This window comes from Astatotilapia calliptera, chromosome 8 (assembly GCF_964374335.1).
Source record: "Astatotilapia calliptera chromosome 8, fAstCal68.1, whole genome shotgun sequence".
Classification (NCBI taxonomy): Eukaryota; Metazoa; Chordata; class Actinopteri; order Cichliformes; family Cichlidae; genus Astatotilapia; species Astatotilapia calliptera.
The window spans coordinates 12,760,268-12,882,315 of record NC_137429.1 but is presented as its reverse complement, the minus strand read 5'-3'; the positions used below and the strand labels follow the sequence as shown (position 1 = coordinate 12,882,315).

General features: G+C 39.9%; 3 protein-coding genes, 1 long non-coding RNA gene, 1 other non-coding gene and 1 pseudogene across 11 annotated transcripts; 3 read left to right on the top strand and 3 right to left on the bottom strand.

Annotated features, from left to right (window-relative positions):
• The first annotated feature begins 5,817 nt into the window (after positions 1-5,817).
• On the top strand, positions 5,818-6,234 carry LOC145430288 (uncharacterized). The gene is made up of 2 exons (XR_013910762.1): positions 5,818-5,958; positions 6,041-6,234. It is a non-coding gene; the product is annotated as an uncharacterized LOC145430288 (long non-coding RNA).
• A 7,558-nt stretch (positions 6,235-13,792) lies between these two features.
• Positions 13,793-50,375, bottom strand: LOC113028396 (SH3 and cysteine-rich domain-containing protein 2-like). 2 transcript variants are annotated; one of them, XM_026178637.2, is made up of 11 exons: positions 49,937-50,375; positions 29,780-30,155; positions 28,538-28,632; positions 22,600-22,684; positions 22,295-22,407; positions 22,111-22,174; positions 20,066-20,121; positions 19,824-19,912; positions 17,443-17,494; positions 15,984-16,121; positions 13,793-15,735 (listed from the first exon to the last, which is right to left on the bottom strand). In XM_026178637.2, the coding sequence occupies exons 1-11, from the start codon at positions 50,024-50,026 to the stop codon at positions 15,637-15,639; spliced, it is 1,257 nt and encodes a 418-aa protein (XP_026034422.1). In that variant the 5' UTR covers positions 50,027-50,375; the 3' UTR covers positions 13,793-15,636. The 2 variants fall into 2 exon arrangements, with proteins under 2 accessions (XP_026034422.1, XP_026034423.1); XM_026178638.2 differs by having other exon boundaries at positions 20,078-20,121.
• A 15,670-nt stretch (positions 50,376-66,045) lies between these two features.
• med1 (mediator complex subunit 1) lies at positions 66,046-77,657 on the bottom strand. The gene is made up of 16 exons (XM_026178634.2): positions 77,386-77,657; positions 75,611-75,717; positions 74,937-75,015; positions 74,801-74,855; positions 74,378-74,510; positions 74,027-74,055; positions 73,788-73,859; positions 73,404-73,478; positions 72,872-73,035; positions 72,673-72,784; positions 72,387-72,511; positions 72,152-72,279; positions 71,721-71,922; positions 71,529-71,624; positions 70,640-70,745; positions 66,046-70,556 (listed from the first exon to the last, which is right to left on the bottom strand). The coding sequence occupies exons 1-16, from the start codon at positions 77,504-77,506 to the stop codon at positions 66,731-66,733; spliced, it is 5,430 nt and encodes a 1,809-aa protein (XP_026034419.2). The 5' UTR covers positions 77,507-77,657; the 3' UTR covers positions 66,046-66,730.
• Positions 77,658-102,823: 25,166 nt separating this feature from the next.
• LOC113028392 (neurogenic differentiation factor 2 pseudogene) lies at positions 102,824-106,736 on the bottom strand (annotated as a pseudogene). Its single transcript, XR_013910755.1, has 2 exons — positions 106,372-106,736; positions 102,824-104,214 (listed from the first exon to the last, which is right to left on the bottom strand). The product of XR_013910755.1 is annotated as a neurogenic differentiation factor 2 pseudogene (transcript).
• A 3,241-nt stretch (positions 106,737-109,977) lies between these two features.
• LOC113028391 (protein phosphatase 1 regulatory subunit 1B-like) lies at positions 109,978-121,542 on the top strand. Of its 5 annotated transcripts, XM_080305092.1 has the most exons (6): positions 109,978-110,114; positions 110,197-110,376; positions 116,990-117,073; positions 117,894-117,969; positions 120,090-120,209; positions 120,316-121,542. In XM_080305092.1, the coding sequence occupies exons 2-6, from the start codon at positions 110,281-110,283 to the stop codon at positions 120,426-120,428; spliced, it is 489 nt and encodes a 162-aa protein (XP_080161218.1). In that variant the 5' UTR covers positions 109,978-110,114; positions 110,197-110,280; the 3' UTR covers positions 120,429-121,542. The 5 variants fall into 5 exon arrangements, with proteins under 5 accessions (XP_080161218.1, XP_026034417.1, XP_080161219.1 ...); XM_026178632.2 differs by lacking the exon at positions 109,978-110,114 and having other exon boundaries at positions 110,131-110,376; positions 117,891-117,969; XM_080305093.1 differs by lacking the exons at positions 109,978-110,114; positions 110,197-110,376 and adding an exon at positions 110,977-111,189 and having other exon boundaries at positions 117,891-117,969.
• On the top strand, positions 119,122-119,203 carry trnal-aag (transfer RNA leucine (anticodon AAG)). The gene has a single exon. It is a non-coding gene; the product is annotated as a tRNA-Leu (tRNA).
• Positions 121,543-122,048: the final 506 nt, after the last annotated feature.

Sequence of the window (122,048 nt, the reverse complement as noted above, 5' to 3'; positions counted from 1 at the left end):
TGCTGAGGCAAATGTTCTCAAGTCATATTCATCCTTAGAGTATGGGCATCTGAAGCTTGGGTTGGATGCCATGCAGACTCTGCTGATAGTGAGGAGCAGTGTTACGTAACAGGAAGCTCTCACCATACTGGATTTTTCTGAAGATGGCCTGTAAGGAATGTGTTCACATTAACTGGCTGTAATTCTATAACAAAATCTATTAACTTTGTAAAGCAACTCATGCATTATTAAATGCTCAATGGTCTGCTCCGTAAAAGCTTCTTATTTTAAATTATTTTCCTGCTTCGTTTTTCCTGAAAGCAGGCACCAAAGTAGCAGAAGCTCAGACAACCACCGTTAGCCCCATTAAACCTGTGCTACTGACACTCCAGACATCCACTTATTTCTTGCTTGAGCCTTGAAGGATTTCATTTTTCATGCATGCAGAAGAAGGTGTGACTGAAGTGTACAGATGCATCCTGTGGTAACTGGGACAGACAGGCTGCTGCTGTGCTGTGCAAGTGTGTGTGTATGAGAGAAAGGGGAGTTTTTACTATCCAAAGCACACTCAGCATTTCAGATCATTTTAAATACAGCAATCTGGAAAACAAAAAATAATCCCTGTACACTTTATTGGAATGTAAACTCGTCACTTACAATTTTCTGCCACCTCCTCCTTATTCTTAAGCTGCTATGTCTGTGACTGACAGTCATGCATAAACAATGGGACACTCAAGCTTTTGAAGCTGGCAGTGAAGAGCCCTCACATCTACAGTCTGGGTTTCAAAGGCCTTGAGTAGCTGGAATTAAGGTTTTTATACAGCATAACTCACTTGCTTACCTTGATATCCTGGTTTAATTTTCTCACAAAGCAGTGTTATGCACAACACTTTCGCTTAAAATGCACTTCAGCTGTATGCGGTCATTACCAAATTGCTCCGCACAGTCAAAACGATCTTTATAAATAAACGGGAGCTCTGCAGGAATATGTCGCAGGGATTACTGAAGGAGAAAACCGCCTTTGTACAGCCATTTTGCAGCTCCGTTAATGTATTTCTTCATTACCAGGAGGCACTCCTATTTCCTGAAGCGTGAGCCTTAATGGGATTAGATAAGGAGAGGAATATGAGCTGAAACCAAGCAGCACTCTTTATTACAGTTGGCCTTCAACCCAGGCAAAACAAATGGAGCACACTCAAGAGTTCAGGAGGGCTTTCATAACAAATGAAGTGAGGAGATGAAAGTGATTAAAGTAAGATTATTTTAAAATATAAAAACAGTTATCTAACGACTAAACGAATTACTTTGCTTTCGCCTGTTTGATTACCCTCTTTCCACCGTCTGTGGGACTGGTTCTCTTCTTTGCTGCATACTAAACTGTCGGTCAGCCTCTGTATCACAAAGACAATGACTGTTAGTCCACACATTAACACTGTCACATATAAAATGTTCGAGTCATCGTCTTTTTAATCCTTTTCAACATTATTTTTTATTTTCTCTTCCCACATGTTCAGTGGACTCTATTACCTAATCACTCTGGTTTATAGACTGACAGAGACACAAAGCACGAGGGAAGAATTCAGGAGCTCTAATTCTCTCATTCTCATTCGCTGACTGATAGGAGGGATTACTGTAACAGTGCTCACTGATATAAATCAATCAGACAGGCAGTCGCTCTGATCTTATACAGATACGCCTCAGGCCTGTCTTCTTAACACCAGGGGTTGCTCTTTTACGCTTTCACACTGCCGCACACTCATTTAGTGACATCCAGACAAAGCTCAATGTCAAAATGCACCAGGAATCAAAGAAATTGCAATATAATATGACGAGAGTGATTGTGCTGATGATCTACTGGGATCCTGTGTGCACAAATTAGCAGTACTACTAGAAAGCAGTCAAATGCTGCTCCTGAAAAGAGCAGGCTGAAAAGTTTGCCTTGAATTTTTTGGTGCGTGCCAGCCGGCATCATCACAAGTGTTCTGTTGTTTCGTTTACACCAGATATATGACAACTTATGTCTCCTCAAAATTATTTCTGTGTGAAGACTCCAATCCATGACCGCTCTAATCAAACACTTCCAAATGTCTTAGGCGCAATCAGACCAAGGGCAGACCTGCAAACAACGGAGAGATCATGATTCATTTTCTTCAGTTTTCAGAAACAGGAACGCCAGCATGCTTATCTTTAAAAATAGTGGCTGTATTTAATTTGTGTGCAAGAAAAGTTTTACTAAAACTTTTATATAATTTTACTGCTCTGACATCTGACTCACCTTGAACACTGTAGTTGTTTTAACCTGAGAATGTCCTCTATTTGCCTTCTAACTAATCTATTGGTTTTCTTGCTCTGTGAAGCACAGTGTGGGATTACATACGGAGACTGGGTTCTCAGGTGTCCAGTTAGAGGTCAGGGTACATCATATCAAGCAGACTGTAGGCTGCAGTCTGTAATTTGATAAGAAATTAGATTCAAATATGAGAGAGAAATCTCAGTGGTGTTAACTGACACCACTGCTGTTGTGACAAAACTATTAGCTGCCCTTTTCTTAGTTCTTTGTGCCACACTTACACTCTTCTTCTCTGTTTTTATTCCTTGTATGTTTCTTATCTTGTGGAAAACCTGGATTAAAGTAAAATGCTAGTCTACAAGAAAAACATATACATTATGTTATACACTCACCGGCCATGTTTTTAGGTACAGCTGTTCAAATGCTTGTTGATGCAAATATCTAATCGGCCAATCTTTTTGAAGCACAACCTGCTGAAGTTCAAACCAAGGATCAGGATGTTATTTCAGAAACTGCTTTTCTGCTGGGATTTCCCCCAAATAACCATATCTAGGGTTTACAGTGAATGGTCCAAGAATGAGAAAATATCCAGTGAGCTGCACTTCTTTGGGGAGAAAAGCCTTGTTGAGGAGAATTAAGGCTAGACTGCATTAAACTGATAGGAAGGTGACAGTAAGTTAAATAAGCAGTGGTTATAACTATGACTTTGAAGCTGATGGGCTACAGCAGCAGAGGATTGCACCGGTTGTCACTCTTGTTAGCTAAGAACAGGAAACTGAGGCTACAAGATCGGACAGCAGAAGAATGGAAAAATGTTTCCTGTCCTACGTGAAAGCATGGCTCCATCCTGCCTTATTTCAACAGGTCAGGCTACTGTTGGTATAATGGTGCGAGGGATATTTTGTTATTGCTATCAATTCAACATGAACCAAAGTCTCTAAGGAATATTTGTAGTACCTTGTTGAATCTATTCCTTTGAGATTTAAGGCAATTCTGATGACAAAAATGGGTCCAACCTTAGACTAGCATAACAAAGTATACCTAATAAAGTGGTCACTGAGTGTATGCTTGTATGTCATTTCCCTGCAGCTCCTCACTAGCCCTTAGGAGTCAGTCTCTTCTTAGGACTCAATCAGGCACAAATATAATTGTCAATTATAATCTGGAAAAAACATGGACAGGTTAAGTGAAAACAGAGCTTAATAGCAAAACTGAGGAAAATGAATCTGAGCTGCAGTAAACTCAAAGCTTCATTTGATGATAAATGAGTCAGATAAAGTCATTTATCAATAACTGATTAAAATGCAAAATGGAACTGTTTTCTGCTGAGTGTTCAGATGATTCATCTTCTCACATTTGGAAAAGAAATCTGTGCAATTTAATGAATTCGCTGTTTAGTTAAAAACACAAAACTGTTAACAGGGATTTGTTGCTGCCCTAAACCCATTTAGCAATATGTACCTGGAGCCCCCAGAGGAGATACAGTATCTACAGAAGAAACATATGTTACGTGTTCCACTTTAGAAATAAACGCAATTGAGGATGGGAAGAAAAGAAGTCTTTGAAGTGGGAACTGGTTAAAATCATGAGGTGAACAACAGGCCAGCGACAACACTGGCTCAGATGAGCGAATAAGGTTTGCTGCAGAAAAGGTCAAATGATGAGATTCACACACAGAAAAAACCTAAGGCATCAAAAGAATTTTTGAGCAAGTTTTTCCAAGTATGAAAATCGTTTGTGTTCATGAGCTGGAGGGCCAGATGGACTCATTAGAAAAAGAAGAAGAAAAAACATAAGAACGCAAAACAAGCTGACTCAGAAAACACCAGCCGGGGAATATTAGTAAAGTAAATTTTATAAATCTGAATGCTGGAGAAAATCGGTTTCAGTCATTAGAGAACATGTCAACTGATGGAAGTGAGCACAGCTTAGTCATTCATTTGAAAGTGATGACTGCAGTTCAGGAAAGAGTTTGTTTGGAAGTGATGACTGATGAAAGTCAGAGAGTTCTGAGTCTTTTATGTTTTGAATCTAGTTAGCTTTTCCCCCGGCATTCCTGCTTTGCCCTCTCACTAGATCCTTATTTGTCATTCCTGTCCTCTTGTTTCTTAGAAGCTTTCCAAACACATACCAGGTAAGGCTAGCCCTATCTCCAGCTCTTTCCCCGTATAGCTGATTCTTCAGCCTGCTGAATAGCTTCTCCTTTTTCGTCTTTCTGTTTGTCATAACAGAGTTTTTGACTTGGATAAGGAGAGGGATAAAGCTGCAACAGATAGCAAGCAAAGCATCATTAACAAAACAGAGCAGTCCCACTTATCCTCTCATCCCTGCTCTGTGACGCTACACACCCCAAAGTCTGTGACACACATTAAACTGAATGGAATCAATTTTTCTATCCTATTTGTAGCAGGACCGAACATTTTACAGCATCTTTTGTGGGAATAGCAATAAACTGAGGGTTTGACTGTAATAAGCCTGTTGTAACGTAAACAATAGATGTTTGTGTGACGTTTTTCTGGGTCTATATTTTCAGATGAAAGTATAGATCCAGACAAACGTTACAGAATGCTATATATATATATAGGCACAGGAAAGCGCTGAGGCGGAGTAGATAAAAAATTTATATTTTCAGATGCACAAATGCACTGTGTGTGAGAGCATGGAGAGAGAAAGCACAAAGAAAACTCGTCCTGTGGATTTCAAATCCTTTTCTCAGTGACTTAATGGATTTTGAAGTATGCTTTTAAGATTTCAGAGCATGCTGGATTAGGAAAACATTTAAAGGCAGAGAGGGCTGAGGTTAGGACTTGAGGTATAAAGAGGACCTGTGGCAACGCACTCATGTTTGGCTGAGAGAAACATTACAGCTGTCCAGCTGAGATGACAAGACTGCAGGAAACATCTTAGATCAAAAGGCTCTTAAGTCTTAGTGCTGCAAGCAAAGCACAGCAACTGGTTAAAACCAAACTCTGACATGTTTTATCACATAAAAGATTCATATGCCTTGGAAACCTTTAATAGCTACGAACAACATATAAAATTACAGAGCAACAGTTAATTAATCAAAAACTAAATAAATAAATACATAAAAGAAACAGTTTCTACTCTAATCCAGCCCTTGAAACCCACAACAGACAGCTTAGGCAAAACTGTAAATCAACAATGTCAGTGCTTCACTTTGTGATATAATATAAATTTAGTAGTAGCGAAATATAGACACAGTGAAGAGGAAGAAGTAGCACCTGGTAACCTAATACATCTGTCAACTCTTGACTCCAGTTTAGAGAATTCAAGCAATGTAATCAAATTACATTCAATGTAAAAAAAGAAAAGAAAAAAAAAGGTGTGTGTGGGGGGGGTTGCACCCTGTCTGCATGACTTTTTCAGTCTTTGGCCTTTGGTCTTCAGTCTTTTGGCCCACTTTTTGTTACAACATTCCTGCCGGTCATTGAGGTTTGTGTCATGGTCCCTGTGCCCCGCTGGTCGACCCTCTATTAGGCAATATGTTTGTGGTTTGTTTGCTCTCTCTCTCTCTCTCTCTCTCGCCGCGGCGACGCTCATTGCGGGCTCCCGCTGCTGGCCCACACACCTGCTCTCATCAGCGCACCGGCCGCTGATCCCAGCTGATTACTGCACTACTTAAGATGGCGAGTCTGCACTAGTCTTCGCTGGATCGTTGAACTATCAGCGTCAGTCAAACTTGTGTATCTGCCAACCTGTATCTTGAAATCCCTTTGTTATTATCCCGCTAACCCGACCTTTTGTGTTTAGATCGTTTTTGGAACCGGATTCTGAGAGGAGTGACTGAGGAGGAGCTTTTGTACAGAAAGTGTGGAGCACCTTTTCCCCTAACCCTGTTTCCCACGGACCCTGGCGACCCGGACCCGTTTCCCCTGCACGTTGTACATAGCCACTTGGTGATTGTGTTCACTGTGAATAAACGCACTGTTCTTCGCTTAAAGGAATACCCTGGCCTGTGCCTGAGTCTCTTTCGGAAACCATATCAGATTGCTGGTGTTCATTTATGGATTTCTGCTGTAGGTTTGATGCTGTGATTGGGATGATTGTCCTGTTGCATGACCCAATTTTGGCCAAACTTTAGTTGTCAGACAGATGGTCTCACATCTGACTCTAGGATATACAGAGGAATTCATGTTCAATTCAGTGACTGCAAGGTGCCCAGGTCTTATGGCTCCAGAACAAACCCAAATCATGACCCCTCCACCACCGTGCTTCACAGTTGGTGAAGGTGTTTGTGCTGATACGCTGCATTTGGTTTACTCCAACCATGGTTCTATGCATTATAGACAAAAATCTCCACTTTTGGAGAAAGTACTTAGCTTTTCATATACTGTTTCAGCCTTTTGGCTCACAATTTGTTAAATAAATAAATGTAGTATGTCACGTCTTGTTGTTTATTGGCAGCTCTATTTACTTAATTTTACTTAATTTTAAGATTATTTTATTTATTATATTTTAAGACATGGTGGTAAAAACTTGAAATTCAACAGAGGATGTCCTTTATTTTTTTTACCATGTCTTTATGACTGTTTGAATAAATAGTGTAAAATTAAATTAAAATTAAGTTTTTAGTGGTGGATGAAAGTTTGCTGCATAAACATGGAAAAAACAAAAATCCTACTTTAACACAAGTTAGTCTTCAGAAAAAGGGTTGTTGGCTTTACAGAACCATCTCCAGACATTTTTTTATTTTGTTCTCTAAAAAGTTCGATCTCTGTCAGTTCACAGTCAGACAGACTGAAATGCAGAAATTCAATGCATTGATTCTCCACAGAAGTGGTCGACCAACAAAGAACACGCTAAGAGTGAGTGGTATAACAGTCTGGGATGTCACAAAGGAACACATAGAAACACCTGAGTTTCTTTCTCACATTGGTTAATGTTCATGTTTATGAGTTCACAATCACAGGAACACTAATCAACAACGGTGTTTGTGCAGGACTGTAAGGAGAAAGAACGCCGCTTCCTGTCCAAGTCGTTGTTGTTGAGACCAAAAGAGATGCTTTCAGCATTTACTGCATCTGAGCTGTCATAATTACAGGAACAATTTATTTTAAATTATATCAAGAAATTAAAAAATTTTTTTTCCATGATTTTAAAAGTAGGCCATGTTTCTACTAATAACAAAATAAATATGCAAAGAAGAATAAAATCAATGTTTTGAAATATTTTCCCAAATAAATGAATGAAAGTATATTTTTTGGTTTAACTGGTTTCCCTTTGTCTATCTATGTTAAAATCTAGTTTTGTTTTAGGTCATACAGTGAGGGGAAATAATGATTTGATTCCCTCCTGAATTTGTGAGTCTCTATTTTCTTATGGTAGTTTCCCTTTAATGGACTATTAAATACTTATTTCACTCAATGACACACAATTCAATTCATAACTTTTATGAAATGCGTTTTTTCTGGATTTGTAGTTGATTTTCTGTATCTATTAAAATGTAAGTGACTAAACAAATTTGGTAGGAGATCAAATAATTATTTCCTCCAATGTAGTTGTGCAGAAATATGTATTTAAAAAGGTTTTTATTTCAAGGCACCACTCTGTTGGTTTAAATGTCAAACTTTCTAAATTTACTGAATAGCCTGCCTTTTTAGATTTGGGATAAATATGATTACACTGAGACACTTTTTGCTTTTTGATAGTTATGTTATACGGCAGAATGTCAATGGTTAAATAAATGCAGAATTTTGTAACTGGATAGAAATAAGTAACTGGGAAAACAGGACACTTAAGTGACAAAAAGTGTGTTTACACAGTGATTATGGAGATGGAAACTCAATTTTAAATGAATGAGTAACTAATGCAGAGCTGCTGCTGTAGTGTTGGAATATAACCTTTTTGATCAAAAGAAATTGATAAATAAAAACACTGTCCTTCCAATCCATGTCCTCATGTCCTGCTTGACCTCCCAAGATTTTCCTTTTCCATACAAGTCATGAAGCCATCAGTCATATCAAAGCTACATTACAGCCTGAAGGCTAAACAGAGAGAGGTAAGAGAGGGAGAGAAAAAAAGAGATTGTGATCACTGATTAAAGAGTGCATTGGGTGAAGTGCTGTGGAGTTTAATCCTCTTACACCATGCAGCTGTGGAGTGACAGTGTGGAGCAAGAGCCTGAGAGCAGGTGTGGAGGTGGGGTGGATCTGCAAGAGTGGAACACAGTGTTGTGTTTTCATTTGGTGTCATGGGCTTAATTCAGAGAAACATCTGTCATAGGGAAAGAAACAGCCATCTGGAACACAAACCGGCATCCGGCGTAGATATTTACCCCAGCTCACAGGACTGGGGGAGATAGGTAGCCACACCTACAACCAGAAAATACTTTTTCAATAGTAAATTCTTTTAGTTTAAACAGCTTATGCATTCCTTATTATCATTACATTTAAACGATGTAACTATAAATATAATCATTCCTGTAGTCTGGCTGTGAGGGGCTGGTAGGCGGTCATTTCGGGATTATATGCCGTGGACCATTATGGAAACTGTTCACAGTGCGCTGGTTTAATGCTTAATCAATTCCTCATACATAAAACTTGCTTGATCTCCTTTTTATTATGTACTAGAATAACGAGTAAATCACCCAGGGCCTCCCTGAAATAGTTCGTCAATAGAGGCAAAGGGGCATATGTGATTCCTTAAATCTACCATTCCCAGTGTAGCGTGCTTCAAAGACAGCTTTCATGTGTCACCCCCCAGGCCTACGTTGTCTGTCCTGTTCAACCTCTGAGATCTACTCCGAGACTTTCCACTAGACTTAAAGCTCTTGAACTCATTGTGCCATCTTTTACCTCAGGACTTTGCCATGTGATGCTCATTCCTGTCACTAAAAGTGTGTTTGTGCAAGCAGCATCCTGAAAAAGCGGAGGTAGCCTCAGTACCAGGAGATGAGACCATGCATTAAACATGCAGCCTCCGTGTACCTTCTCCATTTTTAATGGTGCAGTTGGCTGTGGGTCTGAATGTAAACACGATTTTAACAATGGGGTGTTGACTGCATATGACAGACAGGAGGAGAGAAACATAACACACACGACAGACATGCTGTTATTACATTTTTAATGATTTGTAAGACTGCTGTACATATTTTTATTTTGTGTACTTCTTTGAGAACAAGAAGTTTTGCTATATGATAAAGGATGAGATTTAAGCACATGCTTAAACCAAGGATAGTTCTCCTTTTATTTAAAATTGCTATATTCTGCAGCCTATTTTGTTATTCACATAACTACAAGCACACTGCTTTTAATGGCAAGCTATCAGAAAACATAAAGATCACCAACTTTGCAGTTGCAGATGTTTAAATGGAAATTTCTCAGAACTTGGTGCACACTGTATTCCTAGCAAAGCCAAATCCAAGAGATACCATCATTTGTAACTAGGGATGGGTATCGTTTAGTTTTATCCGATACCGGTGCCAAATCGGTACTTTTGAAACGGTGCCAGTGCTTAAATGGTGCTCAAACCGGTGCTTAAAGAATGGAGAACACAAAATTGGTCCAAAAACCTCTCATGTTCAGCTGTTTTTTTGTAAAAAGATATCAATGTTAGCCTTTTCTCCAGCTATAGGGCATATATGGTATCACTCTTGGTTGGAAGCAGTGCTTAAACAATGGAAAAAACAAACTTTGTCCAAAAACCTCTCATGTTTAGCTGTTTTCCACTTTTTCTTTGGTCATTTTAGCCTTTTTGGCCAGGGTGAAGGGAGTATCTGCCATCAAACAAGAAGACAGCTGCATGTAGCTATGATGATGTTTACTAGTTCACCTTACATGCATTAATGTAATAACGTGGTGAGCCTACTCAACGTAAATTATACACGAAAGCACTTGTTGCAGGCTGCTGAGTTTGCATCTTTTGCTGTGAAGTACAGCCAGACTTTTGACCGCTTCGCCTTTTTCGTCATTTTTAATCTGTAGCTCTGCTCTAAAAGAACGTACGTACCTGGGCCCGCCTACTATCTTCGGAAACGTAAAATGATTGGCTAGAATCTAAAGTGTATCACAGCTCAGGAAAAAAAACCCACCGAAATAAAGCACTGAAATGTGCGCTGCTTTTCGGTCTGGTTACTGATGGCACCGGTCCGGTACCCATCCCTGCTTGTAACAACAGTGCATGAGTGAGTATAAATAGTGATCAAATTGTAACGTAAGCCACTGTTTGTGAAGGCGTTTTACACACTAATTTAAAGGTTCATACAGTAAGCTAACTCTTTTTGCTGTCTGTAAACTGTTAAAAAGGTTTATGTGAAGGAGGTTCCAATGTCTTCTAAGAGAATTTTCAATAAACAAATGAATCCTACATCCTAGTCTAAAGCTGATAACAGTCAAAAACAAGTTACTCCTACTAGTTGCAAACATACATGTTGCGTTTGCTCAGTGGATACTTTGTAAATAGTCTAATGCAAAACTCTGTGCAGTTATATGAAACATTAAGTACACCTTTACTGCTTCCATAGGAATTAAGAGGGTAACAGCCAGACCCTCCTAATCAAATGTCTATGATTAACCGATCATCAGCAAGTGTCTTGCACCCTCTAAAAAAGAATTCCCAACAAATTCATCCCAAGGTCAAAGAGTACAATGCTCAGAAGAAAAAAAAGAGCTACACCTCAGTCTCTACAGGCCTGAGTTAGCATGTTAAATATTAAAGTTCAAGACAGAATTAGAAGAAGACCGAAAAAGTATAGCTCATTTAGAACTGCTGTCAGGAGTAATCCTCTTCTTTCTGAAAAACATGGAAGCATGGATCAAGTTTGCAAAGCTGCATCTTAACAAACAGCAATACCTCAGGAACAACATCCTTTAGACAGACGAGACCAAAGTGGAGATTTCTGGCCACTACTGGCCACTATCAACTGTCAAATACGGTGGTGGAGGGGTGATGATTTGGGTTGGTTTTCTAGCTACGTGACCTGGGCACTTTCCGATCACTGGATTTCCTCTGTATACCAAAGTATTTACAGAATCAAATGCGAAGCCATGTGCTGGACAACTGAAGCAAATTAGGTCACGCAATGGGACAATGATCCTAAGCAAACAAGCAAATCTACAACAGAACCAAGGCAGTGCAATGGCCCAGTCAAAGTCCAGACATTAACCCAACTGAAATGCTGCGGTGCTGTGCATGAACACATCTCCATACATCTCAATGAACTGCAGCAATGCTGCAAAGACGAGCGGGCCAAAATTCCTCTACAGCAAAGTGAGAGACTGATGAAGTCATACAGAAAACAACTACTTTACATTATTGCTGCTAAAGGTGGTTCTACAAGCTACTGAATCATGGATCATGGGGTGTACTTACTTTTTCACAGTTCTGTACATAGAGCTTTCCAGAAACTTTGTTTTTTAAGGGAATATAGGTGTGAGCACTTTGGTCACTTTGTTTTTGTGCTACGCTGCCAGTGATGCTCAGCACTTGATCCCCAGCTCAAGAAACCACTCTGTGTAAGTTTTACATAATATATGTGCACCACTTGAGCTGACTGGCTGAACTACATCCACAAGGTGGGCTGTTAAAATGTGTAATTCATAAACTGAAGTGATAATTTCATGGTGCAAACCTTCCACAGATTCATATGTTAATATCCTCGCCTGTAGACTTAGTGGAAGTGAGGGATTGGAGATTATTTTTATTTTGTGTATTTGATGCAGGGGTTTGTAAGGTGTCAGCAAGCGCCAGAAAGCTTTATTTTCAACTGACAGTGCATTCCTTTTCTCCTGCCTGCCTTTATTATCAATTGCTATTTTGAGCTTGGATTTTCTTCTAAAATTGGCATTATTGTTATATTCCTTCTTCCCGTCAACGCCCCGTGTGCTGTGTTCATCGCCCCTGCTGTGCATCTGCCCAGCTGCTGCTGCTCATTTTTTAAAGATGCATAGAAGTAAGTGTGAAATCTACAGGATGAGACATGATTGTATAACCTATCACACATTTAATGAGCCATTTCATATCATTTTCTGGGGCTAGGAGCAACCTCTTTTATGTACATGGTGTAGAATTATGGCCGCCCAAACTGAACACTTCAGCATTGATGTTGATGGATGTTGCGTGAAAGCAAAGTGAAAATGATTTGTTAAGGAAGACACGGCCACTAAGCTGTGCATCCTTGGTTTGTTGTTGCTGCTTGAGCCACACAAAGAGAATTTAAAAAAAGGCTTCAACTTCCTCAGCTCATTATAATGAAAGAGAGAGAGAGAGCAGAGTGGTACAGTAAGCGGAGAGCAGTGTCGGAGCACCACAGTCAGCAATTTTTATGAAATGTATGCGCGGCTTGATGTACTGCCAGTCGCACACTTTTCAGTCTCCTTCTCTGCAGAGATGAAAATCACATTTGATCCAGTTTGATAACAGAACTGGGTCATGGTTTGAGAAATGTTCCTGGCTCTACAGCAGGGACACACGCACAACCGTAACACATTCGTAGACACACAACACTCTCTATGCCTGCTTAGTATATAGTTGGCCAGCAGCCCCTCCGTCACCAATTAATTTTATTGGGAGTTAATCACATCATTCATGGTCTTTAAGAACAAGCAGTCGTCACTTTAAATCAAAGCTCTCAATGTACTTCAGTGATGTGGCCATGAATGGAGACATTCTATTTGGGTGAATGGTATCAATTTTATGTGCAAGATTACTCAGTAAATGTAAAGTTATAGCAAATACTTTCAGCTTTAAATAAATATCTCAGCAAGTACTTGTGATCACCAGAGCATGTAAGCTAATCTAATGACTGTTAGGTTGCTTTTTCTAAGTAACACTCTTATATTTTATAGGAGTGTTACTTAGAAAAAGGGATTTACTCCTGCCTTCTTCTCCTAATAGCAGCCAAAATTGGCAGCATTCCCACTGGCTTTAGCTTTGTGTTTTGTAGAAATTAGCTAATGTAGCATGCTAAGGCTATCCATTATAAACACAAGCTTGTTAGCATTTTCTTAAAATCGTTGCTCAAGGCCTCACTAGCAAAGACAATTACAGTTTACTATAAACCTTTAGCTAATATTCATTCGATTATTAATAAATTATTGAACAACACAGTCAGATGAGCTACATTTAAATTCTAGAAATTCAACACAAGGAAGAGGACCAGTCCAACACGCCTGTGATGTTGATGCCTCTTTGCAACAGAGCTGAATCAATTTTTCATGTGCAGTCCATGCTACTTCTTCAGGAAATGACCCAAATCCTTCCTAAAGCACTAGCCCTCTTGTAAAAGTGAACATTTATGAGTTAAAAAAAAACAGCTAGATTTAATCTTTATGTCAACATAAGGGTCCCTGATATTTAGTGATAAATGTAAGTGCACTGAGAAGAGTCAACATTTTGGTCAAGAGTTAAAAGCACTAAATTAAAGCAGCAATTTTCTGCCTTTAGTGATAAAACCAAAGAGTCGCAGAGAAATAGGTTATACTACCAAATATTTACTCTCCACAACTATTGCTGACTTCAAACTGAAAGCACAAAATTGGATAACAAAGACAAAAAGACACAGCATTTTAGAGTTCATTTAACTTTATTGAGAGCTGTGAAGGTCACAGAGCAGCTAGCCATGCAGAGAACTAGCCTGGTAGTGCGCATTTAGATTTTAGATTCACCTGGTAATACTGATCCTGAGCCAATTTTGGTTCTAGTCAGTGAGGATAATGTTTAAGAGTAGCATGGTACAGACTAATTCAAGATGTAAAAGCAAGTCCAAATTCAAATCCTTGCAAAAGCACACCGACACACGTGTGGATACACTGGAAATAAGCAGAGTATAAAATAAGGTGAGTGACTAGAACTGTTGTGCATAGTATCTGAAAAGACTTGTGCTGACAGGGGTAGTTGTTAATTGAGCAAAGAGATGCATACATAGGTAAGTAAGACAATAAATAGTAATTTCCTGTAAGTTGTAACTGAAATTAATGCCCTTAGTTGGGTCCTGGATAGCTGCAAACCTCTTAACCAGAGTGCTATTCAGAGCCGCTATATACAATATTTTTAAGGCTATTTACAAATACTGTCATAATTGTATTTACAGTTATTGCCACAACAAAGGCAGTCCGTGACTGCCTTATTGTTTTCAAATGACAGAGCAATAAACCAAGTGTCGTGAGGTGATTTAGTCTTTTTCCTAACCCTGGTCTCTCTTTAATACTTATCACTTATGTGTGCTGGGAGAAACTTGCCATTGATTTAAAATAACATAAACTTTTGAGTGTCTGAGAGACTGAAAGTTGGAAGAGTTTAATAAATCATCCTGGATTATTTCTTTGCTCTGCTCTGTCCAGGAGGAAAAGCAAGCACATCAAAAAGTCCTAACATTGACACCATCCTCATGCTGAAGTACACAACTAGATATGACCGCGAATATTACAGGACATTACATACAGATAGACATGGCTTGGTGTTTATATGATGAAGAAAGCAGATTCTAGTGGATGGTTTTTAACGCTACACTGAACAGAGTGAATTATGAAATCTGTGTGTGTAAAGAAAGTGCGACTGAAGGGCACACTGACAAAGAAACTCCCCGAGGTGCACGTAAAGCATTTGTCACATCAGAGCTGTGAAGAGCACAAATGTACGATATTCCAATCACCGGAGAGCAGTCTGAAATGTAAAAACCTCAGAATCTGTGTGTGTCATTAATAAAAGATGTAGCCGAGAAGACTTACTTTTATATATTATGTAATACCTGAATCTTTTTCTACTCGGAGCAGAAGTGACACATATCCATATCATGATGTAAAATGTGCTCATATAGAGCTGCAGTGTGGACATCCAAATATGGTTTAAATTCTCAGCTAAATCTATCAAATCCAGGCGGTTTAACAGGGTTTCAAACAAACAGCCAGACAGTGTGTTTGCACAACGCACCACAATAAACAGCTACAGACTTTCACAATGTCTCGTTTCCTCTACAAAAACAATGACATTAAGACAGTTTGCTTACAATGTCTCTTTAGGCTTGGACAAGCCTCGACATCATAATTAAAAAGTCCTCTCTTCTTTCTCACAAACAGATGGCCAATGGAGATGGCTATTGAGGTAGCCAGACTTCCTGCACACTTATCCTCTTCCACATAATGCTACATTTCATTTGTGAGGGTATAAAAAAGGAAAGCTGTGCTACAAGAAAAGTAGCTCTAAATAATTGCAAGGAAGCCCCTGCATCCTTTAGGTCTTAAACTGCGGTAAAAAGCAAAGTTGTGAGTTATCTTCCACTCACACTGCTTTCACTGCCACATTTTTGAGATGGAGGCGGGTGGTTGGTGGTCAGTGAGGTGTTGGCTAAACACTCCTGAGTATTCCTCCATCACTGTAACAAAATGAGGGTCAAGGCGAAAGCAGCACCGTCATATTTCTAGCAGACACTTCACAGGAACCAGGCCCCTCTTCTTCCCGCTGCTCAGCCGGAGGAAGCCGTCAATCTCCTCGTTCTTCCCGATACAGATCTGCAGAGGGAGAGTCAGACGGTGAGGAAAGGCAAGAAGAGAGGACAATGGAGCAGGTGGAAGGGCAAGTGAAATAAAAATAAATAAATATATGTGAGTTTCTGGACTGAGGCAAAAAAAAACAAAAAAAAAAAAACAGTCATAACATGCAGTCCTCGGTAATCTCAGCAGTTTTTTGCATTCATTTGCATAGATTTTGAAAAGGCTTTCAGCGTGCAAGAGAAACTGTGTGTATTTTACAGTCTCACCTGGGACTCTTTCACAGTCATCTGGCCTTTGTCTCGGTTGCCGTGGAAACCAGTAGTGACCTTCCACACCCTCTCACCAGGGCGGATACGCTGCACAAAGTTGGCCGGAAAAAATCCCACCTTGTTTCTGCTTTTCCCCTGGCAAACACACCCAACCAAGGACACACACATGCACAAACATTTAGCCCGTTAGTCTAAACAGAGAGGAAAAAAAGGTCTGCACTGGTTGTAGTATAAAAATAGATCTCACTCACTGGGTTTTCACTCAACTTTGCTCACTCGCTTAAGGTAAATTATTTCATATCATGTCCGCTTATGTTCCAACACGAGTATGTTATTCAGAGGCAGCTTCCTCTGCAGCCCTCAAATAAGCATCACATTTGTAGCACAATAAGAAAAATGAATTAGAATGAACCGTCACAATTAGCAAGAAATCTGGAATTAAAAAGAGATTTTTGAGTTTTTGTTCCCTAATTAGCAACACAGCCACTAGACCAAAAAGCATTTTTGTATTTGTGAAGCCCTAATCCCCTGCTATTCTCTTCAGAGACTCTGGCACACAAGCATACAAAACCCAGGAATGGAATGCTGGAGTTGCACAACTCAAAATTTACCCATTTTGCTGGCTTGGCTGAGTCCTTGCTTAAACTGAAAGCATATATAAAAGGGAAACAGCAGATTTCTGCAGAGTGTAAGTATCTCTTTTGGAAGGTGGTTTGTATGTTTTTTTTTGTTTTTTTTGTTGAAATAACAGTAGCACTGTTTGTGCATTTGTAGCTGAAGTCACTAGACTGTCCTGAATCAGTTTAAACACATTCTGAATGAAGAATTGTACTGCGTTTAAATCAAGTCACAAATATTGTTTTCTGAAGTAATTTGGTTTGTACTCTTTAAAAAGGAAAATAGAAAAATCCAACAAAAATATTTATTTACAGTCAATTTTAAATGAGCCCCTTGATGATCTTTTCATTCATTTAATTGAGGCTTCTTCGTTAACTAAAATTAGCCGCAGGAAAATAGTTCCTCTGCTGCCACCGTGTCGGGTAAGACAAGCTTTTACTTTTCCCTGATGTTTTGTTATGTGAAGATTTGTCTGTCCTTCTGCTGGTCAAGGTTAAAATCGCCTGCCGTCTCATTAAAACACAGATTGCAATCTGTCCTCTTCCTCTTCATGTTAACTAGCTCTGCTAACAGTCACACCTGCCTTACTTCAGGGCTCAACTATCAACTCTGTTACTGTGACCAAACAGCTCTGCTTTGAAAGGAAGTTCAGATGTCGAGCTGAGGGTCCCATGTGTGATTCTGATAAATATATTGAGATACCCTGGATAAGTAAATATGTTATTTACAAAAGCACTGGCTCAGTTAAAAAGAAAGAAAATGTAATGCTTCCGAATGACTTAGTGAATAGATAACACTTCGGTGCATTTCAATATAAAGTCTGTTTTATAAAGCCTACCTTCCACCAGTCTTCATTGGAATCATCTGTCACTTGAATTCTGTCACCAGGCCTGCAGAGAAAATAGAATATAGACCAGAGTGCAGTGAGCTGATTTTTACCACTTTAAAAGCAATAGTGTCAGGTTTGATGTTCACTTGTAATTTTATTCTATTTTTACCAAAAAAACCCCAAAAAACCCCCCCAAAAAAACAGTTAGTGTTAGATAAACATCCATCAATCCATTCGCTTCCGCTTATTCTTTTTAGGGTCGCGGGGGGTGCTGGAGCCTATCCCAGCTGTCATAGGGCGAGAGGTGGGGTACACCCTGGACAGGTCGCCAGTCTGTCGCAGGGCTAACACACAGAGGCATACAGTGAAAACTAATTCGACGCATATTGGCACCTATAGACAACAGGAAATACAAGATACAATACTTCTGCTGTTTATCAACCCTTATTACAAAGTAAGAACTGGAGGTGGAGGTGGTATTTTTACATTGATGTAAACCATTTAGAGTTTTTCAAATGTCATTCAAAATACTAATAATAGCAGTAAGTATACAGCAGCAGAATAACACTGACCATTTTCAGGCTAGCGTGTGTGTTAAAGGGTTTGCCTGAACTGGAACACTTTTGATCAACCATTTGTGTCTTGGTGGGGTTTTTGTTAATGTGCTATATAACGAAAATGGACTTCACTATGTAATTGTTCACTCTTCTATTATGTATAATCCTGTAAATATCACAGCAGCCTGAGACGCTTCTTTCCATTAGTCTGAAGGCAACTGAAATAGCTGGCTTCATGCCGGACTGTGTACTTTGGTCAGTTTTCCATTAAAGTCACAACAGCAATCTTAATAGGCTGACCTAACTTTAATGAGCTGACCTTATTAAGGCCCAACAGTGGCTAAACTTCCTCCGTGTCCTTAGAAAGAATAACCTGGACCGGAAGATGCTGCTGGCCTTCTACTGGCTCCTCAGTGGCGAGTGTGCTCTACTACTGCCTTGGTGTTTGGTACGCAGGGGCCACAAATGAGAACAGGAAGGGTAATTAGGGTAATTAACAATGCCCCCCCCCCCCCCCAAAAATAAATAAAAAAAATCATTGACTGCTCTCTGCCACCCCTGGAGGCCATCGCCAGATCCTTCTGTCTCAGAAAACCCAGGGCCATCATAGGTGACCCCGCCCACCACCTGTTTGACCTGCTGCCCTCTGGTCGGTGCCTCATGTCAATCAGCTCCCACACCTCCAGACTCACCAACAGCTTCTTCCCCTGGGTCATTCAGACTGTTAAAAAACACTAACCCCCCACACCACACCACAGCCCACCCATCTCATTAATCTGAGTCATGGTCTGAGTAACCCTCATCACTCAGGCCGCTCACACACAGACTCTATACTCAGACAGTCCTTTTCACTGCTTCCAAACACTTTGCTCTCCAAAGTGTGCCTTTCTTTTGCTTTGTATATGTATTCTTCTAGTTTGTATATATTTCTTCTGTTTGCTATTTATTCCTGATTTTTTTTAAACTCCTGCACAGTTGGCACTAAGCACCCATAATTCCACCTTACATATACAGTAACAATAAAAGGCTATTTTATTCCAACCAACATTTACTTATCACTTCTGACTTGTGTCTGCACACTTATCAAATAAAATTACAACAGCACAGTCAGCAGTCTCTGATGTCTAATAAACTGTTGCTATTTAAAAAAAAAAAAAAAAGATTAGAATACTTGTCTATCATATAGTTCTGGTATTCCCAACCTAGTAGAGATATCGGTTTGTCTGAGCTTTTACTGTGAGTGGCTGATGCAGTACAGTACAAACATAGACATGTGTGCTGAAATCCCAAGAAAAATGCAGTTAATTAGAGTTTCTTCAGATAATATTCATTAATAGAAACACAACTACTTTGTCTATATAAAGCCATAAGAAACATAACATTTAAGTGAAATGTAAGTGAATGCCATAAATTTACCAGACTGATGAATCCAGCAATGTCTGAACACTTATAACATTACTGAGCTTTCTTAGTGGACTGTTGTCCATGTAAAGAAATTCCTGATGTGCTGTCTTCTTGCACAGAATTATCCTCCAGATTACTGTTGGGTGTAATTCTACACTCAGCAGATTCCTGCATCTACTGACATACAAAAACTCCTTTTTTTTTTTTAAACACATAGTGCAGCTGTTTGTCCTTCCTGACCTCCCAGCAAGCTCTCCCTTTCCAACCGAACCATGCAACCCCCTACAATCATCCTGCTGGGCAGGCAGATGGTGGGTGAATGTCAGTAAAATTTTGTCCAGGTACACATTTTCTCATCTCTCGGAACTGAACAATATTGATAACAAATGACACACACACACAAACAGTAAACAAAGGAATTTTACTAACTGCAGCTCCAAATCGTTCTTCTCCTGAGGCAGAAACTTGTAGAGCGCCACATAGGTGTGAATAGAGCGAACCTCCACTCGTTTTGGAGTCTAACAAAACAAAAACCAGATGGAAAATCAAGATTGCTTTTTTGCATGCTTCTCTTGTGGAATCATCAAACATAAAAATATTTTTTGACAGAATGCATTTGTAATAATTAAAAAAAAAGAAGCTGAAATAACAGAGGAATGCTGACTACACACTTTTAGACTGACCCGTTCTTCTGAATCAGCCTTCTCGCTTTCAGGAGGGGTGAGCACTGGAGAGACAGACACAGAAACCAAAGACAGATAATATGCATGAGACAAAGAAAGGTCACATAGAAAAAAAAAAAGAAAAAAAATCAAGAAAGAGGGGTGGTGTAAGAGAAAGAAAGAAAAGACAAGACACAGGAAGAGGGAGAGCTCTTGTCACTTTGTGGCAAACAAGTAAGGCAGAAGGGAAGGTCATTCACTATAAAGTGGCAGCAGTACAAACAGAGATGAACTCTTCTCCTGGGACTAAAGTCAAAGAGGAAAGATGCAGAAGACACACACTACCACCTCTACACTGTACTGTATATTATGTTAATGTGGTCCTTTAACTCTTTGACATTTATTTAGCAATTGTCCTTTACCAGAAACACATCACAATGTATTAGAGCTGAACATTTGTTCTTTAAATACTCAAACTGTGTAACGTATTGTTTCAAAACGTGTTTTTATGCATTACATTTTTTCACTCAGTATTCAGATATTCTATAAAGTTGTTTTAATGACAAATTCTAGATTAATCCATTAACAATACCTATACAGTATCACTTTCAGGACCAATGTACTGGTGCATGTTTTTTCTTTTGTCAGTATAAAATGTTACACAAAGACCCTACACAAGGAATACTTTGGGGGGGGGGGGGTTGTTTGTTTTTGTAAACAATCAGAACGAGTCTGAAGCAACGCAATCTGAAACTAGAGCCCAGCTGCCAGAAGCAAGGAAAAATGTCAAAACTTAAAAAAGAAAAAGAGTAAACTACATCTACCAGAAGCTCTAAAGCTCACACATGGACATGCTCTGTCTCATTTGTTTAGTGTTAGCTTGAAATTAAAAATAGCTTTAAAAGAAAAGAAGGTGGGTTATGCAAGGGACTATTTCTTGGCTAAGCACAGTGACGTCCCTGGACTCTGGACCAGTTACCCAACAGTGATGAACAAATACTCAACTAATGTCTATATCTGTCCAGCATGAGATTTTAACCAGTCTTTTTTTTTAAAGGGAAATTGTTACTGAATAAGAAACTACTGGTAGCATGAGACAATACCTGCATCCTACAGAGTATGCACAGGTAGTCCACCTCCTCTAGGATGGCACATTAATATGCACCATTTTCCAGGAGGTTCACCGTGTCTCCCAGCGCAGTCTCAAGAGCTTGGAAGAGATTCCAGGAGACTGGCAGTTAGGAGAGCTGAACAGGGTGGTAGAAGGTCCTTAACCCATCAGAAAGACCGGTATCTGTTCCTTTGTGCAAAGAGGAACAGGATGATGCCAGAGCTAAAAAAAAAAATGACCTCCAGCAGGACACTGGTGTGAATGCTTCTGACCAAACAGTCAGGCCACCCTCATGAAGTCTGTTCCTGAGAACCCAGTATCCTAGTTGCCCTGTGCTCATTACCCATGGAGCTCGACCGGCATTTGCCATAGAATAAAAGCAGGTCCACTGCCTTGTGATTTTCAAAGAAATAAGCATGTTCATACTGAGCACACATGAGAGATGTCAAAAGGTCTGGAGAAGAGCTGGAGAATGTTATGCTGCCTGTAACACATAATGCAGCATGATCAGTTTTGGTGGTGGGTCAGTGATGGTTTGAGAGGGAGGCACAAACATATACAGCCCAGGCAACAGCACCCTGACTCAGACTGTCCAGGAGCTCAGTGATGTCCTGGTCCAGATCTGGGAGGAGAACCTCCAGAACACCATCCATCATCTCATTAGAAGCATGCCTGACAATGTTGAGGAGGCTATACAATTAAATTAGTTGCTGAAATTAAATTTTGGCAAAATAAACATCAATTTTTTCACTTTGATTTTCAGTGTGTTTTTGAATCAAGTCCTCTGTAAGTTGATACTTTTCATTACAATTAAAACAGATACCCAGCATGATTGTTTTCCCCTATTGAGATCTGATGTTATGTTAAGAATAATCCTCAAGGAATTTTAGCATGACAACATAACAAAATGCATTTCCTGTATTCAAGAAAATATTTAACTTACTTCCTGGGATGTGATCCTCTTCAGCTATAGGCTGGTTTTCTAGTTTGTCTTGCAGTTTTTCTTCCTATGATAAAGACAGGAAGAACAATATTCTTGCAAGAAATTATATCAACATAGATTTTTCTGAATGATGAGGGTTGTCAGTGTATTTTATGTGTGTGTGTCTGCCTGTGTGCATTTATACCTCATGACAGGGTGATTCTGAGATACTGCTGAAGCTGGATTGACTCAACTGAGCCAGTGTCATTCCGTAGCGCAAGGCCTCATACACAGGATCAACAGTGCTATTATCTGCTTCTACATATGACCAGACGAAAAGGAAAAGATCATCATATGTGCAGTTTTATAGATGACACTATACTGAGACACACGCACACACGCACGCCTCTCATGTATAAAGCATTAAAGGCCGCAGACATGGTGATTAGTCATCCTCGGAGTCTAGTTATTTGCTGCTGAGATAAATCAGTCTGTGCTTCCATCACTCACCCTGCGCAGCAGGAGCCTCTCTAACCACACCCAGTGGATCAATGGTAAGAAGAGGAGAGCTGAAGTTTCTTTTAAAAGCTCCTGTCTGACATACCAGGAGAGAGACAGCAGAGAAGGAAAGAGAAAGGGAGAAATGTTACTTGAAGTGGAAAAATGCTTTTGTAGGCTTTATCAAAGAAAAGCAGAACATACTTATACATACTTACAGAAAATACTCATGAACTCTGAGTAATTGAAAAGGTTCAAATGTGAATGCACTCAAAAGAATCTTGTTTGTGCTTTTCAAAACTGCAAATTATATATTTTCTTTGAGTTTTATTCAAATTAAATAAAACTAATTTTTACCCATGTGAAAAATACTAAAACATACTGCAGTAAATAAAACGCAAAACGTGTTTTATTACACCTACGAGACCTCTTTTGCCTTTAGAAGCGCTTCAAGGCTTAGATTCAACAAGGTGCTGGAAACATTCCTCAGAGATTTTGGTCTGTATTGACATGACAGCCTCCCACAGTTGCTGCTCATCTGTGATACAAATCTCTTGTTACACGACAGCTTAAAGGTACTCTATTGGATTCAAATGTGGTGGCTCTGGAAGCAATTTACGCAGACCAAACTCATTGTCGTATTCAGGGAACCACTTTGACATTATTTGAGCTTTGTGACATGGTGTGTCATCCTGCTGGAAGCAGCCATCAAAGGATGCGTACACTGTGGTCTTAATAGGGATGGACACGGTCAGCAACAATACTTAGGCAGGCTGTGGGGTTTAAATGACGCTCACTTTGTACTGAGGGGCCCAAATGTGCCAAGAAAACTTCCCCCACACCATCACCGCCATAAACCACCAAAAGCTGAAGGCAGGATAGCTCCATGCTTTCATGTTGTTTGTGCTCAACAGAACAGACAATGTCTTTCAGTCCTCTATTGTTCAATTTTGGTGAACCACTCTATTTGAGAGCCTCATTTTTCCTCTTCTTAACTACCAGGAGTGGCACCGGCTGTGGTCTTCTGCTGCTGCAGCACATTTGCATGCAGGCAATCAAATACAACTCTTCTGTCAGATGACACTAGCATCACAGAGATATGCACACATATCTGGTGACTGAAAGCATAATGGTCCAAAGTAACAAAGGCAAAATATTACTGCTGGGATGTCGTGTGAGACAACAGACTATAAAGGTGCACCTTAAAATATGGCAAAAATGAAGGGATATTTATCAAAGCACATACTAAGGTAGTTCATGTGTCTTGAACGCAATAAATGCAAAATATTGTTCATATTTTTCCATCAGAGGCTTAAATTTTATGGATTGTAGCATGAAGGAATGCATTCCTGATGAATGAGCAGGCAGTGGTTCAGTACTGACCCCCCCCTGACTAACCAGTGGCAGTCAACATCTGACAAGGTGTTAATTTTTGTTAGCATGACGTTTACAAGCAAAGTGTGTTAGCACTACACTAAGCATTAGATGATTTGTTGGAGAAATGTCTAAAAACACTGCTGTACCTTTTATATGCCTGCCTTCAGGAAGATTTAATCACGTGGTGTCTGCATTAATTCGTCACAAAGGTTTGTCACTGTCAAACTGAAGCTTGCCAGTACAGATCTGATACTGTACTCCTTTGATATCTGATTGTGTTTCTTTATTTAGTAAGAGAAACATGTTTAGCTACAGGACGTGACTCAGAGATAAATTTCAAAGCCTTGTTTTTCATGAAAGGGACACAAAATAGAAACAGTTTCTAAAGAATCTCAGCTTTATTTAAGCTCTTAGATTTTTTTCTTCTTTCATCTTTTTGTGATATATGCTGAAAATAATATATCAGGTAAATCGCTTTAATCTCTGAATTACTTTTAGCACAGTTGTACTTAAAAAAAAACACAACACTTTCAAGGTTGTGTTTTATTTTTAGATTAAAACAATCTCATGAAAATTCACGAGATGTTTTTCTATACAAAAATATTTCACAAGGTCAAAGCACACCATACCAGAAATTACTGATAAACAATTGCCATCTACCAACCCCAATTATCACTAAATGATTTATTCCAGGATCTACAATTTTAAAAATAATAAAAGAAACTGGCAGCTGTGATCATTTATTGTAGCCACAGCCACCCTGGGGCGCACTGACAGAGGCGAGGCTGCCGGACTCTGACCACCACCAGTTTTAAGGTACAGAAGGAGATGATGGCTATTTTCAGGCCAGACAGACAAGATCTTGCCCAGAATTTTTTATTTCTTTTTTAATCTGCTTGTTCCCAGAAAATAACCTTCAGCTCTAGACAGAAATGACTGCATAAAACTGAACAGTGAAGCTTTTTGTTAAAAGGGACAATATCAGAAATACACATTGAGATAAATATCTGAACATATCTGCCTAATCAAACCCACTAATGAGATTTAGTTTGTGCAGTTTGTGTATTTGAAGTATTACAGACTGAATGCATGTGGTAACAGTTACGGGGGGAGGGATGCAAATCAAATGTTTACTCTCACTGTATTTTAACATTACAGCCATTGATGGCATTTGACTGGCAAAATATTAGTTGACTTTTATAACGAAATGAAACCTGTTTGACAGTGTGCACAGCTATCGGTGGGTCTACAAAACTAAACAATGATCATTACTGCACTTTCTGAAAGTTGATCAGACATTACAGGAACAAAAAAAGGAGCTGAATGCTGCGGATGCACACCTTCTCGGTGAGGTGACTTCGTCCACTGTGCCCTGCTATTAGTCATAGACTCGTGCTGTGTTCAGCATAAAAGTGCACCATAGACAGGATAAAAGATGGATGTAGCTACCATGATGTCACCCAGTGTTTTGTTTTGAATCTGGGTCTGATTACGGGGCACATCTGAATGTGAAACTGCTCATTGAATTGCTCATTAGCTAATGAGCTTACCCTGGATAGTCTCCTATAGACTTCTATAGATCAGATGATCATACACTGATGAAAAAAGGCCAATTATTACCAAACCTCCTTATTAACAACGGTAATATATAGTTTTACTCCCAGAATTATGTCATTTGTAGTACTTATTAGTACTTCCTGTTGCTAGTACTAACTACAGGTTAGCAGATTATCTCTGTCCTTATGTGCATTAATAAAGCTAAGTCATAAGTTCTCAATAAAATCGTTACATTTGTACTTTTTGTATTTTTATTATTAATGAATCTGTGTGCCATCTCCTAAACTGCCTAAATTATTCAATTCACAATTTGTTTTTTTAAGTCTATGCCATTAATCTTCTTTTTATGCATTGTTGTACCTTTAGCATAGAGACACAGATAAGCAACTAAAGCCAAGTCCAGGTATTAATGCTGTCTTTCACTGAATATTTTAAATATCATCCCTTTTTTAATCTGTTTATCACAAGGTTCTTTACAGGAATTTGGACACACACACACACACACACACACACACACACACACACACACACACACACACACACACACACGTCTCAGTAAATAAATATAGCAAATGCTTCACTCTCACACTTTTGCTAATTACTGAGAGACAACTGGGCTCAACTATACAACAAATGCTCCCAATTAAAATAAACTGTGCTCAAAACTGTAGGTAGAAAATGTTCTTAAGCACACAAACCTTTCTTTCACATTAAAGAGTGAGCGGTAACTTTATTTATCCAGAACCCGGATCACTCAGTAGCTTAAATCTCTATGCACATCTCCATATTTCAAAAGCAAGCAGGCCATCACTTTACACATACCTACTGTCTCTAAGACAAGGACAGCTGTGAACCCCAGATGTTTTAAATTTTTACCCAGCCTTTATTTATTTGTATTTAACCCTTATCATATTTTCTTTTAACTGAAAACAGGTTTTTGTTTAAGTATCACAATATCTTACGATTGTGACAGTATTACTGGAATGGCTTAGTCTTTAGGGGAGCAGACAAGCTGAAAGTTCACACCTATTTAAGATCAAAACTGGATTCAGATTTCTGAACTGTATAAAGACTTCACACAGAAGCAACGATTTTGTGCAATGCAGCAGGCCTAGTTCTAATAATACTGTAATTCATCTTTAATTCAAATTAGCATTGATTAGCAAAAAGTTGTCATGATTCCAAGCCAATTTAAAGCTGCTTGATTCTGGAGACGTTTTAAAGTAATTGGTCATATATCGGTGCACTCAGCAAATGGGTTGAGAGTGAGCCAAGAAGAGCGCAGTCATCAATATCTCTCTTGTGCTTTCTAAGGTCTAAGCCACTCAGATTTTTTTGTTTGACCATTCTCCTCATGTAATAATGCTTGTTTAAGATTTTTTTTCATTACTCAAACCCAAGAGAATAAATTTCAAAGGAAAAAATATACTGTTCATTTGTTAAGCTTTGAATTTTTTCCTTTCTTCTTCTGGGTCACGTAACTCTTATAACAATGATATGACATTAAATTAAAAAAAATAATACTTCTGGGATCACTTATGATTAATTTCCAGTCAAGAAGGATTAAAAAGCAGTAACTATAAATTTCCATGGTGGTATCGTTAGGCTCTGTTAGTTATTACTGTTCTGGCTGCAGCCCTAGAACAGATAAACGCACTGAAGACTTGGGCATAAATATAAATGAAACATTTTAAAGTGTAAAAATGAATAAAAAAAACAAACAAAAACAAAACGCAGAATATGTTAAGTGATTTTTTAAACAGATTTATTATTTTAAATGTCCTTAAAAGACAGTGGAGTTCACGCCTGGAAGGACTTACGATTGCACCAGAGCTCCTGTTTTTTGGGGACTTAACTTTAGTTACTTTACATGAATTGCCACACATGTAAGTTTTTCCGACTTTAATTTGTTCCCTTTACATTTTTTCTCCAATTTTAAATCATTTATGAATTGTACCTGAGAAATTGACACACTGTAATTGTAATCCAACTGCAATTTACATTGAAGAGTATGTTTTGTACACAAAACTTTTGGGTGGCATGCTTTTGTTCGGAGTCAGTGAACCCCTTAATGTACGTCGATGTAGCCTTGAACTCCATTCAGTTTCAGTAAAATGCCTAATCCCTGCTTTGATGACCGCGCAGTGATCGAAAAGGACACTGCCGAAGGCTTGGCGAAAGCCTGCCGTGTCATATCCTCAAGGGATTGTACGCCTCAAACACACTGAATTTCACACTGAATTAGCCAGACCAGCTGGTACAGAGAGATATTGATTTTCCAACTGAGTTGAGAAGGGAGGAAGGAAATGTAGCATCCAGACAAGAGAGAGGGAGAGAAGAGGACGTCATGTGAGAAGAGCAGCACATGTGTGAGGAAGGGCAAAGAGGCAGAGTGAAAAATATTTGGACCTGGCCATGTATATTCTAGGTGTCATCCACAGCTTTTATTCCCCTCGGGCTTCACACTTAGTCTCAGTCTACTGTGAAAACATCATCAATAAAGATTCCAATTATAACCCATACCTTTTTGTCTTTGGTGGTTTGGTTTGAAAAAGGCTTTTATCCTCTTTTAACAAGACGGAGGGATCTGAGGCTAAGCATATTACCAAGACAAAACACTATGCCAGGTGACAGAGACAATTACAGCATCCAGATGCTGTTTAAAGCTGCTGGCACAATGCAATCTGTGTTAGTCTCCATTCTACAGAGAACGTGCTCGTTTTCAGTAAATTCTCTATGCAAGAACACATCATATAGAAAGGTAATTAACTAAGTGACAAGAATTTTTGGCTACATCAAGCAGAGCTGTTGGGAGATGATGGCAGTAAAGAGCAAAGCAACTAAGGTACACTGAAAATAATATTCAGACAAAGCCAACCAACCAGTGATTGAGTAGTACTTTATACCTGTGAAATATTTAAATCTTGGTATTTCAGACACTTCCACTGAGATTGTATGCTATCATTCAATCAATCCTTAAAGTGTAACAATCTGATGAAGGTGCAAAGAGCCTTACCTTGCCATTACAGGGCTGCTGGGAGAGCTCGGAGGAGCACCAGAGGTGGGTGGCCATCTTGCAAGATTTACAACGTAGGCCCTGCTTGGAGTTTCCTGCATTAACACCAAACATTACACATGTTACCATAAGCCTGTCAGGAAATATTTCTGTAGCTTTGAATCAATCGTTAGCTAGCGATGGTATTCTAATGGTAGCAAAGATGAGGTGTGCCAGATGTGTGCCTCATTTGTGGTTCCTGTATCAAGTATAAAATAAACCAGCTCTGTCACTCACATACATTGTAGTTTGTGTGCAAAATGTTACAGAAAACTAATGTTTCATATTAGGCACAGTTAGTATATCCACCTTCAGAAATGGCCTTTGTGCATAAACTGACATGGTTTTAAATTGGTCTACACTGATGACCATCCAAAGACAAAGGGACACAAAGACATCAGTTTGGTGGATGTTACTGGTAATCCCATTTTACATAAACAGCACTGCTGAGATAGGTCAGCATGCCAACAGAACAAGAAGGCAAAACAACTCCCAGTGGAAGCATGTACAGAGGTCCATAAAGCCTGCTGTCGGATGATTTCATTGGGACCAATGAGCAAATAGACTGCAAACTGCCCACAGTGACTGGGCAATAATAAGAAATGAGCTATAGTCCATTACAGGGTACCTATTATGCTCATTTCCAGTTTCATGTTTTTATATCTAGACAGATAACTTTGCATGATAGCAGTTCAAACTAATCCTTATTTATCCTGGCACTCCTCCACATCATACTCTGTCTAAAACAAGCCACTTTAACTCTCAGTCTCCTGACTTTAATCCAGCTTTCTTACGACTGGCTGCCTGTCCTGAGTGTGGCTTGTGTCTGAGATGACCATTTTAGGAATATTTGCTCACACACATTGACACAAAGGTAGAATATCTGTTGAAACAGATCATTCAGATATTTTATGAATTATCATGACAGGGACAGTAAAGAAATTCTACAATTCAATTCTAACACTCAAGAATATCAGTTTGTCTTTGAATTTCAAGTGGCATTTGCCTTTTTTCTTTGTCATGTTTATTTCCACCATGGACAGATACAAATAACAAAAAACCAAAAAAAAGCCCCTAACATTATAAATCAAGGTAAATGTCAGAAAACAGATTGATAACAATCTAATTCCTACACCCTGAGCCAACATGGTTGCATCTTTTTGCTGTGAATACAATGTTCTTGAAGTGGAACAACTGACCTACCTTGGATTGTATGTTTGCATCGCTGGCAGCTGGTAGGCCTACGGAAGACATGCTCCTGGAAACAGTGGGTCTTGACTGGCTGCACTGGCTGGGCCTGACACTTTGGCTGGATCTTGGAAGTCCCATATATTGAAGGACTGACAGATGGGGAGTGTGATGACAACGAAGGGTTAGGACTGATAGATGGAGAGAGAGAGGGAGAGTGTTCATAGGCCAGAGGGGACTCAGACATGGGGGGAGGAGATGCCGGTGGTGCTGATGTGGCAGTTAGGCATAAAGGTGGCTGTGATTCACCGTTGCTGCGCTGGAAAAAGTTGTCCACACTCTTGCTGCGTATGACCGATTTGAAGGAGAGGGAGCGTTTCAGCCGCTGCAGCTAGAACAAAAAACATTAAAGATATTTAGTCAGGCTTCAACAGCACGAAAGATTATAACTGTTTTCAAGAAAACTGAGAAAGCAAGCGACAAAAGTACTAAAAGGCCCAGAGTGGAATGACTGCACAGCATACATGCTAAAACAAGAACTGAGTACACAATTTTAATTTTTCGATAATCCACACGGGGTCAAAATCATACATGTCTCAAATATAGACAAGCATGCACTTAACATCATTTAGTAAGTGATTCTGAAGATTACAGTGTTTTAATTTGACAAGGTCAGTCTTTATTAGGTTCATTAGTTATCATGATTGAGGAAATTGGTTAGGATGTTTAGGAACAACCCAGGAAACCACCAAGGTTCAAGCCTGCTATGAACTGGGAGTGGTGGAAAACCAGCATCACTGTCCACAATGAAGGGAGTTTCAAAGAAAGGAAACCCTACGACCCTACTCAATTCTGAAAAGAAGAGTGGCCAAATATCCAGACAGAATCCTTTCAGAAGCTTGCTGATGACTACCAAAAGTGTCTGGTTGAGGTGCAACTTGCTAAGGGACATTTAACCAAATATTTGTGGGGTTTAATGTATATGTATATATTTGTGCCTGTAATGATAATGTCCTATACTGATCATCCAGTCACTAGCATCCACTAGGCTTTTGGTGGTCGTTTGCTGGTCGGTGGTGAGCAGTGTGGAACCAAAACAGTAACACGGTGGACCAAAAACAGTGAGCTAAAACATCCTAAAAAAGATGCCTAGAGCTGAGATTTGCTGACAACACAACTTCTTTCAAAATGTAAATGCAATCCATTTCATCTTTGAATGTATTCATAATTTCAATCATTTCTTCTTTAATATGGACTTCTATGTCCTTACTAAAGATTAGGTAAGGACTATTATACTTTTTCCAAGTGCTTTTAGAACAATGACTGCAACTTCAAATGTTAAAACACCCACCTTGTATTTAATTGAGGATCGTGTATGTTGTACGGTGGCAGCAGATTTAAAGTAGGAACAATAGCAGTGGGTTTTGATACAACAAACAGGAAACCAGCTAAAGTGTATGTGCCTTGTTTAAATATTAGTCTGTTAAAAATAGTTGTACCCTTTCTGTCCTTGCACTACTAGGCTGACTTCTGATCTTCCATATTCAGCCCACCCCACTCCACTATTCTCTTTTCCTTAGATGGCAAATATGCTTTCCCTTGCAAATCCACCCAAGTCAATACCCTTTAAAATTCATGTTTGATTAGTTTTATTGAGCAGACTGCAGCTATGCATTTGATGCAGTCAGTGATGCATGGCAAGCACTGTATTCATCTTTGGCTTCACTTTCCTCAATTTCTTGCATGCTTGCCATCCAGCGCTTTTGGCCACAATAAAGTGGAACTGAGAATGACAAATAATTACAGGGACTTGGGAGTGATGGAACTCAATTTATGGAAAATAATAACTGATATGGATTCATACAGAGAACGGCCTGGAGAATGGGAGCAAGGATATAATGGATCCGTGAGACCTCCTCAATTTGCACAGAGCTCATTAGCGGTCTGTGTTTGTGACTTGGTTGAAGATACCATTGCGATATACAGAGCAGTGCCTCAAACTTGAAGCCTATCAAAATTTATATTAAATTCTGGATTCTTGTTACTTCTAAGCATTAGTTTTCTTCCTGTGTAACCATTTCCAGCAAAAGGCGAGACATTTCTTCAAAGCCAGTAAGACCAGCATTGCAGCTTCACTGGACCTCTTTATGTTCAAATGTGGAGAGACTCTTCATCAGGTTTATTGCGTCTCTGAGCTTTGAAATCATCCAGCTGCACTCCTTCACAGAAAACCCAATCAATATCATTGAGCATGTTCCTTTTTTCCTTCTTCAAGCTACAGATTCACAGATGCCAATTAGTTTGAGTGATGAAAACAGTCCTCTCTGTTGACCCATTAGTGAGCTCCTCTCGCAAATGTTTTCTACAGGGAGCTGAGTCCATGCTTTCCTTAATGGCCTTTTCTTGGCATGACTGGTGGCCCATTCAGTAATGGATGTTCCTCTCTATTAGATTTTTAACTTGTCTGACTTTGTTAATCTTCTTTGTAGTGAATGCCTGTCTTTGCTTCACATCCAAGGAAAAGGAACAACTTCTTCGAGCACAAACTAGACAACACATGTCCGATAATCAATGGCTTTATTTATCTCCCCAAGCTTTTAAAGAGATTAAATAAAAACAGACAGAAGCTGGGATTCAGAGCCAATTTTAAAAAGTGAAAGAATAGCTAGTTGACTGCCAAACATATCTGGTACGTAGCTTTACATGGTTCAGTAATCATGAAATCTGGGCATTAGTACTCCAAATTACAACAGCATACTGACAAGAGTCTGGTTATAGATCTGCCTGAATAAAACAAAAAAGAAAAATCATAATGTTGTTCATCCAAATTTGAATTCCATTGTCTTATCAATTTCACATCTAAAAAAATGGCAATATATTATGTGGCCTGAAAAAAAAAAAGTGATTATCTTTTATCTAAGAAATGATAACGACAGCATGTTCCACATTTGCTAATAGTTGTCAACACATCCATTTTCTGCATTTTTTTGACTGCACATGATTAAAACAGACACTCAAGATTTAATCCTTCTCTTCTTTCACATGAAACAAGCTACTTATAACTCCCTCAAACACGTATTTCATTGAAATAATAAGTCAAATCATTACAAATACAACAAATTTACCCTTGCGGCTAAGGGAAATGTAAACACTATGGCATACAGCAACAGTTTGAGGAATACTTTCTCCTGCTTCAGTGTCCTCAGGGTTTAAGCAAAGCCCATAACAAAACGTTTTTTCCAGTTTGCTGAAGAGAATTTTTACTGGCCTGACTTAAATCCCATCAAGGTATGACCGTATTGTCAAACATCAGGGGCTGACCTCACTAATCGCATTTTGGCATCAAGGTTACAAAATCTTGTCAAAAGCCATCTGAAGAGTGGAGGCTGTGAAACCAGCACACTAATCACATATGCATTTACTATTTGGTTCTCCACATACTCGAATATATCAAACTGACTTTCAAGGCCCAGGTCAGTGCTGGTCCATAAATATTCAGTCCACATGCACATGGGCAGTGTGCATTTATGCATCACAGCCACACAGTGTGAACAATCATTACCTGAGATGCACACTGGGTTCAGTCTGATTTAAGCTCTGCTGACTTCATAATACATGTCAGGGGGCATTGATCATGCTCTGTGAATATTCAAGCATCCTGACTGATTAAATTGGTATAAATAATTATTTAATGAATGTATCTATACATCAAGTAATTTAAAAAAATTACAGCTGCCTGACCTTCTGAAATTAGGGGTCTGCAGTGCATTCTGCTGGATATGCACCACTATCCTCATGATCTCCTAGGCTTTATAACTCTTATTATCTATTATTGAATAATGTTAGAACAGCTGCTGTTTTACAGATTTTATACATCTTATAACAACCCTCTGAAAGAACAATTCAAAAGCAATATCCTATTAATTACAGTTACTGTCTGTAATTACTCTCCGAAGGTGGTGAAAAGTCTATTTTTAGATCACAGAACTGGAAAGCTATCACACTACACAGCTGACAGCAATTACTTCATCACAGCATTTATGATGTAGTGTATTAGAACAGGCTGCGGTCTGTGAAAGAACACATGTAAACTATGTGTGTAGTCAAAGAAACTGAAAGAATTAGTGAAACAGAAGCAAGAAATGGAGGAAAGAACACGTTAAGAGAAGAAAATATCGCACCACCGCCTAGACTCTGCCTTGTATTTCAGCTGCACTTTGAAAATGAGCACAGAGATGTTTGGTGAAGCCTTCTATAAATAGGCTGTTGTAGGGAATACTTGGATAAATTAATTATTAAGAAGGGAGGTGTGGGCATGCAGACAAGATGCCTGTGTGAGGTAAAATCATCCTGCTGCCACCAAGATGGAGTTAATGCTCCTGCGCTTTTTGTGGGGCTGAGCAGAAAAGGAACAATATTTCGACCCTTTCTTATGCAATGCTTTTCTTCCTCTGCTATACCTTACAGTAAAAAACTGAAATCTGGCACAATAACGGAAAAGAGTCTCCTGATTCTTTTCAAAAAGTAGCCATCACCTGATTCCCTGGATCACAGTAACTTTAAAAGACTTTATCTAAACTTTTTTTGTACCCTCCTCCTCATTTAAACGTGAGATCCATTTGAAATTGTAAGATGCAGCTAAATAAATGTCATGAAAGTCCAACTAGAACAACTGGAATTCATTTAACTTTAAACAGAGTCACTTTAACCGATGACAGGTGTGTACTGACAAGTGTTTAGGTTGGATTAATTCTGAAATTACCTACACCCCTACTTATAAGAGTGTGTACACTTATGTAACCATATTAGTTACATTTATTTTTGTTTTGTCAGTTTCATTGTGCAGGTTAAAGGTCACAAAAGTGAAAAACAAAAATCAGAAATCATTTATCTTGGTTCCTTACAAAAACATGGTATTTTAATGTGAATTTTATGACCGTGGTCCTAAATATTGACGAATTATTAACAAATCTGACACCAATCAACTTCAGAGAGAAAGGTTTATCATAATTGAGATAAGCTTTAACTTACTGGCAAAAGACTAAAAATGTTTTTGACACATTACCTATTGATTCTAGATTACAGATCAACAGGTATGAAATTACTACCTACTGACCAGTAAGTTCTCTGGAAAATAGCGCCATTCCTGGAATATCCTCTGAACCTTTGTTCAGAGTGTAAGAGCGTCTAAAGTTTGTGAAAAACACTAAGACATTTTTCAGCATTTAAAGTCTCTGCATTTCCTAGATGATGAGTGCTATAAATAAATAATTAAATGCAACTTTAAATCTTATTCCTCGACTTTTTCAGCATCAGCTGCAAACAGTTTCACAATTTTATTGTTCTGTATGAAGCTGTTTGCGCTTGCTGACCTTATATTGCATTTGCACACACACTGAGGCGGTGTCTGAGTTTTCTTTTTCTTTTTATACTTTACTTACATTTTTGGGGGGCACATCTATTCATCTGGGAAGACTGGTAGCTAAGATGTTAGCTTAAATTCAATTTTTATTGTTACAGAGCATCTGCGTCTGTCTATAAGCTTGTCCTCCAATCCTGATGAACCGGCAAAGTCTATCACTGTCAGCTAATTACCCCCGCAACACAGCATCAAGTGAATATTTAGTCAAATATAAAGTTAAATGTATTTATTACTCACGCACCAACGAAGACGGCATCATAATTATTAATAAAAGGGGAAAAGGCTCTTAAATTCTTATTTTCGCAGAAAACAAGCAGAACTTTTATGCACTTTTTTAAAATCTGAAATGATTGGGATACATTATCTGACAGTTTTTAAAACAGTTTTTATTGACATTGAAATTTAAGCTAGGTATATGTAATGCCTCAAAATAACTTTGATAGCTTTTTTTGAAGACAAAATCCCTGCTGGGTGTCATCATTTGTTTGTAAAAACCTTCTAGTAACAGATTATTCAACTGAACCAGCAGCTGGTGGCAGATTACATAATATGCCCAGGTCATCTAGCATGTATAAAGCTGATATTTATTTTACTAAGAAAGTAGATGAAATTTCTAGGCGCAGCCAAGTGGCGGAGGGCTTTCGCTTTGGTGGCCTCAGAATCTCATCTCTGATTTTTGCAGATGATGTGGTTCTGTTGGCTTCATCGGGTGAGGGCCTCCAGCTCGCACTGGAACGGTTCGCAGCCGAGTGTGAAGCAGCGGGAATGAGGATCAGCACCTCCAAATCTGAGGCCATGGTTCTCAGCCGGAAAAGGGTGGAGTGCCCACTCCGGGTCGGGGATGAGTTCCTGCCCCAAGTGGAGGAGTTCAAGTATCTCGGGGTCTTGTTCGCGAGTGATGGGAGAAGGGAGCCGGAGATCGACAGACGGATTGGGGCTGCAGCTGCAGTAATGCGGACGCTGCACCGGTCCGTCGTGGTGAAGAGGGAGCTGAGTGTAAAAGCGAAGCTCTCAATTTACCGGTCGGTCTACGTCCCTACCCTCACCTATGGCCACGAGCTGTGGGTAGTGACCGAAAGAACGAGATCGCGGATACAAGCGGCAGAAATGAGCTTCCTCCGAAGGGTGGCTGGCCTCTCCCTTAGAGATAGGGTGAGAAGTTCGGCCATCCGGGAGGGGCTCAGAGTAGAGCAGCTGCTGCTCCACATCGAAAGGAGCCAGCTGAGGTGGTTCGGGCATCTGACAAGGATGCCCCCTGGGCGCCTCCTGGGTGAGGTGTTCCAGGCATGTCCCACCGGGAGGAGGCCCCGGGGCAGACCCAGGACACCCTGGAGAGATTATATCTCTCGGCTGGCCTGGGAACGCCTTGGTATTCCCCCGGATAAGCTGGAGGAGGTGGCTGGGGAGAGGGAGGTCTGGGCCTCTTTGCTTAGGCTGCTGCCCCCGCGACCCGGCCCCGGACAAAGCGGATGAAGATGGATGGATGGATGGAAGTAGATGAAATAAATTTAAAAATTTAATTATTTGTAAGCATTTCAGTACATCCGCCCATTCAGTTTTAGCTGCCTTAAATCTGGCTGGGCTCCTCTGACAAGAAGCTGTCCTAGTGTGAACTGGGTGCAAATACATAAAACTATGTGATTTGGTCGTAAATATATCCATAGGCATTTATTAGATCAGGTTTATGAGCCTGGTTTGGTTATTAAATTCTTCTTTCTCTTCAGTTTGGGCCAATAAGATTAAAGCACTAAGAGCTGACGAATGACTGAACCCCAAGTAGCTCAATTAGTCTTTAGTCTTCTTGTTATCTTGACAAACATACATTTTTCAGTAGTCACACTTTATAACTGCACACCATTTTATTTATGTAGAAATGCTTGTTTAATGTGGTCTGGTATCGTTTCTGTCTGTACAAACGAGGACAGTTGTAGTGTCTTGTAGCCTTTCCGCATCTCAAGCCCACTGCAGTGTTGTTCTCAGGAGATCTCTGCCTGCTTGTGATTCTCAAAGTCTCATTAAACACAGTGGGGTCTGATGTTTGGCGCTCTTGCAGTGACCCGAGATGTGAATTAAAGGTGACCTCATTAGGCACTCCATTAGTTGGCCCTTATTAGGGAAAAATGCATCTACTCAAACAACCTTTTGTGCAAATGGAAATGTCTCCCAGAACAAACCGCAGCACAGGTCACATTGATTAGAACAAACTTCCCAAACAAGTCCAAACTCTAGTTTTTCCATGTGTATATGTGTAAGGAGCCTTCGCTTAAAGTTCTGTCACTTCAAAAAAAACACTCCGAGAGGTAAAATTGTCGGTTTTGTTGTTGATGCCCATTGTTTATAATCAAGAGTCCTATTCAGATGAAACAGCATTTACTTTTATCTCAATGTGTCATAAATTACTGCCTGTGTCCTGCTTATTTCTCCCTACCTGACTCCTTTTGACATCAATGGAGACCCTCACACATTCACATTTATACCAGGGCTGCAATCTTCAACCTGCCTGCCATAGGACCTTAAACTTTCCCACCTTTCACAGTTCAGTGTGATGCATCACAAAATGTATGTATTATGGCAGTACCATGACACAGTAGTAACAGTATAGATTTTTTATTTTTAGTGTCATCTTGCAAGATAATTGCTATCATTGCTTACATTCTATAGTGCACACAACCGGAAAAGGTTGGAAATGTCTGAGAGCAAGATCAGCATGTCATCTTCCAATAATGATTTTGTACCTTTAGTACCTGCTAAAATTGGAAAAAATAAAACAAAAACATCAACAACAACAATCATAAAACAAGCATAGCCAGACTATGAAGAGGAGATACTAGCAGCCGATGACGTGCCACCCAAAAGTAACCAAATGACTCCACTGAGCATTGCTAGAGCAGTTACACTCCACATGACAGGAAGAGCAAACGATGAATGGAAGTGACTGATGCAGCTGCATGATGGAAAAGCAGAGCTGTATGCAGCTGGTTTAAAAAGCCCAGGTAGAAAATAGTTTTCAGTTTTATTATGTGATAATATTGTTCAGCTCCTGTAGAACTGAAAGATTAATTTACATTAGTCATTGTTAAATTAAAGTATGAAGAAGTCATGTCATACTTTCAGTTAAAATACCCAAGGAAAACACAACATAGGTGACTTTTGTGCTTACATTTCACTCATGCTGTGTCACTACTATTGCACTATAATGCTGGTGCTGGCACCTTGTTTGGGTAGATTCACACTTCTAATTAGGGAGCGTGTCATCAGTGACAGAATCTCACTGGAAAAGGAGGATGGAAATTTCCTTTCATTTACTTACATTTATAAATGCTGCTGCGAGCAAGCATCAACTAAAAGCTCATTATTTTTTAGCTATAATGTTAGAAATAGTATTACAAATTTTCTTGAAGAATCACGATATAATTTTGAGTCAGACGCAGATAAATTTAAAGCTCCCTAAAATAACCTTTATAATAAGCTTACAGATCAAACCTGTTTCCAGGGCTAGGTGTTGGATCCATCCTAGTAATTATTTTCTTTTTTAAAAGAGTGGTTATAATCCGATAAGTAATCTGCCCTGATCTGCATTATCACCCTATAAGTGGTAGTAAAAGGGTTATGTAGCTGACCTGCCAAAATTGGAGAAAGACACACACTCACACATCCACAAAAAAAGATGAAATCATGGCAAAGAAAAGAAAGTTGTTAAAATTGGAGGGCTTATAAATTTTCCAGACATTACTCAAGTTATTTTGACTGTATTAGGCATTTGGCTGTGTCCATCAACCAATAAGAAATAAGACAGTAAAGATTAGAAATAGGCCAGACTCAAGGCAAATTCTCCCGTCTTTTCATTTTCATGACATTCACAGCTCTGTGTGTGGCTTCAAAATATCTGGCTATTGTTTGAAGTCCTATGTTTTAGCAATCCATGCAAGCAGACTCCACGAGCCCACAAGCCTGTCTGCCAAACTGTGCAGCAAAAGCAGCTTGCATCTCCAAATCCAGCCATTTAAAGGGCTTAACTGCACAAGCAGCTTTGTAGTTAGTATGAGGTGACAATCACAATGGCTCTTTGATGTTCACACAATGCTAAGGAAAAACACTTATCGCAAGGTGTTACTTTGATGTAACGTCAATACAAAACTGCAATTTTCTTGACACTTGTGAAATCCAAAGCACAGGTTTCCAAAAGATGCTTCATTTTAAAATTACACCATTTCTGACAATGAAGTCACGCAGTTTTCTTTACTAATTATATATGTTCATCATTTTTCTCCAATACTTTCCTATCATTTCACTGAGGTACATCGCATGTGACAGTATTTATGTGCAAAAAAAAAGGAAAAAAAAGGGCCAAACATAAGCCTCTTAACACTAAGGCACCATTGTAGGTGGGCATATGCACAATTAGTTCATTAAATAAACAGTAACCACAAGAAGAACTAATTGGTTAAAGCAATAATTAATATGCAGTCTAACCACCCCTCTGCTATTATTCAGCCTTTTTAAACCAGCTAGATGGAAAGTAAGGCTGATGGGATCTTGGAAAACCTGCATTTTCTACATTTCTGTTCATCTTCTTTGCAGACTGTGGAGTTATATCGTGTCAAAAGTCCCACATAAGATTAAATGTAATCATGAGCAAATAATTTAATTACACGGGTACAGGTTTTCGTTGCCACTTACGTAGTTAAGTTCTGCACATGCAGAACTCAGCAGCCCAAGCACACAAAATAGCCATCACGCTGGTGAGAGCTTCTGCTTGGTTAACGCTGCAGCAGATTTGTGCTCTTGCAGGCAGCTCTGCTTTGAAAGCTGAATTCTGTTTACACAAATTACTCAGACTTTTGACAGTTTACGAGGCCAAAGTCCAAAGAAAGACGGGGGACTTAAGTGATTTGTCAGATTCAGTGCACACACAACCTCTGTGACTGACAGGTTCATCTGAATGTGGTAAACCAAGTTATACTGTGATAGCAACATAAGCTACTGGAAGATAAAGAAGCTGAATGAACCATTAAAAGTTTTTTTTCTGTGTACATGTGGAAGTATTGACAACTAGCGCTGGATTGCTTTAATGCTAAAGAAATCTTAAAGGACTCAAAGTCAAGTTTTGAAGCCTCTACAGTCCTGTTCCATTAGCTTGTTGTACAAGATCAATATTCATAACAAGGATCATGAAAGGAAGAGCGCATCAGGATCTAGTCATTATAATTTTGGGGTTGCAGCCAAAATAGCTGCATATACACCTGTCAACAAATTATTGCCCACTTGCTTTAAAAGTTGCTCTAGAATCTCCAAGATCCAGTTTTGTGTGGATTGCTGAACACCAACGAGGCCTCCACTTCTTATCAACACATCATTTCCCCTAAATTACTTCCATATATTTTGTGAGGTTTTGATATTTTCTGCTTCTGTTGTGTTTTATTCAACTTGGATTGTGCTTTGTGTGCCTTTGCGGTATTTTTCTATTTGTTGGCATTTTCTTAGGCTGCAGTGCACTTGACCTCTCAGGGCCACCATATTTGCAGCCTTTTGTTGCCCCTGTCCTAACTATGTCCTAAGATATGTTGCTGCATCAAATTTAAACTGAGTCAAACTGTTTGGCATGAAATAGTGAAATTTCAAAGTTTAAGCATTTGATAAATTTCATATGTTCTAATTTGACCAAATGCAAGTTTATGGGACTTGCAAATCATTGAATTCTGTTTTTGTTTACACCGCATCAATTTTATTGGAATTGGGGTTGTACACGGAAAGAGAAACGTCCTACTCTGATAAACTTGTCTCAGTCTTGGAGAAAAAGTCAAGGCTGTATTTTTATTAATTTAATGTCAATGCAGTACTAGAAGTACCCTCTTCAGTAGATGACTAAGTTACATCATAGTTGCCAAGCAACAAAAGCAACTTAAGGATAAGTAATTGTTATAAATTCATCTTATTTTACATCACACATGTACACATATCCCCACATTTGGTCAAGGCAAGTCTGCCATTTAGAGCTGAAGATGAAAACTATTCATTATGAACTTTCAATTCTTCCATCTCATTACATTAACAGCTTTATATTTGAAAAGAGAAAATAACCTAGAAGTTCCCTATCCCTAAAGCAATAACCTAAGGTCAGTACTAAACAAAGTCCCTGCTTATTCCTCGCTGACATTGTACACGGGACTCTGCTGAATCAGCAGCATTTCTGAACCCAATCAAGGGCAGTAATTTACTGACTTCATCATCAATCAAAACAATGCGAGATACATAAGTATAACAGTGAGGCTGTAAAGAATGAGAAGTTGTTTTATTAGTTTGCAGTTTGTGGAGAATCCTGCTGTTGTCAATATCTGTGTCTCCCAACCATTTATCTGCCTTCCCTGCAAGCTTCTCTCTAGTTATTTTCAAAGGTCAGAAGGACAAATCCATCTATCTTACAGACAAAAAACAACACATCACAGACTGTCAGGAGGAAGATGCATCATTCACTCACTTTTAATTGAATGATATTTCCAGCAGGAATGCAGCTGAAACAAACACAAGGAGACGGAATACACTTTGTCCAGAAACATCATCTACACAGTATAATCAGGCTGTATGAACTGAGTGCTCATTAAAAGGAGTTTAGTTATACAAAATGTTATTGAAGAAGATCATCATTATCCAATTTGCTGCAGTGCATTTATGTGCGGTTTGTTTCATGAAGTGGAAATATTGCTAATCTTAAAATTCATGTTTCTAATGAACACTTTAAAGAAAGTCTTGATCAAAAATAAGTGCAACCTATAGTTTAGTTTAACCATCTAAATTCTGGCTATTGATAATATGATGATCACTGTCACGCTTCTCTTTTTTGCTTTTCCTCTTGTTCAGTCAATTCTGCTAACTCCGGCTTGAAATCCAGTCCCTAATTCATCTTTATCCTTCCAACCACCCATAACTATCTATCTACTCTGAACTTTGGAAAAAGTCATCATATACAGAAATAGGGAGCTATGGCACAGGAAACGCTAAAAAAGAAAGATATACAGATGAACTTCAACTACAAGTTTATTTAAATTGCCCAGAGTAATTATGAAAGAGAAAGGAAAGTGATATTCTAAGAGGAGAGCAAACAATTAATTAGTTAAAGAGGAGGAAAAAAAGCTGATAAGCAAGTTAGTGAGAGGAACAGCAGAAGGAGGAGAGCTCTGAGAAGTGACTGAAGGGCAAAGTCAGACAGAAATTGCGCTATAACTTTACCTCCATAAAAATGTCTTCTGTGTTGGCTGAAAATTTGGTGGTCTGTGTAACTCCCTATGGACCGGGGCACCAAGCACTGTCAGCATTTGCACGCAAAGTCTAATGTGAATATTAAACTTTATGTAGCAGCTGATTCTGAGCACAGCTCTCATTTTATCCACTACTTAACAAAAGTGGTGTTTTAAAGAACCCATATTATGAACAGTTACATGTTTTAAATTTTATTTTTCTACAGCAATAGGTTTACATGCTCTGATATAAAAAAAAAAATACATTCTTTTTTTTCATATTGTACTTGTGACACCGTGTTTTTCTCCTGGGATATTTTAAGCCCCCCCACATCCAAAAAATCCATTAAAAAGTGCAAAAAAAAAAAAAAAAACTACAAAGAGTGACAGAAGTCCGCACGAAGTTAATATAATAATAATGATAATAATAATAATAATAATAATAATAATAAGTCTTATCTGCAGATGCACAATACTGCACGACACCCACTTTGTGTAAGTCATTACATATTCAACTGGCATTTATAATTTATGGTTTATAGTTAGGTATTTAACATTTAATGGTCACAAGCAGAGGGTAGATACTGAAAGATCATGGTTACAATCGCAGAATCAAGCTTCCTCTGTAGAGTATTCTGGGCTAAGAAAGGGTGAGGAGTTCATTACACCTCAGAATAGAGCCACTACTCCACATTGAAAGGAGCCAACTGAATTGGTTCAGGCATCTGACAAGGATGCCTCCTAAGTATGTCCTGCATGAGGCATTTTCAGCGTGTCCTACAGGGAGGGGTCCCGGGGCAGTCCTAGAACAAGCCGGGGAAATTGTTTTTCAGCTAGTGTTGGAAGACCTCAGTGCTTTACCAGAAATTTAGAGGAAGTGTCCAAGGAGAGGGAGGTCTGGACGTCTCTGCTTAAACTGCTGCCCCAGTAACCCGGATGGAAATAAGAGGTAACTGTGTTATAAGCAGTCATAACAATAATGGACTGGTGCTTATAGAGCACGTTTCTATTCTACTTGAGCACAAAGCGCTTTACATGCCTCTTTCACCCATTCATACAAGCAGCTTTTTTCCTTCCTATGCACCTTCTATTTAACAGTCACACATTCACACTCCAATGAACACATTGCAGAGCAACTTGAGGGTCAGCATCTTGCACAAGAATACTTTGGCATGCAGACTAGAACAGCCAGTCAACCAACCTTCCAATTAATAGACAACCTGCTCTACCTACTGAGCTATGGTCACCATGGATGGATGAATGGACGGGTCAGCTGATGGGCCAAAGCCAACACTACATAATGATACTACATGGGAATATCAGATAATAATCAGATTAGAATTTTAGATTATGAGCTATATGCTAACATTAAGGATTTTCCTGTTATTGGGAAGACATTAACACCCAAATGTAAAGTAATCGACTGGGTCTTTAGTTCCTCGGGAGTATTATGTTTGAGATGACAACTAGCTGGGATGGACTTCAACTTTTGGACCTCTCCATACCTGTGTGTGCATGATCAAATGTGCTATAGAATGAGCACAATAACTAAATATGGAGCAAATTGCTAGCTTACTTTTGTTAAAAGGTTACTAAATTGGTTGCTAAATTCAGCTGCTTCCAGAATCTGTGATGCTAAAAAACAGTAGTGGAAAACCTTAAAGGTGCCTTTTATACAGAGGTTGGCAAAAAAGCCTGGAGCCTTATAACTACGTGCAACCTTACAGACATGATAAACTACAGTTTTTAACAACTCGTGCCGCGATGAGACTGTTGTGTGCCATAATTGTTGAGTTGTTGGTCTTCATAGAGGTGCTAGAAGGATTGATTTTGCTGCTTCTGGACAGCGCCAGGATGTCGAGTTCCCTGTTTTTAGTCTTAATTTTAAACTAAGCTTAATGTAAAGTGCATTTACATGACACAACAAGCCAAAAGCAAAAGCAAATTCAATACCGAATAAACTTGTACAACATGTGCTCCAAGTGAGTAGAGAGGAATAATAATATTTTTGGAGCAATCACCTTGCCCGTAGGTGGAGGAGGTGGAATAACTACTCATTCTCTGTCACTAGCTCTATTAGAAGCACTCAAGAAAGCCAGTGGGCCCACTTAGCGGTGCAATAAATACTCTGAGAGCTGAGGGACAGTGAGGAGAGAGAGAGCGAGAAAGGGGAAAATGAGTGAGACATAAGGGAGAGCTGCTAAAGAGATGAGAAAGAATAAAAAGATTGGTTGTTAGAAGTCAGAACGGGGGAAACAGGGCGAGAGCAGAAGGAAGAAACTGTTATGAAATTAAAAGATTTAAGTAAAAATATTCAGAGTGACAGAAGAAAAAAAAGCAAGTAAATCTCTACAGATACTCTCAAGTAGATTACTCTTAAAGAGACCCCAGTTGTAACACATATTTAATCTTTCCCCTCCCCTTTCCTCTTCCTTATTCTTCTGTGAGATGGGAATAGGTCACGGTGCCAGCAGCTGGTTTTGCAAACAACGGGGCGACATGGCTGACGTAGCTCAGAGGATTGTTTCCTCCCATTTTTGTTTTGTCTGGACAAGCATTCGCATGAATTATGACCCAGCCACTAGCAGGACACAGCAAACATATGCTAGCTGATTGTCTCATAAATTCACGCCGCACCTCACTGCCCACCATCCATTGTGCCGTCTGTAGTCAAGTAACAACAACAAAGAGCCCTTCCTGCCAGGCCTGTTTCAGGTCCCTGTGGTGATGACCAACAAAAGACGAGTATAATGTGATTTGTTATTGTGATATTTGCTGCAATTAAAGCTGTCGTTGGAGATTTAGATCCATGTTGGTGAGGGATTTAAGCTGGTTTAGTCACTGAAAATTTACTCTGATTCAATTCGGAGAAAAACGGATTGGCAAATCCATTTAAAAATAAAATAAAACTTCGGAGTTACAAAGCAGGCAACAACCCTCTGTTAAATCTAAACCAGAGGTACAACACAAGCAAACACAACAAACTCTTCTGAAACCCTCCACTTTACCTTACATGACAAAAAAATTTAACTACACCTCACAACGACACAACTTTGGTGACAAAACTGCAGAGCAAGGCAGGCAGAAGCATGACACCTAGTTTATGCTCGCTGTTGTTACCCTGTATACAGCTTAAAAAGACTTTCTAGGGAAAACTTGCCTCCCAACTTTTACTCCTGCTCCAGAGCTGGTGCAGAGCTTTCTTCTGAATGGTAACACCTTCATTTTAAGACTGCAGCAAGTCCAGTGCCTCAAGCACCAGCATAAATGGATACGGTGCTGTAGTAATGTCACGTTTGGTGTGACATTACCAGTGCAGAGACCATAAACTAGATTTAAATGTAGTTGAGTATACATTAGCACTCCAGGGCACAAGTTTAAGAAATACTAGTCAGAGCAAATTTGGTTGAAGTCTAGTTAGTGAAAAATGAAAAATGGCAGATGCCTTGATGTGTAAATAGATGTGCGTAATAAAGTTGTTCCATAATACAGAGTGGGCCATTTAAATGGATACACCGTAATAACATGGGAATTAGGGCTGCCACAAACGATTATTTTGATAGTCGACTAGTCACCGATTATTTATGCGATTAGTCGACTAATCAGATCATCATCCACTGGACGTAAAACTACAGCTTATTGCACCAGCAGCATCTGCTCTTATATAACTATCATTAGCTTACAGCTTTAAGCTTTTAAGGTGCTAACTAAAAATAAAGACAAGATGATAGTTTATTAAATTTTAAGGAAATTTGCAGATTGTTTCGGTGAAGTTTAATAAACTCCTTGCTATCTAAAATATAACAGGACACCGGAGTAAATTCTCCAGCATCTCACACTTCTGATAATCAGCTGTCTGCTTGACGTTTATTCAGCTGTGTAAAAACTATAACTTTAATCTCAGACAAACCGATTTACTCAGGAACAAATAAAATACTAAAAAAAAAAAAGCCAAACAACAACATTTTTAATTTATCTAAGTGACTCATATATATTTAACCTGAGTAGCGAAAGACGGCGGTGGGGTTGAAAACAATTTGCCGGGAGTCCGGTGTTCTCACAACGCTAGTGACCTAGCCCCCGGCTAGCTATCGAGCTAGTGGGTAACAGACGTCTCCGAAAATGTCGGAGCGCTTTTGAAAATATGTGGTGTCCTGATAAACTGAGCCGATATTTGAGGTTTACACAGCTACATTCTCGCCTGAAAATATGTTAAACGTTTATTTTGTGACCCAGAAAGAATAATAAGAGTAATATTAAAACTAACTAGCTACCGCCATTGTTGGAAACTAAGCTGGGCCGCGCTATGAATTCTGGGACACAGCTGCTTCTCTTCTTCTTCGGGGTTTAACGGCAGCTGGCATCCTTGTACATGCAGTGCTGCCATCTTCTGTTTCAGTCCGTTATTACACTCTTAAATCCTGCTACTTTATTCCTGCGTGTTTTGCGATCTTACAAACCTTCAAACGACGTGTCGACTATTAAATTTGTCGTCGACGATTTTGATAGTCGACGTAATCGTGACTAGTCGACAAATCGTGGCAGCCCTAATGGGAATGGTTGGTGATATTAAAGTCCTGTTTGTGGCACATTAGTATACGTGAGGGGGCAAACTCCTCAAGATGGGTGGTGACCATGGTGGCCATTTAGAAGTCGGCCATCTTGGATATAACTTTTGTTTTTTCAATAGGAAGAGGGCCGTGTGACACATCAAACCTATTGGTAATGTCACAAGAAAAACAATGGTGTGCTTGGTTTCAATGTAACTTTATTCTTTCATGAGTTATTTACAAGTTTCTCTTTGTTCACAGCCATTGACATGTCGAAGAGGTTAACACGTGAGGAGCGGATTGAAATTGTGTTGATATCTGGTGAATGCAGTAACCGGGTCATTACAGCAGATTTCAATGCAAGACACCCTACGAGACCACCCATCTCCCATGCTACAGTTAGCAAACTGCTTGCTAAGTTTCGCGAAACTGGTTCAGTGTTGGATTTGCCAAAATGTGGATGCAAGAAAACTGTCACTAATGAAGAAACATCAGTGGCTGTCCTAGCTTCATTCAGCAAGCGCCCACAGCGTAGCACTCGCCGCATGTCACTGGAGAGTGGCATTAGTCGAACATCCCTTCGGCGGATATTAGCTACTCACAAATGGCACCCTTACAAACTCCAGCTACTGCAGCATCTCAACGAGGATGACCCAGATCGGCGCACAGAATTTGCAGAATGGGCAAAACAAAAATTGGAACAGGACCCTCAGTTCACGCAGAAGATTTTGTTCAGTCATGAGGCAAACTTTTATGTGAATGGTGAAGTTAACAAACAAAACCACCGCTATTGGTCTGACACTAACCCACATTGGATGGATCCCTCCAAGACCGTTGGAACAACAAAAGTGAGGGTTTGGTGTGTTATATGGGGTACAACGATAGTGGGTCCATTCTTCATCAATGGAAACTTCAAGGCCACTGGATATTTGAAATTGCTACATGATGATGTGTTTCCCTCTTTATGCACTGAAGCTGGCACGTTCCCTGAGTTTTTCCAGCAAGATGGTGCACCACCACATTATGGGTGCCAGGTCCAAGCATTCCTAGATGAACAGTTTCCTGGACTGGTCATCATGGGCCAGTTAATTGGCCCCCAAGGTCTCCCGATCTGACCCCCTTAAGACTTTTATCTTTGGGGTCATCTGAAGGCAATTGTCTATGGTTTGAAGATACGAGATGTGCAGCACCTGAAACTATGGATACTGCATGCCTGTGCTGGCATTTCTCCTGTGGTGTTGCTATCAGCGTGTGAAGAGGGTTGCATTGACAATCCAACACAATGGGCAGCACATTGAACACATTTTATAAATGGTCAGAAACTTGTAAATAACTCATGAAAGAATAAAGTTACATTGAAACCAAGCACACCATTGTTTTTCTTGTGACATTACCAATAAGTTTGGTATGTCACATGGCCCTCTTCCTATTGAAAGAAACAAAAGTTGTATCCAAGATGGCCGACTTCTAAATGGCCACCATGGTCACCACCCATCTTGAGGAGTTTGCCCCCTCACATATACTAATGTGCCACAAACAGGACTTTAATATCACCAACCATTCCCATTTTATTACGGTGTATCCATATAAATGGCCCACCCTGTACTTTAAGTGTCACTAGAGTCTTCATGTCATCAGATGTTTGTCTCCTCCATGCTTTCGATGCCTTGATGTGAGCACCACTCTGTTTTCCAGATCATTTGGTCCTATTTTAAAGAGGGTTTTCCATGTCCTTTTTAAAAAAAAATTTAGTTGTTCTTAGTTACTACTACTATTATTATTATTATCATTATTATTATTAATATTAATATTAACATTATTATTATTATTATCCTGGAGGACACAGAAGCCTTCAGGGTTGCATCCGAAAGGCCATTTGCCATAAAAAGCTGACCTTAAATTTTCTATTTTCACTTTTCCCCCCACTTATTTGGGAAAATCCTACTGAGGTTGGAAGTTTAGCCAAGATGGCAGTATACAAGGCTGAAAACCAAAACACTACATCAGAAAGAACTACAATGAACTCATATTACAAGATTAAAATAAGGCTAATCGCAGGAGCAGTAGTAATGGCGATGACAATGGTTCTGAATTTAGCCAAGGATATTGGACTCATCAATTTAACCTCAAAACAAGCAGGGTCCCTGAAAACAAGCATTAGCATCCAAACCTTGTTCAGGTATTCTCAGGGCATAGATTTAAGTGAGAGAACTGGAGCACAAATGAGTGGAACAAAATTAAACCTACTTCAAGGGGAGACTTGTTTAATTCTATTTGCAGACTATTAAAGCTGGCTGCTGCAGTCTCTCTTCCCAGCCTCCATGTGTACATTAGTGATAACTAATGCACTGTACGTCTAGTAATCTCATATGTCTGCAAACTGCCAATGCCTAAATTAATGTACTTAATCAAATAACAGCCAACATTAGCAGATAAAGCACAGAAGAAGTGTTGGCACATCCATTTAACTAGACACGAGGTGTTATAAAAGGGCGACTGGATTCCATGTTTGGCAGCAGGGAGGACTCCTCTTCTGGGACACTGTACTTCTAATATTTACAGCATGTACACAAAACGACTGTGGACATCCTTCTCTGACCTAAGCTAAACAAGCAATAAGGACCTTTCTTCTTTGTTTACTTGCAGCTTTTGATATTTTGTGCACACATACCAGACAACGCTTACACCCCTCTGTGTAATCTCTGCTCTCCAACTCTGAGGCCAAGCTAATTACCTGAATTAAAGCGGGTTAGGGTTGTTATGCAAGCCGCCACAGAATTAGCCTCGTGGGAAAGTAAATACTCGCACTTAGTCCCAATTTACATATTAAAAATTATTTCTTTTAAACTGAAAGACCGCTAAATAAAACAGTAAAGAAAATGATATAAAAACATTCCTCTATCAGTAACAGATTATTGCTTTTAAAAAAAAATCCTGCAGTTTTTACACAGGTGTGTTCCGTTACCTTTGATTCTTGTTGACTAGGCACAGTAGCCTGTGGTCGGTGAAGGTCCCGGTTTTGAGGTTCGTTCTCCTTTTCGCTTATTTCTGTCATTTTCTGTTTAAAAAAAAAACTTCCTTCCTCAGGAAAACTCAACCAAACTGGCAAGTCCACAGCGACAGAGGAATCTGGAAACTACGCATGCAGAGGTGCAAGCATCCCTACGGTCTCTCGTGCAGCGACCCTGGACCGATTCTGACTGCTAACTTGTGGACAGCAGCCATCTAGGAATACGCTTTAAAGCTCTCTCTGTCCTTTTTTTTTCGCTCTGAAGACACGGTGGGAAAAATATCCAACAGCTGCAGCCAGCCGGTTCGTCCACTTCCCTCCGCCGCCTCTCTCCTCTCTCTCACACCGGCCAGTTTTTCTCCGCTCGCTCGCTCACTTGCACACGCGCTCCTACAACAACTTTGATTTCACCGTCACAAGTGCTCCGCTCGTCCTGATTGGTCGAGACCAACGAAACTACGCCAAAAGCAGCAGAGGAGCTGAATTCTATAGGCTGGAAAATGATGATGATGAAGGGGCAGTACCAGATTCAGGTGAAAGCTGTTGAATTCTCCTTATAAGCATCGTATTTAGATATTCAGCGTCTATGTTGTTGTTACGCTTTTGCCTACAATGGAGAGTAAGGGCCAATAAAATAGTGTAAATGTCTCGAATGGTCGCTCAACATTGTAATGATGTGTTTCGACAGCTTATTTTCCTTCAGTGAAAGATTTCTTAGCTAACTGTGTTTATAAAAAGTGGTTTTATTATTTGGAATTAAACTTTGTCAACTTTGACTTGTTTAAATTTGCTCCAGCAAACAGTAGATTATCTCCACAATATTGCACGTGGTAGAAAATTCCAATATATCGCATATAAAAATAGCATGATTATGTTGTTGATGTTTAAGTGCGGTGCGATGCTAATACACTTCTCCTGATGCACAGGATATTGGTAGCAAGCCTGCAAATGTAATATTATTACTTCATTAGTGAAATGAAACTTCTTCCCCCACTGAAAACGGTTGCGTACAATATGATCTCATTCAGTTTCCTGAAAGCAAGACTGCATTCACTACTGGGGCAATATGCAGGGGTTGATGAAAAATGAAAGGCAATAAGGCTGAATTTCGTGCAATACAATGTTTATTTGTACACCACAAGAACAATGGTTAAAGCTAAAGGGACACTAAAGTAGCATAGTGGAGGTATGGAGGCAAATACAACCGTGTTTATAAAAGGTTTGCACTTCTAAATTTTGTGAGCAGGTGTCTGCACATGCGTATGGATACAAATCAGCAAATTATCTGATGCATACCCAGGACTGATTTATCTTGTACTTGCATACTATTCTTATACCAAGTTATTTCTCATAAATATGTGCAAGTATTTGATTTTATAGATTTTATCTTATGTATTTAAAATTAAAGTCCAATTAAAAAAATTGAACAAGAAGAAAATAAGAATATATTTTAAAACAATACAATACTATGTGCGTAGACAGTTCACAAAGAGCACCAGCAGCAAAGCACAGGTGGCTGATTCAGCACCAAGGACAGCTCCTCCCCTCTCTTGCCTGCCTCTATGTGTGTGTGTCTGTCACTTATTATCAGCCTTACATGTGAAACTGTCTGGTTTTATAGTTGACAAGTTCTTTTCATTCCAATAATAGAACTTCTCTTATCATGCAAGGTCGTTTGTGTTTGTTGCAACAACCTGTATACAGCGTGTAATGTATTCCATAAAAACAAGCTAATTATAGAAAGGACTCAGAACAAAGCAGTGGCACCGACTGCTAATGATTCATTAATATTTAGATACTGTACTGAAAACTAAACACTTTGACAATGAGCATAGGGGAAACATATCACGCTGCGATGCTGCCCTGTCTAGTTTTATTTATGTGCACATTTAAAAATATACACAATGAAATGTTTTTATACAATATTTTCTACCTATTTATCTATCTTCACCAAAATATTCTATCTGAGGAAGATGATGTTTGTACACCATGTCCCAGTTTTTTTAGTGGCAGTTGTCTGAAATAATCATAGCTGGCCTTGAGCAGTTTAACAGCACACTGACAGAGCCTGCCTTTGTCAATTTCTGCTGCAATGTTGTGTTATTTTGGAGCAGGAAATTATGTAAATTGAAGACCATATTATCTTATCTTAAATGCATGAAAAAGCTGATAAGGACTCTCAAGGGCTCCTCTGCGTAACTGTGTGTGTGAGCTAGTATCAGCTCTAGAAATGAACAGAGTGAGGTTATGACCTTCGTGCATACATTTTGATACTTCATAGGTATATGTAATCATTTCCTGATGATTAAGATTTTTTTGCCCTTTTACATGTCACAGAACTCATCTGTGCTTTTTATCTATTTCCTGTTTTGCAAATATCATCAGCTGAGCATCAAATAAGTATGTACAACTGAATGTCCACATTTGTATGGATATTTTTGCTACATTTATTAGCCACTGAAAACACTTGGTTGCCAAATAATTATTATTAGACATAGTTGATGTCCTTTGCTGTCATGTCATGGCAGGATTCTTGCTGATATCTATTTTAAAGCATCATCTTTTAATATTTGCTTAAGGAAGTACTTTTTCATTCTACTTATGATACTCTGTCTTCCATATGCTTGCTGATTCTCTGTCTCTCAGCGTGTATTTTTGATGTCTAATTCAGGTTTAAAGGTAAATATGTGTTTGATTACAAGCCTTGACTTTGCAAAAGATAAAAAATAAAACAAATCCTTATCACATGTGAAGTTTGCTCAAAGTAAATATTCCAGAAGGACCAACAGCGTGCACTGGTAACAGAAGAAAAAAGTAAAATAAAATATTTTACACATGTTGTTTCTTCACTCTTTCTTCTTTTCCCTGCAGTTCCAGATGTCTTACTCCATTTTCCCGACTGTCATCTAAAATGCTCTCCACAGTGCACCAGTCTTTTTACGTCATCTTGTGTATGTGAATATGTGCGAGTGTGTGCATTTGTACTGTATGTTTGCGAAGTAGAGCTGCAAGAAGCAGGAGAAGGGGATTAGGGCCCTGTCTCTAGAAGGCACATGACCTGATATGCCTCTATTTAATCTCCCCATCCATTCAAATTAGCATAACCCTATTTTCTCTTTTGCTTCCCCTCTATCTAGCCTCTCTTCCTTCTCCTCTCCCATTTTTAAATCTGTCAATCTGCACGCTCCCTCTCATTTCCAAATTATCATTTGTCATCTATACTTTGATTCTCATCTGTTTCCAGGAGTAAAACTGTATTTTCCCAGCAGGCAGTCTGGAGAGACAGCTGACTTCAGCTGCTTCCCAGCACTGGGTGGCCAGACAGTTTTGGTTTTGCTCTGAAATGCTTCAGTTGGGCTCTGCTTGGGCTGTGTTTGTTGCCTCCAGAGCTTGTGGTGCCATTCAGCCACCAATAAGTACAATTTATTACATATAGTAAGAAACAGATGAAGAACTGGATTGGTTTTAGTCGGGGTTCTCATTCTTTCTATCACTGACTTTGTGTTAATCTGTATTTAGCCTTTTCTTCTCCCTCTGTCTTTATCAGGTCATTGCTAGCTCCCTGTTTTAGATTAAAGATTTGTTAGGTACGTTTTCAGTTAAAGCACCTTTTCTTGTAACACCTACCACTCAACCTTGTTTTTTATCTGCTCTTCAATCCACTTTTTGGACTTTATTGAACTCATGGATAATAGTGTCAACATTATCATAATCCTCAGGAGGATTACTGTAAGTTTGCTGGGTTGCTGTCATTGTAAAGCACAATCAAAATTCTTTAGTCATTGTCCTTATATGCCATTATTGGAAGATTATGCTGCATATGACCTTCCTGATGCAAGTTTTATCTTTCTATCATTAGACCCTCGACTTCAAAAGAATGCACACATTGCTCAGGCCGGGGGGTTTCTCTGTATGTGGCCAACAGCTTTTATTAAGCATTAAACAAGCATTATACCCCAGAATTCATCTGGGTAACATTGAGTTGTAATGAATGCATTAGTCATCTGCTGACCTTGTCAGCTAAAATGTTTTTATTGGTCTCAGAAGCAAAAAGAACTTAAATTTTGAAAAAGTGATATACACTTACCGGCCTCTATATTAAGTACTGCTTGATGATGCAAATATCCAACCAGCCACTGGATGCATCAATGTATGGGTCAGCTGTGGCTCAAGTAAGTAAGGTTTATTTATATAGTGCTTTTCAAAGACATAGAAGTCACAAAGTTCTGTATGAATATATGAGTAACTGGGTGAATTAAACTTGTAGTAGAATGTGCTTTGATTGCTTACCTGACTTAAAATGTGTTGTAAAAGTACCAGTTCATTCACCATTCTTTCATGCACACATGGTCGACATAACCTGGTGAAGTTCAAACACATCATGAATCTACAGCAGCTGTGCAATGCCATCATGTCAGTGTAGACCAAAAGATTAATTATCATTGTCACCCACTTGCATCCATTATACACCCACAGTTTTTGAATGCTGCTTCTATCTTCAAAACCAAGGAATCACACCAGATAAATGCAACACCAATATCTATTTTATCACTCTGCCTCATCCATGTCATATTAAAGAAGTCAAATATAATTATAAGAATAAATAGTATGATTGAACTACATTATGTATTTGTTCAGCTGCACTTCATTCATACTGAAGTCTGTTTATTTGTATTCTCAGCAGCAAAAGCGTATTGCATATGTAAAAAAGGAAAATCTGTATAAAGCCTTTTTAAAAAAGCCTTAAATGATGCAACAGAAAACCTGATAGATTGTCTCAAATAAGCCTCCCATTTAGGTCCCAGTCACAGAAGGGAAAAAAATATGTCAACAACTGTGAGGGACCACAAAAAACCACTGGCTGGTGACTGACTGCAGGGATTTTTTATCTGATTTTTTTTGTAACCCAATGATCACTATCCCAGTCTGTCACAAGGCTAACACATAGAGACAGACAAATATTTAAATCCACATTAATACCTTTAGCCGGTTTAGATAACCCCATGCATTACTTTGGATTGTAGGACAAAGCCAGAATACCTGGAGACAACCCAGACACGGGGAGAACATGCAAACTCCTCACAGAAAGGCTCAAGGCTGGATTCAAATCCAGGACCTTCTTGCTGTGAAATGGCAGTACTAACCACTGCATCGCCTTAAGGCCACAAGGAACTAGAGATACTTTCTTTCTATATTTATATTAGTATAAATATAGAAAGAAAGTATCTCTAGTTCCTTTGGGTCCACTTGTTCCTTTAAATAAAACCTTACCACTGTGAGTGTGACAATTATAAAAGCGATGACAGTCATAGGATTGAAATGCTAAATTCGTTGATCAGACTAAGCATAGATTAACAGACACTTTCAGCAGTTACATAGCAAAGTCTGAGAGTATCTGCCAGCCTGTGCAGGTCACTAAGGACAGTCACATGTTATCTCGTGTGCTGCACACAGTGCAAATCTCTTTGCTGCCAACACAGCCCGAGAGCAGAAATAGCTATCACAACACAAACTTACTTCTTGGAAACTAAACTAATCTCTAAGAGATGCTGTAGTTTTAAATGGTTTTGTGTAATGGGAAGTATGTAGGACTTGGTATCTTTAGAAAACTGCTCACAGAATAAAAACATGTCATACAGGTCTAAAGGTTCTCCATGAAGAGACGGAAATAACAATGCTGGACACTGTAGCACAAAAAGTTGCCAAGTGCAACAAGCTTTGGAAGATTATTAAGAATCTGAATAGCCTGCAATAAGAAAATAGGAGACAAGTTGCATATTTCAGTTGTCTCATGAGGCCAACTCAGCCTTAAAGCCACTCAGTGAAAAAGTGTGTTATTTTAAAGATCATTTTCTTTTTAAATGAGAAAGCTTAATTTAAAGTCTTTGATGTAATGAACAACCTCAGATCTCCGCTGTATCTGGGTCAAATGTTAACCTACTAATTCCTGATAGGAGACAAATCTCTTTCATGATATAACAAGCAAACGTTTGCTCGTGTGTGAAACAGCCTTGTTTTTTTATTTATCACTTTGAAGAGTTTTTCATTGCTAGTTTGATCCACATGGAATACATGGCCCACTTTTTCTGTGTGGATTTTATTTTTTTATTTTTTATTTTTTGCCTTGTAGCGGATCTATTTCCTTTCTTTTATTCCAACTTCACGTGTGGTTCTCTATTTTCATTCTATTTACAAAGTGACAGTATTTAATGACAATGTGAAAACACAGAGTCCCCAGTGTTTGCTCTACCAGGTCAGGTGTGAACTATGAAATATATAAGTGTGAGCTATCATGAAAAAAAAAGGATCCAAGTGAGACTTTCGGGGTGAGAGATGGTGAAATGAGAGAAGGAACCAAGTCAAGTGTAGAGAATGAAATCTTATTTCATTCAGAATGATCACACTGTAGATGCGGTCCTCTAAAAAGATTTTTTTAATATAAATATAAAGAAAGAGATGTCAAACTTTGCTAAAAACAGTATGATTTATTTATACACCACAACTGTCATGAGGTCACAAGGAATGTGTCATTTTCCCTGCAGTAAAAAGCAGTTGTGAACATCAGTGCGACACTATTCAGGTAACTGACTGTAAGATGAATCAAAGACTCACACTCATCCTTTCTTGTGTTACGAGGCAGAAGCAAACAGACACGGTGACAGGTGGAGCAAACGCAGACCTGTCTTTAACTACGGTATAATTTAATAACAATTTTAGAAGTTATTAACAACAAGAAATTAAATTGTCTGACTATAATCTGATTATGTGAAAATGATTCTGACCTAATTGGAGCAAGAAAGCATATTACCTGCTGAGCAACACAGCTCACTACAAGCTCAGGGAGCAGGACATGAAAAAGAAATGAACGGCCATTACATGATAGATAAACATACAGTAAAGTATTTATTGTCAATAACTTATATTATCTACAATTTGACCTAACGGTGTTGATAGTGGTGAAAAGACAGGGGATCAAATATAATTCAAACCCAATTCAGCCCAAGGTTTACATCTGATGAAAGTCATCAATTTGATGGTGAACCATCAAATATTTGGTTTTTATTTCACCAAAAAATGTGAAATGCTCTCCCTCCTGGGAACCGTAGGCCGTCAGTTAACTCAGCGGTCCCCAACCCCCGGGCCTCGGACCGTGGGTTGTTTGGTACCGGGCCTCGAGAGTTGAGGCTCAGGTGTGAAATGTATGGTTTTCAGGGTTTTTATCGGTTTTCAGCGTTATTTTGTTATCCTTTTTATCGTTAACTTGGTTTTCCTGGGTCTTTTCACGTGTGTTATGAATAAATCTTCTTTTTTCGGTACCGGTACTAATTTTATTTTATTGTATTTATCCGCGACACCTTAAAGGCCGGTCCGTGAAAATATTGTCGGACATAAACCGGTCCGTGGCGCAAAAAAGGTTGGGACCGCTGAGTTAACTGACCAAACTCCTGGCCAGAGGGGATGTTGGTATCGTTGTAAAGAAGCAGACAAGTCAAATAATCATCATCATAACTTCATTTAGAAACCATTTTCAGTACTTCAGCTTCAAATGTTTCAATTGGTGCTTTTGTTGCTTTGAAAGTGGTGATGGAGAAGTATTGAGGATATCAGAAGAAGCTGCACTGTGTCTTTGTGGATCTAGAAAAAGCATATGATAGGGTCCCAAGAGTGAAGCTGTGGTACTGCATGAGAAAGGCCAGAGTGGCAGAGAAATATGTGAGGGTGGTACAGGACATGTATGAGGACAGCGAGACAGGGTGAGGTAAGAGCGATGGATGGTTCAAGGTGGGGTTGGGATTACATCAGAGATCGGCTCTGAGAACCTTATTGTTTACAGTGCTGAAGGACAAGTTGGCAGATGAGGTCAGGCAGGAGTCTCCGTGGACTATGATGTTTGCAGAGGAATGAAAGCCCACGCAGAATGCATGTGTGTGAATGAGAGGAAGATGTATAGAAAGGTGAGCATGCAGGCAGTAGAGATAGTGAGGGTCGAATGGGGTCAACCATCCAGAGCAATGGACAGTGCGCAATAGAGGTAAGAAGTGCATGTAAGCAGGGTGGAGTGGGTGGAGTGTCAGGTGTGATTTGTGTCAGAAGGATAGCAGCAAGAAGGAAAGGGAAGGTTTATAAAATGGTAGTGAGACCTGCTTGGATGTATGGTTTAGTGACGGTGGCGCTAACAAGACAGGAGTTTGGTGCTAAAGGTGGCAGAGCTGAAGATGCTCAGATTGTTATTGGTAGTGATCAGGACTGACAAGTTTACAAATCAATATTTCAGAGGGACAGCTCAGGTTGACTAGTTTGAAGACAAGGTTAAGACATGTGCAGAAGAGGGGGTAGGGGATATACTGGGCAAAGGATAGATTGAATATGGAGCGGCCGAGAGATGAATAAATCAGAGAAGGTTCATGGATGCACTGAAGGAGGATATGCAGAGTGAGACAGAGAGACAGAGTGAGACAGAGGCAGATCATCCACGGTGGTGATCCCTAAAGGGGGGAGAAGAAGAAGAAGAAGATGTGACATACAAAACTAGATTCGATTGCTGATGCTGCATAGGAATAATTCGCTAAACAAATGTGGCAGCTATATTTAGCTTCACAGGCAGTTCTACTGTGCCAAACAGTGTCTCTTCACAGACTGCTGTTGCCTAAAGATTTACTCTATGCCAATGATTACATGTGTTTTTCTTTCCCTGTGAGATCCAGCTCAAAATCCAGCCCAATATGAAAGCTATTTTGTTTGGTCATTACAGCTTTAAGGCTGAGGGTTCAAGAAAACATTTTAGAGATGTGGAATGAAAGTGTTTACAGTGTGTGTGTGTGTGTGTGTGTGTGTGTGTGTGTGTGTGTGTGTGTGTGTGTGTGTGTGTGTGTGTGTGTGTGTGTGTGTGTGTGTGTGTGTGTCAACAATAACAAAATGTCATTTGCTCATACTGAGTAAGGTCATAACTAAGTGAAAATTTGTCACGTCCACAATTACACCCACTCGGTTTCTTACTTTGGATAATGATGCAAACTCCTTTTTGCATTTTGAGGTGATGTTGGCAGTGGAAGGTAGGAATATTTATCATTTTAGCCATGAGTCTGATAAATGCTGGCAGAAGACATTATGAGATGCAATCACAACAGCTTTTTAAAATACATGATATACTTGCTGTGTACCTAAAAAGCACCGCTAACTGTAGGTAACACAAGCTTTTGGTATCACTATGTTAGTGAAAAGTTATAAACGTAATTTTAAGTGGAGAGAGTCTTTAATATATCTTTACATTTTAGCAATATTTTCTTTCTCACGAGAGCAAAATATAACTAATATGATAGACTTTGAAAAGATGTCTTCTTGTAAAGTCGATCGAACTCACTCTGGAGCAGGACACAGTACATTATGCGTCTGCAGTACACAGCAATAGAGCAACTGAAAGAAAAACCAGATTGTCAGCAGCAGTGATTCTGTGAGCGAGTCAGGGATGAGATGGCTAAAGAAAAGGCTAGGTGGAGAGGATAGGCAGCTGGCCAGAATGACACTGAGATTTGTGTTCAACATGCCAAAAAGGGTTGGCACTGCCACTCGCTGACTCACACCCCAGCCTCACTGGGAGTATAGAGACAATAGACTCCCAAACACGTGGTGTAAGGGCCAAGTGACCCACTCTGACACAAATACCTGCCTTTTAGTTTAAACAGGTGCCCACGGCTCTTTAGGTTTTGAGAAAGAGATGGAGAGATATAATGCTGCATATAAACATTTGCTTAATTCATTTATTAGACCACCTGTAATAAAAACAGGAAATGCAAACATTTTCAGAGGTTTCTGAACATTTGTGTTCAGAACTAAGACATATATTGCTATTTATTAAACAAAAAACAATCTGAATTCACGTGTTGATACCCAAATTTGAGACGGCACACTGGACTTCAAGCACAACATTTAGCCAGTAAAACTAGTTCATCTATTCAGAAATACAAGTATCTTACTAAAAAAAATAATATGCTTTACCATTTTTTAGGATTTTGTAAAACAGTAAATTTGAACATTTGTGGTTACCGATAAATGTTAGATTTGAGTATTAGTGCATTAGTATGTGCTCAGCACATAGTATAGGATTAACCATCACAGAATCATTAAAATTTTCATTTGGGGCCGATGTGATATAAGCCTTCCACTGTGTGGTGGTCAAACAAATTTGTTAAGCACTATACAAGAGAAAAAGTATAATGAGTCTGACTCTTAGAGCTTGTTAATGATTCTGTGTGTTTATGTGGTCCTGGGTTCTTTGACCCAGCGCTTTGGGTTTTTGGGCTGTTCTTAGTCCTTTGTTAACAGTTTTCTTATTTGTGATTTGTGTAATTGTGTTTCTGGATTATCCATTTTGGGTTTTTTTGTGTTATCATAAAATAGATTTAAGTCCTTGAGGCTACATTGTGTTTTACCTGCCCTCTGTTCCCTGTCAAGTCTTAGAGTCTCTGTGTGGTGTTTTTCTGTCTTGTTACTTCCTGTTTTTATTTTGATAGTCATTTGTCTCCGGTGCCATGTTTTAGTTTTACCTCACCACCTCTTGTTATCTGATTTAGTTCAGCTGTGTCTCTCAGATGTCTCCACTCTGCCCCAATTGCTATTCTGTGTTTGCAGAGTTGCTGTCTGCCTTTGTTTTATTGTTTGTTAGGCTTCTTTGGATTCTGCAATTAATTTTCTGCTATGGACTCAATAGTCCAGCTAAATAAATGTTGATTTTGTTTGTTTGTTTATTGCTTTTTGCCTCAGAAGTCTACATTTAGGTCCTCTTCTGCCACTCATGACAGTATAGACTAGTATTACAGTCACTTAACTGAGTCATGTGCATATTTCATCCTGATTTCTCACTGTAAACAGCTCTTAAAAAAGGGAAAGCACACAGTGAAATGCATAGTGACACGGTGGCTATGAACTGTAGATGTACCTTCACTTCCTTCCTTTTTGCTGATGTTTCACAAGCGACACAGTTTTACAGCCGCTTACTTCAGTTTGCCTCAGCATTACTTGAAAACTTGATGCAGTTAGGGAAAATTTCCTCAGCACAGCATTTTAAAAAGACCTGCAAAGCTACACAACCATAAATTTTTCCCTCAAAGCATGTTATGCCATGAAGGAAACGTGATTCTGCTCGCCGTTGTTTTTCGGTCAAAGCAAGAATGATTACTTTACTATCGGACAGAAAATGAAATTGCAAACGGCTGATGAACTTGCATAAGCGGTTTGAATAATGGAATTCGCATCAACAAATTAATCCACAGCTTTCATGCTTCAGTTGCAGCAACTTGCCTAAGAAAAGCGGTTAAATTCAATTTCACTTGCAGCCCATTCAGTTACCCTTTCTCAACAGAACAATTAATATTCAGTGATGCTGATCTACATCTCTGCACACACAAATATGTAAATTACTGGCACAGTGAAACCACTGCAACATGGAGAAAAATTAAGAATATTCTTGATAAATATAAAACTCTTTTTTTGGCGGGTTACGCTCAGTACTGATAAAATGATTCAGCCTATAAGCTGCTGCATACTCCAAACAGTATAATCTGGACTTTGTCTGCAGCTCTTATTGTGCTATAATAACATCCCTAGTTAAGGATGCAGCATAAATAAATCTCTCTCTTCTCCTCCATCTTTCCTTTGACTTCTTACTTCTTTTCATCCTCTTCTAACCCCTTCTCCTCCTCCATTGCCTCCAAAAGCTGACTGTGTGCAGCTATAAAGCTTAACTAACTGGCAAATGACTGCCTCCCTCTTGCTTGCTTATCTACAGGATAAGCTGGGAGGTTATTTCCATGCTATACAGCTCATCAACAGTCGTGAACTGCAGCTCTTCCTTGTGTGCTCGAGGGTAAACCGCAGTTTGCTGAAGTCATCTCCTGCACCTTATGTGTCTTACACACCTGAAATTGAAGGAATCTGCTACAACTGGGAAGAAAAGAAAATGATGCACAGTGCTGCATAACAGCAAGTGAGACAGATGAGCCTGACTGCAGCACACGAAGACAGGCAAGGAGTCCAAAAGAAACCAAAAGTAGAGCCACTGAAGGAGAGAGGGATGGTGTAGGATGAGCTACAGGAAGAAACCAAACAGACGTGGGAACTCAAAAGGAGAGGAGAGTGAATTTTTAATCATATTATGTAGAACAGAATAATGGTGGAATTAGAAATGAAATTAATTATGAGTACTACAGGATCAGGAGTGAAGAGAATCAGCAGAACATGAAATCTGGCCAGCATCCTTTCTGGGCTGCAAAGATTCTTAGCACCCCAGGCTGCAATCAGCTACAGTGGCACTAGCTTAACAACAACATCAGAATGCTAACAATTGGCAGGTAATTTGTATCTTGTCATTAAGCTTTTGGCTGGTGGTGGTGCTGCAGAGTAAAAGAATAAAGCTCCAGGGGACACAAAATAGTATCTAATCATCCAGGTGTAGTTTCCCCTGTCAGTGCATCAAGCCAAACAACGAAACAACACTTACTGCTTAAGAGACAGAGTGTTAAAGTGGACACCAGGGTTATATTTAACCTTGGTTGCAGCCAGGGACAGCACAAAAGTGATCCCCTTAAGCTGATTTTTAGTTTTAGTGTCCTTATATCCCCCCAAGTTATTGGTTCTGTTACTAGGTAGGTAACAGAAGCTAGCTGATGTAAGTCTATTGACCGCAACCAGCCAACCAAGACGGTGACGTAAAGCTCCAAACTTACAGAAGAAGTCACTAAACATGTTTTTAAAACTTTGTGTATCTGGATTTGAGAAATAAGTGGTGAAAGTTAGTGTTATGTCTATGTCAGTTTTTGAGAGCAGGGTTCAGTGGTGTAAATGAGCCTTTTTACATTTGGTGTTTTCACTATAAGCATATAGATTCGGTCAGGACAACCTGCTGAAGTTCAAACTGAGCATCAAAATGGATAAAAAAAAAAGGGTGATTTTAGTGACGTTAAGTGTAGCATGGTTTAATTTTTCAGAAACTGCTGCTGAGATTTTTCCACATAATAATCACAAAGGAGAAAGAATGGTATGCATGTTGAAGCCTCACCAAATTTAAGAACAAAAGACTGGAAAAACATTGCCTGGTCTACATCAGTGTTTAATATTTAGTTGGTAGGGTAAGAATCTAGTGTTAACAAGATGAAAGCGTGGATCCATTGTAGTTTGTATCAGTGGTTCAGGCTCCAGGTGGTTTGATGGTGTGGTGGATAGTTTCTTGTCACAATTTGACTCCTTTAGTACAGATTAAGCATTTGTTAAACACCACAGTCTGAGTATTGTTGCTGACCGCGTCTGTCCCTTTATGACCACTCTGTACCGATCTTCTGATGGCTGCTTCCAGCAGGATAACACACCATGTCACAAAGCTCAAATAATCTCAAACTGGTTTCTGGAACATGACTATGAGTTCAATGTACTCAAATGACCTCCACAGTCACCAGATCTCAATCCAATAGATCACATTTGGATTGTGGTGAATAGGAGATTCACATCACAGATGTGCAGCCAACAAATCTGCAGTAACTTTCAGTAAGTTTCAGCACTTTGATGAATCAAATCACTTCATCATTTTGCTGATATTCTACAAAATCAATAAGACATATTCCTGTATGGATGGAAAAAATATCTTTTTAACCTTTGCCTCCCCTCATGTCTCAAATGACACATGAAACCAAGTTTTGATACAAACCTTTTAGCAAGCTGATCCTCTGAAACATTACCTCACTTTTCCTTGGGTTTGCTGACTGGGCTGTTTTTTGAAGATTTTTTTCCCCCCCAGAAGCCAGTGCTAAACTTTATAGCTTCCACAAATTAATAGGGTTATTTTATGATTTAAAAAAATGATTTAGAAAAAGAATAAGAAAAAACGCTATTGTCAACCATGTGCACCTTGATTGGCTTCACATTCCTGTCTATGTCCCCAGTGCCCCATCTGAAGGGCCCCAAAGCAAAGTCATCTGATCCTTTGTACTGTATATTTGCAAAGGATAAATGCAGAGTGTCATATGCAGCTAAGTACCCTACGACACCACAGCAGGAGGTTGCTTGAATGTCATTACTGCCAATGTGGTTTATCATGTCCTTGTGAATAATAAAGGAATCAAGTCTTTCTGCTATTGAGCTGCAGCACAGTCTGTTCCTCTTCTGTCTCAGCTTTCAGAAGCACCTATTTGCATCTTTTCTTCATGACTGCTAGGAATTTGACTTGTGTTTTTTGTTTTTTTTACATTTTGGCTTCAAAACTAAACAAAACTGTGAGATGCATTTATTTTCACCTTATTTAATTCAGTGTATGTAGAGACATGTTGTAGAGACAGTTTGCTGATAGCCTTAAACACAGTTTATATATTTAGTCATGGGAATCAATGTAAATCATTGCATTTACACCAAAAGAGAAAACAGCATCCTAAAACGATATGTTGAATGTGTGCCCTCATTATGGGAACAGTAGCCCAGAGCTGAACTCCTTTTTGAGCCTCTAAAGTGGCATTTTCAGTCAAAGTTTTTATAATCAACATTCTCATTTCTACCAGGCCATCTTTTCGCCATCCTCCAGCTGCGAGCTTCTCTCCATTCCTCCCTTTGTGGCTCTTTGACTTTATATTCCCTGCCAACCTTTTGAAACTGCTGATCTGCCTTTTTTCTCCAGCACAGCTAATTTCTCTATTGTTGACCCTGTCACTCACACTTTCTGACTGCTTGGAATATATCCACGTATTTCCTTTTCTTCCCATAATCCTCTCATTCTGTGCAAAGTCTTTTATCGTCTCTCGGGCACAAGCCTGATGTTGACTAAAGGTCCGTGCAATGTTACTGGAATATGTCTGTGAAGGTTCTCAGTCAGTTTTTCCAAGCTCCTTTGACTGCAATGTTACTGGAAGGTTTAGAACTGGTCATGTGACACATAATATTTATTTATATTTCTCCTCTATTAATTGATTACTTTGGCATGAACAATCCCATTCTTCAGTGCAATGTAGATACAAATTTAAAGTCCTGACAATTTCAAATTTTATTACAGAGTACTCAGCAACCCAACATTTCAGACTGCCCCATTTTTTAAAGTCTAATTTAGCAAACACATTTTTGAGCTGTGCTGGAAGTTTGCTACTATGGATGGTGATGTTGGTCTGACCACAACTTTAGTCTTGGGTGATCACCTTGCTTTATATGTAGCTCCATCAGAAAATGGGTACATTGTGATTATAAAGAGACGGACATGGTCAGCAACAATACTCAGCTAGGCTGTGTTTAAGTAATGCTCAGTTGATAATAAGGGGCCCAAAGCGTGCCAAGAAAATATTTCCCACACCATTACGCCACCCTCTTTTTCAGACCATTCACTTTAAACCCTCGAGACCAACAACTGTGCCACATTCAAAGTCCCTTCAGTCACTATTCTTCCTCATTCTGATGCTCAGTTTGAACTTCAGCAGGCCATCTACATGTATAAGTTCATGGAGTTGAGCTACCATCTTATTGGTTGATTAGATATTTGCTTTACTGAGTACACCTCAGCTGCTTGTTAAAGACTGTATGTCTTACATCTAATCATTTCACAAAGACAAAGCAGAAAATGCAATGACGAAAAAAAGAACGCACAGTGGCCATTTAATCTCTTTAGATTAAATGGCCACTGTGCATACAGTGATACACAGACGTTGCTTTGATTTAAATGTATCTGGAGCTACAAAGTCATACTACTTTATAGCACCAAATCAAAAAACTACACCAACTCATTCTGGCATATCTGTACTGTTAGGTCTTAATGCCGGTTAGTTTCCTAATAAGATTGCCTCAACACAAGTATTTTTTGCTGATATTAAACATGACAGTATAAACATCTCTTAGTTCTGTCAATTTGGAGGCTCAAAATGAGCCCATTGTGAGCAAAGAAAAACCCTTTAGTTGCACTCTGAATCTACAAATCATCCTTTATAATACCTGTGAATAAAGATGTGAAAATCCATTTAACCTCCACACATTACCTTTGGGAAAATGACTCATTATAACGCACCCTGTAATTCTGCAGCCAGAAATAGAGCCTGATACACTGCTGCCATCTAGTGCCACATGGGGTTCACATGTGAAATTTTTATTCCAACCTTCAAAAACAATTCCAGTTATAAAAAATAACTGCATGTCTCTTTTACTCCACCATCAGCATCATCATCATCATCATTATCAGTTACAGTCTTTTTACCTTCACTAATTTACTCGTTAACAATTTAAAATGTATCAAAAATCTACAAATTTGAAGGTTTTGTGAAAAACAAGGCAAGTAAATGCTGTACCTTTCTGTCTTTACAATAACTTCCAATAGATGTCATACTGTATAATAGCAACCCATTGTTTTTTATGACAGAAGCAGAATGTACATGGATTACATGGATAAAGAAATGGGGAAACGTACTAAAAAAAATAAAAACATCTGACATCACAGGAAAGACAAAAATGGTTAATTTCTCAATTCGGAGGTGGCTTTTTATGTGTAGTGTTCACATTCACATACACCTGGCATCCTAACCACCCCGACATCATACATCGGTATTCATACAGTAAAATACAAAACTAAAATACAGCTTTAACAGTTCAATGATCAGCTACAGAGCTTTAATATTCCTATATCCAGCTCTAATCTGCAGCTTGATTGAAATAAATAGAAGTTTACTTTACGTTTTAAAAGGAATGGGTTAAAATTTGACAACAAATGAGTGAAATCAAAGCACTTTCTACATCAAATTAAAGGTTGCCGGTGAGGGCTGAGTCCATGAGGTCATCATCTTCATTTCTCATATACATTGGGCTCGGCCGGGAAGGCCGATCTGAACTTAACATGGACAAAGATGAATCTGAAGCTGAGATGGGAGACCTTGACCAACTGTCCGATTTTATTGGATGAGAAGACGGCCCCATTGACATAGATTTCTTTTTCTCTTTGTCCCTGTCCCGTTCTCGGTCTCTGTCCCTCTCCCGTTCCCTCTCCTTCTGCTTCTTTTTCTCCTTCTTGTGTTTCTTATGTTTCTCACCTGAGCTAAGGGGAATAGAGCTCATGTAGTCCTGGGGAGGAAGTGGGCGCATGGTCTGGTCATCGTCCGAGCTGGGGCTGTTCTGGTGAGACTTTTCAGCCACTGAGCTGCTTCCTGACTCGCTCTCACTATCCTGGTTAAGTGGGGTATATCCTGGTGAGCGGCTGTGACTGGGGGAGGAGCGGTCATGTTTGGGAGTCGAGCCACTGAAGAGTGGAGAAGCTTTCAGGCTAGAAATCTGAGGACGCATATTGTCACCAGATCCTTCTCCTGCTTTCTGTAGGGTCACTTTAGCCTTGATACTTGGAGAGCCACCGTCTGGTTTGCTAATTATAATCTTGGCCAAAGCAGTCGAACCTACCCCACCTGTTTTTGGGTCCATCAACTTTTTATCCCCACTGCTCCCCCCTGACACTGACACTTTTGCCTTTGCCTCTTTATCAGACTTTTCCCGCTTATAGTCACCACTTTGAGAGGATGAGACATGCTTGGATGGTGCCATGTTTGAAGGCCCACTGGGAACATTTCCAGACCCACCGCCAGGAGTAGATGACGAACCAGCTCCCCCTACTGGTGGCCCTACCTCACAACCATCCTCCCCTACTCCTCCTCCTCCAACACTCTTCAGCTTGTCTATGACTGCTGTTAGAGAGGGTTTCTTGTTACGGCTAGGAGACTTTCCTTTGGCGTTTGGGTTATTTGCATTATTCTGGCCAGCCCCTCCACCACTGCCACCTCCACCCCCACTTGCACTGCCTCCTCCACCACCTCCACCACTTCCCCCTCCACCACTGCCATACTGAGACTGAGAGCCTCCTGAGAAGCCAACTGAACCTGAAGATGACGAGGAACTGGAGGATGATGAAGAAGATGAAGAACCAGATGAAGAGCTTCCCCCAGCTGGTTTCTGTGAGCTCATGCCTCCACCAGAAGAAGACTTGGACCCTCCGGAGCTGCCACCTCCTGAGCCCATGGGGGATTTGGCCTTGGAAGAAGGTGGAGTTCCTGGAACCTGGGACTGCTGCATCTTCATAGGGGAGGATAATTTTTCACCAGAGCTACTGGAACGAGAATGGGAAGGTGAAATGTTGGGCTTTATGTTGGGATTCATAAGTGAACCAGGAGGCTTGCCCCCCTGAGGCTTAACTTTATTACTACTTCCTATTCCTCCGCCAGTACCTCCAGGCCCAGACAGGCCATGTTTGGTGATTGGTGAAGATCCTGGCTTGCCAACACCCATCCCTTGGGAGGAGCCTTTAGACTGGGATGGCCCACTTCCTCCACTCCCTGGTTTGGAGCTGTTGCCTTGTGTCATGGAGCCTTCCTTGGATTTGATCTTTCCAGAGGACGATGAGTGTGAATGATGGCTTTTGCTGCTGCTGGTTCCTCCAGTTCCTCCTGTGCTGCTTGTGGCTGAACTGCTGGAGGTGTATCCACTATGGGAAGAGGTTTTGCCCCCAGTTATGGTCCCTTTGGGGATCTGAATAGTGATTTTGGGAATTGGAGGTGTGGCACCTCCAGGGGGGGTTTGTGACCGTCCTGAGCTACCAGGAGACTTGGAACCGCCTCCACTTATGCTGCTACCAGAGCCTGAGCCACCACTAGGTGGTGTATAAGGCCGTCCCCCTGAGCTGTGAGAAGGGGATTTTCCATCAGGATCGAGCTTTTTGCGTTTGGGAGGTTTATCTTTAGATTTTCCCTCACTGGATGGCGTCCTGCTACGCTTCACCTGTTTTCCCTCTGTTGAGCTGCTCCCGATTCCCATCCCAGAACTGCTCCCACCGCTGCCCCCATTCTCATCTTTTGGCCGCATGAGAACCTGTTGTTGTTTAACTTTTGGTTCACCAGATGCTCCTCCAAGGCCCATGCTCAAAAGGGGGCTCTGGGACCCTCCACCATGTGTGTCTCCTAAATCAGGAGCTTGTCCCAGAAGTGGTTTACCACTACCACTGTTGCCTCCAAACACCATCCCAATATCAAAAGGCTCCTTTAGTGAAGGCTCTGGAGTGCTCTGTCCATGTGGAGTAGGATTTTGAGGCGTTCCTGATGGGGTATTCTGCTGGCTACCTCCCCCAAAACTCTTGACAAGGTCCATGTCTCCATCAGCACTTGGAGAACTGTCATCAAAGTAGCTCTGGGAGAAACCATGGCCTGAGGTAAGAAGGTCAGGGTTGAAGTCCGCGGCATCAGGGAAGAAGTTGGTAGAAGAAGAGTCACTGGTGGGAGTGGTAACAGTTCCGGCCGCCTCAGCAATCAGGTCAGCGGGGTCTGTGAAGGGATTCTCATTGCTGTTGGTATTGAAAATATCTGCTGAGTCAAACACTGCACTACCCTGACCTGAACTCGAAGAGTCACGGATAGGGGTACCTAGTGCGCCTCCATCCTCCCCACCGCTGCCCATTAGATGCTGCCCATGGCTCCCACCACTGCCTTTGCCAGTTTGTTCAGGTAAATCTGACAAGATTTCTGTGATATCAGGTCCAATACTATCAGAGCTGGAGAGACGGACCATACGAGGTGGTACGGTACCTGGTGGCTGCTGTTGCTGAGACTGGACATGAGACTGTGAATAAGGCATGCTGGGACCAGATGGTGGTGTTCCACACTGGCTTGGTGCAGGAGTAATGCTATGGGGCGTGTCTAAGCCATCACTGGTCAGGTTAACATCATAGATAGAATTCTGAGATGCGTCCACATCCATAGAGAGGAGCTCACGGTGGAAATCATCCTCGTGAGTGACTTGATGGTGCTGGTGGTGCTGTGGCATGGAAGATGACTGTTGAGATTTCATGCCTAAGCTACCGCCTCCAACACCAGCAGCTGTTCCAGGCAGCATGCCACCCTTTTCATTCCCCCGTGGGCGCTTCTTTTTTCCCTTCGTGCTACCTCCAGGGCAGGTTCCGCCCATGCCTTCTGTCCGTGGAGAACCAGAAGAATTCTGTCTCTCTAATGGACTAGACCCATACAGGGAAGCAAAATCTTGAGTGGGATTGTCTTTCAACAAGTTCATCAGCATGGGGTGATTCTTGGTGTTGCTGGCAGGGGAAGATGTTGGAGGTGGAGTTTGGTGGGGCTGTGGTGCATTCTGGGAGCTGGGACTAGAACCCACACTTCCAGTTATCTGTAACAGACTTGTTAGTATGGGATTTTGTGTGACTTTGCTATAGTCATCTGAATGGCCTTGACCTTGCTGCTGTTGTTGCTGCATCTGTTGCTGGCTAGTCACAGCTCCTGGGGTTAGGCACTCTCCTCCTTGAGCTTGCCTGTCAGTTCGGGACATCCCATACAGAGAAGTGATTGGACCTGTAAAATTGGGCCCTCCTCCAGTAGGTGTGTTGCCCCCTGTAAGCCCAGGCAGTCCCATGGGATTAGATCCATCAGCTGTTACCATATTATAGGTGGGACTACCAGAGGGTGGAAGGTTGTTTTTCACCATAGTCTCCACGGTTTGTGCAATTAGGGAAAGGGCTGGAGTGTCTGCTTGAATGGTTTCTGCTTTCCTTCGAATTGCTCTCATGGTTACAGGGATGGACATGCATCTACAAGAGGAAGGAAACAATTACCAACCATGTACTAAACTGTGCATAACCACACAGTTATGGTGTTATGGTGAGTATCTCACCTCTGGACCACTTTGGTGATGAATTCATCAGTGCAGATTAGAGCATCTGACACTCCTTTATATAGCTTGCAGGATACCTGTCTGGAGTCAATCACCTCCATCACCACTAAAGGAAAAAGATCACATAGAATAGAGTTACACAAAAAACAAAAGATATTCCAGCAGATTAACACATGAACCCCTTTAGACTGCAATCTACTCCAAAGCTAAAAGTGTAAAGTGGCTGCCTGCTAATCAACCTTGAAGTGACTTAGAGGATTTTTTTTTTCAGTCAACATTTTATATTAGCCAACAGTGAAAAGACAGACAGCAAACATAGGTTTGAGATAAAGGTTCAACATGCTGCAGTCATGTGTTGAGTCCTCCAGTTAAAATAATAAATACCAGTTTAGCTGAACTTTAACGCAATGGCAATTTTATAAAAACTTTGCAATTGTTGGTTTTGTGTTTCTGGGCAATGAGTTGGGGAAACCTTTATATACTCAACCAAAGATAATTTACCATGTAAAAAAACAGTTCTCTGTAAAACCACTATACAATCAGAAAAGACCAATTTCCCACATAATTAATTAATATCAACCACTCCAACAGTGTCACATCAATTTCAGTAGTCAGAACTTCTGACTTAAAAATGAATATATGAAATATAAACAAATTAAAGTTCAACTTCAAGCTCTCTATCAGGATTTCAAGTATTTGTAGAAAGTGACTACTGGGGAGAAAAAAAAAGTAGTATAAAGACATTTGTGTCAAATCCACTTGTTACAAAACATCATGTTTGCTGTGATGTTTTTTTAAATGCATCTATCTTAGTGAAACACCTTTATTCCCCGAAACCTCCCAAAAAAAAGAAAGAAAAAAAAAAAAAAGAGAAAAAGTATGTGCTTACCACAGACCAGGGACTCATTCACTGGATGCTGGAAAGAAACGCTGAAACTTGAGTCAGTAAGAGGACACACCTCAAACTGCAGCAGGCCTGCACTGTCTGAAATAACAATGACACTTATTATAAGTAATTTAATATGATAGAAAACAGAGCACATGTTAATAAGATAAATACAGGAAATCAGAAGCCACCTACCTTCTTTGATAGAAGTCCGCTTCACACAGCTGCCAATCAAGGTGTTATAGGCTGCCTGATGCCGAATGATATCCAACAAGAATGGTACTTGTGCCGGGTGGCGGAAGGGGATCTTGGACACCAGTGCTCCTTGAAGAGATCGACCATCTTGCACTGGAGCATCGCCATTCAGGAAGTAACAGTGCTGCTGATCAGGTAACACCTTAGACAGCAAAATAGAAGTTTTCAGATACTTCCAATGACAGAAATTGTGATAATTGTGATATATAAATACAAGTAATGGAGACAATTCTAAAGCCAAAAGAAGAGGTTGGGGGTAACCACCGAGGGTGGACAGACCTTTAACTAAACCAAATAATGTGCAAGTTGAAAGATTCTAGAGATTTACAACACATCGCTGATATTTGTGGAGGCAAGTAATGTCTGCTCACAGAATAAAAGTGCATGTTGTGTGGGGGTGGAGGCTGGGAGCTGCCCTCCTCAAGACGTTGGAGCTGGCTCTGGACAATTAACTGGTAGAGAGGTGACAAGATTGGTGGGGTCTCAAACACTGGGATGGCTGGGGGAAAAATTGACAGAGATTAAGGTTAAACCGTTCAAATAAAGAATAATATTTTCTATGTGTGTTAATGAATAGTGAATACAACATGCATTAGGTAAACTCACAAGTAGCATTGCCCATCCTCTGGATAAAAGAGAGTGAAAAGGGTGTGGGTTGGTTCATCTTAAGGAAAAAACAAGCTGGCAGGTCCACACAGTTGGAGTTGGTCACAGTGGAAAAGGAAGGTGTCCTAAAATAAAGAGAAAAAAATCAATTACCCATGATAACTGCCTAATATTTGCAAGAGTGGTGAATTTGTAAACAATTCCCAGTATAGCATAATTGCAGGTTTTACACAGATTAGAGTTGCTCACTGGAGGACTTTGTAAACACTGGTGAACATGTTCTTACCCCTTGTTGTCAACAGGGTGGGATCCTGTGATCAGTGGAGCAATTGGGAGCTTATAGACAGAGGAGGTTCCTTCAATTGTAACAGAGACACTGACACCCAGAGAGCGCGGCACTGTAACAACAAGCATCCAGTAAGTTACATAGGTCGTGACTGGTAGATGATTCTTGATAAGGTCATCAATGCCCTGCATGCACTTGCCATTGTTGTCCATTAGGTTGAGCTGTGTGCCTGTTCCCTCTTCAAATATGTCATAAGGGGACACATAGCACTGGAGAGAAACAAGGTGACCACCACTTCTGGCTGTCAGCAAGCCCACACTCCCATGCAGAATAGTTTCTACTGTATTAGCATTGGTAGCTAACCTAAAAAACATAAAAACAAAGAAGACTGCATTAAAATAGAGATGATCAAATTAAGTGCTTCGGTCATAATTATTAATTTATACAATTTAGGCAAATGTACAGAGATACAGTCTCTTATAATAAGAGGTGACCCTTGCGATCTTTAACAATAGGTGTCCCAACACCTCATAAAATTAGTGTACTTAGTCTTTTAACAGTACCACAGGTTCAAACTGATTAAATCTTCAGGGATTTATTATTTAACATGCATTTTCTAGAAGCACATACATATAGCATACAACCAAAGTCCTCAGAAATGTGATGAATATGAAAAGTCCAAAGATCCCAAAGGCAACTTAAACAGTAAATCAAAGACTTATTGAACTTACCTAAACATGTGCATCATCTTTGTAAGATCAAGCTCCAAAGACTGGAGTGCTATGTACATCTTGGTTTTCAGTTTACTGATACACAGAAAGGAAATATTATTAGACATATGAAAACAATATTCAGAGATGTATGGCATATGCATCTTATAAAAAAAATAATATCACTAATCTGGTCTTTGATTGCTTTCTTTACAGCTCTCCTGTCTCTCAGCAGTTAAAAAGCCTAAATACATTACATATTCATAACTCAACAATTTAAGAAAAGATAATTTTCATAATCTGGAAGATAGCACATGTAAATTCAATTTTATACGTGGAACGAAATATCTACTCGTGCTTTTAGATAAGCCTAAACCAAACGTCAAAGCCTGCAAGCCTACTTACTTGTCTCCAGGAAGCTTGTATAAATCAACAAGTCCCTTGAGATGTTTAGAAAACTCTTCAAAGTTCTTTTCCCTGTTAAAAAGAAAACAAAAGTGGCTCAATCAGCTATTAAACAGGAATCTCTAACAGGTAACTGCAATTTTAACTTTTAATCATTAACAGAAATGAAACACCATGCACTACAGGTTTGTCTCTTATCATCCACAAGAGTTTCAATTACACATGTGCTTTCTACTCACCTTAAATGCTGAAAAAGCTCAGGACAACTCTGTGACCAAAAATTAAATGCAAAAAAAGATTACTGAATCTTCACTAGTGGAATTAGATTAATGTAATTTGCCTCTCCCAGTCACACAAGCCTAGAGACCAGTTGGCAACCCACGGCAACCACTGGTTGTAAGGGAAAATATGTGTATTCCAAACGGTTGCCAAAGATTCCTGGCACTGCGCTTTATTGGAAACCTCCTTGTGATTGGTTAGTTTTTTTCCTAGCAGGTGGAGGTTGCAATGGTGCACTGAATGGTCTCTAGACCTGTGTTACCAAGGCCTTCTATTACTAATTTATGGAACTACATAGTGATTAGACTGACCGTGGGGCTTTCTCCTTGATGAGCCACTTTAACATCCACTAGCTGGCCACTGGTGTCTAGCTGCACCTCCACATAAAACATGTCCATTGTGATGTAGCACTCCGTTCCAGAGGGACTCAGGTGGGAGCCCAGCCTGCATAAACAAGACAAAAAAAATTGACAAAATAATGCTATGACGTTTCTATACTCCATTTCCTGTTGTGCTTTAGCTAAAACAGTTTTAGTATATTGGAATGGATAAATGCCATCAAAACTGTAAAATAAAGAACATCATGCAATGTGTTGTATGTAGCCCTCCTAACCAATAAAGAAGCTCATTCTCATTTGAAATATTAAACTAAAGGTTTTTCAACCTAAGCACTGAAAGCTTCCACTGCTTTCAGTGCTTAGGTTTACCGGCCTCAGTAACTGTAAGAGACTCACATGTTTTGTCGAGCAATGGATTCCAGACGATCTGTCATGGAGGGAAGTGATGAGACTGAAAAAGAAAGCAGTTTGTTTTTCTAAACAAAAAGGTCAACTCGCTCTCCCTTGTGTTTCAATCAACTGACGTCCTCACCTTTCAAAGCTCTCTGCAGGGTCTCCAGACAGTTGAGCAGGAGCTGGTGACCTGCTGCATTCATCACACCACGTTTCTCCTGGGACACATTATGTGGAAAGAAAGAGAAAGTTCATAAAACAAAAAATGTGCTTAATCAACAAGATCTAAAATTTGTTTTCCACCTGCTCCACTGGGTTCAAGAATGTAAATTCATTACAGCTTTACTTATCCAGAAGCTAAGTTACTGAAGAATATACCTTTTATGCAATTATATGTTTAATGACATTAAATGTGTTCTCTGTTGTGATTACTTGTTACATTGTGACCTGATGTGGGATTGTTAAGTAAATAGATGGGTCATGATGGGTATTGTGTGTGTTTATAATGTTGTTAAGGCCTTCTAAAACTGGTATATTATACCACTGTAGAATATATTGTATGACTTTCCCCTTAAAGTCTTTCTAAGTCATGAAAACACTTGGTTTTTTTGTAGAGCTAAACTGCACCACTAGGTGGTGCCTATTACTGTTTCAAGAAATGGAGTTGAGGATGTTTTTCGCTTTCTATTCACAAAGGCACCACAGATTTTATCATAAGGGCCTTGCTGCAGATGCCTCTTTCCTGCCTTTACTGATGTAAAATAATGCTTTTGAAATTTGTACAAATCACTTGTAGAAAGGTCTCTCTCTCACCATAGCCTGACGAACAACCTTGCAGGTCTCCTGCCATGGCCGGGAAGCATTGTGTTTGGCATGAAGCCTCTCCAGCAGAGCAGCCATGCGACTCTGCTTCTCTGCTTCTAAATAAAAAAGAAATACATGCATTTAGATAACTTTTAAGCAAATTTCATACACTTATTCTGTTCTGCATTTTAAAAGAGGTTTATGATCTTTTTTGCCACCCAGAATAACCATATTTATGTAATAAAAGTACTTAAACTAGAACAAGACAAAGTTTTTACTATTCCTCTAGGCAAAAACTAATTTCATCAAACAAACACATTTTTTTGTCAGTTTAACAGCTGCAGTTTGAGTTGCTGTTAAGCTATATTGTATATCTTTATGGGCGTTTCTATTATCCTTGTTATTCTGAGAAAAACACAACCACAAACTATACTGTTTAGAAATAATTTTGGTTAATCCACACCTGTGTGAAAGGCTATACAAAAACTTCCCGTTCAAACTTCTATGTGGCATTTGTCTAAGAAGTGGTAAACATTGTAAAGCTACATGTGGTAACTTCAATGTTTTAAGGCAATAAAAACAACAAAACAAAACTTAAAGAAATAAAATATCAACTTAACACACACAAACACATTTTTTTTAGTGTAACTTTATGAGGAAAAAAAAGTTTTGTGCGTGTTTTTGAATGTAGATCTGCAGGAATCCCAAAAAGTGGATTCTGTTTGAATGTAGCATTTTCAGCGGGAGAAGCAGTTTGTCACTCATCCAAGTGACTTCTTCAGTCTCAGCTGACTGCAGGTTTCCTCAACCTTACAAAAAGTACATTTGTTTAATGACATGACCACTAATCAAAGACCATTGATCAATGATAGATAGATAGATAGATAGATAGATAGATAGATAGATAGATAGATAGATAGATAGATCTCAGCCAATCCTGGTGGACCAAGGTCTAATAGTGTTGTAGGCATTATCATCATTTACGTATTTCAAACAAATTGGAAGCCAAATGTGTACTGTAACAAATATAAGTATAAAAATACTTTCTTTCCTCTATATTTTCAAGAGTGACCTGAGAGCATGACAACAACATCATTATCATCATCTATGTCCCACTTGTACTATTTGTGTTCCAGGCAGATGTCTCACGTAGGTAGGCGACTGGCATGATTTTTATACATTAGCTGGTTGGTAGGATTTGTCAGCTCTTTGGAAAAATAACAAAAAGAACAAAAAAAACTACAACTTTTAATAAAAGTTTTGGGATCCTTTTACCAGACTGTTAGTCTAGGATGTCTAGTGTTGTCAAAACATGTCGATAATGAGCTATTACAATGTTGCAGCTTATTACACAGTTTGCCAAACTGATGGACAGACTGGCATTTTTTGCTCTACACACTGAATAGGTAAGCAAAACCTCTGTGGTGTTTATATTTTCAGAGCCTTGTTTTGCACGACCTACCTATCATCAGTGTTTGCAGAAAGTTGACGTTAGCAAGTTGCTAACGTTAGCCGTTAGCTGATTACAGATAGGCAACTAACGTGACTTTAAGCGCACCAAAAAATAACACCAATCCTTGTACAGATAAGCCGCACTTATCAATCTGGAGTTATTGTGTGTATATGGTACCCACAGATGGATTTCAAATCTATAAAAAATACGGAAAAAGCAGCAGTACTCGCCAACATAGTGGGCTGATTTAGCAGTTAACCATTGATAGCCCAAGTCCCAAAATAAATTATCAGTAAAGCAACGAAAAATAAAGCACGAGTCGCGTTCTTACCCGTTACTTCTTCGGTTTTAACCCGATCGCCATGAGTCTGATTTCCTCCCTGCTGAACTGAAACAGAAAGTTCCCTCGCAGGGCTGCAGCTCTGCATAGAAACACCAGGCCCCGCCGCCATTGTACCCCCCTGCTCCACTTCGACTTCCCCGCTTCAGGTTCCTAGCATCCCTTCCGGGCTTCCGTACTACTAACTCGTCATAGCAAGAGAGGAACAGCGATTTTTTTTTCTCTTGGGTGAGTCCTTTCTCTATTTGTGTGTATTCTCCAGACTTTTTTTTATTTTTTTTATTTTATGTATCAATTTTGTTTGCATGTTTGTGTGTATATATAACATACACGAGCACATTTAAAATAGTATAAACATTTTAAGGTTCCGACTTACCATTTTGCACGTTGTAACAATTACTTTGGGTTATTTATCACAACGTTTCCAGGAGAAACGAAACAGCTGCCTTTATCGCTTCAAAAATAAAAGCCTTTTCAGCTTATAGTAAGACAGTGTCAAAATTAATACTGCAGATGGCGTACGGTCGCTGTGAGTAAATGATTCATGATTTGCCAACCAGAGGTGTGGACTCGAGTCACATGACTTGGACTCGAGTCAGACTCGAGTCATTAATTTTATGACTTTAGACTTGACTTGAAAAAATGTTCTAAGACTTGTGACTTGACTTGGACTTTTACACCAATGACTTGGGACTTGAATTGGACTTGAACCGGTTTACTTGAAAAGACTTGATATTTTACCCCAAATATAAAATTTAACATGCATATTATATAGAGATTGAAAATGTGATGTCATTCACGGGTAGAACCGCAAAGGATTCTGGGAACTCGTGGCAAGCGGTAATAGCGCACGCAGGCTTTCAATTAAAATCAGTTATACAGCGATAAAAAGAAACACAAAAATGTCAAGAAGCTGTTGTATTATTAACTGCAATAGCCGGTCGCATGACAGCCACGGGAAGCCGACGGGTAAAGAGATCGGTTGTTATCGGATTACGTCGTTGAAGAGAAATTGTTCATGTTTCCGAAGTAACAAAGACGCGGACGGATGGCCTGGATTGCAGCCATTCAAAGACCAAATATAACGTCCCAGAACACTCCAGCTCACAGGTTAGTCTGCTCCAAGCATTTACACAAAGGTCAGTGTTTTTTAGTAGTTAATACGTCATTTTCATAACATAATTGGTGATATAGGTTACAAGCAAGAACAGAAATTGTCGCGCTATGCTCCTTTGTTTATTGTGCATAAATAGTGAATTGTCCTGACACAATATTGCGTTTCGCTTCTGTTATTATGGTACATTGACAAAAACATATACTTTTATTCACAGGATAAAACAGGTTTTTTGTATCACTAATTGTCCAGTGCGATTACAGCATACAATATTATTGTCACTGCTACATTTCTGTGATGGGTACCAGAAATTATTTCCACTACTAATTAATTACCGTTGAGCTCAAAGGTCCTATTAATAAACGGTTAAGGAATGTGTATTTATGACGACGATTTGTGAGACTGGTAAACTTATGATACGTACGGTGGTCTTTCGTTCTACACGGTGCATTTCAAGGTCCTGCACCCATCCGGCGGTAAACTGTACCTGGGCTTGTTGCAGTGACCTGAAGTTACTAAACTTCATGAGTGTGTGCACTCACTCCAAGAACCGTATGATTATAAATATGCATATAAATATGCTACGATGAGATAGCTGACTTCATCTAACTAGCAAATGTTGTCCAGGCTACGTTGGTGATACAGTTTTTTTTTTAATGTGTATGATATTTTTGTCATGCGATTTTAAAGCTGGTCCTACAACCGCATCCAAGAATAACATGCAGCTTATCTCAGAACTGTCGGTGAAAATTATTCTTGGAGCTAGGTTTAATTGAGCTGCATTTTAAAGAGGTGCAATTTCACAATTTGTGTATATTTTCTAAGTTCACTATTTTGTCATGTGTTGAGAAAAACACAGATTTAAAAATTACATGGTCTAATATTTACATTTAGCATATAACTGCAACATTATTTTTTCGTTTGTTTTTTTTAAAGACTCGAAAGGACTTGAAATTCAAAGTTTCAGACTTGTGACTTGACTCGGACTTTTACACCAGTGACTTGAGACTCGACTCTGACTTGCCTGACATTACTTGAGACTTGACTTGAGACTTGAGGATAAAGACTTGAGACTTACTTGAGACTTGCAAAACAATGACTTGGTCCCACCTCTGTTGCCAACAGCAACTAACAGGCAAAATCCAAAGGAAGGTTGAAATAATCATGTAAATAATGCACTACATTACTAATGGTTTTTTGTTTGTTTGTTTGTTTGTTCCTACTGTTGCCCTCTACTATAAAGCAGTCAGAGAAATAGACCGTTTAATCAAGCAGTAGATTTAAAAAAAAAAAGATTAAAGAGCAAAAGCATCCATGCCTTGCACACACAAGCACATACTACAGGCACACACCTGAGCCTATTGTACAGCTGAGCCTGTGGCAGAGTGCTCTCTAGGGAGGATTTTCCCACCAACCATTATGACCTGCCTAAGAGGAAAGCACGGGGTGTGTGCGTGAATAGGATTCATGTGCATTTGTGCATATGCAAAGATGTATTTGTGAACATGGGTAGGCTATAAAGCAGTATGCACACAAACACAGGAGATAGCTATAGACAGCAGTGGAAATGGAGTGGGACCAGATTGGCATCGTCTGAGACAGTAGACAGACCCACAGATAGACATGAGAAAAGAGGGGAGGTGCCGCTGTGTAATTGATGTGCCCACCAGGAGCTTTAGCTGGCTGCCTGGCATGGAAGAGGAGTTGGGCACTGCTGCCAAGACAGCAGTAGGAAAAAGGAAAAGGAGGCACGGGCCTTAGGGAGCACAGTAGCAGGCTGAAACCATGCCCATCAATCAGAGGCTAGTTCACCTTGCCATGCCAAGCGGGACCTCCCTCTGTGCCGAGGGATGGCGTGGCACAGGGAGTGAGGCTGGCACCGGTGTTAAACCTTCCCTAATCCTCCTGGTGGGTGTATCAGTGCCACGTCCGAATGGCAGCAGAGTGGGCAGAGCCAGGCATGAGAAAAAAAGAGAAAGTTCAACCCCTGTGCTGAGAAACGCTTCTCTGCATGTTGTTAACATGATGGAAAAATGTTCACATTGTCTCAACTACAAAATGAATGCCACAGTGGCTAAAGAAAACCCCAAAGTAAAACAACAACAACAGCAGTAAAAAAAAAAAAAAAATCTAAGAACTGTCACATTAATCAGAAAAGGTATTATCTCATGAGGCATTATTGGCAGTACATTTTTGACACAATAATACACATTACAAATTTTACATTTAGGCCAAATTTACATTGCTTCTTTGCACATTTTGAGTCCTCCGATCCATTTATTATCACATTTTATTATTTTATGAATAGATAAAACATACACACACACACATGTGAACACATACATACGCTCCAAGTGCACTGCTATGCAACATTTCTACACACTTTAAATGTTTAGGTGCTCGTTCATCATATGGCACCATTAGGGTGTAGCCTAACAGAGCCCCAAAATCATTTCGCAGCTTGACAACTACACAGAATATACAACCAAAGTCACGAAGAACTTTCTTCAGCAAGACAAACAAGGAGTCCTGCAACAGATGGTATGACCTCCACAAAACACTGGTCTCAACATCACTGAGTCAGGGTGGAACTGAATAAAGAAGCAGAAGCTAATGAGACAGCCTAAATCAACAGAAGATACTTACCTTGGCACATGCTTAAAGGCAAATGTTAGACATACCCATTAATCCGATTCAGCTTTTTTCTGCTTTCCGCATTCGGTGCAAAGATGTGTCATTATTTTAAAAGAAACCTGATTTTACATCCAGTACACAAAAGATTTGCATAATATGTGTGTATGCATACATATAATATACATATTATATGTATGCATACACCTACATATAGGCTGTATGTGTGGGGTGGTGAACATATATATACTGTATGTCAACCACTAATTTTCAGTGTTTTTACATTTTGTATATTTTCACAGTGTTGTTGTGTAGAACATCTCCTTATACACATGTATTTGATTTCCTCTGCATGTTTCCAGCTTTAACACAGGGGATGAAGATGTGTGAACAGCTTGGCAACCTTATTGAGCGCTTTGAAGTTAACTACCCTCCTTCTTTTTTTCCCTACAGCCTCTCTTGGTGAACTCTCATATTACCTGCAATGAATAAAGATAAATTATTTGATGCATGCATGCCTCCTTGAAAATTCATAGCCATCAGACAAATTAAGCATACAATGCAATCAGCGCACTTTCTATATGGTTTGGCGGTGGGTTTAGAAGCGGCCTTATTAAGATGCTCTTGTACAAATGTGCCAGACAAAAAAGGAATCAACTGAGCTTTTTGCTTTCCACCTATCGTACAAGTTTGAGATCAGTGAGCCTGAAGGCTGGAAGCAGTCCAGAAAACAGTGAAGCATTATCAGGACACAGTTTCTGCTTCTTTGGCACCGAGTGCCTTGAAGTGCTCGGGCAGCTGGGAAGACTAGAGGGGGGAGGGTGGTGAGGGAAGAGTAAGAGACAAGGAGCGGGAGAGAGAAAGGAGGGGTTAGCCCTATAGGACCATTTGTGATGAGGCTCATTTGCACAACGGCACTTAATTGGCTACAACAATTAATTAATGTGTTGGAAAGTTGGCACAAAAAGTTCATTTAAGAGGGTTTTAATAAGCAATTAGGGAGAAGTAACCAGTGAGGTAGAAGCAAGCGCAAAAAATAGACGTAAAAAACTCTAAATGTATAAACTTCCAACTAGGTCTTTTTGGGAATAATGTGCCATATCTGGAAAGCAGGATGCGGTTTGCTATTATGGGTAGTTATGACGCATCCCATTGTGAGCGCTGATGACATTAAAATACATTATTTTTACCCCATACTTTTATAACCCCACATGTTAATGGCACCCACTTTCCAAAAACAGCATTGTCTCCTCTCCCCTTCATTCTCCCTCCCACTGTCTGCCTCCCTCTCTCTCATTCTCACTCTGTGTATGAAATATCGCATGACTAATGAGTGGAGCAGGTTGAAATCCTGGGGAAGATGTCCTTGGAAGACGAATGCATTTTCAGCAGAATAATTAACTTAATTAACAAATTCACATGCATATTCATCAGCCTATTAATGTCTCCTCTGTGCGGCTTGATGAGCAGTGGGGTAATAACCATCTCATTTGCATAGCCTGTTCACACGACTCTCCGTTTAAAGACAAAATAAGGAAAGGAAGAGCGCGGGAGGAAGAAGGAAGAGAGAAACTGGAAAAGGAGATGACACGTAGAAAACAAGGGAGAGGCTCAGCAGGGTAACACGCAGAGGTGAGGCAGTGATGCAGCCTGGTTGGAAATAGGCAAACATTTATATTTTGACTGATAGGTGACATGAGGAGTGGTGACAAAAATGAGCCCAGATGAAGGGGCTTTCTCATCCCTCCAGTCAACCTTGTAGCTTCCCTCTCCTCATCACCACTTCCTAGCATTAATGCCTTAACATTATATCTCCTCAAAGCTGCAGCAAGTGCGCTTTTGCTTTTTAATGACCCTCTTAGTCTCATAGTGAAGTCACAGTACACTAATACTAGGGTTCAGATGTTTATCTGCGGATAGTGAACTGCTCGTCCGTCATTCGGTGGAAACACATGATCATATCAGCATGCCCTCTCCGTGCCTCTCTCCCTCTCTGTCTGCCTCATTCTCTCCTTGCTACGGTCTCTCTGGGGGAATCTTCTTGGCATTGCTCCACTCCTTTCTTCTCCACTGCCAGGCTGCTGCTGCCGTCTCTACTCTGCTACCACTGTCTGCACACAACCTGGTGCTCCTAGCAACGCCACCTCTCTCGCATACACTCCACATGGCAGTCCGATTGGCATGTGTGTTTGCACCAAGCACGCACACACACACCTCGTGTTTGACGAAGGTTTATCGCCGCTCTTATGTTTGTTTGTCGTATCGTAAATCCTTTGTCCACAGTGTGAAAGCTCACTGTTTATTCTGCCACTTCAAAAGAAAACAAAATTAAAAATGTCAATTTCAATAAACCCTCTTTCTCTCTCGACTTCTGATTGGCTGCCGGTTTGGAATAATTGAACTTGTTTCAAGCACATGCCGCCTTGAACAGTGTTCTTTACTAAATCATGTGAGACAACTCTATTACTTCTCAATGATTACAATCATTTTACCTTTTCAAATGCATAATATTTTTAATCATGATGACTTACTGACATTTCTACAGGTTGTATGATACTTTACTGTTTACAGCTTCATCCTAAACTTAGCTTTTTTTTAGTCTTTTTAAAATGTTATTCTGGTTTTTTTTTCACCTCCAGCAGATTAATTGTGTGTACTTGGAAATTGATTCGTCACTCAGTCACTTCTTATGGTAACAGAGACCGTTAAGAGGAGTTTCACGTTTCTCTGTCATTTCACTTCAAACAAATCTAAAGCACCTGATTTCACATCAGACACTGAGGAGAAATCAGTGTCTGATATCACATGACGCATCACTGTTAGATTGCAACATGCAACCAACTACTTTTCCACAAAATTTGTGGGATTTTACTTCATTTATTTATTGTCAGTTTTATTTTTTTGTATTCGCCACATTATGCTCTGATGCTGGTTGCATGTAATTCTCTGGCTTCTCTTCCGTCTGCTCTCCTTAGCATTTATATGAGCATGCACAAATGTGCGTACACATAAATTTAGAAAGCTCCTAGTCCCATTTGGGATTGTTTTGGAAGCTGACAAGTTTCTTTCTTGTATTTGAACACTCTAACATGTCTCTCTGTGAAGCATGTAATTAATCAAATTAATATGTGTGTCATAACGTAGATCTATTCTTTTGTGTTGACCGAATTTTAGGGTTTATTTCCACCTTTTAATTTTCAGTACTCTCAGTCACTTCAGTGCTCTGTTCATATGCAAAGCGTCATGGATGAAATCCTCTGACTGAGGAAACATTTCCATTTATTTATTTATTTTTATTTTGCTTGTGTCATATTTACTTGTTTTTGACATTGTTTAAATTTTGCTGTTTTGTGTTGGGTTTCTCCTGCATAGAGCAACACGTGCAGTTATCTCTGTTGTTGTTTGCTCTATGCTATATGTCTTTTACTGGAGCTGATACCACACACAGATATTTTTTGCTGGAGCATATAGCACCCTACACACTTCAACTGGTGGAGCTGCGGAATTGGAGATAAAAAGTTATTCCTCCTCAATTAGAAGCATTTAAAAAGTATCGGTACAAAACTCTTTACACATGTAGCAGTTTATACTATGAGATTTTTTCCCCCCCACAGCATGTGAGAATGTTTTTTTTTTCCTAATTGATTTTCTCACTTCCCACTCACACTGCAGTTTTTGATCTGGCTGCCTGTACAACTAACTTGGCGCAAGGGACTCAAAGGGTACCAGCTAATGGTTTGACACTGATAACCATAAAATGACCATGAAATCTTAGAATTTGCTGAGTTTTGTTTATTTCAGAGTAAAATTTTCTACTCACATTCGTAAAGAAAACAACTATAAGACACGCGACTGTTCTTAGGTACTTGAATCTGTGTCCTTCCTTACGAGATGGTTTAGCTGTCACGTCATTCCACTTCTGTTGCTTTCATAATTTTTATCAGCATGTTAAGTTATGTTTCTTCATTTTGTGCATTATGACTGTCTGGGGGAAAACATTATCTTGCTATAATACAATTACTCCCTTTTGATTAAAGATTGAACACAGTTGCAAGAGAGTTTTAGATTTCCTTTTGTAAAATATCTCTTACACTTTTTAAGTCAGCTTGGAGGATGCCGACAAGCGGTGCAAGCTGTTGTGTTCATATAGTTGTGAGAGGGAGAGCCAGGATGGGCAATTGAGATACAGAGCATTAGCCAGTGTCAGGAGAAAATTAAAGGCCAGATCGCTTTCTTAATCAGAGCACAAGCACTGCGTTAAGAAGGAATTAGGTCGACAGCTGCTGTTTAGCTGCTTACCTTGCTCCCGCTTTCTCCTTTCCTCATATATGTACACATGTTTTTCACACTCTTATTGTCATTCTCCTTTTTATTTCACTCTTTATGCTCTAAAGCTTTTTCCTTAGTCATTGTTTTGTACATTTCCTCCTGGCCTGTCACTTTTTGTTGCCCTGTCTCTCTGGCTCCCCTTCCATATTTAATCTTTTCACCCCACACGAGAGCTGCGCTTTGGCCGCTTGTCAGCACCGGACACAATCTCAGTCAAAAGTAAAAATAACCTGATTTTGTTTTTTAGAAGAGAAGAGAAGAGAAGAGAAGAGAAGAGAAGAGAAGAGAAGAGAAGAGAAGAGAAGAGAAGAGAAGAGAAGAGAAGAGAAGAGAAGAGAAGCATGATGGATAGAGGTGGTTTTTGGTTCCGTTCCAGGAGGCTCAGTAGTCTCCCTGTGGCTGATGGATGAGTTGTCATAGTTGAGTTCTTCTACATACACCTGAGATGAATGGACAAACAGCAGTGGCTCTTTCCTTGTCTATCCATCTTCCTCTGTTTAGGTACCTTCTGCTGTCCACACTTGTCCCCTACATCCGCCCATGCAAAGGGCTTTTCAGATATTGGTTTTTCAAAATGAATGTCTAATTATAGACTCGAGAAGACAATACTTGTGTGTTTGCCAAGCTTGTTGCTGCAATGATGAAAATAATTCAAAAGTGCAAGAAATGTAACAGTTGGATTTTTGTTTTATTTATTTAAAAAAACAGACATTGTAGAAATTGTTCATACAAAGCTTTCAAAGAACCTGCAATACAGCATGTTAGCACACTGACTGGAATGTTTATGTTAAAAAGCCAATATCAGATCTGTGCCAAATCAGTATGTCAGTCTAAATGGTTTACCGAAACATGCATATTAAATTCCAGCCCATTTTTCCAGCTCCCGTAGAAATAGGGTGGACTGGTCACTGAGGTCAGGAGTCATGCCACTTTCTGATTTGGCAAATGTGGCGTATAAATTTGAATTTGTTGCGTTAATCTGTGGAATCAGCTGGAATGACCCTTAGCCCGAGTGCCAGCATTTTACCAGGGATAACCAGAGCTCTTTACGCTGTGGAAATTATACCACAAAGTGGAAGGTTTTAACTGATTTTTTCAATTAACTTTCATTGCAATGCATTAGGTGCTAACAAAATTACATGAATTTTCATTTTTAATTATTTTGGTTAGAGAGAATTAATCAAATAACACTGTAAATTAATGCTGTTAGGACATTAGGTGACCTTGTGGTTAGGATAGTAGGATATCAGCAGTTATAACAGTAACTGCATTTAATATTTTGTGTGTTCTGCACTCTGTTAGAAAGGCAAGAGAGGCAAAATGCCAACACGTGCTAGTTTGTCATGTGATCAATACCCTTCAGACACAGTGGAGTTCAATGTCATGAATACAAGTTTAGTTCTGGTGCATTATAGAAAGACTGACTCTTAAAATCTTTTTGTGAGTGTTGCTCTCACCCTGGGTGCACAAGCTTACCACAGACTGCCCTTATGTAGTTGGTAGGCTACATACAGCCCATACTAACCCACCTCTTTGAAGCACAGGCACACTCTGGGGTGAAACTACTCTGTGTCCTCTCCAAGGGGAAAGGTTTAAAAAACATTTAATTAGGCTTTTGGCATGGCTTCACTTTTCGCCTGGAGGTGCTGGAGGAGGTTTTACAGACTTCATCCCTATTAGAGCCTCACCGATTAAACATTCATGAGAGCAATCAGGAAACCCTATGTGTTCTCTCCTGCTGTACAACTTCATCTGTAGTTTGCAGTATAGTGTTGCATGTCAAGGTTTATGTCGCTGAATTATCCGCCTGGGTGGCGTGTGCTCTCTTTTTATGCAATGACTTTGTAATTATTTGCCTTTTGAAACAGTACATGAAGGTGTTTCCTCAGTCATGGTGCATCCATGCATGCGTATAGTAAAAGTCCTCCTGTTTTGGTGGTTCCCAGATCTGGTCTAGAGAGGTGTTGTACGGCTAAGATGGCGCAGGAAGGCAGAGGAAGTTTGGGGGAGTAGGTTGGGATGGTGTTGGAGGGAGAGATTGGGGGTGGGCGGGGTGGAGGGGGGGCAACAGATGGTACGCCACGCTGCGAGGGACGTCGGCTGCCACGGGTGGGGGTGGGGGGTGTGGAGTGGGGGCAGATAAATGGGAGTGGGAGGAGGTACTTTTTCCCCAAAGTGCCAGCAGGGATGACGAGGAGGGGGACTAGATGTATGTTAGCGTGCTTGTACGAGTGTGCCTGCGTCTCCATGTGTGTGCCCGCCTTGCATGTGTGAAGCAAGGGCCATATTCAGACTCCCGCTTCTCATCGAGCTGGGTGAGGAGCCGCTGCCCCAGTGCCTTGTGCCCACTCAGTGTCTGTCTGTGGACTTCCAGCGTTGGAGAAGAGTGATGACTCCCCACGTGCCAGTACACAGCTAGCTTGCTGGCATCAAGGCTGTATGAAGAAGATGCTGAAATTACTCGTAACCCAGTTGTTGTGATGAACTACAAATTGTGATCCTCACGTCAGACACCATAAATCAGCCTCGAGCAAAACGGCCATATGTGAGGGGAATTTAATAGCGCTCGTTTGATTTTTGTGCTTTTTCCTTTTTTTTGTTGGGCCAGCCTTTATTTCATTGAAAGCTGCTGAGCCAAGAGGAGAACAATTGAAACTTACCCTCAATATTCTGCATCCCTACCCATCATCTCTTTCTCCCATCCTCATCTCCCCTCTTCTACAACACCTAGGCATGCACAGAAGGCGCACATGCCCACACACATGTACACACCAACCCCCCAATTACAATGGTTGCCTGTGAGCACACCAGCTTCAGTGGTATATATGGCTCTGCCTATTGAACAGATGTTGTGGAATTTAAGATGCAAAACCACCCCTCCATCACCCCCCATGCAACTCACACATGCATGTATATATACACACACACAAACCTCACTTTCCCTCCCCCCAGCTGGCCCTGCCATGAACATGCCATGTGGCGCTCCATTCCCCCTGGCACTCTGACTCTGGCTGTGCCAACTCTGCCGCGTCTGGCCGCCGCCAACTGGAAAGACTAAGAAAACAGCAGACTCAAAGTGCACTCTTTCTTTGTGTGCTGTCTGGGAGAGTGTGTGTGTGCATTTGTTTCTACCTGCAGAAAACTTAAACTGTCAGTTTTTTGGAGCAATAATTTTTGTAAAACTGAAGAATTGATTTTTACTTTCAAGCGACGTAACAACAGCTCTGACGTCCTGTACAGTTTGATGGGAGATGGAACTGTGCGCGTGTGTGATCATTTGTGAGTTTGCGTGCCTTTTGCCTCCTTTTCTGTGCACAGGTGTACAGCATACGCAGTGTGCACAGCATGTCACGCTGTCAGTCCGTACGTGCTGATTGTGAATCCACTTGGGAATGGCGGTGGAATTCCTGTTACCATGGAGATGTCCAAGCTCGCCTATAATAAAATTTCAACTTGAGAGAGATTAATTTAGGGGAAAGTGTTGATTTATTCATCCTTGTGGCTACTGATGCACTTCCTCATTCGCTCTGATGTTCAGCTCTGATGGCTGCCCATTTTCTGACTGGTTTTGATTTTTCAACCGTACCACAGCTGAAACGTGGCTGCTGGGCCTGCTGATGGGCTTTTCCATCTTCATCATCAGATAAGACAAAGGCTAAGTCTAATGATATTTTCAGTGTTTCTTGTAATCATCACATTTTTTAAGCCAACAGATCAAAGAGTTGCCTTTTATAGCAGTTGAGCTCTCTTGTTGGAGAAACAAACACATTCATGTGTCACCTTTAAGCTGGATGATGTCTTATTTCATTACAAAGCACATGGTCACTGTATTTTATGTTAAGCCAGTATAAAATATGCCAGCCTGCTGCCATAATCCTTCATAATGTGCCATTTTTAAAAAATCCCCATATATACTGCAACATGTATGTGTATAAAAGATGGCAACAGTCGTTGAAGATTGTTGTGAAGCTGTGAGCATGGTGCAGCTAGACCAGGAGTGTCAACCTCACTTGAGTTACTGGGCCTTACTTGAGTCCAATCTGATCTCAAGTGAGCTGAAATAGTAAAAGAGTTGCATAATAATCATTCATTCTCTTTTAATGAACCACCACATTTCCAAATCAGATGATGAACAGCCTGATATATGTTTTAAAAAAGTCCAGCATAAGCATTATGTTCTATGTGATATGTGACTAGCGCGTCACAGTGGTTCATCAAAAACACAAAACCTTCACACGTCAAGTTTTTACTTATTTTACACTTTATGATTCAATTTATCAAAATCTTAAAAATACATTTTATATCCCTGACATTTCAATTCAATTTTTCAGTGCAATTTCATTTATTTATCAGATCACAACAACTGTCTCCTCAAGGTGCTTTATATTGAAAGATAAAGACCCTACAATAATACAGAGAAAAAGCCAACAATCACATGACTCCCCTGTCAGCAAGCACTTTGGCGACAGTGGCAAGGAAAAACTCCCTTTAAACAGGAAGAAACATCTGGCAGGACCAGGTTCAACGAGGGGCAGCCATCTGCCATGACTGGTTGAGGGTGAGGGGAGGAAGACAGGACAATAGGCACACTGTGGAAGAGAGCCAGAGATTAATATTAACTATGATTAAATGCAGAGTGGTGAATAAACACATAGTGAGTGAAGAAGAATCGCTCCGCATCATGGAAAGCCCCCTGCAGCCTAGACTTACTGCAGCGTAACTACAGGAGGATTCAATAAAGACATCTTTAGCAATGTGGAAACAATAGGTTTGCCACCCACTGCACAGATCCTTAAAATACAACAAATGCCCTAAAACAGCTACGCAGTGTCCATTAAAAAAAAAAAACCTGTAGACAGAGTAAAACAACTGCACAGGTATGTTCAATTTCAAGAAACCTGTTTGTGAGAGTCCTTATCATTGTACTGTAATCAGTGTTTCTCTTGCTAACATGTCCTTTTTGGATGCTGGTGAAAAACATTATAAATGTATTTTTGTGGATGAGGGAGGTTTCAAATTGCTCAATAAAGGGAGGTCAGAGTTTCACTGGCCAGTGAGCAACCATCGCAGTACTGTGGAGTTAGTATCATCATGTATAACAGAAGATGGTGGGGTAGGATGGAATTTTTTTATTGGCATAGAGTGCAGGATTCCTTGACAGCTATTCAGAGCTATTGGCATGACCTGTCATTTTGGGGAACAATGTCAGGTTCTGTCATGCTTAGCTGAGGCAGGCCTGCTTTCAGATCAATCCACATATGGAGTAACTGGTGATTTCACTGCAATTTTCACACTGTGAAAAGCCTACCAGTGGGGTCAAATTGGACTTTTCAGCAGGTCAGTTCTGGCCCTGGGGACACATGTTTGAAACCCCTGATCTAGCCTATTTAGGTACAAAGCACAAACAAAGAACTTAAGCACAGACGACCTGTTAGTTATCAGATTGTTAGATTTAAAATGCTCCAAAATGCACCAAAACCACAAGGACATTCAATAAGTCAAATTAGGTGAGGTAACATATTGCAGACATCTACTATTACTACTTATTAATCACATAAGTGAGCTTCCTAATAATGCATGCCTGTAAGAGTTAATACCTTTTAAACAGGAGGATTAGAATGCAGTTGTCATGAAGTTGCAGGCTGCAAGCATACTTATTTCTGCTGTAACGTGGGAATCCATGAGGAATGGCTCATTTTTGGAGCCATTTATAAAATGTAAGCTTTTATTACTTCCATATTAGCTTCATTTTTTCATTCCTTGCAGTCGCAGCCTAAGAATGACACATAGACATGTCTCATTCGATGTGAAATCTCATTCTCAGCGCTTCTTTCACTGCAGTCATAAACCATTACAAAACACAGATAAGAAGAAAATAACATTTCAAAACCAAATATTTTGATAAGTAGAAAATAGGAAGCAAGCAGAAGACCCCTGTGAAAAAGTCAGATGTTTTGTTGACCCATGCTTCCGCCCCAAACTCCTCCGTAACTATTTATCACGTCACAACTCCATCTCCTCATTTTGTTTGTCTGAGCCTAAAGAAAAATTATTTGATGCACTTGCTCAATCGAGTGAGATTTCTGCTCTTCTCCTGCCATAAATCTGCAATAAATGCTCACTGGAGCATCAAATGTATACTAATTTGCACTCGAAACAGTCAACTAAAAACATACAATTTACATAATGTTTAAATTATATTCACTATCATTTATGGGAATTAACTGAGTTGGGACTGAGTGACACATGGTGTAAAAACAAAGTTGTGGTGGTGGGGGGTACTGCCCTTCAAAGATTTTAATATTCATCATTTCACAAACAGCTGTTGCACACTGAAATCTTCTTTTTAACTAAGAGGCTTTATAAATGTGTATTTTTTTCCAGGTGCTCAACACAAGTCTTTCATCTGTAGTTTTGATAGGAAGCACTTATTACCTTTTGTTAGCATGAGACTAGATGTAGTGAAAAGACGCATTAATATACACACCAGAGATAAACCCATATTTTAATTGAAATTGATACGTCACTCGCAACTGAATTTAATGCTGTTGTTTACATTTAGTATGCATCCATGTGTGCATATGCATGGACATGTGTTTAATACCAGCATGTCTCAATGCGACCCTCATGTCTTTCTTTTATTCAATGGATGCCCATCGAGCCCCTCACCCACACCCCTTCCCACATGCTGTGATGTGACGTGAGAGCTAATCTGTTCATTCCTCTCCTCATAATCTCTTTTAATCTGAAAAAGCATGGATGGCTATGGCATTACCTTGTCTCAAGGCTTCCACTGGGATACGCACTCCATCTTGTTTTTAGCATGTGGGGAGAGAATGAAGGATGAGGCAATGGGGGCTATGGATCAGCAGAAAAAGAAAAGAGATATAGAACTAGAGGGAAGAGCAGAGAAAGGTGACATTGACCTGTGAGAGATGGTTGCAAATATTCAGAGAGGCCATGTCAGTGCCATAGTCTATGTACACATGTGGATAGAGGAAAGATGGCTGTAACAAGGTGTAACCTAATGGATTGGTTTACGTTGGAGCCAGATGGGCTCAGTTTTCAGCTGGTGCTGGTCTCATCTGTTTGAAACCATGAATTTCCATCTGAGGTTATACATTGATATGGAAATATTAAAATAGTAGTAAGACACAGATACTGCTCCAGGTCAATCAGCTCTCTGAAAGTATTTCTCTGCCTCCTCAGATGTCAGACACAAACTGATGCCGTATCTGGTACTCCAAAAGGCAGATTAGCATGTTAGCATTTTCTAATAAGTTGAAAAGTGTTCATTGTCAGCCTTTCAGGGGTAATAAAGAGGAATCTGCTGGTGTAGCTAGGTGAACTACAACAGGGAGCAACACAAAACAGCCACTATCATGAACACCACGTCAATTCTATTGTACAGGGTGGGCCATTTATATGGATACACCGTAATAACATGGGAATGGTTGGTGATATTAAAGTCCTGTTTGTGGCACATTAGTATATGTGAGGGGGCAAACTCCTCAAGACGGGTGGTGACCATGGTGGCCATTTAGAAGTCGGCCATCTTGGATACAACTTTTGTTTTTTCAATAGGAAGAGGGCCATGTGACACATCAAACCTATTGGTAATGTCACAAGAAAAACAATGGTGTGTTTGGTTTCAACGTAACTTTATTCTTTCATGAGTTATTTACAAGTTTCTCTTTGTTCACAGCCATTGACATGTCGAAGAGGTTAACACGTGAGGAGCGGATCGAAATTGTGTCGATATCTGGTGAATGCAGTAACCGGGTCAGTGCAGCAGATTTCAATGCAAGACACCCTACGAGACCACCCATCTCCCATGCTACAGTTAGCAAACTGCTTGCTAAGTTTCGTGAAACTGGTTCAGTGTTGGATTTGCCAAAATGTGGACGCAAGAAAACTGTCACTAATGAAGAAACATCAGTGGCTGTCCTAGCTTCATTCAGCAAGCGCCCACAGCGTAGCACTCGCCGCATGTCACTGGTGAGTGGCATTAGTCGAACATCCCTTCGGCGGATATTAGCTACTCACAAATGGCACCCTTACAAACTCCAGCTACTGCTGGAATCCATTGCAGTCATTTCCTAGAAAGTGCTAGCTGGTGCCGTCTTCCTAATGAAATCAAACACATTGTAAAAGCCGAAGAGCGTGATGAAGTCTGTCATTTTGCTCATTTGCAAGAAGTCAATATTATATGATCACCAGCACATTAATCAAAGCTCTAAATTTAGCTGTTGAAACCACAATGAAACCGACTGTTGAAATGACTAATTGGTTTGAAAATTTGACACTTTTTAAATCAGATTGAGATTTGATTTGAATCCAGCACCCAGCGACTGTTGGTTGCACTGCACTTTGGCACCGGCTTCAGCCTCAAACCGTGGTATTTGACTTGTGCAAAACAGCCTGAGAGATTTGAGATTATGTTAATAAAGGTCAACAATACACAGTAATTATCAGGACATGATTGCCAGTTGTTGCTTTACATAATGCTGAACAGCTCAAATTATAAAGCTTTGGCAAACTCATCATAATCAGCATGAAAGTGAAGAGCACTTACCTCAGAGTGCTCCATGTCTATGTGGAGGATCATAAAATCAAAACAAGGATAGAGCGAAATGCAACTGTTTCATGCAAAGCCAGAACATGCAACGCTTCACACTCTTGACATTTTACACATGGTAAGCTGCTACACCAAGTAAACACAATAAACATTGTGGATCTTACATAACTCTGGGTGCAACGTGAAACTAAATTACCAAAATACTTTAACACACAAAATAGTGAAACTGTAAATCAAAGCATCTGTATGTTGTGTCAGCTCAGTAAGTATTTCAGTCATGTATCAATGTGATATTACTATGTACATTTTTCTGAGGACCAAGAGCAGAAACCTTTATTGATCTTCAGTAAGTTCACAAAAAACCCCGCTTATGTTGATCCAAATACTAAACTCTTGTTTCTTTCCTTAACAATGTGAACAAATACACTCTTTGCTTCATTGGGCTCTTATGTGTCTTTATGTTTGACGAAAAAGAAGTACAGCATTTAAAATTAAAGGTGGAAACTGTCTTGAATTTTCCTCTTTATCACATTATTATAAATCTCTTGTTAGGTGGAACATAGTAGATATTTAATTAAAAGCTATTGTTTTCTCAAAAGGGATTGAAAGCACATTGTTTGTTGGAAATAACTGGATGTGTTTTTATTGTCTTAATATCTGATTGTGTTGTGTAAATCTGTTGTTTTGAGTCTGAACATGTTTAACTTGTTAATAATGTCAGTATTTTCCAAAGCTAATCCACCAAAGCTAGATTTTGACATTTCTTTACTGTATATTTTTATTTTTGCCAAATACTACACTGAAACTGATTACTGATGCTAATGGTAAAAGCGCTGACAGCATGTAAAAAAATTAAAAATTCTGAAATATGCATTCCTTTAAATGTGATTCTAAGGACATAAGAATATGTAAAGACAGCTCATCGTACCTCTGATTTTGAAATCATTGTACACAGCATGATTTCCCTGTAAATCTAAGCCTCGTATTTACAGTAAAATAAAATCAGGGGCAGGTCTACAACAAGACAGAGAACTCTTTCAAATTTAACATCTGGGCTGTTCTGATCAAAGGCTTTTTTTTTTTCAAACCAGGGGAAAACAAGTGTTTTATATGCACATCAAGCAATAAACTCAGGTACAAATGGACACTTAGAGGTCAGAGCCACACAAAGTCGAAACCTGTGGGTGGCTGCTAAGTCAAGGCCAGCGACTAAAGAGAGAGAAGAGGTTGTGTGTGTATACATGTCTGCACATATGTGTGTGTGTGTGTGTGTGTGTGTGTGTGTGTGTGTGTGTGTGTGTGTGTGTGTGTGTGTGTGTGTGTGTGTGTGTGTGTGTTGTGAGCATCTGCATGCATGAGAGACACTGTGGTAGTCTCAGTATGTGTGAGAGAGTGTTTAAATTCAGTGACAGCTGTTCATTAGTCCATTACAACCCCACACTGCTGATTCCTCGAAGCAGCACATACAAGCAGAAAGACACAACAAGAAGGACGGGCCACATTTCATATACATACGTCTTAATTGTTGTTGTGTGTGTGTGTTCTTATGTGTCTTTCCTCTGGCATTAAATTTCATACAGGTTTATTGTATTAAAAGAGGGAAATTTTATACATTGCTGTTTTTGACAAATCTAAATTTTAGCTAAATATTTAAGCTTCTTCTTTAATTTTCTTTTCCTTCTATCTTTTCTTTGTCTTCATTTTTATTTTGATTGACTTTTTCAGGCCAGCATAGTATTATCTCACTGATAACAATCTCCATTGGTGTTATTTTAATTTTGGTCTTTTTTGTAACCTAATCGCCCTTCACTTAAAAAAAGAGTATTTAATAATAGTTGAAACTGCTTCTTTTGAAATAAAAGGTGTATTTCTTAATGCATCAGTGTTTCAAATGCATGCATACAACAAATGTATGTTTTATTTAAAAAATTGACCCCCTACCTAATTGCATCCTCGTGAGCGAGTACTGAGTGTCTGAGCTTCTCCTGTGGACATGCAAATAGTTTTCCTTCTGTTATGGTGTGTTTGCTGTGTTATGCTGTGTGTACATCTGGGGGATGTCTAATGTGTGAGTGGGAGAATGCAGAAACATATGGACAGCGGCCAGCACGGGTCTATTTCACTGAACTTTAAATGAAATCTGCACACCTGGCAGATTCTCGTCTTGCTGTATCTAAAATCAGGTCTTTGGTAGTTGCATTTACATATTTTAATATATAGGAATCCACTAAAGACACTGGATTTTTTTTGTCTGTGTTAATGACAGTTTGTGCAGCATTTTTCAGGTTTTATAAAATCAGCGATGCACTGATGTTACGGTTAAATATTAAAATATTATTTTGTGTAATATGGAAATATAAAACACACACATGTGCACAGAGACACCCAAGCACTGTCACTGTGACCTCACCATACACAGATGATTTAGCCACACTGACAGCTAACAGCTACAATACAACCACATTATCATTTGTAATTGAATTAAATGCTCAAAATATTTCAGAATAGAGGAAATTTACATCTTACATCGTTTTACATGTTGTGGATATTTAATATTAAATATAATTTGTGATTTCCATTTATCCAAATTCTGCTGTTTATTATAATATTGATCATAATAATACAATTAATCTTCCTGAATATCATGTTATTATGTGGGAGAGGCAGGAGCCACAAAGACAAGCTGCAGAGGTCGGTTAAGTTAGGACACTTGGATGCTATTTGTTGGATCCAGGCCCAGATTTCCTCAGCTGGGAAGAGATTTGACCTCTAATCTTAAGTCTATCACCTCTTTAGAACTGAACCTGCGTAAAGCATCATCCATATGGTTGATTGTCTCACTTTAACCTCAGCAGAAAGCCTGGAAATTATAATGTAAATATTAAACTCAACAAATCCAGTACAGTGTATGGGTAACTACTTCATACTCCTGTCATGTCGCTATCTATGTGCTGGTGTCCTGTAAAGCAGCCCTGATGTCCTCTCCCTTAAAATTACTAGTTATTACTACACCGTTAAATGAAGCTGCCTAGCTCTAAATTTCCAGACACTATTGGCTGCATCAGCATCTGCTAAAATTTCAAGAAAGGACTTCTTTAATAGGAAGTCAATGTTTAGCAAGAGAGACACAACTGCGAGGGTGGGAACTATATTGAGTATCTTAGAAGGAATGCTTGCATGAGGTGTGTACATGTATGAAAAAGTGTACTTGTGTTGTTCATGTTGTGGGGACATAAATTTGCATTCACACGTTGTTAGGCAAGTAGGAGTTCTGGTTCAATTTAGGGTAAATCTTCTGGAAGTGAGTGCTCGCTGTGAGTTGTAATGTCCTCCGAAGTTATGAAAACACGACTTTGCATGTGTGCGTGTGTTTGTGAATGTGGGTGACCAGTGACGGAGGAGATAGGCAAGGGTGTGATGTACTTTTAGATACTCAACGTGTTAGATAGAAGTGACCATGTGCCATTAGTGCGAAAAACCGAGGCGAAAAAAAGTAAAGAGAAGAGAAAGGTGAGGAAAAAAGTGATATGCCGGGAGGAGAAAGTGCTGTGTGGAAAAAAAAAAAAGGAGAGAGAGAAAGAAATATGCGATGAGTGTGTGATTAAAGAAAATAGGAGCTGTGAGGGAGAGTTTGTGTAAGTTTGTGTGTGGGATGAAGTAAAGATGGGTAAAAAGGCAGGGAGGAGAGGAGAAGAACAAAAAGAAGTGAACATGCCAGAGTAGGAGAGGAGATGGAGGGAAAGAGAGGAGAAAGGAGCAGAGGAGCGAGGGCAATGAGCTGGATTGAATACCATCTGACAGGTCCAGCTGGGAGTTTGCCCACCCTGCAGCACCGCAAAACCCCTCAATATGGAGGCCAATTACTGCTGCCCGTGTGACCGTGGCATGGCAGCATCAGAGACGCAACCCTCCTCCTCGCCTCTCCTTTCCCTCTTCCTCTGCCCCCCTCCTCCCCTTCTCATTTCCTCACACTCCCCCAAAAAATAAATAAAAAACACTCCCACCATCTGTGCAGAGTGACAACAACCTCTATAGCCTACCATGCACAACACAGACTGTACACTGCACACACAGACACACACACACACAGGCACTTGGGGCAAACACACACATCAAACATGACAAATCCTCACTGATGGGCTCTGTGTGCTTTCATACTCACCATCAAGTGTGTGAGTGGTTGGGTATCAGTGTGTTTGAGTTGTGTGTGCATCTTTTTTTTTCGAGGTCTGATACTTTTACACTTGCATTTTAAAAAGAAAAATAATAAATGTAATAATCCTGCAACACACAAAGACAGTCAGCCATGCACATGGGTATCCATGCTGTACCCAGTCACACAGACTTGCACACAACACTATTGTTCTGCAGATGCAGTGGAATTTCACCCCATGCCAGCTTCATCTCTTTTCACAGAGCTGGGCGTGGCGCTCAGGCTGGCAGGGTGGTAATGGTGGGAGGGGGCACGGTGGCTAAATATGATGCAGTGCCCACTGCAGTGGAGGTGAGTGCAGAATTTAGCCAGGAATAAAAAGATCAAGGATGAAAAATTAAAAGACATTTTTTTTTGTTCTTGTGCCTTCTCTTCAACTGTTGGGGAGTAAGTGACAAAACATGTTGCATATTATATAGAGCTCTCTCTCTATGTGTCACACACACACACACACACACACACACACACACACACACACACACACACACACACACACACACACACACACACACACTGGGCCCCACAGAAGCTCTCCAGTGAGTGATCCTGGTGCTGCAATGGGGACTTTGTCACTCTTCTTTTAATAGCACTAAGTTATTTTAAGCCTGATTTATTTGTGCCTTCCGCCTGTCTCTCTCTCTCTCCTCTAACGCACAAACACTCTATACACTGATTAGTCCCATTAAACCATTAAATACATTTTCGAGATTAATCCCAATACAATTAATCCGGGAAATGTTTACCTAATCTGATAAATGGGAGTAAAGCGGTCCAGATGGAGATCTGTGTAGGCCCCCGTAAGCCTGGGACTACCTTGTGACCTGTTTGCAGTGTCGCGAGTGTTGTGTGGTGTCCGGCGACTTTAGCGAATCGCCAAATTGGAGCTCTGAGCTGGATTATTTAATTACAGTAATTGCACGGTATTTTATAAACACTCATTTGAACAATTACGCCTAAACGCGATACCAGAGAAATTATTATTTTTGGTCATTAGTAATGTCACTTAACCCGATTTGTCATAGATTTGTCCAGAAATACCACGTGTAGCTACGATAATGTAAGATGTAAAATATATTTTATTAAGATCTGGCAAATCTGACTTGAAACCCGTAATGATAAATAATTAATCGGGTAATTGCTTTAGACCGAGGCCCATAGTCGTATGGGTGTCAGTGGAACACTGTTCAAGGGCTAATTTGACATTTATAATGATTATAATAATGATATTATTATTATTTGTTTTTATTTTCTGAATGCCCCTGGACCCACAGGTGAGTTTAAAGGGTTAAAAGTCATGCACTATTTAAAGGAATGCTGCAGGAGGGACTAACGGGAGATGAAACGGACACCTCTTTAACCCAGTTCAGTGTCCGATTAGTTTCACGCTCGGTCTCTCTGCAGTCTCCTTCAAAAGTGCACGACCGGGGGAAAAGGGTCCCTTTCTGCGCGGGGCACTCAGCCTCCTTTAACGGCGGAGAATAATGAACAGATGCTGAGTGAATTAGGAAAGAAATACTGGGTCCCTCCCACAAGGGCCACTTTGGCAGGGGCCGCCTGGCTGCCACGTGGCGCAGCTGGCACCCGGGTTGGTGATGGTGGGCTCTAGTAGTCTCTGGCTTTACTGGTGCTCAGACATTTAGCGACTTGGCACTGAGCTCAGCCATCAAATCCACTGCCAACCGACACCCTCCTCGCTAAAAGAAGTCCACCACCGAACTGTCAGGTTACAGCGGAAAATAAAGTAAAAAATGCACCCTCTCACCTTGCCCTCTGAGACCTGCCCTTCACCCGGGAAGAATAGTGGTCAACTGGTGAGAGGGGATGCCGGAAATATCAGGTGGTGATCACTTTTTCCCCCCAAGATTGTTTTATGCAACCTAATTTTATCTAATGCAAAACATTAAAAATATACGTCCGTGTGGCCACACTCGCTTTCAGGCATGCAGCCACTTGTAGGATACAAGCGTTCAAGGGACATAGAGGTTTCCTTTTCTTTCTAATGTTGGCTAATTAATATATAATCTAAGAGTTTCCCAAATTAAGAAGCTTTTCGTTACTTGAATTAATCAAAATTGTTTTCTGGAAATTGTTTTTGCGGTTTTTTTACGCACTCGTGGGCAGCACCACATAATAAATATTAAACGCCGGATGCAAAAGAAAAGATGCAAACCCCAAATTACGATTTTTTAAAATCACTTTGATATCAAATATTTCTTAGCGTGCAAATGCTTTTAACCATGTTTAGGTTAAGTTAGTTTATAGTTGAGCGAACGCATAATACAAAACTGCGCGATTTTCCCTTCAAAAGTAGAAATAAATAAATGAATAAATACAATTTTGTTTAAGGGTTAGATCCGTTTAGTAAACATTAAAGTAAAATAAATTACAATAAATTAATCATTTAAATTCCTAAAAGACATCAAGCTCGTCATCTGAGAACTTTCTCCGACCAAAAATGGCCTTTTAACCCATGTTTGCTTGTCTGCCCTTCCACGATCACCAAAACTGCGGCCCTGCCAAAACCTTTCAAAACTGTGCATTTTCTGTATTTATACAGGATATATGTTACTACTATGTATCATTTATGTTGGTGGTTTGGACTTTACGCGTGCAGGTGTGTGTGCATGTCTATTCTGGCACGGACTTGATCTTCAGGGGAACGGGCCACTGACTCACCTGATTTTGCACCTGCACATCTCTTTCACCGTTTTAGGACGTCAGATGGGCTTTTTTTTTTATGGTAAAATGTAATTAAATTAAAATGCAAAAATAAAATTCTTACAGCACCGAATCGATGTTTTTGCAGTGCAAATCTTTTTTTACGTACATTTTTGCTGACATTTTTTTCTTTTTTGCTTGTGTTAGTGCTTGGATGGGACCGTTTCCACCCTGCGGTGCCCGGTACTGATTTCCCCTGGATGTCCAGAGCAACATATGGGACCCAGGGCACTGGTCCAAAGATGGTGGCTGCTTTCTCCAGTGATATGAGAAATCACCAAAAATACGATCTCGACCACACATGATTAAACTGTGAACTATTCGCTCAAACGTGGTTTAAAGCGAGCATTAAAAACTTTACCAATAACTTATTTGTGGTCAGTGTTAATATTAATATTATTGTTTTGCATTAAGTAAGTGTTGTGAATCTTTAATAAGGTCATTCTATTATTTAAGCTGTTGGACAAATACACTCACCTGAGAATCAAACCACGGTGGCGTGACAGGGCCCAGATCCATGCGCGGTGTGCTGGAAAAGAGAATCGCTAATCTGAATGCCAGGCGCTCAGTTTCTGCAGACCACTTGTTCTTCCTCCTACGCTCTGCATTCAGGGGCCTTTAAACTATATCCATCTTGAACGGATCCCTTACATTCCATTGTTGTGAATTTAAAACCGTGGAGTTTAAAAAAAGAAGAATAAGGAGGAAAAAACGCAACCCACAAAATAAAAAGATGGAAGCCAAAAAAGATGTGGCACGATTTTATCGCTAAACACTTGAGGGTTTCCTTAAGGTTGCCGTGTGAACTGCTAAAAATAAAATAAAATAAAATGTGTTTAAAAAGCAACACATCTCAAGTATATTATCCGCATATTTGATTTGGCAACGACGTCTTTTCCTAGCGCAACTCTCCCCGTTTTCTGGGCTTGAGAGCCGCACTAGGATTACACTGGCTTGTGCCCCCCTCCCCTGTGGCTGGGTTACATATCGCCTCAAAGAATTGGCCTCAGATTTAGCATTACATACTTGCCATTTAGCAGGGTACATCACTCCTTATGGATGATAATTCTGTTCCAGGCCTCTTCAAAGTTCAAGGATGCATCCTGCTAGGAAGGCAGGAGAATGTGCCTTTAATGAGTGCACATTATGGCACAGTGAAATACAGCCCAATTTATTCTTGTTTCTTTTTCTTTTTACTCAAAGTGCTGTTTCAGTTTGTGTAACAGGTTTGTTTGATTTCTATACCTGTTTATCGTAGCCTTTACTTTACAGTGCGCATGCGTAGAGGCTGTTACAAGTGGTTGTTAACCTAATTAACCCACGCCTTCAGCAGTCCAGATTTTCTAACTATCAGCTGTGTTCAAAATGTTTTTGTTCGTTGGATATTTTGGGACCTAAAAGCCAGGGTCACAGGCTTCACTCCAAAATTTAATGATTTTCCTTTCTGCGTTTGATTCTAATAAGCTGTTGTCTAGCAACGTACATAAATTCTTAATTTATAAAGCAGAGATCAACTACACATTGCCATTGAGCTGAGATAAAAGGCTTTTAGCCTGCTGCTCTAATCTGTCTACTGTAAATCTTTCACTGCCCTGAGAGCGAGTGAGCTGTAGGACCTGTGTATTCTGCGAAAAGCGACTTTAATGTGTTGTTTACAGGGTTGGCTGACCACAGGGAAAATTTGCACCTAGTTATATTAAAAAATATTACTGGGTTACAACCGTTAAGTGCTATTTTTTTTATTTTTTTTTATTTTCAAGGAACCTTTTTTATGAATTATTTTCATGATATATTGCAGTAACTGAATGAAAGCTCCCCTAGTAAAGAAAGAAGATTTGTTCGCTCATTTCAGACGATTAGAAAACACTTTTTTATTTTAAGTCGTTTGAGTCATAACATGTTTCATGTTGGCCTATACATTGTTTATGTCAGTTGCACTCATTCTGCATACAGGATAATACTGGACACACTTTGATATGATGTACAACAGTATAGGGATGACATCAGTAGAATACAGAAGATAATCAAAAGACTCTTTCTGCCACCTCCATCACCTCCCTTTAGAGACTCTTCTTGTTTCCCAAACAATATTAAACATTATAGGATTGTCATTAGAATGTCAATAAGCCTGATTGGACCGTAGTATGGAATCAATTGTGGAAAAAGGCATTGAGATCCTCGTATGGGGGCGCCCTGTCGTGGTGCAAGTGTACGTCGTGGAATGGTGGAATGTTTTCTGAGTGCGCACCACCACTGCGCGTACCCGAAGGCCCAAAGGGTATGCTGTGGCTGGGTCGAGAAGTGGTCAGTCCAGAGTAGTGCACAGAGTAATGATAGTTCCTGTCAGTCTCAGAGGACTCCTGCTGCCTCCCGGAGAGTCCGCCGTTCAGGCACACGGGAGGGCTGTGCTGGCCTTCGTAGTCCGGGCTGCTGTAGTCAGGGGACGTGCCTCCAGGCGGGTACACGGCCTCGTATCCAGAGCCGTAGGAGTGGCTTCGCAAGTTGAGAGCACCGGTTCCGGGCTGGTAATGAGGGCTGGAGATGCGCGAACACCGGTACGAGTAGGGATGGACCGAGAAAGGAGAACTCGGCATGTGGAATCGGGCTCCGTCTGAACACTGTTCAGTTAGGAAGTTCCTGGTGTTGAGCTGCAGGCAGCCTGCCACCAGATTGGTGGTGGGCTGGGACAGGCCTTTGCACAACATCTGCACGTAGGTCACCACATCTGGACGCTTTCCGTTGCGTAAAATCTCCCCGAGGGCTAATATGTAATTCTTGGCCAGCCTCAGAGTCTCGATCTTGGAGAGTTTTTGGGTTTTTGAATAGCAGGGCACCACCTTGCGCAGGTTGTCCAGCGCGGAATTCAAGTCGTGCATGCGCATGCGCTCCCGAGCGTTTGCCTTTACCCGACGCATCTTGGAGCGCTCCACGCGAGCCGCCGTCATCTTACGTTTCTTTGGGCCGCGCTTCTTGGGTTTGTCCCCGCTGTTCTCATCCCCACACTCCTCTTCCTCGGCCTCCTCGTCCTCATCATCGTCGCCGGCCATCTCAGACTCAGCTCGACTGCTGCCTTCCAGTGGCTCGTCCAGCTCGTCCTCCTCGAGGTGGCAGGGCTCGTGGTCATCTTCCTTGGCTTTGGAGTCCTCGACCTCATTGTCCTCCACCCAGTCGGCTGCGAGCCTCTGGACGTCTGGCAGCACCTCGCTGAACAGACGGCTCAACATTGTGGCATGCAACCTGCAAGACAGACAAACAGCGCTTCAGCCTGGCTGTTGGGCGCCCTGCTTTTTACGCACCAACAAGCACGCATTGCAAAAAAATCTCCGGTGAGCCCTCATAGGGTCGTAGCTTATAGACGTCCCTAATCTTAAGAAAGAAACAAAAAAAAACAGTTATTATTCGCTAATTATTTTATAAGCAGTGAGAGTGCCCTGTGGCTTATATCACCGAGTTTTGCGTTGAACGTCAAGGCTTCTTCAGACTGAAATCCACCAAGCAGGGTATCTCAGCTGTTCCACAGTGGGTTACATCTTTGTTTGAAAAAGAGACAACCTAGAGCTATAGAGCTATGACAGTTAAATTATCCCATCACCTAGGGTTCAAAATTCTACAAGACAGGTTATCTATATGCCATGAAATATTGTTCAATTGCTAAACAAAAAAAAACTGTCATCTTTTGTGTAAAAAAATAAATGCATACATTTAATATTTATTTCAATTTGAATCAATTTAGTTTCACATTGTGCTTAACCAAATTGGCCGTATAAAATTGCTCGTCACGAAAACTTAATGTTTCCATCTTTTAAAAAAAATTATAGCAAAAACATATTTATGGGAGATTCTCTTAATAAAAACTTTATAATTTAGTACTATCTTTTTTTTAAGAAAATCAGATGCATTTGGTTTATTCTTCAGGCAAGTAACCGTGTAGGCCACTGTTCAGCCTCAGCATGTGCTTCGATCTGTTCCCTCCAGCAGCACGGCGCAGACTGGCCTGCTTCTGCTGAATCCCCAAGGGGCTCACTGGGGTGCGGGTCCCTCCTCTGTCCAATAAATTACCAACTTGGAGGAATTCCATTACACACAGGCCGCACACAGGACCAAGGGAGCAAACAGATTTTTGTTAAAAATTACATTTTTAAAATACACCTTTTTCTATTTTTTTAATCTTAATCGTGAAAAAAAATTAGATATATGCGTTTAACTTATAACATCCAGATAGTGTAAAAATGAAATGCACCAGAACCTCAGTAAACTCTCTGCGGGTTCATGAACCCTGTTTGGCACACCTTCGCAGATCACGCAGGCTACAGATAAATCCTCATCTGAGGACTTTAGTTTGTCTGGACTTAATAAATAAATAAATCATAGATTTGTGAGCGAAAATTAGAGTATGTTTTCATACTGACCTTGACTGTTTGTTTTTTTAAATAATTCTATCAATACCTTTCTTTTCCGTCAGAGATTCCAGCCCGATCAAAGCTCTTTTTAAGTTACACAAATCTAGCTTTTAATTAAATTTCTCCTCATAATTTATTTATTTATTTTTTCTGAAACCAACTTAGTCAAAATGTAAATCCTCTCCGAATTCATGTCACCACATTCACCGACGACACGGGTTAAATAGACAAGTTCTGTGCTAAAATTAAATGTAAAGATATTATAAAAGCTGCCACATCCACAGATCTCCTCAGGTTCTCACTACCCTGAGCTCAGCTGTGCGTTTGGTGTCCAAGGGCGTATTTTTTATCTAATCTTGTAAGCACAATGTAATTAATGCCTACCAATACCTTGTCAATTAGCCTATGTATCTCTGTGGAGAATACTACCCCCACAGTGCTCTGACGTGAATCATGCAAGAGCACACACAAACACACACACACACACACACACACACACACACACACACACACACACACACACACACACACACACACACACACACACACACACACACACACACACACGCACACACACATGCTGCTCATTTTCTAAGACAATAAAATGCAAATTATGAATGCCAAAAGTGACAAGTAGAACCTATCTCTTGAGGGTCAGTGTGGATTTATTTAAACGAAATCTATGAAACACAGCATGATCGATGTCCTCCGATAATAAAAACATTAATATATATATATATAACAAAAATGAAAAAGCCTTAAAAAAAGATTACAAGCCCAATCTGATCATATCGCTTGCGATACAATGATCAAAAAGAGCCAGGAAAACTGCACCCTTCTTCCAAAACAGGTTTAAAGCATTACATTATCTCAATCTGGCATCGAAACCCAAATTACCCTCCCCTAACCGTGGCTGTAAGAGACATCAGCACAAAGACAAAAACAAATCTGGATCATTATCTGATAGTCTACTGACTAGAATTGTGCAACCTACCTCCGTGGTGGAGCTCAGTGACGGGGCAAAGCGGGTTTGTTTACACCATCTCTCTCCGGGTGGGCATCACATCCACACGCCCTGCACGGATGCTTGTGCGAGCGAGGCGCTGCGTTCTGCTCTCACACCTCTCTCTCCTCTCCTGCCACCCTGCTCTGTCTGCTGCTGCTATCCTCAGCCCAAACGCGAGGAGGGAGCCGTGTGGCACCTCAGAGGCAGGACTGGGTGGGTTACATACCAGCTCTGATGCCAGGCCCATATGGCTGGCACGTCATTGGCAAGAGCCATCACATGAGAGCCGGTGATTGACATGCGGCCGCATTCACAGAGACTGGCTTCCCCTGGGGGAGAGGGACTCGCCATCTGTCACTGAGCTGAAAGAGAAAATGGAATAAGGAGAGGATGGCACAAAAAAAAGAAACGTAGGATTCAGGCTGCTTCTCTTAACCTCCATCTTTGGGGAAAATTGGGTTAATCTCGTATAGAAGATGTAGGAAAATCCCCTTATAGCATTAATTGTAATATACATGTAATAGCATTCATATAGTTGGCTGCGCCACAACAAATATCCCCAGCGAGGAGATCTAAAATGAGCTGTGTAGGATAAGAAAATCATGATGATGGAAATCATCCACATATGGGAACATTTTGGAAGTATTTCAGTGAAACAGTATATTGGCCCAAAAAAACAAACAGCAACTGAACTCATCCCCGATTCCATCAACAGAAACTTGAGCAAACCAGCGTGCCCACACCCCACACAAAGGTCTGGGATGAGTAAGTTGCCGTTCATACAGATCAGAGTCAGAGTGCAATTGCCTAAACGAATCAGTTAAACTGAGCTTAGCAAGGCGTCTTGGTTTGGGTTGCCAGGACTGGCACAGGTGCCAGCGGCCGGACTGACGCCAAAGGTGGCGAAGGCACAGATTGCAGAGAGGGGCCAGAAGATGGGGCAAGGCAAGAGGTAGAGAGAAGCAAGAACGAAAGGCGGGGTGGGTGGTGGGGAGGCTTATCAGCATCATCATCATCATCATGCTATTGAGCCTCACTCGACTGACCGCTGTGTAATTTGTGCATTCTCAGTGGAAAAACCAAAGTGCCTGACAGACAAGTATTTTTATTTTTTATTGTTTCACACATTTAAATCTCTGATAAAAGTCATACACGGGCACAAATGTGAATGGAGGTTAATGAGAGATATTATGTGCCATTTTCAGGAGTCCTTTGGGTTAATAACAAAAGCTCAAACCCAATAAGAAGAATTTCATGCTATTTTTCTTTCACTATTAAATGCCAAACATACACTTACATCAAATGGACATTTAAATAATGAAGACACGTCATGCATATCATCATATCATTACATTATCCTACAGGCAAAAGGAGAGTTCGAGATTCTCGGTTTTAGGAGTCACCAAAGGCGTCATGTCACAGCTCAGATTAAAAGTAAGAACTAAATGAACAAATAAATGCATTTTCCCCTCCGCTGTGATTGAAAAGGTTTAAAACCTGGAGAAGAGTATTGTATAGTATTGTTTATTCTATATCTGCCTTGAGTTATTATATTTAAAGAGGAAAATGAAGAGATTAGGAGAAGCTTTAAAGTTAATTTGGCCTCATATGTCCTGAACTGCCAAGCCTTTGGTTCTATCAATCTTATAAACATCTATATTTTACGGCTCGGTTCACATATCACTGAAATTCTCAGTGACTACTCTTTCCACAGTTATGTGTGGGTGACACCTGCTGGAAATAGAAAGCAAATACACGACGTCCTCGGTAAAATATAATAAAATTACGCATTTTCAGCTTTTCCAAAAGAGGATGGAACGACGTTTTTAATTTAGAGTGTGTTGTAAATAAACACAGCCAAATATTTACCTTCTTCAGCAGAAGTAAATCTGTGGATATTTGCATCATGTTTTATTGCTTTGAGGTTTTGTGAAATATATTGAAATATTCATATTTTTAAATATTGCAAATAAATATTCTTGTTATTTCAATACTTTGAACTATAAATGTAAAAATTTAAATATCGCTCTGTGCAAACGTCAGTCATAAGAAATTAGAAATGGCTGCTTTTTCTTAGCAGTTGTCGCCACCTTCTGGTGGTTTCAGTAACTACACAGTGCCACACAGGAACGCTCACATATATGATCTGTTGTGGATTCTACATTACATTTATAATAACACAATAATCTTATAAATATTTCACCTTCAGCTCTGCTCATTTTTGTGCTGTGTCGTGAGTTTGGACTATCATATATTTACTTGCATTCAAACCTCCCCTCAGTGAAGTGATTTCTTTACTTTTGGCCATAAGATGGTGCTGACTTGTCATCCCAGTGTTGCTTGGTGTCACGTGTTGTTGAAAGTGCTCGCAAACATACATTATGTTTTCAAGGACGACAGACGAACTGAAACGGAGCTGAGCCACAGATGGGCTCTTTTAAAATGTCCAAGGTGGCGAGCTCTTTTATCTGCAGACCTCGCCCAGCAGGCCTGAGTTTGCTGTCATTAGCAACTCTTCTTGAAGCTGGCAGATGTCCAGAGCTTTTCTCAAGTCCAGTACTTCAGTAGAGGGTGAACCCTTGGGCTTGTGGCAAGTGGGATCAACCATGGGGCCCTCTGCTTACAGGGGCATCTGGTTCGTTTTCCAATATACACACAATATACACCACAAGGAGAAAGCCTTTAGAAAAGTTTGTTTTTCAATCTCCTTTTGGTTATATTTAGTCACCAAATGTATCCTGTTGTTTGACTTTTAGGAAAACATAATGATTTGGGTGAAAGTTTACCTTTTTCCACTTCTTTACGAATTGCATGACACATGAAAAATAGGACACTTCCGCCTGAAACAGCCTACATGCTCGGGGGGATCCCACGTACAAATAAATGACAGTTCGTGACAGCTTGGCCGCTGATTGTGTTGCGCGCTGACAAATGCATTTGTCCTCTCTTGCCCTGCCTCTCCTCGAACTTATGCCGAAGCACACACTCCAACACACTTCCTGCACTGCCAGCTCTCTAAGAAGAAAAGCTGTTGTCATGGCAACTGAGTGCCTCGCAGATATTCGCTGTGCATATGGTAAAGCCAAGGTGGGCACCGGCGAAAGCAGAGGTTAATACTTTTGCCTCTGGAAGAGGGGGAGCGATTAGATCTTTATTTATTTATATTTCCAGTTTGTTGATCGTCCTCAAAGTGAGCACGCAAATTTGCACTCAACGTCAGTGCAATAAAATACGACCTTAAGTGCCTACCTAAAATTAATTACTTCGTTAATTAATTAAAATTAAAAAATCTATTTCTTCCCAACCAGGATTCGGCACATTTTTGCTAAGATAGCAGTGAGTGGCATCTTCGTAATATCTTAAAATTCGTTTCTTTTAGTTCACTATGACTCGATGCTGACTTTAGTTGTTTATCAGTTTGTGAAATTCTTTGAAGTTGTGTAACTTCCTCGCTTTTTTTCTTCAATTTCCCCTTCATTCGGGTAGATTTCTTTATCGGACAACTTTAAAATGCAAATGCGCAAAGTTTGCGGCTCCACTAAAGGCAACAAAACCTTCACTGCTCTTCTTTCCTCCTCACGCATTAAGGTCAGCGGACAAAGTGTGAGAGGAAGGGGAGGGGAGACTGGCGGGGAGGCGGGGAAGAGGAGCTGATCGCTGCTGTTAAACGGAACTCCAGAGACCAGAGGATCGCCGGGACAGAGAGAGATGCCGCTGTTTACTCACTGACGGCGAGTTTTTGTCAAGTATAAGCACTTTACTGCAGTTTTTCCACAGGCGGTTCCACTGAAGCTGACCTCCTCTGGACTCTAGGTTTGTGCGCTCGGCTGCGGAGGTGACAGGCGGGACTCGTTGCTGCTGCTGCTGCTGCTGCTGTTCCCCGCAGAGACGGAGGTGATGGACCGAGAGGCAGACGCGGATGCGAGGAGGAAGATCCAATTTTCCGTGCCTTCCTCCGTGCCCACCCAGCTGGACCCGCGACAGGTGGAGATGGTGAGATCTGAGGGAGTGTGGCTGTAGCCTACACGGATGATGACAGTGGTTGTGGAGATGAGTGTGTGTGTGGAAGGATTGTTAAGCTCAGGCTGGGTAACTGCATCTGTACATTTTAAAAGTAAATATCTAAAACGTGCTCGCCTGCAGTTCCATCATTAATGCTTCTTCAGGGGCATCAGTGCTTAACACGGAGGCTGACAGACTGCAAGACTTTGCAAAACTGTGTTTTGATGTTTGTATGTTACTCTGTGGGCAGCAGGGTATGGGCAGTGCTGGAATTAAGCAGAGCTCTGCAGCTACAGATTTTTTTTTTGGAGTCCTTAAAGTTGATGAGATTTCTTTGCCCTTCTATCCGAATGGAAGAGGAAGAGGAGGAGGAGGTGAGGGATAAAGGACTATTTGTGGCATTAAAAATTAGTTGCGCCTGAGTAATAAATCCTTTACCACACACAAGAAGCAAAATGTAGAAGGTATTACTCATACGCTCGTGGAGGTGGTGAGCATATTATGTAAAGTCAGATCCGTTATCTGTTGCTTATGCTGAATCATCCCAAAGCGAGCGCTGGTCAATGCAAACAGTGCAGGGCAGGGTGAAGAGGGAAGGTATTATGCTGTACAGTATGAGCAGAGATGTGCATATGTTATTGGTGGTGTTAAAGACAAGAGCCCATAAAGGTCACAAAGTTGCCAATGAGGTAATATTTGGACACAAAAAGCAGCAAATGACAGGCTTATCCATTCCTTCTGCAGGAGATGTTCATTTCTTCAGTCGCTCCCTTAAGGGAAGTTTCACTGGAGACCAGGTGCAGAGTAAGAAATGTTCTTTTTTTTTCCAAGTAGGAGATTTGGAAAATTTCAAATGGCATCTGTTTGGAAAGCTTGTTTCAGCCTAATAAATCAATAACTTCTGGGCAGATATTTTCTGCTGCATCTGCTGTTTACAGCCCACTCTTGGTCTCTGGGTTTTCTGTTTGTTTGATTCATACCCTGTCCAGTACAGAAGGGATCATTTATTTGCTTTTCTAAGCAAGCCCATGCACAATGATGGCACAATTCTGAGTGATATTTTAATTTAAATACAGTCTGATGCTAATCAGTTGCTATACTCTACCTGATAGACTTGTTCACTTCTTCACTCGTTTTGTCTATAAGATGCTCTGGCAGTTTTATCAGCTCAGATCTTAGTAAGATTATGGCAATCTTCCTCCACTGATTAAATAAGACTGCAAGAAGCCAGAGACATTATATATCAGGAGGACCCTGAAGAAGCACATTTCCTTCAAAGTAGGAGTAAGGTTACAGGGCTTCATTTTCTGTGTTTCTGAAGCCATCACGTCACCAAAGTGACCATAAGTCTGCTGGAACAGTGTGCACAAAATAATAATCCTCAGGCATCTGTTGATGAAAATAAGAGGGACGGGATCAAACTAAGGAAGTCCTGCACACACAGAGATACAAGGAAACAGTCTGAGGAGATAAATATTCACCTGCAAAAAGAGCTTTGTGATCTATAGTTTTGGAAAACTGTATCATAATCTTCGAATTTCTTCTTTCTAACTGACCAAAAATGCCCTGTGGTCATATCATGTGGAATGAGACTTGTAGGAATGCTTAAAACCACAACTCTCATCGATAACTTAACCCAACATGTAGCAAGTCCTTCTGGGAATGGGTTCCTAGCTCGAAAGACCTTGATAGCACCTCATCGGCTGAATTTCTTGATCACTTTTTAAAAAGCTAAACTAGAAATGACCGTCTTCGGCATCAGTGTACACACACATAAAAGGAAGTGATTTCAAATTCATACATACAGTAAAAGTGACACAACAACAAGTAGAAAAAGAGGAGATTCAAATCCTGTGAGGCCAGACCTCAGCAATGACTTATATTCAGCAAATTTCCTCTGTAAGGAAGTCTTGTACCCTGGCAGCGATCCTAGTAATGACTCAGGCAGTTATTTTGACAGTTTTTTTTAAGGTCCCATGAGTGAAAGAGGAGAGAGTAATAACTTTAAATCCAAAATTGCAAGAGCATAATAGGCAGTCAGAGCTGATTTTTTTAATACTTAAAAATAAATTGTGCTTACTTTGATTTTAAAAGCGTTTTGATTATAAGTTACACCTGAGCTACACCTGCGTCACATGATATTTTGGCATCATTAACAGCTCTTCCAGTGTGCCAACAGAGCACATCAGAGCTCACACAACATGCTAATTCATGTTATGGACAATATCAGCTTGCTTACCTAAATCTTTCTACTATGACAAGTAGATGAGCTGCCACCAAACAGTCTTGAGCCTCTACTGTATGCATGTGTGAGTGCAACAGCATGACTAGTTAATACGATCTGTCTTGTAATACTTCTGTTTCCGTCCAGTGGTGGAATTTGCTTCAAAAAACAAGTGGAGAGCTGCAGGAGCAGTGCTGAAGTGTATTTTTTCTTTTCTGTCCTTGAGATTTTGGTTTACTGAGGTTTTAGCCACCTTCTCTTACTGTCTTGTGAGGTCTCATCAAGAGTTTCTTGTCCTTTTGTGGTCCTTGAGAAATGCCGCCCGTCGATAGCGACTGAAACATCTAGAATAAATCAAAATAAAGGCAGGAATAAACGGAACACATTGAGCTGGAAAGGGAAAAACGGCAGAAGAAAAGAGACAAAGATAGCTGACAGAAGCCGAACAAGACACGCAAAAGGAGGAAAATCATCAGCCAAGGAGATGACTGATTAAAAAGAAAGAGATTAGCTGTGGATGACTGAGGAATGAATCAAGGGCGAGGGCAGCTCCTGCCAAGAGCACAAATAAAAAGCTCTAAAGTCTAATAGGGTCTTATTCTTACAAACCCAGCATACGCACCCCTGTTAATCATTAATGCTATTTACAGAGTGGGCTGATGGCTTAATATTGGTCTTAATATTGGTAAATCTTCAGACCTAGATGAAGTGACTGTAGCTGACAAAGGGAGGTGGTAGCAGGAGAATAAAATAAACAAGACAGTTCCAGTCTTCCAATGGGAAGTTTCTATTTTCAAGTGCATTAATTGTGTTTTCTTTCATTTGTGTGGGTTCAGCTCCTGTTCTCCACTATCCAGGCCAACGCTACACAAAAAAAACCAGGTCAAAAGTCCGAAGTCATGAGTCGTGTTGTGGTCAAATCAAGTTCTGCAAAGGATTATTCCCTGAAAAGTGTTTTGTGTACACAGTTTTATACTTTTAGTGCATGCATTTAATCATTAAGCACAGAAGTTATTTTTGCGTAAAAGGCTTTTTAGGTCACTACCCCCCACTCAGTGTTGTCATTGTTCATTTAAACATCCAGTATGACGCATTGGAGTTGAATGTTATGCAACTAAAGGTCATCTGACCTACAAAAAAAATGGGGTGTGGGATTAATGATTTACTACATGACCACTAAACTTAGAACCCATGCTGCTGCTTAAATTTGCCTTTCTAGACGTGTCTGTGTTTTGATGGTAGCGGCAACAGAAAAAGGCTTCTTATAACCCCAAAGCATCGATCAACGAGTTCCAGTAACATTTAAAACACATTACATTTCTAAGTGGATTGAAAAATATGATCAATAAGTTGACCTTTTCTGGATATTGATAAGTACAGAGTAAAGAGTTAGCTATTAAAAGGAAATGTTAGAAATAATTCATTTAGAGAGGTTTCTGTTATGTTTTAAACAATAGCCCAAACTTCTTTAAAGAACTCTCCTTCTGCTTTTTGTTTTCCAAATTTTTGTCAGACCCCTCACTCAGTTTTGTGTGTTGCTATCTTTATTGTCCCTCTATCAGTATCCTAATCCTCAGCCTTAACCCTATGCTATCAGAACATGTCAGAGGGACTTTGTCCCCTGAAAAGTCGCCTCAGAAGTCTCAAAAAGCAATCAGGGGATAAAAGATAAATATCATAAAACCAACAGCTGATGTCAAAAACAAACTTTGCATTTTTTAGGGTTAAGGTTACTTCTTATCATCAATGATAACATGATAACTTGGACCTCACTGGTTTAAGACATTATTGGACCAATAAAATGCATTTTCAAAAAACGCTTTGGGTAATACAGTTTTTAAAAACCTGAAGAATAGAATATCACCTAAATAATAAGGTCCATATTATAAAATACAATGTTAAAATGATTTATTATTCTAAAATAACAAACACAATAAGCCCAGCATGTGAGGAGGAACTATGAAACATTAATTTGTTTCCAGTGAAATCAAACGTCCACTGCAGCCACACTGAGCAATCAGTGGTATTTACAGGAATTTCAGACATGCACAACAAGGATCTGATGAAAATAAAATATGTTCCCTGCAGGTGCTTGACCTTCCGACTACAGTGTTAACAAAACATAGGCCACTATGTCTGAAGAGGCTCTCAGACAGGTGCTCCAAATGTGGTTTGGTCCTTTGGCCCCACATGCCTTTTTTCCCCTCCTGAGTGCTGTGTGCACATGTTTTGTGTGTTTATTGGATTGCCACACTCATATTTTCATGTTAACACATCTTTAACCTCTAATAGGATGCCCCCCCCAAAAAAAGGGGCTGCATATTTAATTCTAGTGTGTGACTCATGAATATGGATGAATGCAGTGCACAAAGGGAAGCAGAAGCTGTGAGAGTTACTCCAGAGTGAAAGCTGCCCACACATTTCAATGCCTACACTCTTCGCTGTGATTGGCTTGGCAGCCACTTGTATCTCATAACAATGTTATCACCATCACACATCACAAAATAGAGCCGGCGATGAGTATAGTGTGTGTTTTCCATAAATAACAAGTTATAAAAATAATGGTGAGAAAATGTAATCAATCTAATTACAAGTAAAAATTCTATGAAAGGACACAATAAGGATCCTAACAGTGTTATATTATTGGATTTTTGCTGTTTCTATAAAATAAATTCTTAATTGTGCCTACTTTATTTAGTGTGGAGCAGATTTGTAAATATGGTAATTTCAATCAGTAATTTATTTACCCAGGTGTTATGTATTTTGCTTTTGGAACTTTGAAACCTGGAAATGACCTTAACAACTCTGCTTTAAAATCTTAATCTGAAAACTATCCAGAAATAGTGCATGAAAAAGTACATTATTTCACTTTGAAATGTTATGGGAAAGTAAAATATAAACTGAAGGTCCAAGAATACAAGAGCATTACTAATACAATGTATTCACGTGTCACAGGAGGTGACGAATACAGCAAAATTTTGCCCCGTGGCCTCAAATTGCATCTTTTTGAACCAAATTAAAAGTTAGAGAGTTCATTTACAAGTCATATTACTGACAGGCTTAGTTTTGTAATGCCCAACTATCAGAGGAATGTGACAGGTCGGGATATGCTGTAGATAAACACTCATCGGACACTTGCTAGTACTGAGTTGGGCCCTCTTATACCTTCAGAAATGCCTTCATTTTTCATTGAATAGACCCTACAAGGTGCTGGAAAATACATGTGGTCATAAAGGGACAGACATACTCAGCAACAACACAGAGGCGGTGGCGTTTGAACAATACTCAGTTGGTACTAAGGTGCCCAAAGTGCGCCAAGAAAATATTCCCACACCATTACACTCCAGCAGTGTCATGACTGCTGTGGCAGGTAGGAAGTGGGCCCAAATGCAGGACTCAAACACAAAAAGGTAAACTTAGAAAAGAAAAAATGTTGCTGCTGCTAAAATTAAGGCTGACCAGATCAGGCTACATTTTTCCAAACTCCTGTTGTCCAATTTTGTTGAGCCTGTGCAAACTGTAGCCTCAGTTTCCTGCTCTTAGCTGACAGGAGTGGCACCTGGTGTGGTCTGCTGCTGCAGCCAATCTGCTTCAAGGTTCAACATGTTCTTCTTCTGCTCTTCAATGCTGCCTTGGTTGTAGCAAGTTTTCATTTGAGTTACTGCTGCATTCCTTTCAGCTCAAAGCAGTCTGACTATTCCACTCGGACCTCTGACATTAACAAGGCATATTTTCTTTTCATAGTCTCTGTAAACTCTAGTTAAACTTAACTCTAGTTACTTAAATCATCTTTCTTCAAGAAATGTAAAGAAAGGCTTGAACTTTATTTCCGTATGTTTTTATGCATAAATGCACTGTCATGTGATTGGCTGATTAAATATTTGCATTAACTAGCAGTTGAACAGGTGTGCCTAACAATTTGGCAGTTGGGTGTATATTTAATGTTTTGTGTGTTTTGTGGTTACTTTGACTCTCCCTGCTTCACACATATAAGACAAGGAGATGAAGAAGTACCGGCTGCTTTGTATGATGGATACATACTGTAAACATGTTACAAAAGAACTGTGATTTCATCCAAGCGATAGGAACTTGTAGCAGAAAAGGAAATAAATTTAAATAATCCTTATTTAGATTTATTTATAATTTAAATAATCCTTCTGCCTTCTATCATAAAACGTAATCCTCATTCACAAACAAGCTGGACAGTCTCTTGAATGTTGTTGCATAATGATATGCATTTATTTTTTTAATGCATCTAACTTTCAAAGAACAAGTCCTCTGCATACATGCCATAAACCACAGTTTAGAATAAATGAATGCTGATTATTGAAGCAGTGAAGCCCTAAAGAAAAAAACCTCTTGTATCTCTCTCTTCTGCAGATTCGTCGTCGGAGGCCGACACCTGCCACGCTGTTCAGATTGACGGACCCACCATCACCAGAAGAAGACAGCAGCCCACATCAGGTAGATATGCATGTGAATTATACAAGTTAAAGATCCAGCAGTAAAAGGTTTGAATCAAATTTCAACGATACAGTAGTCATAAGTTCCAAAAGACCACAGTACAATGCAATCATGGCCTCTGAAATATTTGGAAATGTGGTGTTTCGACTTTCTATGTGCATTGTGAATGTCTCTTTAGTTTTTTTTTGTTATCATTAAGCCCACATTTTGCTATTTAAGTCAAAGTTTCAGGTTATTATGTCAAAATTTCCAGATAGGTATCTCAAACATTTCTCTTCCCAACTCAAACGTCTGAGAAAAGAAGTAGAGACTAAAAAAATAACTTTAATTTCCAAGTTATTAAATTGAAATAATAACTTGAAATTTTGACTTATTGATGATGAAATTTTTTTTTTCTGTTTTGAAACCAGCTTCTACATTTTCAAGCTGTTTCTAAAACAGCTGCAGAAAAGCTTTCATAGGAAATGTCAAATTCGATTATTTACATTATGTATATTACAGTGACAACTAATTCTGCATCTTCACTTAATAACGCAACAAATATGTGAATAAGTGATGGCATTTTTATTTATGCTTTACTCCATAATTACCTGTTACAAGTATGAAAGTGCTTTTACGTTTTGTTTTATCTTTTCATTGACTTTTGCTGACAAACCTGCACATTGTGCATTACTGCCTTTCTGCTCTAATCCTTGCAACTGGAAAGGAGCGATTATTAGATTTCTTATATTGTATCATTTGTTTGAGGCAACAATAAGACAAAAAAGTGTTGCGTAAACTTTTAGCTGTAAACCCTGGTTTGCATTTTTTATTTCAGCAGTGGGTTCTTGGGGAAAATGGAGCTTTGAAAGCCAAACTGGTTCACATGTCAACCTACCAGCCGCCATCTCTTAAAGGTAAATGAACCCTGACTCGAATCATTTTGTGTGTGTTTTTCCCTTGTACCCACACACTGGTTTTTCTTGTTTATATAACAAATGACACCAAATGAAAGAATTTGGGAGACCTAATTCTGCTGTGGCAACCACCATGTGGTCTCTATCTGTCTGGACTACGCACATTTCCACAACCACAATGAGAGTGTGTGTGTGTGCATGCGTGTGTCATGTAAGATTAGGAGCAGTGGCAGCTGTGAGTCTGTTCTGGATCATCCTGGATTATAGAATGGCTGCACAGCTGTAACACGGTCTCACCCACTCGCTGGCACATGCACACACACTATCAGATGCAACCAGAGTCACACAGACTTAAATACACACAAAAAAACCAACTCTGTTGTTATAAATATCTATACAACAGACGTTTTTATGCGTCTTCTTTTTTGTGCAAATTGTGGCTTTGGCACCTGCAGACATGACAGTTGCCACTCATAATATTAACTGGGTTTTGCTCGTTTTATTTGAGTGATGTTTGCATTTATAATTTTATATAACAAAAAATTTTTCCTTTCATAAGACATGCATGTATATTTTAAAATTGAAAATCCACATTAAAAAAATGTAACAAAATTTTAAGATTGATTTTTACTTTATTTGAATAGCTCAAAAGCTTCATGAGTTTGTTATATTCTCATTGCTTCATAGAACATTATTTATCTTCACCTTGGCATTAACTTGTTGTCTCTATATGCAGATGACATAGTCCTTTCCTGTGGATATTGATCATTAGATAAATGACCAGACAGGCGATTAGAAACCTAACTCCAAAATGATTATACTAACCCGTATAAAAAAAATTAAAAACAATTCTGACCTTTGCAGAAAATAGTTGAAATGACCTAATTCAGTGATGCTGAGTTTAAATAATAAATCTTTTTTGTCACCTTTTTTCACATTTGGTCCATTTGTGCTAATTGTATCTCTGCTTCTCCAAAACATTTTGCAAATTTTCATATGTTTCTTTTAACAAGACATAATAGCCATTTGGCTAATGTGTCCTATAATGTGCACTAGGACACATTATAGGTCCTGTTTCGAGCTGTCAATGAATAACCTCCACTCATCTGCATTGTACTTATAACACATTGCACCCAGTGGTCAGCCAGCAATGGTAGCGTGGCCGAGCGGTCTAAGGCGCTGGATTAAGGCTCCAGTCTCTTCGGGGGCGTGGGTTCGAATCCCACTGCTGCCAATGCACATTTTCCAGAATTTCTCATACAAGGGCTATTCTATTTTCTCATACATTTGCAATAAAGGGCTATTCTATTTCTATCTAAAGAACATTTCAAAGAATCGATTAGGATCCTTTTCATGATTCTTATTAAAAGAAAAAGCATAGACACAAAAAACTCAAGTGCGTCCTTTGGCATATCCGAATCTCTTACTAAGTCATTAAACTCTGGCTTAGTGAATAACTGGAGGACAAATGAACTACTGGATAATGGATCTTCAAAGTCTGAATCTGCATCTGGAGACAAAACATCATCAGATCTTCTTCCTCATCAACTAACCCAATAAAAATCAGAGAGGGTATTTCATATAAACATGGTACAGGTCTTATTGTAGATGGGAGGTTAGGGCAACTGATAGATGATTTAGTTTTGGAAGTTCATCCAGAAATATTAACTAAACAGTGGTAGTCATCAAAATGACTCTGTGACTCCCTATATACCACTGGAATACCAAAAACCCAGCCTCTTCCCCTTAGTAGAATTACAACACACACCCTGCTCAACTAAATGAGGTCCACATGGCTGGTTCTGTTCACCCAGTTTCATACCAAAATAACCAAAGGATCCTGTTATAGCGGTAATAGAGCAAAGGGGATATCATTTGTTAAGTCAATCAATCAAAGCCAAAATTAGTAAAGAGCAAGTGTTAGATTTCACACGCATTGCACACAGTTGATGTGTAACATTACAACTCTAGATATACAAATCCAAACACAATAATCTCTTTTATCAACCTATTCTTTGTCCTCTAGAGGACAATGGACAGATGATTGGAAAATTTGGTATTTTTGTTAGTAAAATGTTTGCAGTGTAACTTCATTCATCATAACTGATTTGTATTTTCAGCTGTCCAGAAGATGGCACAGGCCCATTTGTCCTCACTTGACATGAAGTCTGTAGACACAGAGTCCTCTTCAGGGGAAGAAGAGGAGCAACATGATGAGGAAAGGCAGCAGAAAGCCTCAGGTGGGTAAGCTAGGATAGGCTTTCCCATTTTTGGATTTTTGCTGGCAACTATACCAAGTATGGACATTTACACTTTGGAAATTTCTTTTCATGTTGGATCTAAAAGAAGAAAGCAAGGCACAGAGGGATCAGCGTGGTCTCCTGGACAGTCTGACAGAAGGTCATCGCAACAAAGACAAAGAGGATGCCAAAGAAAGAGAGGAAGGAAATGCAGAATGACAAATGAAGAGAGCCCTGATCGAGACAGTTTTATGATGAATCAATATGCATAGCACATGTGTGTGCCGTACATATGCGTGTATGGATATGTGTATGAGTGTGTATTAATTGGGTCTGTGGGTTTGTGGAAACATACAGTGTAAAAGAGGAATGTGGAGAAAAAAGAGAAACACAACAGAGATTATATGATGAAGGTCAGAATATCATTGAGCTGACAGAGGAAATCTTTAGCTGGAGACTTGTGAAGGAAACTGTGTCGCCGTCAGCCAAAGAAACGAGGGCTAAATTCCAATCAGCCAAGGACGCTGCACAAGAAATATAAGAATAGCTAAGAACTCTCGTATTTTCACAAAGCATTCATTAGTTCAAAAAGGTGTTTTGTTTTTGTTTTGTTTTATTCACTTTGAAGGTCTGGGAATACTGTGAGACATCTGAGTTTGAAGAATTAGAATTTAAATAGGCTTTGTTGACATCATGTAAAAGGGGCATGAGCTGAAGTGACACGGGTGCTAAATTTACAGTTCACGTCCGATTAGAAGCAAAAGAAGTACATAAAGAAATCAAATGCCAAATGTCACAGTGGGTAATGAAGATACATCTGCAGCTAATGTGTGTGTTGTACAAATGCACAAGATTATATTTTGTACGTAGTATCAGTGCAGACAGTAACAGACTGCAGTGCGATGACCATAGCCAGTTTCAACTGGAATTTAGCTCAGAAACTGTGACACTGCTTTCAGAGTTATGTCCATCTCTGAAGTTTGCTTTCCTCAGTCTTTCAGACATTTGTCTGCAAGGTCAAAAAATCAAAAGACGGAGGATTACAGACGAATTCAGCGCAGTCACAGTAGACCAGATTATATCCTAACAGATTAATCCAACTAATCACGATAATGCAGCAAACTGTTTCAGGCTAGATATTTTAAACTGGGGTTTTTTGTTTTTTTGTAACATGGAGATTAGTGGACATGATATGTTTGGGATGCCACACATGTTAGCTTGATAGTGAAATAAAATCTACCTGATTTTCAGAAACATCACATATGAAGGTTCATTCATGACCCTGTACATAAACACTGTTTCGTGCCAGTTGATAATAAATCATTTATGAGGCTGTTGGTGTTTGTGTATTTGTATGCCTAATGCTTCTTTTCCTTGAAAGACATATTTCATTTGATTTTTATTCAAACCAAACCATGTCACCATATTTAGGCCATATGTAGCTTAAGCTCAAACTTTTTTTTTATGTTTGTGGGATTTAACCAAGAGTATTTGTGTTCTTTATCAGTGCACACTCACCTGCCAGTTTATTGCGTTCACCTGCTCAACTGCTTATTAATGCAAATATCTGACTAGCCAATCACAATGCAGTAACTAAATACATTTAGGCATGTAGACATAATCGCGAAGACCTGCTGAAGTTCAAACTGAGCATCAGAATGAGGAGGAAAGATGGTTGACTATAAGTGAATCTGGATATTTCATAAACTGCTGATCTACTGGAACTGTCCCATGCAACCATCTCAAGAGGATACAGTCATGGTCTGAAAGAGAGAAAATATTCACTGACCTGCAGCTCTGGGTGAAAATGCCTTGTTGTTGTCAAACAAAGTTTACAGA

Bases quoted from the DNA above. Each gene is read 5' to 3' on its own strand.
- LOC113028396 (XM_026178637.2), bottom strand. From the start codon at position 50,026: ATGACAGAAATAAGCGAAAAGGAGAACGAACCTCAAAACCGGGACCTT. The intron at 30,156-49,936 runs GTAACGGAACAC...TTTTTGTTCTAG, and splicing joins CTAGTCAACAAGAATCAAAG to CTGCAGCGGCTGAAACGCTC. The intron at 22,685-28,537 runs GTAAGGCTCTTT...CTGGTATGTCAG, and splicing joins AGCAGCCCTGTAATGGCAAG to ACAGGAGCTTTTAAAAGAAA.
- LOC113028391 (XM_026178632.2), top strand. From the start codon at position 110,281: ATGGACCGAGAGGCAGACGCGGATGCGAGGAGGAAGATCCAATTTTCC. The intron at 117,970-120,089 runs GTAAATGAACCC...TTGTATTTTCAG, and splicing joins CCAGCCGCCATCTCTTAAAG to CTGTCCAGAAGATGGCACAG. The intron at 120,210-120,315 runs GTGGGTAAGCTA...TGGATCTAAAAG, and splicing joins AAGGCAGCAGAAAGCCTCAG to AAGAAAGCAAGGCACAGAGG.
- med1 (XM_026178634.2), bottom strand. From the start codon at position 77,506: ATGGCGGCGGGGCCTGGTGTTTCTATGCAGAGCTGCAGCCCTGCGAGG. The intron at 74,511-74,800 runs GTGAGTCTCTTA...TTGTTTATGCAG, and splicing joins TCCATTGCTCGACAAAACAT to GCTGGGCTCCCACCTGAGTC. The intron at 73,860-74,026 runs GTGAGTAGAAAG...TCTTTTTAACAG, and splicing joins GAGCTTTTTCAGCATTTAAG to GGAAAAGAACTTTGAAGAGT.